Source organism: Aricia agestis, chromosome 7 (assembly GCF_905147365.1).
Source record: "Aricia agestis chromosome 7, ilAriAges1.1, whole genome shotgun sequence".
NCBI classification, from domain to species: Eukaryota; Metazoa; Arthropoda; class Insecta; order Lepidoptera; family Lycaenidae; genus Aricia; species Aricia agestis.
In genome coordinates this window covers 4,287,870-4,432,048 of record NC_056412.1, presented here as the reverse complement: position 1 = coordinate 4,432,048, position 144,179 = coordinate 4,287,870, and the positions used below count along the sequence as shown (strand labels likewise).

The 144,179-nt window shown below is 37.9% G+C and overlaps 4 protein-coding genes and 1 long non-coding RNA gene across 6 annotated transcripts; 4 read left to right on the top strand and 1 right to left on the bottom strand.

The window, feature by feature from the left end:
• Window positions 1-23,950: 23,950 nt before the first annotated feature.
• Window positions 23,951-27,111, top strand: LOC121728697 (balbiani ring protein 3-like). Of its 2 annotated transcripts, none has more exons than XM_042116931.1 (5): window positions 23,951-24,137; window positions 24,526-24,638; window positions 25,142-25,246; window positions 25,777-25,903; window positions 26,357-27,111. In XM_042116931.1, the coding sequence occupies exons 1-5, from the start codon at window positions 24,023-24,025 to the stop codon at window positions 26,386-26,388; spliced, it is 492 nt and encodes a 163-aa protein (XP_041972865.1). In that variant the 5' UTR covers window positions 23,951-24,022; the 3' UTR covers window positions 26,389-27,111. The 2 variants fall into 2 exon arrangements, with proteins under 2 accessions (XP_041972865.1, XP_041972864.1); XM_042116930.1 differs by having other exon boundaries at window positions 25,777-25,959.
• Window positions 27,112-47,617: 20,506 nt separating this feature from the next.
• Window positions 47,618-60,922, bottom strand: LOC121728863. The gene is made up of 15 exons (XM_042117182.1): window positions 60,628-60,922; window positions 60,409-60,515; window positions 58,801-58,942; window positions 57,681-57,746; window positions 57,206-57,325; window positions 55,871-56,032; window positions 55,093-55,176; window positions 54,710-54,853; window positions 54,151-54,459; window positions 53,522-53,661; window positions 52,376-52,785; window positions 51,356-51,879; window positions 50,593-50,706; window positions 49,498-49,660; window positions 47,618-48,999 (listed from the first exon to the last, which is right to left on the bottom strand). Exons 1-15 carry the CDS (start codon window positions 60,706-60,708, stop codon window positions 48,287-48,289), a joined length of 3,279 nt encoding a protein of 1,092 aa, XP_041973116.1. The 5' UTR covers window positions 60,709-60,922; the 3' UTR covers window positions 47,618-48,286.
• A 7,994-nt stretch (window positions 60,923-68,916) lies between these two features.
• Window positions 68,917-70,337, top strand: LOC121728970. Its single transcript, XR_006035900.1, has 3 exons — window positions 68,917-68,952; window positions 69,077-69,236; window positions 70,045-70,337. It is a non-coding gene; the product is annotated as an uncharacterized LOC121728970 (long non-coding RNA).
• A 296-nt stretch (window positions 70,338-70,633) lies between these two features.
• Window positions 70,634-72,518, top strand: LOC121728969. The gene is made up of 2 exons (XM_042117323.1): window positions 70,634-71,310; window positions 71,347-72,518. Exons 1-2 carry the CDS (start codon window positions 70,675-70,677, stop codon window positions 72,178-72,180), a joined length of 1,470 nt encoding a protein of 489 aa, XP_041973257.1. The 5' UTR covers window positions 70,634-70,674; the 3' UTR covers window positions 72,181-72,518.
• Window positions 72,519-76,742: 4,224 nt separating this feature from the next.
• Window positions 76,743-92,276, top strand: LOC121728797 (lipoyl synthase, mitochondrial). The gene is made up of 8 exons (XM_042117089.1): window positions 76,743-76,887; window positions 77,067-77,259; window positions 77,661-77,794; window positions 78,120-78,276; window positions 79,080-79,137; window positions 88,768-88,920; window positions 90,259-90,380; window positions 91,919-92,276. Exons 1-8 carry the CDS (start codon window positions 76,840-76,842, stop codon window positions 92,152-92,154), a joined length of 1,101 nt encoding a protein of 366 aa, XP_041973023.1. The 5' UTR covers window positions 76,743-76,839; the 3' UTR covers window positions 92,155-92,276.
• Window positions 92,277-144,179: the final 51,903 nt, after the last annotated feature.

The following is a 144,179-nucleotide window of genomic DNA, read 5'->3' as shown; positions in this document are numbered from 1 at the left end:
GATAAAATTAATGTTCATACGCCTGTCTTTAAAGGCTCTAAAGTTCTGTTCAGTGACTTTCTTTCTATCATTACACTAATGAAAACTTATCAGTGCAATATTATGCTCAACATAATATAATATTATCCTCAAATATAACTATAATCGTCCGTATAAATTTTTAAGGAGATTAGCATACCTCAAAGATCTCATGATCAAATAGCTAACTTGGTAACCTAAACACCGAGGTCGAATCATTTACATTGACATAACATCATAATTTTTTAAATCGTTCGACAAATTCGGGTTTAGATCTTAAAGACGATTAAAAGTACGAATAATAGGGTTATAATTAGATGATTGATGGTCTGGTGACTGGTGGTAGTGATGATGATGATGATGAATGTAACTTGCATACTAGCATAATATGCTTTCAGTTCTTAAACCAACACCGAAAGCCGCAAACTTGTATTTATAAGGAATCCGGAGTTCTCTTAGCACCTTCGGAACCATAGTATATTATCTAATTGTAAAATCTTGCTTTTTGGTAGCATATGCTTAGGATACTTCTCATATAATCGAAATCACTATACTCGTATGTTTCCATATAAATTTTGAGGAGTTCCCTCGATTACTCAGGGATGTATGGTGGAATAGTGGTGATGATGATGATGATTAATTAAATTTGCATAGTAGTATATGCTTTCAGTTCTTAAGACAACGCCGAAACCCCCAAATATGTATCTATAAGGAGTAAGGAGTTCTGTTCACTACCTTCGAACCATGGTGTATCCTGGTGCAAAATCTTACTTTTTGGTAAAATATGTCTGAAATACTTCATATGAAACCAAAAAAACCATATGTTTCCATTTGAATTTTGAGGAGTTCCCTCGATTACTCATGGATCCCATCATCAGGTCACCACTTTTGAGAAAATGAGACCAAATTGGAGTGAAACCTAATATAACAAAATAAAAATTTTGAAAATCGGTTCACAAACGGCGGAGTAATCGTTGAACATACGTAAAAAAAAACCGCAGCCGAACGTATAACCTCCTCGTTTTTGGAAGTCGGTTAAAAATATATACAGGGGGTTTAGCAAACACGTTTTCATCATCGCCTCTTTATATACTAGAATTAATATTAGAATCACCGATCAAAATGTATGAAATTGACATGACAAGTCGAATGTCGACTTCTTATCTAACGCTTATGTCAATTTATTACATATATTTTGATCGGTGATTCTAAAAACAAGCGATAAAGAAAACGTGTTGTTGTCCCAGGTTCTGTAATAACCTCAAAAATTATCATATGACCAGCTGTAATAATATACATAATAATATTATACATGTGTATCGCCGTGTGTGTATATTAACGACGGTATAAGGCTGCGTTTCCACTGAAGCGGAGCGGAGCTTAGCGGTGCCGAAGTGACCAATTTTCATGCTCGAAATCTTCGCTGTCATTCCGCTGGAATAGCGCGATTGGTCAATTCGGGCACCGCTAAGCTCCGCTCCGCTCCGCTTCAGTGGAAACGCAGCCTTAACCTTTCTCTTGAATAACCATATTATCGATTGTGTAGATTTAAAGATGCCTACATAGTACATACACTTCTTGCTGTCAATGAAAGTAGGTAAGTGGCAGCGGAAACGACATTCCATTTTTTTAAGTCCATTTCAAGACACAGGACATTCCAATATCTGGTAAAATCCAGATTAAAAAATGAGATAAATACACACACTGGCAAAATTAGCGGAACATTGGTAAAAAGGGCCAAAACTTGAACTCAAGTGGGCCGGGCTGTCTGAAAGCCTTTTTTATAGCTTCTAAGCTCATTCAAGAAATAAAATATTGAACAAAACTGGCAAGTTGACAGGTTTTTATAGCAATTATGCCCTATTAAGTGTTTTTCGATTATTGACGTTGTAAGTGTTCCTGATAAGAATGGCGTTTTAGCGGGGTGCTCAGCTCATTTGATTGTTTGGTTTTTGGAAGAACACATTGCTTAGATACAAAATTAGTGATTTCCCAGCATCTGCGACAGCTAGAGCTGTAACCACGATAGAGAAAGGTCACACCTACCATTCGGTCAGTCAGGCCAGGTGTGTCGGCTTCCGTGGTTCATCGTAACTTTCAACGCTTCAGAGAGACTGGATCTTATGTTCGGAGACGAGAACAAGGCAGATATCGGGTGACAATGGTTCAGGATGACCATTTTGTAAGGAAACAAAACTTAAGAAATCGACCTCAAACTGCTATGCAGACACGAAACCTGTCGGAACAGGTCCAAGATGAACGTGTAAGTGATTGTACAGTAAGAAGAAGACTCAAAGAAGTTAAATTAAACTCAAAAGTGCCAGCAAGGGCACCAAAACTTGAGACAGGACACCGAAGAGCCAGGCTAAGATTTGCGCGTGAACATCAAAATTAGACAAGTGAGTGAAATCTTGTGCTGTACAGTGATGGGAGCAAATTCTGTGTACATTGTATTGACAGGCGATAAAGAATGTGGATAAATTATAAGGAAAGCTACAGGCCATCAAACTTACCGGAAACACTGGCCTATGATGCAGGCTTCGTAATGGTTTGGAGTTGCATATGATTTGGAGCCCGCATGGAGCTGATGATTATAGATGATGGTACTTTGACAGTACAGAGCTATAGCACCGACATCCTGGAACTGCATGGTGTGCCTTTTACACAGTTTTAGGTAGTAATTTCAATTTTATGTGCGTCCATAGAGTAAGAAAATCGGGCATTATTACCTAAACGATGCTGGCGTAGCCCAGGTGGAGAGGCCAGCGTGGCCTACGGATGTGGATCCGATTGAAGACGTGTGGCACATCAATGGGTGAACGGTACGAGTTAAAACTCCAGCTCCAAAATGTGTCCAGGAGCTCGAGTTGGCGCTACTGGAGGAGTAGGAGAATATCCCACAGGAAATGATTGACAATTAAAATGCAAGCATGGAATGGCGTATCCAGGCCCTCTTGAGATCCATAGAAGGCATTACACCAGCATTACACGCTTTTAAAATGGCAAAAAATGGAGAATTTATCTTAAAAACTTACTACTGAAATTTCAAAGATTTTCTTAATTTTTTTATTTTTGCTGATTTTATTCTATTTTTCACGTTTTTATGCCCTAAATTTATATAAAATTTATTTTTTATAAATCAATTAGTAAATAAATAAATAAATATATAAAAATCAGTGAACAATTTAAAAAAAAATGAAAATTTTGTTATGTTCCTCTAATTTTGCCGGTGTGTTTATATCTACCTTTTTTTTATGAAATAAGGGGGCAAACGAGCTAACGGGTCACCTGATGGAAAGCAACTTCCATCGCCCATGGACACTTGCAGCATCAGAAGAGCTGCAGGTGCGTTGCCGGCCTTTTAAGGGGTAATAGGGGAGGGTAGGAAAGGGAATAGGGGAGGGTACGGAAGGGAATAGGGTAGGAGATTGGGCCTCCGGTAAACTCACTCACTCGGCGAAACACAGCGGAAGCGCTGTTTTACGCCGGTTTTCAGTGAGGACGTGGTATTTCTCCGGTCGAGCCTGCCCATTCGTGCCGAAGCATGGCTCTCCCACGTCAAAACCTACTTAGTTTTATTTCAGAAATAAAACTAAGTAAGTATATTACATATTGTTATTTAAATTTAGGTAAGTAAGGAGTACTTACTTAATTTTTAATATTTTGAGTGTACCGTACATAACCAGTTTACATTAAAAAACTTAAAATTTACCATTTTTGAATATTAAAATGTAGGGTACATAATATCCTTTTACAAAACCATAAGTAATTATAATATTAGCACACGCCCTTTGCACACCTCACTAACAAGTGAATACCTAACTAGCAAGTTAGCTAGTTAATTGGTGATCGGCCCAATTTGATGTCGTGCATAGAGTGACGTCACCAATATTCCATTACGTCATACCATGATGAAGCTAAATTAGTTGGCCTCGTCATGAACCTAGATTCAAACGAAGCAGGTTATCATTAAATGGTTCAATTAGATAGTTGATGTAATGGCTAATGCGCCAACCTCGGGGTTGACAATGCTCGAAATTTCTCGTCACCACGATGACTCGTCGTCATCGTGTTTTGAAATTCATTCACTATTTTGCATTCCTACAGTCTTTTCTCCGTCCAATTTCTTAAAGTTGTATTGCATCACTTGCAAATATCTTGGTGACGACTTATCAGAGGATGTGTTACTTATTACTTTTTTATCAGATTGTCAACATCAAAAACGTGCGGTGGAACGCGTAGAGATACGCGGTAACATGTCATGACATGTCTGCGTTTACTCATTCATATTTCATACATCCAGTCCAAGCCAATCCAAATGTATGATAAAAGTTATTTACCAAATTTTTTATTTTTAACTGACTTCACAAAAAGGAGGTTATCAATTCGATCCGTAGGTATACAGTGTGTAACAAAAATAAGTGATAATACTTTAGGGTGTGTACGTGTTCCTTGTAGAGAGAGACAGCGAACTCTCTACAAGGAACACGTACACACACTAAAGTATTATCACCTATTTTTGTTACACCCTGTATACTTATACTTATTTATGTAATATTTTCAGAACTACCTTGTAGTTTTCGTATAAGTATTATGTTAGTCTTAGATATTTTATGGCTAATAATTAACTGATCACCAGAAATAGTAACAATTCACAGACAAAAATAGTAAACGATCACCAAAATACAGACCACCATTTTAATGTAAAATGATAACCAAAGATTTAACATCTTAAAACCAAAAATAGTAAAGGATCACCAAAATAAGTAAATGATCACCAACATTATACTAGCATTTTAAAGTAAAATGATAACCAAAATTAGTAAATGATCACCAACTATACTAGCATTTTAATGTAAAATGATCGCCAAAGATTTATTATCTCGCTATCCTATTTATGCAAAATGACTCCAAATAAATCATTGTTACTTAAACCAAAAGTAGTAAACGATCACCAACATTAAATACGTTAGCATTTTAATGTAAAATTATAACCAAATATATTTTATATAGCAAATATCCTATTAAAGAGAAGAAGACAGATAGACGGACAGATAGACATCGAAGTCTTAGTAAAAGAGTCCCCTTTGTACCCTTTGGATACGGAACCCAAAAAACGGGACTCTATTACTGAGACTTCGATGTCTGTCCGTCTGTCCGTCCGTCTGTCTTTCTCTAAGGCCTAGGCTGTATCTCAAAAACCGCTCCAGCTAGACTTCTAAAAATTTCAGAGATTGTGTAAGTACTTATATACACAATCTGTGAAATTTTTAGAAGTTTAGCGGCAACAGATATCTGTTGCCGTTATAACAACAAGTACTAAAATAAAATAAAATTGATTATTTAAGGGGGGCTCCCATACAACAAACGTTATTTTTTTGGTATTTTTTGCTCGATGCCAATAATGGCAACCGGTAGGCAGGTTGATATTTTCGCAAAGGCCTTGATTATAGTTCAAAATAAAAGTATAATTATTAAGTTAACTTCAATAAATAGGTAATAATAATAAAATAATTTAAAAGGGGCTCCCATACAAAAACACAACTTTAGGTCTAATTTTAGCTTTTTAATATTTTCATCTAGGTACTTAAATCTTTCAGAATTCGTACTATCTTTAAATGCTGCATAATTCACTTTTACATGTCAGTTTTAGGTTCGAGTTTTAAGAGTTTAATATATCTTTAAATTATTAATTGCGTGGCTATAAAGTATATTCTATAGACGAAGGCCGTAGTATAAGATCCCTGTGAAACACTACTATAAAATCATCAAAATCCACCGAGGAAGCATACAAAATCATTACAAATCTTAGTAGAATTATGGTAGATTATTAGAATGTAATTTTAATATCGCCCGAGGATTCGTGCAGTATAATAACACTTAAGCTCGGTAGGGTAGACTGGGTACGGTTGTGCCAGGTTACGTTTGTGACAGTCGTCATAACATGGTACATTTTTAATGAAATAAAAATCATATAAATATATTTTTTTAAGGTGTCACTACTGACCACAACCACTGTCACAACCGTCCTTGGGTTGTGGTCGGTTGTGACAATTTCCCTCTTTCTTTTAAATTTGATTCCATGGTTTGTGACAAAATTTTCCTATCTAGCTGTAAAATTGACAAAATTGTTGTATTCCAAACCAAAATTGTCACAACCGTACCCAGTCTACCCTACACACTCTCAAACGATTTTTTTCGGGCGATCAAACATAATCGGCCAAGTGTGAACTCTTTAATTATTGAGACGACGAAATTGATGAGACGTCGTAAATGCCAAATCATACGAATAGAGATAAATTCCAGACGCGTGTAATCATGTGGCTTTTTCCACGAACTTGTGATAAACTGCTCTAGCAACAGCGGCGGCCTTGACCGATTCCGAAATTAAAACTGATAGTGCGGTTATCTCGGGGGCATGCAATACGAATTATCGATAACAAGCTATTTTAAGAGCTATCTCGAGAGGCGAAGATCATAAATTACTTTGGCGATTTCATAATTCGACCAGCGAGTGATGGTTTTGTGTGGAAAAAAGAAATTATTATCTCATGCAAAAGTTTAAATTCAAATGGACAAGTTCAATTTGTTAGATGAATTCAAAATAATTTTTGCACTAGCATTTGGTTATTTTAACCTTTTCCATGCAATTCCTTTCTTACAGTGACTAATAAAAATACCAAAGTAAGAGATTCAGGTGTTTACATCGTAATGTTCTAATTTCGTGATTTAAAAACGGTGTACAATACACTGCTAAACAATATTTACCAGTGCAGTGAATAATTCTACTATTATTAGATTCTCCGAGTCAGGTAATCAAAATAATCTCCTTTGCACTGCGTGTAACTTTTAGAGCCAATTATAAAAAGTCTGGTGTCTTAAAATAATCTCAAAAGAATTCAGTCAGCCAGCGCGGCGCCCGTTTTTTACACACCATCGTCCATCCATCATACGAATTATGTGATCCTCTCATAGCATGAATCCCAAAAATTATAAACGCAAAAATGATCTAATCTGACAGTTTTTGACATTCAAAACGTCAAACAATTTGAGTTTGTAGTGGACCTTTGGCTCAGGAAATCTAAATTATTGAAAACTTACTAAGAACATTTTTCAGAGTTTAATATCAACTGTAGAATTTGGCCATTGCTTTATATAGTTCATTACTTCACTGTTCCATTGTCCGCGTAACGATCTCATGATACGATTGACGTCTGGTCTTTTGTAACACTTTTCGTTCTTATGTCTCGGTAATACGGCTCACAACTCGGATCTGTCGGTCATCGCACTCCGGGAAACGTACTGCCGGATCTTCTCACGACATGACCCAATATCGTATCTCTATGTATTTTGCGGATCATCCTAAAACCGTATTATCAAGAATGATAAGCACGTCATGACACATTGTAGTCGTTTTATCAAATTAATTGATTTTTGTCGTGCCTGATTGTCACTTTTACTGCGTAATCGGTAATTAGATTTTGATTACGATTACGACCGGTAATATCATAAATGATATTTGATATCGGTGATTGCTTAGCTCTTCAGAGAGATCTAGATTTTGTCTTGACTCAATGGTGCAAACCATAAAGTCAAGGTATATTAACTTTATGGTGCAATCAAGTTACGCCGGTTTTCTGTGAGAACGTGGTATTTATCCGGTCGAGCCGGCCCATTCGTGCCGAAGCATGGCTCTCCCACGTATAAAAATAGTTTCTCATGAGAGCACAGATCATTCTAGAATTTTAGTGTAAGTATATTAAAGTACGTATGAATAAACTAAAAAAATGTTGCAATAATAGAAATAGAAAATATCAGGCAAATCACAATTAGATAGTACTAGCTGTTGCCCGCGACTTCGTCCGCGTTAGCATAGTAGACCACGTCCCAAGTATTATTGTACAAAAATATTCAATATACATAATTGACCTTCCTTATAATATTTAGATGTTCCGCGCGGCTTCACCCGCGTAATTTAGGAATTTCACGCAACCATTTGCAAAACATTTTTCCGCAAAAAATAGCCTATGTCCCTTCACGTGGTCTATTCTTCATGTTTGCCAAATAACATAAAAATTACTCCAGTAGTTCTTAAGATAATAAGCAATTTCATATAATTTTCCCCGTTTTTTCCACATTTTCCTCTATTCTTCATACCTATTAGTCTTAGCGTAATAAAATATAGCCTATAGCCTTCTTCGATAAATGGGCTATCTAACACTGAAAAAATTTTTCCAATCGGACCAGTAGTTCCTGAGATTAGCACGTTCAAATAAGCCCTTTCAAATAATTTCTCCCCGTTTTTTCCACATTTTCCTCTATTTCTTCGCTCCTATTAGTTTTAGCGTAATAAAATAAAACCTATAGCCTTTCTCGATAAATAAGCTATCTATCACTGAAATAATTTTTCAAATCGGATCAGTAGTTCCTGAGATTAGCGCGTTCAAATAAGCCCTTTCAAATAATTCCCTCGTTTTTTCCACTCTTTTCTCTATTTCTTAGCTCCTATTAGTATTGGCGTAATAAAATATAGCCTATAGCCTTCCTCAATAAATGGGCTATGTAACACTGAAAGAATTTTTCAAATCGGACCAGTAGTTCCTGAGATTAGCGCGTTCAAACAAACAAACTCTTCCGCTTTATAATATTAGTATAGATTTTTCCACATTTTCCTCTATTTCTTCGCTCCTATTAGTCTTAGCGTGATAAAATATAGCTTATAGCCTTCCTCAATAAATAGGCTAACTAACACTGAAATAATTTTTCAAATCGGACCTGTAGTTCCTGAGATTAGCGCGTTCAAACAAACAAACTCTTCCGCTTTATAATATTAGTATAGATTTTTCCACATTTTTCTCTATTTCTTCGCTCCTATTAGTCTTAGCGTGATAAAATATAGCCTATAGCCTTCTTCGATAAATGGGCTAACTAACAATGAAATAATTTTTCAAATCGGACCTGTAGTTCCTGAGATTAGCGCGTTCAAACAAACAAACAAACAAACTCTTCCGCTTTATAATATTAGTATAGTTTGGCGCGCGGCGTGACGCTCTGCCACGTGCCAACGACATCATACTGCGAAACAGCTACTTAGTAGTAACTAGTACATAATTAGATAGATGATATTTTATGTTATTAACTTAATAATAATAATATGAAGTAGGTACACTAGTGAGTAGTACTCCTAAGTTTTGTCTTCCTTTTGAAAGTGTAACATGTTCGTTGTTGATTTAAAATTGTACTATCAGAGAAGTTGATTCCTATGCAAATCGGGGACCTAAGTAGTTTGGTTGCGTTACGTCAAACCCAGCTGACAGATCACAATTAACATTGAATTGACATATTCGACCAAATAACGTTGGTCTGTCAATTGCATAGGAATCAACTTCCTCGATGGTACATAATATGATTATAATGAGTAACTGACATAACGTTTAACTTTCCATTTTAATTTAAAAAATGAGATAATGTCACATATAATTACTAAGCAATAATGAAAATATTTTCTAATGCTGGCCTTAAAATATCAATGAAGCTGCCTATTACTCGACAAAAAACCTTGAAGACCTCGCAAGGCCAATTCCGATAACTTGAGTCAACCTGTGTCGTGACAGCTCTCATGCATTGCAACTTTTTGCCGCCTGACTCAGCGTTCATCTAATTTTCGGGCCTATTGGTTCAGATCTTACGCAATCATTCATTAATAACTAACCAAGAGGATACTGAGTCATAAGTTGCGCAACATTGTAACGTAGGTCAATGGCCTTCGCCAGTACTGTGCCAAATATTGGACAACTTTAGTTCCATTCAACCTGCATGCGGCCCGCCGGGACTTTAACAGTGGCCCGCGTGAAGTTAAACCATTTTGAAATTTACGCCTACCGGCAAAATAGTGTTAAAATGCATCTTCCATGTTCACGTGGACTCGACTGTAGACTAAGTACATTAGTGGTTTGTGATCTTAAGTACATCATTATATTTCCGTTCGGTTGAGAAATATATTTCCTCGCTTTGTATATTGGCTTTATAATAAGTATTTGGCTTCCAAAACTGTGCGTGGAGACGCCTACAAAACGGCTTAATTCCTAGGGCATCACAGTACAAATAAGTTTGGGAAGTATTTGTATAGGGAATGCGCCGAAACTTTAGGTTACTAATAGGTCTACCAGAATCTGATGGCAAAAAATGGAAAAAAGAAATTGACGCTGCCAATACTGGGGAAATTGGAGCAAAACGTTTGATACTTTCTTTTCCTTATAGCGGCTGATTATTGTGATATATGCAAATGTAAAAAAATATCCAACGATTAAGGATATTTTTTGAAAATCTCCCATCCAAATTTGCCATGAGATTCTGGTAGACCTAAAGTTTCGGATTGGCGACACCAGTTTACAGCATCTTCGTTAGGCTTCGTAAACGTGACTGATGGCATGTCATGGCAGTCTCCGAACTTGACTGATGCAAGAGCCATGGCCGTGGCGTGATGTCTGTCGCCTGTCCTACATTTACTTTCACGGTATGATGCAAAGTGTATTAGCTAAACGATCATCTAGCCCCCCTATTAGATTGTAGGTCAAGACCTGCATATTATGCTTTCGAAGTTGTTAGTAAAATATGCTTAGAATTTGTTTTTGAGAATACCTATAGTGCGAATACATAATATTATACCGTATATGGTGCGAATACAATATAATAAACAATATTATGAATATTGTTTCATTATTATTTCATAGGTGGTGAATTGATGAACATTTTATCGTAAGAATATAGTGCAATAGCATGTTTTGTAGAAAACATCGTACGATACCGTCTATATAAGTCAATGACTTTAAAATTAAAGATATAGTTAGTCACACGGCGGAGGTGTGATAGAAAATAACAATTTGACGAAACTTTATCACGTGATTTTCAGCCAACACAACAAGTCTTACCGATTGCCCGACCTACACGTGTGCTGCAATAAGTATTCACAGTTCAATGCTCTACTTAACCTTACGGAAACTGGAAAAGAAGACACTCTGAGATCTCTAGTTGTCAACCGCACAGTCGTGGAAAACGCGTGTTTGCGGCCAGCCTTAATTTTCACTCGCGTCATAGATTCGGCACTCGGCATTAAAATAGAATGCAATTTTATACTGTACTCGGCGAAACATGGCGGTAGCGGTCATTGACTCCCTGTCAAAAACTTGTCACTTTCTATATAAACCGCGATTGACAGTGAATTGTCAGATCTTGTCAATCGCGGCTTTGTATAGAAAATGACAAGTTTTTGACAGAGAGTCAATGACCGCTACCGCCATGTTTCGCCGAGTACAGTATAGATGCAAGGATTTAGGGCCTTATCACACGGGCGATTAGCGAGCGATTTGAAAGCGCCGCGATTGCGCGGCGTGCACGCAGCTTGCCTTCGGCGTTTTGGACACTCAGCAGCAAAATGGATTCTGACGTCACTCCCTAGACGAGTCTACTATATATTATAATAATCTGAGTACACGAGTGTACAAAATGGCGTCCACGCCACGCCTCGACGCCGCTGCGCTGTCGCGACGTGCACACCACGCAATCGCGGCGTGTGCGCTGCGCAGTCGCGTCGCTTTCAAATCGCCAGTGTGATAAGGCACTTAGGATCAACTCTTGAGGCGTCGAAATTTGAAAATTATTCTAATATAATATTCTTAATAATATGAGTAATTCTTCGAAATAGGCAGCTCGACACCGCGAGTAAGAAGTCCGTCAATTCGATATAATATGTATCTTTTTAGGGTTCCGTACCTCAAAAGGAAAAAACGGAACCCTTATAGGATCACTTTGTTGTCCGTCTGTCCGTCCGTCCGTCTGTCAAGACCCTTTTTCTCAGGAACGCGTGGAGGTATGAAGCTGAAATTTATATCAATTACTCAGGTCTACTTTCCCTTGAAGCTGTGAAAAAATCAAACTTCTAAGCCAACGCAATCAAAAGATACAGCCGTTTATGCCGCAAATTTTCGACACTTGCAAGGGAATCAAAACCTACAGGGTGCTTCCCGTGAACTCAGAATCTTGAAATTTGGTACGAAGCAGCGTCTTATAGCATAGATAAAGGAAAAATTACGAAAACCATAAATTTTTAGTTACATCACATAATATATATTTTTTTAATAATTTTAAACTTACTACCCATTTCCTCATAAACGCGTAGAGGTATTAAATTGAAATTCATACCAAATACTCAGGTCTATAATACCTTTAAGCTGTCGGAACCCTCGGTGCGCGAGTCCGACTCGCACTCGGCCGGTTTTTTTAGATTAAAATAATTACATTACGTTTGCTATATGAACTGACCTTTGGTTTAAAGATCGACGCGTGCGGTGTGACCGACATAGATAACGCTCTCACCTGTCTTCGGCTGACGCAATGACGCCAACTTAATGGTCAGCACTCAGCACTCAGCCCATTCACGACTTCTATGTAAGTCTTATCAACGACGACATCGGCAAACATTGGCTCAGTCATGTACTCGACGACACAGATGACACATAGTATGTAAATATAGTAAGTAGTACTACGTCACGCATGTCGACATTGTTAAACCAAATAATGCCAAATACCAAGTACCCATATGGATATTACAGAATGTTTCTTAAAAAATGTGTTTTAAATACCTTCAATATTAACCTGAAAAGTTTCCTACACCTTTCGGTCTATAATGGCTAAGGGTGGGTTGCACCAGAAGCGTTATAGTTAAGGGCGTAGGAGACTACGGACAAAGAGACGGGTTAATCCTCAAAGCTGAGGGAGATCCGGTGGGGGTTGCTGCCGTACCCATCGGTGGTGGTGGTTTCCCTGGAAGTCCCTAATGATTCGAATAAGCCCGGTACCACCATTTACCATCTAAACGGCAAAATGCCTCATGGCACATGAGCCAAGTAAGGACGCGGGAATTCTCGGCTCGTCTGTGATGATTAAGCTCCTTAATTGGAGGTCACTAGATGAAGGCATGTGTTGTGGGCTCAAAAAAGGTTAAGGTTATCGTCAAATGTGGCGTCCATTATTGACTTTAACTAGAGATTTCACAGTTCATTTGACATTTTGTTATAGTTAAAGTAAACGTTATAGTCATGGATTAATACATACTTCGAAAATAAATATAAATAACGATTACCTTATACATAAAAGATGTTTGAACATGAAAGAAGATGCAAGAATGTTTGTAATGCTGCAGGTTTTGTCAGTTTATATACTCCTAACTTTGGGTTGGTACTACTAATATATATTCTGTGCTTTGGGTCACCTGTCACTATACTTAGGAAATTATCATTATTGCGAAAATGCAGCGTTACCATGGGATAATTACTGCTTTAAACCTACTTTTAGGATGCAATTTTTACAGTAAAATTAAAAACGACGCTGTCAAAAGTATCTAACAATACCTCAATATAATTTCAATCCACTTAAACACATTGACATAGGTATTGTTGGCGGGCTGCAAATTTCCAATTCGTCAGTCTGAAAAGTCCCATGTCACTGTTATCGGAACAATCATTTATCAAATACATAAGATTTCAGCACTTCTGACGTCAATATGACGTCATACTTGGCATTCTAAAGGCAAAAGACAAAATATATTTAGCTATCACTTAATAATTACATCAAATTAAAACGCTTTTACGAATGTAACTACTTAAGTTAAATGGTCGTTAAGTTATTTTACGATTACTGTAGCCGTAGCACGGCCACCAGTAGAAATTCGAAAGTATAGACAAACTGTGGACATAAACTAAAGGTGCCGTTCCGATCTTTACCGCGGCCAATCGCGACCAACAAAAATTCGATTAAAATGCCACTTTACGACAGACTATGGTATATGTCATAGAGTAGGATATTATTTGAATTTTTAGGACTTATAGTCTGTCATAAAGTGGAATTTTAATTGAATTTTTGGGAACGAAAAAAGATATGAACGCTACCTTATGTTTATCTCCACAGTTTGTCCATACTTTCACATTTCTACTGATGGCCGTGCTAGGGCTATTGGAGTTGAACTTCAACTTTAACTCCAGTAACTAAAGTTAGCATAATATCTACAACGTAACGATCCATACTAATATTAAATGTTACCTGGCCTGTTACCTCTTTACGCCCAACCTGCTGAACCGATTTTGCAGAAATTTGGTATGGAGATACTTTGAGTCCCGGGAAAGGCCGTATGATATTTTTATCCTGAAAAAATGTACGGTACCCGCGCGATAAACGAATTCAGACGCAATGGTGTTGTGGGTTTCATCTTGTTGAACCCATATTTTATACATTTAGAATGGATCAAATGAAATTGTAAAACGCTTGTTTCACAATACAGCTGTTGGAGTAAGAATGTGAGTCACGGGACATTTTCAGTTTTATAACATCAAACAGACCGACAACACAATTTAACAACAGTAGCGTAACTCGGCCGTGTTCTTGAAATCAATTTCTTTAAACAAATAGACTAGTTTTACACGCGCATCGTTGTTTTGGATTACTCTGCTCTGTGAAGCTATCAGAAAATTGCTTGTCTGCGTGCACCTCTTTTTTGTACCAATAGTGAAAATAGTCTGCTATGTGCAATTTATTCTGTGCCGACAGTGACCGACAGCTCAGCGCTGCGGCATGCGGCACGCGGCGTGGGCAATTCTCTTGAACCCCAAACATAAACATTACCGGATGATTGGCCGGAGCTTCAGACTACCGACGATACTGCGACACAACTATAAGCGAGTACACATCTCCCTTTCCCAGTTTCAAAATGCATGCTAAAAATGTATACGTATTAGCTTAAAATTGCAATTACTTTCTTATTATATTTATTGCTGGATACATAAACTGTTTAAGGCAAATAGTTTAAGTCGGGGAGCCTATAAATAAATAAATAAATAAATAAATAAAATTTATTTTCAGACAAAGAAGTCCATATTATAAATAATTTTTGACAATAAAATAATTATGAACTAAACAAATAATCACAATGCAGCTCATCAGCTCATCTTGCTACCCTGACATGTAGCTCAGTGAGTCTGCGAAGGAGTGCAGAGTCAATTCGCTCCGCTATCATCTTCAGGACCCCATTCCGGCTCTCCCGAACTCTATACTAATCGGAAATTTTCGAAATTTTTTGATTTGGGGGTATTTAAATGATTATGGTGTATTTAATCTACTAAAGCTGAGTTTTTTTATAAAATATAATACTTCAATAATATTCTTGAAAATTATTCTCATAAAAAATTGCATAGTTTTTAATTGGACCTAAGAAATTACTTACGACAGTATTTTTTTACCGTGCAAGTTACACATTGTGAGTTTTGACATATTCAAAGAACGTATTAATTTACGGATTTTTTATTTACATAAATATTAATATAAATCTCTGTTCAAGTATTTGTTCAGGACAGGTGGCTTGTGAAAATATATCTCGTAGCAGCGTAGCGCGTAGCGGTCTACGAGCTACGCGCTACGTCACCGCATTCCTTATGAAGCACACTAAGGATTTTAAATATAAAATTGACTTATTAACGGATCATAAATCTCATAGGCATGCGTGGAATGCGATAATGTGTGTCATGTATGTAATATTTATACAACTTGTATCATCGTACCTATTAATAGATAAACTCATTGAAAAGACGACAGAGTTATATATACGGATGTTTTATGTATAGACATTAAACGAGTTCGTGCACCTTATGAGGAACATGGACGGAACGGCCGTCTCGAAGATTTCCCAAATGTAATATTTATCCGTTTGTAACAAGCTGGCTATTCTTACAAACTGACTGTACGTACCACTCGTGTATGAAGTTTTGACCAGCCATATTATGGTTGGATGAATCTACCGTCAATGTTTTAAAAAACCGTCGGGAGATGTCTTACTTTGTTTTTATTAGTCTATTCTGTCCCGCTGTGGGCAAAAGCCTCCCGAGAGTCTTGAATTTTTCTCGCTTCTGCGCCACTGTTGGCCCGCCCGGCCTCTAGCGCAAGGGTTCCCAAACTTATTTTGTCTACTACCCACTTTGAGATCAAATTATGTTTAAGCGCTCTCCATTGTTTAAATTTAAAATGCATTCGAATAAAATCAAAACTACAAATCACCCTCCGAGCCTTTACACAACGCCTTATTTTTTTTCTGTGTCCCACACCGCCCCCCTTTTGACCTTCAGCGCCCACTTTGGGAAAGGCTGATCTAGCACGTCGCACCATCTTTCTTCTTGGCCAGCCAGGATTGCATCGTCCGTCTTCGGGTAACCATTCTGTCGATATCCTTGCCCAGCTGTCGGGATGCATGCGACTGAGGTGGCCAACCCAATCCTAAGTCTTTTACTCCAGTTTGTGAGCGCAGTATGGTGTTTCTTAATAATTTGTCGATAACTTTCACTCCCAACATAATATGCGCTTCATCTTTCTTTGGCAGATCCATTGCGAATCTCTTGCGCATCTGAGAATAACCAAGTTTACGGGCAAAATACATAATATTATGTCTTTACGTCAGAACTGTTCTACTACGGTGTGAAATTCTTATATATGATCGATTTGATTGAGTTGTCCGATTAAATTCTTTCGTTATCATTGTTAATTGTAAAAACCCATTAATAATACACGAAACAATATGTTATCAGTTACAATACACGCTAATTCACATCTTACCTACAAAAACAATAGCGTAATACGAATAATTGTAATAGCTTTATTATGTGACACTATTTTTAACCGACTTCCAAAAAGGAGGAGGTTATATGTTCGGCTGTGGATATATTTTTTTTAGTAATTTTTTTTTGACGTGGGAGAGGCTTGCTTTGGCACGAATGGGCAGGCTCGACCGGAGAAATACCACGGGCTCACAGAAAACCGGCGTGAAACAGCGTTTGCGCTGTGTTTCGCCGAGTGAGTGAGTTTACCCTCTGGTAAAAGGGTTCCTACCCTTTTCCCTTCCCTAGCCTCTCCGATTTCCTTCCCTACCCTCCCCTATTCCCTTCCCTACTCTATTCCCTCTTCTGATACTGCCAGTGTCCATGGGCGACGGAAGTTGCTTTCCATCAGGTGACCCGTTTGCTCGTTCACCCCCTTATTTCATTAAAAAAAATCCTCTCCTGCAGGGTTGCCTGGAAGAGATCGCGTATAACGCTAAGGCCACCCTTGCCCACATATTTAATGGTAACTGATTGTACTTAATTTAACGTGAGCAATAAAGTAAGTGATCTATCTATCTAAAGTATAAGAAATAATGTTTATCGATATTTCATACAGAACTCTTCACGAGTACTATAAACGTCAGTGAAAATAGGACAGGAAATTTAGACTACAATTAGGTTCTTGGGTTAGTTTGAAGATAATATTTTATAGTGGCTCTTAATTTGAGGCTACTTAAGTTACAAGTGTAATGATTAAGTATTTACAGACATAATTTTTAAATAATTAACAAATGTCACTACTATATTATTTTAAAATGTAGGTAAATGTAGGCGAAAAGCCCATAGAAGACTCAAATTACTTTTAATAAAAAAACTTAACCTGAATTACTATGTAAAAGTGATGATTCACGGTTCAGCATGGTTGACCTAAAAACCGTTGTGACTTGTAACTGGGTGGGGGTGGTCGTGGGGGTGACCACCACCACTTTCCACCAGTCACGGGTGATGTCACGTCGTTCTAGGAACTAGCGGTATACAGTTACGGGAAAACGTGACACAGAGGACCACTATGTTATAAATTGTTATGGAACTTTGTTTTCCTGTTACCTGAATTTCACAGTATTCGCTCTACCGGAGTCATAACGTTACCTTTACATAACTTAATAATCACTAACATTGTAAGCTGCCGTCTCTGAGTACGGCCGCAAAATCTACTTTTGATTGAGATTTATTTAATGATTACAATTTTAATTTAACACCTCCATCGTGGGTATCGCAGACACAATAGATTTTGGATTGTTATGTGGCAGCCGGCTGCCGCTTGGGGATTGATGGGTAATGAAGATTCGACTTAAACACAAGGTGTACAAAACTAAGTGATAATACTTTAGGGTGTGTATGTGTTCCTTGTAGAGAGTTCACTGTGAAAGTAGTAGCGCTGAAAGACCAAATATTTTTTTTTGTATAGGGAAACTCGTGACGCTAGAGCGTTTGCCCATACAAAAGTGAAAAAAATTTTTGGTCTTTCAGCGCTGCTACTTTCACAGTGAACTCTTTACAAGGAACACGGATAGACCCCAAAGTATTATCACTTAGTTTTGTTATACACTGTATACTTCAGACACTATCTGTCAAACTTTTCATTAAAATATGTCTCCGATGAGGCCGTATAAAAAAATAGATATCTGTGGTAAGATGCAACCTTGGCCGTTTGACCTGAAGGGTCAGCCCCTTTGACCCGGCTGTTAGGTCACAGGTCATTCCACTGTGCGACACGTCTATGTAGCCGTGACTCAGCGATTTCTAGAATGCAGCACGAGTATATTATTTTATTTGATATTAAATTGCGTAAATACGATAATGAACTGATACAAAACACGACAATTCAAAAGTGTAAGATTATCTATTACTATCTTTAAGCTAAACTGGTAAAAAAGAGTATTTAATATTTATGTAGTAATGTATAAAATAAACTAAAGCAACATTTTTGCAACAAAGTTCCTTATCGCGCGTTGCGGAAGGGGGCTAGACCGAAAAAGTTGTAACGACATGTCACATGACACAAAAGTGTCGGTTTATTACAACTAGAGCAAAAATGCTATAGTTGTGAGCCGTGCGGTAGCGTGTTTCTCTCTCTGTCCCTCTTTTTTTTTGTTTTATTTTTATAACTTCATTCCATGCGGGTGTCCCTTGAGTCTTGACACATCTCAAATTTTATGAAACATATTTTCGGTTTTCTTGTTACAAATAAAAAAATCTTACTTAACTAAAAAGATATTTCCATAGGTATTTCCCCAAGTCGTCTCTATCGTAGAGCCCTTATAAAATGGACGTAAGGATCATACAGAAACTTGGATGTAAAAAATACTTTATAAGATTAAAATTACACTAGTACAAAATTTTTGTTTAGGTTTAACTATAAAAACCATGATTATTCTGTAGGTATGTACAGAATAATCATGGTTTAGTCCCCCAGTACGTCTCTATCGTCGTCCACTGTTGTTCTACATCTGACAGGGCCATTATACTAACGATATAAAGATCATGAAGAAGATTTGGGGTAAAAAAAACTATAGACACTATAAACGACTAACGCAAAAAATCAAACATCGTCCTTCTCTCTTCACACTCACGCCCGTCTTTCATACGCCAGGTGAAAAGGGACGACGCGGAATCATCGCCAAGTTAGTTTTTTCTTAATAACTCGATAAATACCTATACAACCTTTTATAAATCCGCTAGGTCAGTGTCTCAATGATAGAATTTTATACAATGTATTAAAATATTATGTTAGTTTAATGCACGGTTATGACTTATGGCAATATATGAAAAATTTGTGAAAATTAGATGCATCTTTGTAATTTTTTTCATCGAGAAAATTTTAAGATAGCGTGTTTTTTTAGCTCAGATCAAATTCTTGGAAATATAATGTAGTATCTATGTTTTGAAAATGAAACAATGCAGGCATGGCCGTACCGGGGGGGGGGGGGGGGGGGGCAGGGGGGGGCAGCTGCCCCCCCAGGATCATGTTGACGTTCCTACTAAGTATATTATCTAGTACTTTTATCTATAAAAATTAAAAATTAAGAACGAATTTTTGCCATTTGTTTGCAATACAATATTTTTACAACTAAAAATTTTCAATTTTTTATTCTTTATAAACACCTAGCTTATGAAAAATCTTATTTGCCCCCCCCTGGCCCAGAACCTGGGTGATTTGCCCCCCCCCCCCTGGCACCAGAACCTGGGTAATTTGCCCCCCCTGGCCTAGAACCTGGGTACGCCCATGAATGCAGGGCTTATTTTCAAGTATAAAAATGAATTATAAAATTGACAATTTTGGGTTCGTCGCCCCCTTAAACAGAAGACCATCTTCATACTATCCGAGTTGGGCGTGGGCACTCATTTGAGTGAATTCAGATAAGTATTACATAATAATTATAATACTTGCGATGAGTACGTTTGATTTCAAGGCTATTGCTACTACTTAGTGTGATAATTTGCACTGTGATTTTCCGTTATCAACTTCGTCACGCGGACAATGTCTGACCTAGGTCAGGGGAACTAATTGACCAAATTAATCAATAATACTGTAACTCAATATTCATATTATTTTGTAGCTTGCTTTTATAATATTGTTTAATTTTTATGGATATAAAATACTCACTTCGGTAGTTCGGAAGTTCGTAAGCACAGATAAGTACTATCTTTGCGAAAAATATTATTAAAAACTGTAAAGTGGTGTGTGGTTCCGTACCAATATAGAGCAAATTAAGCAAAAAAAGTGTTTTTTTTTTATTTAATATAGGAAGCCCCTTTTTAACATAATATTTAGATATTTTATTTAAATTGTATTATTAATTATTAAAGTACACATATAATTAATGAGGATTTCGTGAATATTTTAAGTGCCCAATTATTGCCATTATTGATATCGAGCAAAAAAGGTAAAAAATTGACGTACGACCCATACAGGTCCTTAAATATTAATATTATTTAATTTTCAGTATTTGTTGTTATCGCAGCTACAGAAATACACACTCTGTGGAAATTTCAACTTTGTAGCTATAGCGGTTCTTGAGATACAGCCTGGAGACAGACGGACAGACAACGAAGTCTCAGTAATAGGGTCCCGTTTTTACCCTTTGGGTATATAAATGGGTATATAAGAAACGGGACATAATTGTACGAAAAAATAAATCCGACTGGACTTTGCACTTATAATTATGACGAATCGCGCTATTCATTGATATATTGATAACAAGTAACAACTATACTCGCAATCTGGGAAGGATTACGATTTACGACTATCTTAACTAGGCGCCGCCGACATCGCTATTTAATCAGTTAAGCTAATATAATTTGGCTATCTAACACAAAAATGTGGGAATTAAGTGTGCAGAATAGGGATTTATATTTTAATAAATTATCCATCACCAAGCGATAATCTTAATCTGCCTATTAGAAAAAAGTATCATACAAAGCTTCCTGCTATGATAGTCCAATGGTATATCGTTTTAAGCACGAAGCACTACGCAGGTGCGGCCCGGGCATGAGAGCAAAGCGCGCCAACCCGGCAAGTGCGCCATAATATGGCTACTTATATGGCGCGGGCGCACTTACCGGGTAGACGCGCGTTGCCACACAATGGCAATAGCTAGAGAGTTGAAATTTTCACATATTGTGTATATCTGTTGCCGCTATAACACCAAATACTAAAATTAAAATAAAATTAATATTTAAGGGGGCTCCCATACAACAAACGTGATTTTTTGGCCTTTTTTGCTCTATATCAATATTTTCAACAGGTAGGGTACTTGAATTTTCCACACAATCCTTATTCTTATGTGTATTTATGTGTAATAATTATTAATAAAAATTAAGAGGGGTCCCATACAAAAAATACTAGCTTAATTTTGCTATAATATAATTGTACGGAAGCCTTCGTGCACGAGTCCGACTCGCACTTGGCCGATTTACACACCACAAGTCTTAAGCCACGCTTCAATGAAGTGCCGTCACCTACGAATAATAAAAACTACTCGTCTTATCACCAACCACTTCTTATATTACACAATATTGTTTAACACGAGTATGTTTCTTGAGATTCCAGTGTTATGTGATGTAATAACAAAATTTATTTTTCCTCCTTATTTTTGGTAAGTATATTATAAGTATAGAAAAAAATTGTACCTTAGAAAAAGTATTTTTATAGAATAAAATCAAAATTGTTTATTTCTAAGTAGGTACCTAAATAAGAAATTTTTTTTTCAGAATGTTTGCGATATAATACATATTACATTACTTTTTATTTTCTAAAATAATCTTGCTTACCATTCGTTTTTACCCAGATTGATGGCATTCAAGTTTAAATGCATGCACCATTAAGGCTAGGATAAACCCCAATTTGTTATTCCGTGACTCCCGGTTTACCTAGTTCCAATATAATAACGAAGTGTTAAAAAATATGAGATATAAAGCACAATATTTAAAATACCTTAAACCATAAACATTTTAATAAAACGTAATACTTTGGCTGTAATTAATTTACAAACTCACCTCCGATAAAAATCTATTTCATCGAAATATATGTATTAACTAGGATAATTATACATTTTATTTGAATAAATTGTTAGTAAATAAATAAATAAATAAATAAAAAACTCTTTATTCAAACAAACAAAACAGATCAGTTTACACAAGTTACAAAAACAGAAATAGTTTGAATTGGCGGCCTTACTGCTGGAAGCAGTCTCTACCAGGCAACCATAAAATATAACTAAAAATATTTAAAATCAAAGAAAAATAATAAGATAAGATACTAATAGAATAATATAAAATAAATAAATATAATACACAAATAAATCTATATTTAAATATCTTTAACCGAACAATTTTGTTTCTTAATGTTTGTTTCCAAAGATATTTAAAAAAACATGAAAAATAGAGAAGATCCGCCCGAATTACTACAGTTTTATGCTAAGCTAAAATGAATCTTATTGCGATCCGTATACGCTTGGTCTGGTTGTGTGCAAGGTTTTCGTTTTGGATTGAGATTAATCCCCGCCGTTATTAATTATAATTGATATTATTAGATTTGATAATAAAGTAATTTATTTTAAATAGCATTGTTATGCTTTGCTTTATAATGTGCAACAAAGTCTTAAATGAATAAAGCAGAAGTAAATAAAAAGGGAGTGGAAAAACTATCTTCCAACTTCTACCCAGTTAAGGTTAAGTAATTTTACTCTGACAACCCAATGAGACAGACATGAGTCATGACGTAAGAAACAATAATAATTATGTAATAGGGCTTAATAATCTCTAAGTACTCACATACGGTTTTGCTCGATCGAGCAATAACGTCGAGCAAAACCCGCGGCTCGGGATTTCGTCCACACATTCAGCATTGCTCGATAGTTTTATCCTAAATCGATATATTTAATTTCATCGAGCCGGCTCGATGCGAGCCTTCAAGCTGTCAGTTTTGCGGTCCACACAGTAATTATTACTCGATTTGGAGTAAAACTATCGAGCAAAACCGCATGTGAGTACTTAGCATTACTCTACAGTCTACCTCATAGCGTTTTCGGCATTTAGAACTGAGGCAGGGAAGGCAGGGCAGGCCGAATGGATACGGAAATAGCCGAACAAAACCGATAATCCACGAAGCACATAGACTTAGTACTAGTACATTACGTAATTTATGTAGTAATTTAAACTTCGGCAATTTCCGTATCCATTCGGCCTTCCCTGCCTACCCTGCCCTGGGGCAGTTCTAGATGCCAAAACGCTATAAGATTTAATTTCTGCGTTCATTTAAGATTATTCCTTAAGCTTTTTATGTTCAAGGTGCATCTAGGAAATTAAAAATATTTGGAGGTTCCTCTTATGGAATTATTTGCAATTTATTTTCTAGATTTTATTTCTTTCCTTACAAATTATGATGAAACGGACGATATATAATTTATTACAGTATCCAAATGGAATTTTTGCAGGCGATAATATCTGATAAGCCGCCGATAGTCGCCGCGTACTTTCCAGTGATTTCCCGTTAATGCCTCGGTTAAACCGGCCAAGTCTCACATCCTAAGCCGAATCCTTGAACGCTAGCAAAAATCCCCTCGAAGATGCAAGCGTTCCGCTGCAAGATCCGTTACGTTACGTGACGTAGCGATCAGCTGGCGCGTGACGCGGCGCGGGCGTGCCGTGACGCGGCCGACGTCACAACGAGCCCACGAAGTACGAACTGAGTCAGGCTTTATAATGGAGGGCCCGCCGGCCGCACTCCACAAGCGAACCGAGCGCCGCGTGAGCAGCACGCTGTGGAATCACGTGACAGTGAAGTGAAGTGACAGATTGACAAAATGGAGAGAATATTATTGTTTTTCGTTGTGCTTGTGCTGGTGGATGGATTCAAGCATCAGTCCCATCATCCCAAGTTCCCCAAGCAGCCCGATGAGGGCGAACACATAAGAAAAGGTGATTACTTTCCCCGATTAGAAATGTTTGGATTTTTTTTGGATTTTTTTTTCAAACAAACAATCTCACTACAAATATTAATTAGGCACATCTAACGTATCAGTCTGTGTCATCTTGACCTCAATTTTGTGCCTATACTTAAAAATAGTGCAGAGTAATAGCCAATACCGTGTGGCAGGCGACAGCTGATGCAACTGTCGTGTCGGTTGTGTAGGACCGGCCTACTTAGATCCATTTTCCTCTGTGTTAAAGTAAATCGTGAATTAAATATCAAGTTATCTCTTTATATCTCGAATGAAGGAGAAGTCACGTTTTGAGAAAAGATTAGCTGCACTGACCGCAGTAAATTCGACCCATTTGCAGTTCTGTAACTACTGTTTGTCCACAGTGGCCTGCGACAGCTCCCACGACCGCCTAAGGAACGAGCTCATAGAGAAGTCCCAGTGTGGCGAACCCAAGGAGGTATTTGTGGAGCTCCCCGTCACCGCTTCCTACCTGCAGGTGAGAATCGATAGCAAAAAGGAGAAGCTAAGCGAAAATATTTGTATTTGCAAATCAATATCTGTATAGCAAATAAGGAAATAACTTAAAACATTTATTTCCTTATAAGATAAGTCCGTTTCAAAAATTTAAAGAACATAGTACATATTATTTAGAACAACTATATGACAATATGGAGCAAAACATTTTAATGATTTTCAACCACTGATCTCCATTATACAATAATGGAGGTCAGTGTTTTCAACTGAAATCTCACCAGCCATTTAAAAAGAAGATTAGAAAATATGTTCGGCTACGGCAACTTTAACGCGTGATAAAATTCATTTATTAAAAACAACTTTGTTGTTGCGAAGTTTTTATGGTTTGAATGTCATAAAGCCTATCTATAATTTAACCGCAACCGCAGCACGTGCTACCCATTATCGCAAATATTCGGCTTAGACAATGTCAGCATCCGTTTGCGTGAGAAGATCCGCGTCACTGACGAGCGTGTGTTTCCCCAGGTCAGCCCCAGTTCCGTGTGGGTGAAGCGCTGCGTCGGCCTATGCGACTTCGAGGCCCCTGGCTCCAAATGCGTCGCCACCAAGACCAGATTCGAGGCAGTGCCGGTGAGTCCTCAGGCCAAATTCCATGTCAATTAAATTCCTTACCCGTGCCCTATTAAGTTAGTTGTAAAGTAAAAACACTAGGCATGGAGAAAGAAGCCTCGAACCTTGACAAGTTACGCAATAATATCTCTAGTAATATTTACCATTTTCGGCTTAATGTAGAGCAGCTTTTCCCAAAGTGGGCGATAACGTCCCCTTGTGGGAGCTGTAGACCTAAAGGGGGGCGCTACTCTACTTGGAAAAATATGGGGGCGTTGTGTAGAGGCTTGGGGGGCGGGCAATTTTTAGTTTCATCTAGCTAGAAGGCCTCTTAGACACCAACAACTTACTAAGAAGACAAATTGTTTGCATATTACCGATAGTGGTTTTTATGTAGGTGAAAAAATGGGGGCGCTAAAAATAATTAATTCTCAAAGTAGGCAGTAGACAAAATAAGTTTGGGAACCCCTGATGTAGAGGATACAGTGAAGAAAACTTTCTTGTGAAACCAATTGCGAAGTAGACTGTCGCTGATGAACTTACTCTTGCAGGTGCGAATATACAACGCCAAGACGAAGAAGGAGACGTGTTCGACTTACAACGTGGAGGTGCACGAGGCGTGCGGCTGCTGCGCCGCCACGGCCGCCTCCTGCGGCGCGCCGAGGGTGTTCAATCCTCGTAAGTGCTCCTGTCAATGCCCCAACATGGAGGAGAGGAGGACCTGCCTGCGGAAGGTTCGTAAGATGATGGATGTCTGTGCACTAACGGTGAACGGCACGCATGCGGCTTAACAACGTCACTGCTTTCGTATCGATGTTCTTCTCCTTCCAAAATACTTTCACTATTTTCAGTTATTTTTTCCCCGACATTTCCGCATTTTTCATATTGAATTAATTTTAATCTGCAATAATTTATCTCGTTTAAAATAGTTGTTAGATCTAAAAAAAATAAAGATAGTATATTCTTGAATTTCCCAAGATTTAACTCCTGTGTCGTTTGTATGCCGTCTGGACATCCGTTGTCTTACAACCGGGAACGCTTTTGTTGTATCAGTAGATGTTATCACGGCGTCAGTATTACGCCGTGCTCATTAATCGCAATGAGACTTATAAAGCCTTTCTATTGTTATAGCGGAGCCAGAATATGAGGTGGAATCGGTATAAGTGCGCCTGCGAAGCCAAGAGGAGGATCAAACGTTGAATACAAAATGGATGATTGGATATCTCCGTTTGTAGATAATGCCGCCGACCGAGACGGCGCTGGCGGGGGAGGACGCGGAAGTTTCTAGAATGTTCTGGACTGAGACTCTAAAAGACTAAAAGATTGTCGTTATCAGTGTACGTAACGTGACTGATTTAAGTGTCTTATAGTTGTGTGTTTAAACAGTATTATATTAGGCTTAGGGTATTATTTGTTGTTCGACTCAAGACGGGACCAAAAAGTGTTGTGAACACTCTACTGTTAGTCCTTCTCGATGTACTTAAATTAGTATTATAATGCTTTCATTTAAATTCTTCAGTATTGTATACGGCGTCGAGAGCGCGCGATTCCTAAATTGTGATAAACTTATTCCATTTAGGTAGTGAATTAAGTATTATAAGCATTTATTTTAAGTATTAAGCTTCTAGTCAAGCTATGAATGTAATTTTAATTCGGTAGCTCTCTCTTTTTACAAGGAATAGATAAAATATTGTAATCAACTTAGTGAAATTGTACGTAATTTAACCTAGTCTAGAGTGTGCCAAAGGCATGGAATCTCTTGGGGAGTAGGGATGTGTATATTGTATATTGTGTATAATTAGGTAGCTATATGAAGCTTTAAGTGATCGAATCACGTTAGTTCTAAGTTCAAGTCCTAAATAAAATTTGTACTTAATTTATTTCTAGACATCTCGTTTAATTTCCTAGTTTCATTCTTTCTATCCTTGTTATATTTTCACAATAACTTATAACCAGACTTACAGTAATTTTACAAAATATGAAGTACTTACAAATGAAGAAAGCCGCTACAAACTGTGCCGAAATTGGACCCATAAAACTTTTACTTACGAGTACATAAGTGTAACATTTTACACTCATACGTATGGATTTTGTGATCGTCATCTTATTATTTTATTGTCAGTACAAAATTTTTCTTTATAGAACGAAAAAAAGCGTTAGAATAAAAAAAAAGTACAATCAGACTTGCTTACGGAAGGTTCCGTACGGCTCAAATCACGTAAAAATAGTAATAAACATTTTCAGAAAGAAAATTACAATAAGTGTTATAAAAAATAAACATGGTTTAGTCATTCTACCTAGTACGATAAACTTATTACCACGTTCGATAAACTTATTTTCTTATAATAGCGCTAAGTATACATAATTATTGTTTTCACCTTTGGTTAATGAACAGTAAGAAGTAAATAAATATATTAAATTGGAAAATCCGATCTATTTCGTTACTGCCAATTCATCGTCATTATAAATTAGAGATAACAATGAACCCTGCAGTTAATTGAACTAGAACATGCACATGGGACATTACTGGCACAATATGATTATGTAGTGAATTTCAACATATTTCGCAACTCAAAATTTGCAGTTAATCACAACAAACGGATAGCAGGGTCCCAGATCCCTCCCCTTAGTAGTAGGGGGATAGATTCTGATTTTACCTGTAGATTCCGAACCATTAAGCTCCTAACAACCAAAAACATAAAGAACTAGGTATGTTTGGCATCGTTTACGTTTCCTTGTTATATCTAGTATTAATGTTGTTGACTGTAGAAGATGCAGTTATCTCCGGGCGCAACACATATCGACAGAGATCAATGCAACACCGACCTTTCGTGGAACAGCTCTGGAATTCGCCCGAGCATTTTCCTCAAAGCCCTATCACACACTAAGGTGCGGTCAAACAGAATTTCTTTGACTCACTGATGCTTGTCTCTTTCACTAAATATTATAAAACTAAGCTTTTTAGCGGCCTCGCTCGCCTAAAATGTATAATAATTAGAGAAATTCCTAGGCAGATGGGGACCTACGTAAATTGGTCGTGCTCTGTCAAACGCAGTCGATAGATATCATAATCACGATACGTGGGAGAGCCATGCTTCGGCACGAATGGGCCGGCTCGACCGGAGAAATACCACGTTCTCACAGAAAACCGGCGTGAAACAGCGCTTGCGCTGTGTTTCGCCGAGTGAGTGAGTTTACCGGAAGCCCAATCCCCTACCCTATTCCCTTCCCTACTCTCCCCTATTCCCTTCCCTTCCCATCCCTACCCTCCCCTATTACCCTATTCCCTCTTAAAAGGCCGGCAACGCACCTGCAGCTCTTCTGAAGCTGCGAGTGTCCATGGGCGACGGAAGTTGCTTTCCATCAGGTGACCCGTTTGCTTGTTTGCCCCCTTATTTCATTAAAAAAAAATCAAGGGAAGAGCCACACGACGTTTTTTTACGCTCGTTTGTATCGATACAAACGTAAGTTGAACACTCAGCAAATAGAAGGAAGTCGACACGTTTTAAACTTTATATTTGCCAAAACGCGATGAAAACGCGCAGAAGACGAGCGCATCAGAAATGCCCGTCGTCAGTGCGTAAAAAATATGTCGTGTAGAAAGGCATTTACATTGAATGGACATGAACTGACCAAATGACGTTGGTCTGTCAACTAGGAAGCCTAGGAATCAAGTTCCTCGATGGTGCATCCCAGGAATACAATTTTGATTTTCTATCTCTATCCCCTTTACGCTTGGAATTAAAATGAATGGAAATTACACTTTCTTACACACTACCTAGTACCTACTATCCTCTCTTGGGATTAAAACGGGGGAACCGTTTCCGTCCCTAGAGAGGTTGATTACAAAGATACATCATTTTTAACACACCTCCACGCAATCTATTGAACACACATTTTGAATTTCAAGTCATTTAAAAAACAAAGAACTCTTGCCCTAACATTCAAACCGTTCTACTCCGTAAGGTAGAGTTTCATGAAATCCGTTCAAGTCTTAATGGATGTCTGCATAATAGTTATTTTCCTCAATAACAATTTTAATTTTATTTAGGGACTGTCATTAAAAGATAACCATCTTCGGAATGCCCGACCCTGAGATGCTATGTGGTATTTGAGTCCTTGATCTGAAAATAGCATTAGGAATGTGCATCTTTGGTTATCTTCGCAAAATTTAATGAAATTAGTGGTCTTTGGAATATTATGAGCAATGGTAATTTGTATTTTCCTTAATAGTCACGAAAATATTTTGAATACAATTTTATAATAATGTAGGTAGCTACTCTTTTAGTATATAATATATAGTTTGTTAAGGTTTGGGCCTAATATAATGTTTTAGGAGTTTTATTGATATGACAATATGACATGACGGGATTAGCACCCAAACCCCGTATCTCGTTTCGCAGATCGATTACTAATAACCGGGATTCAAGATACGAGAATTAGCGCAGTGACTTGCGAATGGTGAAACTAAACTTGTTAAAAAAACCGTGACGTGCCATATTATATTGAAGTGTGAACACGGCATATGTTTTCCCAATAGGCATTGAAATACGCGTTAATTGCTGTACAAATACTGTCGCAGGTAGTATCTGGATCGTAGGCGTCTCGTGTCACGCTGACGTGCCAGTGGAATTCGTGAGTGAGTCACGACATTAGCGTGTCACGCCACAGCGTGACGTCAACTCATGAGCTGTAACATCATGGTTCTGGATACAAAATGAGTTACGTAATACTCACGAGTCCTACAGAGCCACGATGGCCCTCGTACCCTAAGGAACGCCTCCGTGGTCCAGTGGTTTAGAGCGATGGCTCGGGTAATGGGCAATGGGTTCGATACCCACGTTGGAAATGTATTATTTCCAAGTTTGGTTAAGAGTTAGAACAATGCAGGCTGACACCCGATTGTCTGGACAAGTAAGATGATCCATGCGTCGGATGGGCATGTAAAAAGTCGGTCCTCCGTCTCACAATGTAGTGGGTTATGCTTACGAGAGTAGAGGATAAGAGAGTGATCTTGTGTATTGCGCACACATTTGGGCACTAATAACTATAGAGTCACTCTTGCGTTGCTGACTTTTTTTTACAAGTAACCGACCTCTGGTACCGTTATTGCTATCGTTGTCTTGTTAGTTACTTATAATTTATTTCGTAAGGTCTTAAGTGTACTGCGAGGCTCATCATAGAACGACCGGGGGTTCCCCGCGTCACTAAGTCTTTAATGTTTGTACTAGTATTTATGATTTGTTTTTGGAATATATTTCTTTATTCAATGTAAATTAGTATAATATCAAAGGTCCTTCACTTCGCACGTATAAATTAAATTATTATTTGCTAAAAGGTAGTATTTAGCACTAAGTAGGACCTTTTTGAAAGAATCGTTATTAATTCTATTCCTGATAAAATATTTTGAATTATTGATACTTTTTTTAAAATTATTTATTTAACAGCATAGCGAAGACAAGGAATTACGGCCGAGTCCAAGTTCTGACTACTTTTGAGCAACAACGAATTTTGATAAATAATTTTGACATACTATATTGACGATGATTATAATATGAAAAAATATATAGTTTTCGAAATCATCGTAATGTTTAAACAATTCGAGATTGAAACTTGGCTAAAGTCTAGATCGATAGTCGGTGATGACAGAACTATGATCCGGATGTAGGTATGTACCGTAAGAAAAATTAAAAGGTAAAACCACGATTATTTCCAAACAATAATGAATAAAACAGAAATACCGAATATCTCGTGGGAACATAAAATATTATTACTGTATTAAATTGTGTAAACGTGAAGATGATGCCATAACAATAACACTATGTATTACACGTATTATTTTTTTTAATCATATAAGAATGAATTATTAAAAACGCTAGTCTACTACACACTACACAGGTGTGCCGATTTAAGAGGAGTCCACACCGCCGTTTTTCCATACAAACGTTATCCCTTGTTTCCTCCCTGGATAATGCCGGTAGAGTTATGATTTTTTCCTGAATATCTATGGCCACTATTAGCATGTCCTTATGTTTTCTTTTTTTTGATAATTTTATTATTAAAAAAGATAAGAACGTCCAAAAACCCAAAAAAATGGCCAGATTTTCCTCTGTGTTCAAACACTCAGAAAACAAAACTGGCTAGAATATACAAAAAAAAATAAAACATAGGAACACAGTTCAAGCCTTGCTTTAATTCTTAATGAAAAAAGTACTTAAATCGGTTAAGTTTTGGAGAAGGAATCAGCGGACAACGAATCGAAGATTTTCTGTTCTTTTATTAGAACCTTTGTCGTATTGTATCTATCGCGCTCTGCGGTGGGAGACTTGAGATGGGTGAGACAGCAATACATTTTCAAATACCTATTTTCAATTTCTCTCGCCCCTGGTGTATCCTCTTAACGATTACAGCTATATAAGATAAGTAATCACATAGCAAACAGTTGCAATTAATATAAATAAACAACAGGATATTTACATAATATTTTACAATTTACAATGAAATACAATTTATTTTTACTAATAATATTATAAAGTTATATTTAGGTGCGTTATCTGCCTGTAAGATTTCAATCGACAAATCACAAACTTGCAAGTTGATGCGCCTTCCCTTCCCGGTTTGGAAACAATGATTACATGGAGATGAATATCTGATGATGGAACTGCCCCCGTAGACAAGTGGCAAAACGCTAACGCTAACGCTAGCGCTACAAAATGTATGGATTTGACATTAGTGTTCGCTAGCGAAGCGATGACTTATGTCAAATCGCATACCTTTTTATAGCACTAGCGTTAGCGTTAGCGCTTTGCCACTTGTCTACAGGCCCTGGAATGTGGGCTGTGGCCATAAAATATACCACCTTCGTAATATTATGTATGGGCACATTTAATTGGTGTTGATAAATTACCTACTACTATTGCTATTCATTGTTAGTGTGCTGTTAGCACGTTAACAAAAGTGGCCCTTAAAGTATTGTATGGACCCGCATGCAGTAAGGGCGCACTAGGCAATGTGCACTTCCTATGTTCTATGCTCCGAGGGCTTCCGTTTAAAGTTTATGCTTAATTGATTTTAATCTTAATTCCAATTGCAAAAGATTAAAGAACTAATCAAGTGTATGTCGGGAGTTGGGACAAAAATAGAATAGGGTGCCGTATAGTCATCTGTTTAAATTATTAGCAACACGTTACATTTAGATGCTTTTTGACCGACTTCCAAAAAGGAGGAGGTAATACGTTCGGCTGTATTTTTTTAAATGTATGTTCAACGATTACTCAGCCGTTTGTGGTCCGATTTACAAAATTCTTTTTGTGTTGTATAGGGTTTGACTCGAATTTGGTATCATGTTCATAAAAGTGGTGACCTGATAATGGGATCCATGAGTAATCGAGGGAACTCTTGAAAATTTATATGAAAACATATAGTGATTTCAATTTTTTCTGAAGTATTTCAGGCATATACTACCAAAAAGTAAGATTTTGCACCAGGATGTACCCTGGTTCCGAAGGTACCCAACAGAACTTTTGAAACCTTATAGATCTTGTATCTATTCGAGGATTTTGGCTTTATTTATACTACTCCAAGCAAAAGCCAACTAATTCTACAATATTTCTGCTGAACATAGGCTAAATTTTATCTTGGAAAAAATTGGGTTTCGTAAGATATTTGGGTTTTTTGGACGCCAGGTGTAAAATCAACCAGAAAAGTTACTTATTTTGCGTACGCTGCCGAAACTATAAAAGATAGAATCATAAAATGTTCCAAGTGATTGTAGATCTTATATCTAGGTACATAAAAGTCCGCGACACACTATACTTATCTATGTCGAGTGAGGCACAATAACCATTTTTTTATTTAAAAATCTTTATTTTACTTGTGCTTTAATCCTTATGAAAATAAATTATTTCATCACTAAGTACAGTTTATGTAGATAACATTTGGTTTTTGAATGATTAAAATTGGACGTTTAGTTTTGAAATTATGGCGAAATTAAAATATAATAACGATAGTGGGCGTCACCAAGCGAGGGGGCGCGTGCGGGAGGAAGACAATCTGTGCAGTGTGCACTTTATGCATCCCTTCGGATAATGACTGCGTCCGCGTCATCGATGTCAGTGTTGGAGTATGTGAATTGCCCAGGTCAATTCACAGACTCCAACATCTGCTGTCAACAATCATTTTGCTGACCAAGTCTTTCCTGGGTAGGCTTTTTGTAGCCTTTTTTCTACAGTTACTGCATTTTCCGAGTCCAGTTATAGTCAAGGCTACTGACTAACGAAGGTTGCCCAGCGTCCAATGACGAGCGTGTCTAATGCGCTCGAATTACGTAAGTGATGGCCTATGATTTAGGATTTACCCAGTGACACCATTATGGCAAAAAAAAACGGCCAAGCGCGAGTCGAACTCGCCCGCAATGGGCCCCGTGATGTTGTTACCGACAATAACATACGTGGGAGAGCCATGCTTCGGCACGAATGGGCCGGCTCGACCGGAGAAATACCACGTTCTCACAGAAAACCGGCGTGAAACAGCGCTTGCGCTGTGTTTCGCCTAGTCAGTGAGTTTACCGGAGGCCCAATCCCCTACCCTATTCCCTTTTCTACCCTCCCCTATTCCCTTCCCTTCCCTAACCTCCCCTATTACCCTATTCCCTCTTAAAAGGCCGACAACGCACCTGCAGCTGATGCTGCGAGTGTCCATGGGCGACGGAAGTTGCTTTCCATCAGGTGACCCGTTTGCTCGTTTGCCCCCTTATTTCATAAAAAAAAAAAAAAACAAAACAGCAGGTATTTCTGTGTTGCTGTTACTATTGATCTGCTCATTCCTCTGGAGTAGGCCGACCATGTTGCGAGAATACCGTGTGTGCTTTTACAACCATACGGACATTTAAAATCTTGTCCCGTGCAGCGTGCTACAGTTTTATTCGAAGAGTAACTTCGCTCTGAAAATACTGTATAAATCATCCACAACGGATGCAAAGGTCTTGTTTATTTCATCCTATTGGTACGGAACCCTAACGATGACTGGTTTTTTAATCAAATTAAAATGTACCAAATCCGTATCGTTATTCGTTAATGACAATCAGTTAATTTGATGTAACGATGACTTAATCCTATGATAGGTAGGTCATGTAATTGGCTGACCGACAAACAACAAACCGCTCAACTACAGTTACACCAGCACCGATTCTACAATCTTAATGCAACATATAGTTTTTTTCCTTGTTCGATCTAGTCGGTTTCAAATGAGACTATCTTTTTGTAGTTCGGTAGGACTCGACCTAACTCGTACAAGGGACGAAAATGCATCAATGTAGCTAACTGTAGCAAAAAAATTAAGTAGTCGAGAATTTGGGCACAAATTCTACTAAGGGCCTGTTTCACCACTTTCTGATAAAGTGCCTAATAGGCTATTTACAACTTTTTTGACAAATTCTCCATACTTCATCTGTCAAGTTAAGTGGTGGATAGCCATATCAGGAAGTGGTGAAACAGGCCCTAAGTATTTTAATGCCAATGAAGCTCGACAATCTTAACTACTGTGTATGTAATACCAGTTTTGGTGAAATTATTATTAATAGGCCATCTAAAATGACAAACCTAAGCTACATTTAACCGCAAGGACCTTACATACGTAAGCCTGCTTGTGAATCAACATTTAGAAGATAGCCAAAGTTTGTGACCGAATAGTTAATACGAATTATTTTACAGTTTATTATAGTATACTGCTTATTAAAATAACAGGCTAAGATGGTTTAAATAGGTTACAATTTCCAAACATGTTATCAGACTTATAACTGTAGTGATGATGACAAGGCGATTTCGACGTGTCAAGGCTGTAGTTATTTTTCTTTCTCTGCTTTCTATACGTTTAGGTACATTAATTATTATTATTGACTATTGTACAGTGATGTCATGACAACTAAATAATAACGATTAACGAATCCCAAATGTCCATTTAATTATATGCTATTTGCTAATTAGCAAAATCACAGTTTAGATACGATTTCTTAATAATTGGCTTCAAAAGCATATTTTCTAAAAATAAATTATTTAGGAGGTGGAAAAATTACACAAAATGAAATAATTTTATATTTCATACTAGATATAGTCACATCGGAACCGCTCATTTTTGCAAAATCGGTTGTGTGGTTTGGGCGTGAAGAGGCAACAGACAGACACACACACTTTGGAATTAATTATAGTATTAAGTATGGATAATATCAAACCTCATCTAGAGCCCAGATTCCAGAACCATATTTCTAACAATTGAAAATGTAGAGTTAGAAGTTTGACGCCAAAACTCTACAAGATCTTTCTCTACAAAACGGTCTTGTCAAGACCTTTCTCTACAAAGTTTGACTATGTCATGTCGTTGAGATAGATAGGGTAAGGTGAAAAATTCACTTTACAACTTGATTTCTATTCAATAGTTCTTGTAACTAACAAATTGCCAAAGCATAATTTTATACTAATAAATGTGGAGTAATTAAGGTGCCAACTTGGGTTTTCATTTTTCCCAATAATACAAAATTTGGAATGCTGTTCGGTATTACCTTTTATGGGGTTGTGAGTGTTGCACCCGGGCCTGATCAACGATCACGTGGGGTGAGTCAACGTTACAGAACAGAACTGTTTTCTATAAAGTGTATCCATTACGCCACGCTTGCTCATTAATCAACCTACGTAGTCAAGGGTGAAAGGAGTATACTGTATAAGCAATGAATAAGCCCGAAAATGATACGTTTTATTAATGTAGAGTTTATAAAAGGTTTTTTATTGCACAATGCACATTCTTCTGCTAATGGGATCGTTTTCAAGTCGCTTCGCTGCTTAAAAATGCATCGCTATACACTTTCAGGAGCGTAGGACTTACGTGATTTTCTCGGAAAAAACTGAGAAATACCTAATACGGTGGAAGAGCCAGCAAAAACAGATGAAGTTTGTCGACATTTACTCTTTCGGCGTGTCGATAGAAACTTTTCTACGTGTGCGAGCTATGAAGAGTTGGCCGGGCTGATAAGAGCTGTATTCTCAAGAACCATTATAATTTGTAGTTTTGAACACTTACGAATTCTGTCGCTCAGCACTTTGTTTATTCCCGAAATTTAGGCTACTGCCTGCTTTCCAACCGACGTGGTCACAGGAGGACTGAGGAAACAGATGACAAAATTCGTAAACAGGGCCCAAAAATATAGACAATATTTGCGTTAACCTAAAAAATCATTCATGATTTTACTTCAGGTGATCAAAACATGATTCAACAGACCTCCTGCCAAAATATTTAACCTGACTCATTCAACTTTTCCTAGTAACAAATCGCATCTTGTAATAATTTTCATTTAACGTAAACTATAAACTCTAAACTGTAAAGATAATAAACAAATTGACTGAGTGGGTTAAATAGCTAGCAGTTGGGTACAATAATAACTAATAACTCACACTACTTTACTGTATAGGAGTAGTATATTTTGTTAGTATTTGCACACTGCTCGAGCTCCTCTAATCAAGGCAAAGCGTGCTAGGATATTATCTGAATAATTATTGGCTAGATACCTCACAAATATAGGTATAGTTTTGGTATAGTTAATCAAATAGGCCATCGTACTTCTTTTTTCCAGACTTCAGATGTTATAAGTTGGTACTCCCCTTCTTGTTTTTATTGAGTACCTATTTTTTAAAGAAATAAACATGAATTTTGAAAAACTGAAAAGTGCGATAACAACTTTAGTAGTAAAGACTCTTGGCCCAAGATACCCAGACAATCGTCATATTATAAGTAAAAGCTGAAAGTTTTCCTGTACCTATGTGCAGTGGCGGACCAACCCTTAATCAAATTAAGCAATTGCCTAGAGCATCGCGTCTGAGGGGACACCAAAATAAGGACAAAAAACATCCGTCCATCTCACTCTCACGTCACCAAAAAAACCACACCAAAAAAGTTTCTAGGAAAAAACTAATGTTTTTGACCGACTTCCAAAAAGGAGGAGGTAATACGTTCGGCTGTATGTACATTTTTTTTTATGTATGTTCAACGATCACTCAGCTGTTTTCTGGTCCGATTTACAAAATTCTTTTTGTATTGTATAGGGTTTGATTCGAATTTGGTACCATGTTCATAAAAGTGGTGACCTGATGATGGGATCCATGAGTAATCAAGGGAACTCCTCAAAATTTATATCGAAACATATAGTGATTTCAATTTTATTTTAAGTGCTTCAGGCATATACTACCAAAAAGTAAGATTTTGCACCAGGATGTACCCTGGTTCCGAAGGTACCCAACAGAACTTTTGAATCCTTATAGATACAAGTTCGAGGGTTTTGACTTTATTTATACTACTCCAAGCAAAAGCCAACGAATTCTACAATATTTCTGCTGAACATAGGCTAAATTTTATCTTGGAAAAAATTGGGTTTCGTAAGGGTTTTTCTGACGCCAGGTGTAAAATCAACCAGAAAAGTTACTTATTTTGCGTACGCTGCCGAAACTATAAAGATAGAACCATAAAATGTTCTAAGTGATTGTAGATCTTATAAATATCTAGGTACATAAAAGTCCGCGACACACTATACTTATTTATGTCGAGTGAGGCACAATAACCATGTTTTTTATTTAAAAATCTTAAATTTTTTTGGACTACATTTAAACGCGTTTATTTTACTTATGCTATTAATCCTTATGAAAATAAATTATTCCATCACTAAGTACAGTTTATGTAGATAACATTTGGTCTTTGAATGATTAAAATTGAACGTTAAGTTTTGAAATTATGGCGAAATTAAAATATAAAGATAGTGGGCGTCACCAAGCGGGGGTGCGCGTGCGGGAGAAAGACAATATTCTGTGCAGTGTGCACTATGCAATATGCATCCCTTCGGATAATGACTGCGTCCGCGTCGTCGATGTCAGTGTTGGAGTCTGTGAATCGACCTGGGAATCATTTTGCTGACCGAGTCTTTCCTGGGTAGGCTTTTTGCAGCCGTAACCAACATCCACGCGGGCGGAGCCGCGGGCGACCGCTAGTAATAATATTATGTACAACTCTAAGACAACAAGCTATAAGTAATATAGCCTTGTGGTCTCATAGGTAACTAAAAAGAGTAAAATTATAATTTTTAACAAAAAAATTAAATCGACTATATCGCCTAAACCTCAACTATTTCTGTACTCAATCTTCATGCTTTTGAAGTCGGTACCAGCTAATACCTTAGCGTAAGTTCTATGTGAAGGATCTCAGAACTTTTCCGGGCTGGTAGCGACTTCAAAAGCATAAAGATTGAGTACAGAAATAGTTGAGGTTTAGGCGATGTCTCAAGACGGCACTATAATAAGGAATAAGAATTATTTTATTCTTTTTAGATTATTTTTAAGAATAGGTATTAAGTACTTTTGTTTTTACCTTGGAAGTCGGTTTTAATTTTTTGTTAAAAAATAATAATTAGGTGGTAAAAGTTTAAAGACCCGACCGAAGGGAGACACAGGCATAGATTGCTTAGGGCATCAAGTAGCCTTAATCCGTCACTGCCTATGTGATCCCTAGAGAATCCTTTAAAATTATTATAGAGGTGAGAACGACCAGCCATTATGGAGTTTCGGTCGTGGTTACTTTAGGATAGGAGTTCTGAAGGTCTACCTACCTATATTATACTAACCTTTGATTAATCCATCGATCGCGGATTTGAAGGATTAAATATATGTATACCTAATACTAAAGCTAATTTTTATGTTATTTTTTCGGGAGAACTGTAGGCATTCGGGGTGCCTATACTCAACTCAACAGTTGCTCACCATTGCCAGACATGCCTTAAGTATTTTTCAAAACTTTGAGGTGGTCTGGCAGTGAGAAGCATCTGCCAAATTGTACGGCCGTAAAAGACGAGATTCCTACAGCGTTCTCCCGAAAAAATAACATTAAAAATTTGCTTTTTATTGAGTACCAGGCATTTGAGTGTTGGAAAAAAAGGACTGCGTACATTTACCCACAAGTTGAGGTAAAAGTACGCAGAAGTAAAAAAAATAGAAATACTAATTATGGATTAGCGGGAACCAAAATGGTCCCAAACTCTACATTTACATATGGTGAAATACGTGTGCTTAATCATGGAATAGAAGGCGTATGCAGTATTACACCTTTATCAATTTTATAAGCTTTGGATTTTGGAAAAAAAATGCGTGCGTTTACCCCAAATACCTCTATAGCTGCTCGAGTCTTATAAAATGACGAAAATCTGTGGCTGGCTCTTTACCTTTATCTGCTCATTGTGTTACACTCACCAGGCATTTTAGTTACACGCATTGTATATTAAATAAAAGTTATTTGCATCGTATGCACTCGAAAGAGTTGAAAATAACAAGTCTGTCAGCATTTGTAGTGAATTTTCACTAATTCGAACGTTAGAAAACAAATACCTCCGAATTCCCGCTAAAACGTAAACATGGCCGCCATGAATCTGCCACGAGCCCACGCGCGTACGTAACCATCGTTCTTAATTTAAACTGGTGTTTACTTTTTAAGATAATATACAGGTTTAGCTACACTAATTCTGGCCGGGAAGCCTAAAATAACCTCACGTACGCCGCACGGCCACTGACGCGCTACTCGCTAGCACCTCTATGTTTTATCTTTCCTTATATGGCAATACCGGGTTACCAGCAAATATTGCTTTGTTCCATTTACGCATTTAATTTAAGTTACTCTACACACTGCAAAATTCCAATTCGTTCCAAAAATCTGAAAAGATTTACATAATTTTAGTATATTTCTTGGTCGTAACATATATATTATAAACGCGTAGGTATTAAAAAAGTTCTAAAAAAGGAAACTTTAAAGCATCTTTTATGATCGTTCTTTTAAAAAAGAGTTTTCACCGATACCCAAAGGGTTTAATCGGAAACCTTTAATTACTCCTCTGTGTCACCAAGCTGTATAGGTATCGTTAACCGTGATAGCTACAATTTTACAGTTAAAAGTTTTTAAAGATTAAGTAAGAATATCCAGTGGCCAGTAGTGTCGTATATACCACATGGGCACTAGCCGCTATAACAGAAAAACATACTAATTAGATTCATACAACAAACATGTTACATTTGTATGAATCCCTTAGTGTGCGAGTCCGTCTCGCACTTGACCGCTACTTTTATTTTAACTAGAACTTTAAGAAAAATATAGTATTAGTAGGTACCAGTACCACGTGTAAGGCCCGACACAACGTCAGAATAATAATATTATGCTTCTTTAACTATTATAGTTAAATAATCATATTATTATTATTATAACCCACATGTGGGTTTGAGACCACGAATGTTTATAATAACCTATTTTCTCGTTCTACCCTCAAATTATGGATTTATTTAGTTATTAATACTGAACATAAACAGCGCTATATTTTGTTGTTGTATACATAATTACAACCACGTGATCGAACTATAAAGTCCGTTATAATATGCCAGAGCAGGGGAAATGGTCGGAATTCTTGGCTCGCCATCAACCGGAAACCAGCGAATGTTTGGAAATACTGAATTTGGTAAGTCCTACTTTGTAAGAGGAAATTCTCTAAGTATTTAAAGTTCTTTTACGGCCGTTCCCAATATTTGATCTATCTCTGGTTTTGCCCTACTAGAGATAGGAATAGCTCATATTAGGCATTAGAGACATATATTTTATGTCAATTGTGAGCTATTCCTATCTCTAGTAGGGCAAAACCAGAGATAGATCAAGTATTGGGAACGGCCGTTAAACGGCAGCCGAGCAGACTACTAGTCTATAGTCTATCTAGGTAGGGAAGGGGGGCATGATGGGGTATCTAAGGAAAATACCAAAAATACAGTATAATAATTACGTTTATTATTCTTATTTATTTATGGCACAATGTCTTATTAATCTAAGTACCATTTGGCATAGTCTTTGGGAGATGAACTTATAGTATTTTTTTTAATGAATGATTTAATAGGAACTTTCGAACAACCATCTTGCCTCTTACCATGGGGTAAGATGGGGTAATGAAAATGGGACAAGATGGCGTAAGCTAATCTAATCACAGTAAATTAATTTCTTGGGTGTTTTCATCATCCACACCAGCACAACCATTGTGAGCCCAACGTCCACAAAGCTGACAGCCTCCCAAACCTTCGGAAGATTTCAGAAAACCCAATACCCCGTCGTCTTACCCCAAAGGCTGACTCGGAAAAAAAAATATTTCTAAAAAAAAACTGAGATTCCTATTTTGCCAACATAGGCAACCGGGTCACCTAATGGAAAGCAACATCCGTCGCCCATGGACACTCGCAGCATCAGAAGAGCTGCAAGTGCGTTACCGGCCTTTTAAGAGGGAATAGGGTAATAGGGGAGGGTAGAGAAGGGAAGGGAATAGGGGAAGGTAGAGAAGGGAAGGGAATAGGGGAGGGCAGGGAAGGGAATAGGGTAGGGGATTGGGCCTCCGGTAAACTCACTCACTCGGCGAAACACAGCGCTAGCGCTGTTTCACGCCGGTTTTCTGTGAGAACGTGGTATTTCTCCGGTCGAGCCGGCCCATTCGTGCCGAAGCATGGCTCTCCCACGTATAAATGAGAGTGATTTAAGCTTCCAAAATTTGTACATAGATTGGTTCAAGCATACACTTTAATTTGTAATTTATGGTTTTTAAATTACGCGACATATCCAACATGGTTTTTTACTTTAACGCGGCGTCAACTTAAAGCAAAACTCACGGCGCATTTTGTTTGCGGCTCCCGCCGCTCCGGCGGGCAACGAGTAGGTACAATCGTGCAGGCTGCGGTCGCCCGCGGCCTCGGTTTGCGCCCGCGGGCTGTACGATATATAGTTAGTTGGCGGGCGGTCGCAGTAGCCGGCGACGGGGTGGATGGTAGAAACCTCTCGTCTTGTGATTATCGCCCGCCATGCTTGCGGGCGCTGATCGCGACCGCGGCGGCTGCGGGCTCGCACAAATCAGCGGTCGGAAATAAAACCGCAGCTCTGCAACCGCGGCGGGCGCGGGCCTCTACAACTCTACAAGGCGCAGGTTCAGCCTCATATGGAATACTTTTCTCATCTCGGCAGGGCATTCTGGGCAGGGGTGCCAAAATACCAACTACTCCCTCTGAATCGTATCCAACGAAGGGCCACTCGAATTGTTGACTGCCATAATGTTTCAAACAGGCTGGACCACTTGGGATTAGTTACGCCGAGATGTAGCTTCACTCTGCATCCTCTATCGGTTGTATCACGGGGAGTGCTCTGAGTAATTGTTCGGAATCATACCTCCTGCAACTTTTCACTGCACTTTCGATCCACGCGAAAAATATACCATCTTCATCACCTTGATGAGTGGCAGTCTTAAACCGTGCGTTTTTCGCGTAACTTCCTGCCGCGCACCGTAAAACCTCTGGAACGAACTGTCACCAGCAGTGTTTCCGGACCTATACGACCTGCAAACTTTCAAGAGAGCGTATATTCTCTCTTAAAAGGCCGGCAACGCACCTGCAACACTTCTGATGTTGCGAGTGTCCATGGGCGACGGCAGTTGCTTTCTATCAGGTGACCCGTTTGCTCGTTTGCCCCTTATTTTATAGAAAAAAAAAACTAAAATAAAGCCAAACGTACGTTTCGCACATGATAGGAATGACCTACATAACATTCCTATCATTTGCGAAATGTAACCGTTTTTTAGCTAATCATGACTGGGTCCGAGCAAGTTGCCAATACGTGATTCAGACTTTTGTTTCCAAAAAATTATCTTTTAGAAGCTACTTTATTTTTGCAAAGAATAATAAATATAAAAATGTATTAATTGAAAATTGATATGCAGTAGACCAGCGGGGCTAAAATGGTCGCTTTGAAGAATCATGATATGAATCATTATATGATTCATTTTTCTAAAATCGCAAAATGCAACTCTGCTTGCAAAAATTCATTTCTGTATTTTTGTACTGATTTGACAATTGTCAGTTTGATAGCCGCACCAGAAAATTTTAGAAGTCTAGCTATAGCGGTTCTTGAGATAGGTACCTACAGCCTGGAGACAGACAGACGGACAGACAGACAGACAGACAGACAGACAGACAGACAGACAGACAGACATACAGACAGACAGACAGACAGACAGACAGACGGACAGACAGACGGACAGACAGACGGACAGACAGACGGACAGACATCGAAGTCTCAGTAATAGGGTCCAGTTTTTACCCCTTGGGTACGGAACCATAAAAAGAGCTAGACATTACTCATAATGCGCGCACATCATTCGTAATGCATGAATTTAAAAGTTAAATAATTAATTATTCCCCTGAAAGATTTTTGTACTTAACTATTTTTTTTATAATTGTTGTTCGTCTTATCAAAATGATGCTACTCACGAAAAATTTGCTTGATTACCATCACTTCAGCGATTTTGTAGTGCCTTAGTAAAATCCTTTCAGCTGCGCCACGCCCAACCTCAAACTTTGTGGAGAAAATAAAACATAACAGATTCAATGTATAAAGGACTTTTATTATCTAACATCACTTTGATGTCCTGAATTTAGTTTTTTTTACAACGGTGGTTTTTATAATACATACTAAATAATTATTATTTTATACATACCACTTTTCTAATAAAAATATTTAAACCATTGATTGGTCGTTAGAATATGTTCTCGTATCTTTCTGTCAACTGTCAAGTGACTTTCTCATCGTATTAAAGTGCCTCTTCACAATGGTCCATGCAGGCCCACTAAAGGCCATCGACCACAATGGCTTGCAGTGGGCCAGCATGGACCATAATGAAGAAGCACCTTTAGACAAAGGAAGAAACTTTGAATAGCTTAAATATCTTTATCAGTAACGGACTGTACAGAAAGTATTTACAAAATTTTACAAAGTACTGTATGGTTCGAGTGTGGAATTTGATTGTATTACATGAGGTCTAGATTTTGTGTTCTCCTAGTAAGGCTAGTTTCACGAATACATAATAAGAAACAAATAGCTTATGATGAATTCACATTGCGTATTACTTAGCCAAAACACACGTAAAACTTTCGGCAAGACCATAATATATTGATTTTAGGCCCTATATTTTGCTATTAGATTAATAAACAGGAATCGAAATTGTTATTTGTTGCAAACATTACACAAGTTTTCGAAATAAACGACCCAAATATTTCCTTTTAGTGTTCTTACAGTCACAAATCACAATATTATGAGGCACATATTATATATTTCATTAAAAGTTACATATGTCGTAGGATGATTTGATAAATCGAATTTTCGCGAAAATTCTAGGGTTTTCGCGAAAACACGGATAATTAGATAATGTTGATTACATTTTTCAATCTTACTGACAAAAACTAGTGTTTTCGCGAAAATACGAGTCGCCTTAGTACGATTGCGAAACGAATCGTTAGTTATCGAAAAAAATCACTGATTGGTCGGTTTAAGCGCCTCACAACAACATCTTCTCTGATTGGTTGAAGACTTGAGTCTTGACGTTTTAAATGTCAATTCATTGTCACACGTTGTTTTGTTTGTGGTTGTTTTTGTAAGCGAGCTTTTGATATTTAATTTCAGTTGGACTTGAAAATTAGTGCGAAAAGTTATCTAAAAGTGTGTTTGTAAATACAAAATGACTGATACATGTGAAATTAGTGCTGAAAGTTTTACAGAACCAGAAACTAATTCTAAGGTTATGTCCTTTATAATTCTATGGTGTACTACCTCAAAGATACATAGGAAAAGATAGTAACCAATCAGAATAAGAGTTGGCCAGTAAGCAAAAATCAAGCCAATCAGCGTTAAGAATGTGCAATGTTACTAAGACAACTCGCGTTTTCCCAAATAACCTAATTTTTTTAGGATAATTGAAATAATATGTTATCACCATTATCTAATTAAGTATCCGTGTTTTCGAAAAATCCCTAGAATTTTCGCGAAAATTCGATTTATCAAATCATCCTACGGCACATACATATTTACAATACAATATCTAATATTTACGATAAAATTACATTACAATACAATTCAGTTTAATATCGAATCACGAGCACCATTGTTGAACATTAGGTGAAATAGTACATTATTATAATAATTTATAAAATTATAATAAATAATTGTGATGAGTAAGCGCAGCGGGAAGAAAGTTGACGTTTTCCGCCCGGAGGCTTCGATCACTAATATACAAGATACACAGTCCGCGGCAAAAAACGACCTCACTAAAAGAGCACCAAACGCAACATTCTGGTGGACTTTCGATTTAGTAGTGCTCGAACGCTCCGCTGGGAAACATGTCTCAGTGCTCGTTCAACAATTGTAAAAATCATACGTTTAAAACGCAAAAAAAGGATGGAATTTCATATTTCCGGTAAGTATTAATTTTATCCTAATATATTTCATACAATTGTATTATAAATATTGGTATTTTGTTAAGAAATCAACAAAAAACAGTTTAAAAATTAAGTTGTAAATAAATCAACACGAGGTATAAACCATCTCAATTGCGAATACTCATACTAAAGGTACATATCGTAGTTTATCATGCCCACTTGAAATGTTCGGGTTATACACTGTGTTTCTATTCCATTTGGTGGAGTCGCTATTAATTATTATTTATTTTATTGAGGAATATATTTTTTTTAGGTTTCCTCGAGATTCAGTTAGATGTGGAGATTGGATATCAGTTATAGCACGGCAAAGATGCGAACAATTTTTCAAGCCGACTTTAGCGAGCGTTGTATGTTCTAAGCATTTATATTCAATGTATACACGTATATTTTAGTTAACTATAAGATTAAACATATTAGAACAATATAATATTACAAGTAAACATAATTACTCCATACTTTATACATTAAACTTTGGAAAAATTAAAAAATGGACTATTAAAATTATTACAATCAACAAAAAAATGTTGAACAGTTTGACTCCGCTCATACTTCACTTTACCGTGTTCCAGCGGCGAAGTGCGGCCGTAAAATTATTGAAGTGCTTTTTTGGCATTGTAATAATTTAAACTTTAAGACATATACGCGGATGGTTGAATTTAGTTTGAAGCGTGCGTCGTTCGTAAAAATTTATTGCTTTGTAAACACACATTGTACATTGTTTTATAAAAAGATCTTTAATAACTATTATTAAGGTTGATTTTAGATAAATGTATACTTTTTTAAAAACTTTTACTCGGCGACAGATTTACGAGAGGTTTTGTATGGGACTGTGTATCTTGTATATTAGTGATCGAAGCCCGGAGGTGAGAAAAGTTATTTGTAGAACATTTTTAGCATGCCACTGCATGCCGACTGTATGCCGACTGTATGGGCGCCGCAGACTCGATCGCACAAAAAGTCTGTCGTCTGCGATCTCCCTTATTATTTTCCAATGTTTTTAAAAACTTTGGTATATTATTATTTTTAAAGTATTATGCCCAAAACAACCCATAATCGATTGAAATAAATTATGAACAGCAAAGTAGAAAATCAAAGTCAATTTCAGTTACGATTTTTTAAGTACTTGGTGATTGTTTAATCAAAAAGGAACTTTGTATTATAATCGATCCCGGGTTTTTGATCCACACATTATGGGCATTTTTTTACCCGTTTTTATTTGATTATGCATATTATTTTATTTTATCTTATTTAAACAACTAGGTTTTTTTAGTCTTCACGGTTTGTGTAATTTTAACGAGTTTGACAGAGTATAATGTATGTACTCAGCGAAACGAGACGCGACGCGATTACCATTTTTCGGTATAACCAACTATTTTATGAACACGAAGCACCTAATATCAGACTGTACAATATGACTACACCTAAATTGATAAATAATTTATATCACCAACAATAAATACCTACACTACAGGCAGTGATTCCGACTTAAGTAACATTTACTATGAAACGAAAATTTATGGTTTTTAAATGAGACTTTAACGTCGCGAACACGCCGCGGATGCGCACTGAGGACGTCGCGGGCACGTGGCGGATACGCGCAACATTTCATCGCGTGTTTTCAAACAGTTTATAAAGCACAGAACGCATCTCGTCGCGCGTCCGCGACGTATTCGCTACGTGCCCGTACTATTGCCAACCGCTAACACATAATATCGGGAGCAAGGCAACACTGCTCCGGCGCGTAACGCGTTGCATCGTCGCGCTCACAGAAACAAATCAAGATAGAACGGCTAAGCGGGTGGAGTACGCGTGTTTCAATCTTGCACAAGTGAGCAAGATTTGATGAACGTTCATTTAGTCAGCGCGCACGTCTCGACTTGATTACACCGGTGTGGTTGTGCAAAAATGCCTCATTGTACAGTGTCTAATTGTAAAAACATAAGAACGAAAGTGAATCGGTCAAAAGGAGGTATTTCTTTCCACAGGTAAGTTATTTGTTTTAACTAAAAGCAAAATAAAAATTGACACGATCGATTCCTTAGCAAGGCACGCCCGTCGCCGTTCTATCTTGATTTAATTCTGTGGTCGCGCTCAACGTCACTGCTGCGGCAAGGTAACAGCAGAGCGTAGTTACGTTCTCACAAGTAACGAAACAGGCAATTTTAGGAGTGGGTCAATCTGTGAAACATTTAACGTGATCGAAATTTACTATCATAGACAAAAAATATTATGCGAATTTTAAAATCATTTCTTATTAATATATTTTTTAAGAATTGGTAAACTTAACCTTTAATTTGTTCTATAACACAATTATTATTAAAGTACTTTTTGTTTCGGTGTTGAGTTGTAGTAACTTACTATTACATTAATTGATTTTTATTTCACAACCAATTCGGGGCAGCTGCAAAATGTTTAACTGTATACATTTATACTGTGTATTATATTTTTCGTCGACGTGCCCTGATGACTCAACAAGTTTTTTGCTACTGGTAGTAACATGTCAGGAATGAAATAATATTTACTGTTCGTACCTCCGACTGACAGCTGACTAGCAAAACACAACATCTTTGATCATTGGTCCAGACTGACCTAAAATAAAGCTGAATTACTATTGTGCATATTCCCATCACAGATTAAATATCAACACCCACTTTTGTGTAAGTTCACTAATAAAATTTCACTAACAATAACTCCTATGCACTCTTCATACTGCGGGTATATTGTAAAAGGATGTGAGCCGGTCGAAGAAACCACTCTCCACAGCTTCCGAATGCAAGTCACCCCTATCTCTAGTCACTTCACGTTCTAAGTTTTTAAAATCACACAACGACACTGCATTAGATATAATAGGTCCCGTGAACTCCTTTCTTTCCACTTGGGTATAAATTTGTAACTTCCCGTCCGTAGTCTCCCTACTAAAGTCCGGCCTGTCGATTTCCACTTCACTTATTTGATTCTTGAACAGAGGCCGCAACGTTGTAAAGTTCTTATCCCTAGACTTTTCTTCGGCATAATTAGATTTTTTGGGAGTATCATCTTTATACTCGTAAACATCCTTAAAATACTCCTCTTTAATGTTCAAGTCGTTTTGTTCGAGCTTGAATTGCCCCTTGCCCTGTACTGTCACATTGGGGGCTTTCTTTGGTGGTTTCTTGGTGCTCTTCGTTGGCTTATCTAGAAGGCTCTTAAGTACAGGCAGTCTGGTGTTTTTGGGATCACTCTCTTCAAAAGATTTCTTATCAGTTTTGGCGTCCTCCATATTTACTTTTTCTGTGGTCCTGGTATCTTTCGCTATAGTTTTTGATTTGCTTTTAGGTTCGTTGAGTCTCTGTTTATCGTGTACCTTCATGTGCCTTCTCAGGTCGAACGCGACGCCGAATCTCTTGTCACAGTGAGGACACTGATGGGGTTTGTGCCCTGAAAACGTAAAAAATAATGCTGGAAATGTATCACATAAATTTGAAAAAACCTCAAAATTATTTAACTAATCCAAACAAAGGAATCTCACAAGGAATGAAAATCATGAAAACATTGCGGTTTTACAAAGAAACGGGGGATTTCGAAATCTTGTACTACGAGGAGGATACTCTTTGCTGAAGCTGCTATAGATTAACATATACAAAGCTGGACAGTTCTGGAAGTGTTACACACATACGCGTCGAATTGATAATCTCCTTTTTTTTAAGTCGGTAAAAAATTACAAACTAAGAACGTGTCATATTTTGTTCAAGAGATCCAACGACACTCGTATGACGAGCCCTAAAGACTGTCAAAATTTAAGTATTTAACCCATCAATCCCCAAGCGGGAGCCAGCTGCCGCATAACAATTAAAAATCTACAATTGTGTCTGCTATAACCACGATGGAGGTGTTAATGTTCCACTTTGAGTGCGGCAGGGGTGAGGTGCGACTGACCTGTGTGCGTGCGCATGTGGCTGAGGCGGTAGGAGGAAGCGCGGAAGGTCATGGCGCAGTAGTCGCACTTGTAGTTGCGCTCGCCCGTGTGTATCCGCCGGTGGATGTTGAGCGAGTACCGCCGCGCGAACTCCTTGCCGCAGAAATCGCACTTGTAGTTTTTCTGTAAGCAGATACCATCGTTATTCTTTTGCAGGACTTTGCAGAATTAATGCACTTCTGAAAATTTACAACATTTACGTCTAACGTTGTTTACATTCTCACTTGAATGAACAAAATATATTTTTATCTGATCTTTGGTTAGTTTCAAATCGATCGAACTGAAACTACACAAAAATCCGATTGACGACCACTTTCTCTCTCTTTTACTTGTAATTTGCATACAAAATACTGTTGCGTAAAAGGTTTCCAGTTTATGAAATGCGCACATATTTGGCCACTATAAACATGACTATTGCGTAGTTGGCTTAGTATTAATGTAACCAATTATCGACACCGAGTTTGGTGTGAGAGCTTGTTACACTATAATAATTATGGCAATAAAACTTTTTTGGACATATTTTTATATGTAACATAATACTGTAAGGGTGGGTTGCACCAACTTACTTTAGCTATACTTAACTGTAACTTTAACTATAACTACAATGCAGAATGTCAAATCTTTGGTTAAAGTCAAAAATGGACGCCATATTTAACCATAACCTTGAGCTCGACAAGGCTTTAATTAAATGAACGTGGCGAAAAAAGGAACTAACGCTGTCATCATACAAAAACGCCATTTTTGACAGTTCTCCTTTACCAATAATAATAATAATAATAACGTTTATTCAACAATATGACACAGCATTACACTACAATAATAAATTACACGTTAATGTGTAATTACCAGCAGCGCCCCCGCCCACGTTCATTTCAAGCCTTGTCGGACCAGCTGTCATCTGTCAAATTCTGTGGTCAAAGTTTAGGTTAAAGTTAAAGTTAGCCTTAACTATAACCATAACTGTGACCATAACTTTAACTTTAACCACGCCTCTGGTGCAACCCACCCTAAGTGACTGTATGTGTTCTTGATAAAGGAAATAGAAATAATATAACCTGATTGGAATGTATGGAGGCCTTGTGGTACTTGAGATCGCTCCACTGCTTGAACTCCTTGCCGCACTCCTCGCACTTGCACGGCCGGTAGTCGCTGTGCACTCGCTTGTGTATCTGTAATGGTCAAACATTTTTTTAATAATATTACTTACTAGCGACCCGCCTCGGCGTCGCACGGGTATAAAATATATAGCCACTGAAAAAATTATTAAAATCGATAGCCTATGATCCTTCACGTAGTCTACTTCTTATCAGTGCCAAATAGCATAAAAATTGCTCCAGTAGTTCGCGAGATAAGCCCTTTCAAATAATTTCCCCCGTTTCTTTCCACATTCTCCTATTAGTCTTAACGTGATAAAATATAGCCTATAGCCTTCCTCAATAAATGGGCTATCTAACACTGAAAGAATCATCAAAATCCGTTGCGTAGTTTTAAACATTAAAGGGAGCAAAGGGACATGAGGGAAAAATAAGCGACTTTGTTTTTATTGTGTATAGAAGGGTACCTGGAGCAAGCTGCCGTAAGAACAAAGCTACATTGCGTTATGTTGTGTACTAAACACGGCAGCACTTAAATAGTCAATTTTAAGTTTAGGATTATGATTCTGTATAACGCAACGCGTAGTCATGTCACATTTAAGCTTGATGGTGCTGTTAGGTTCCAAAGACTGAAACTGGCAGCATCAAGTTGGTAAAGTCAGGTTTTTAAATTATGGTTAGATCAACCATTTTATTAAAGACAAGAGAACAAGATTTTTTTTACCTTCAGAGCATTGGCAGTGTAGAAGCTTTTGCCGCAGTCCCTGCATACTTGTTGCCGGCCGTTGTGCATATGCACGTGGTACAAGAGACTGTTGCGGTGGTCGAACACACGCGAGCAATACGCGCACTCGTATTTCTTAGGCTTCTTTTCCCCATTCTCATTTGAGCTAGCGCCATTCTCTGTTGAGTTGAGCTCGTTCGCAGTTGAGTTGAGCTCGTTCGCAGTTGAGTTGAGCTCGTTCGCAGTTGAGTTGAACTCATTCCCAGTTGAGTTGGCATCATTCGCAGTTGTGTTAGACCCGTTCACAGTTGAGTTAGCTACATTCGCAGTTGAGTTGGTACCATTAGGGGTCGATTTTACCCTATTTTCGGTCAAGTTACACTTCAACTTCGTGTCCCTTCGCGCAGACTTAACTCTCGATTCCGTCTGTTTCGTGATGTCGGATTCGATGATGCTGCTGTCCGTGATCATTCTCACCTCCTGGTTTTGCACCTCGCTTTCGAATATTCCCTGGAGCACCTCCTCTGTAATTGAATTTCGAATTTCGTTTTATAAGGGCCGGGACACATAAATACGATACAACGTCGTGTCGTACCACGATGCGGCGTCGTTTCACGATGCGACGTCGCGTCGTGGGAATCTACGACGAGCACCGTAAAAAATTACGTCGCGACATCGTAACGTGCCACGATACACGGCACGACGTCGCGTCGTAGAAACTCACGATGCGTGTTATTCAAAATTCAAAGAAATTAACTGCGACAATTCACCCTGCATTGTATCGACGGCGTCGTGCCGTGTATCGTGAGTCGTGACACGACGTCGTATCATGTTTATGTGTCCCGGCCCTAATAATATGTAATTTTTAACCTTAATACTGGGTCCATTAAATCTTCATGATAAAACTAATTATGTTTTCTTTCACTAAAGGGAATTAGGAAATAAGGGTTTATTATTGTTTCATATTTAAATTTAGGTATTAATTATTTTAAAAAACATTATTTGTCTTCTAATGCTCACCTTTAAGAATCACCCTTTGATTGGTAACTAGGGACGGCGCCAGCGTCGTAATAGGATTATGCGACACATTGGACGGCATCGTCGAATGCGACGACACTGCATGCGTAACAGCATTCGACATCACCACATGCGGCGAGACTGCAGCCTGCGAGACCGAATGCGGCAAAATTGACTCGTGTTGTGTGGCTTCGTGGTGAGTTGCGTGCATCGGCGCGTGCGTCATATCCCGCGAGGGCGGTGCGTGCACGTCGAGATGCGGGCCGTGTGACGTCACCGCCGGCTGTGACGTCACGGGCGCCGTTTCCATGTGCGTCGCTCCCGCCAGCAGCTGCGGGTGACCATGCGTGCACGCGTCGCAGTACCCCACGCCACCGCACTCGCACATCGTCGGCGTCCCGCTTCGCATATACCTGAAAAGTATTACAATGATTTACAATCTTACTCCGCTAACTTACATTGGAGGCAATCTTGAAGAAGCTAAAGAGACGATTAAGGTGCTCCCTCACCATAAGGAGCATTTGTGTAATGTAACATAATAGATTTGACTTTGAGCATTAGAGCCAGTCCACACGGCGCGTTACGTCAGCGTTGCGTCAACGCAGCGCTGCCGTTGCGTTGTTTTACATACAAATAACCAAGGTGTTCACACGGCGCGCTGCGTCGTGACAGCAGCGCGCAACGCACACATGACGGACAGCAGCCCCCGAGACGAAGCGGGCGTTAACGTGAAGACTGCTTCGTAATAACGCTGCGATGACACAGCGCCCGTGTGACCGGCTATGCATCAAACGTCAGCGCTGCATCGACGCAACGCTGACGCAACGCTCTTACATTACGATTCTGATCGACGAACGTTCGCGTATAATATAAAATTATAGATTTTATATATAAAAGCTTATTGATGTTACAAGTTGTAAGTATCAATATATTACACATTTTATCATTACAAAGTGCACATTGCAATGCTCGGTCCTCCTCCTTCACTGATGTATGCCCGTCTTGTATCATTACAAGGTGCACATTGTAATGCTCGGTTCTGTAACGTTACATGACACCTGAATGCTCCCCGTGAGGGAGCACTGTTAAACAATTTTTGAAAGGTGAGGTTCTCCATCTCACTCGGTCGGCACCGTCTCGCTCACTCACCAGGTACGCACATGCTCCTGGTGCACGTGGCCGTTGTCGACGACGAGGTGCGGCAGGTCGTACGTGTCGGGGTCCTCCACCGCCACGTGGATGCCCTCCATCAGGTCCTCCGTCTCGCTGAACTCGCCCATGTCCTCCAGCTAGAAAAAAGTTAAATACTTGAGAGGTGTCCAGGGACACCTGGATGGAACATTGCTTTCTATGAGAAAGAGAGAGAGAAACAGAAAAACACGCCGCATGGCTTACAACTATAGCAAGAAGAGTTGTTACAACTTTTGGTCTCAATTTTTTCAGTCTAGCCCCGTTTCGCAACGCGCGATAAATAACTTCCTTCCAATATTCAACGACAAATTCAAAGACTTGTCATGCCAAGCCCCACAGATACAAAACGAACACAAAGGCCCATTAGAGTGACGGTAGCATGGCAACTTTGAGTATTAGAGTTACAGTGAGACCGTACTGCAGCCGAGCGTCCTTTCGCTCCGTCGCAGTAGTTTAACCGTTATGCTTTACTATTATATCCTACAATATCTTCAAAAATATGTTAAGAAATATCAGTCCTTGTAACATTAATTTTACATTTGACTCTAAAATTGATTTTTTTATAGTGCGCTGCGCTCTTTACCTACCTTCTGGTTATGGTTAGAATGTGCCTCCTTAATGTGAGCTTCGCATTGCCTCTGTTTCTTGAAGGATTTGTTGCATTTTACACACGTATATAGACCGAGTTTCTCCAAGTCTTCGGTGTATATGTCCGCTTTGTTTGCCTCTTGTATTTCTTTCTCTAGACTCATTGTGTATTTATTTGAATAAAGGCTTTTGTCGTTGTACAGAATATGTTTATCCTGGTATATAGTTTTAGGAACTGTATTCTCTAGTGACAGCTCTACAATTGAATCTGGCAACGTCGCTACATTGTCTACTATGCATGTGTTCATCTGAAAAACAAAACTGACTTTTCACTAAAAATCTTTTACATTGTAATTTCAAGTTGTTGAGTAGCGCTAGGGGGGGCCTGAGATAACAAGATCAACATACAAAAATTTTAATAATTATTTTTACCCATTTTTAACCTTTTAATTTTTTACCACAAAATTCTACAGCCACATGATGTAAGATGTTTAAGTAAGTGATATACATTATACATACATAATATACTTAATGATAGTCTCACCGATATCAACATACCTTATCAATATTGAGATCGGGGACAGGGTTCTCGATGATTATGGTGGTGTGGGGTTCATAGTGCTCCTTCAGGTGATGGTAGAACTTGAGCTGCTCCTCCCCGTAGAATTCCCCGCAAATCTGGCAGATCAGCAACGGACGCATCTGAGGATAAGCAATTGCTGTAAATTCAACCAAATGTATAAAACATTCCAGTTGACTAAATCATAAATAATTATAACTTATAAGCAATTTTGCTACATTAAGGTATTATTATAATTTGGCGGTCAACACATGGCAAGCACTATGTAAAAATGTTTCCAATACTGATTTTATGGTAAATATTAAAATTGACAAATAATTTGGTTCCTCCTTTTTTTTAACTTTCAGGAAAGGTACTATACCTGATGTGTAGGAGGCGTAGCAAAGGTATCTGGTAATATTTCCTCGTGTGGACCTTCTTCACCACAATTTATTACTACCAGTTCCTGAAAATGTATTAGATTTAAATTAATACTCAGATTTGTTCACGAAAAAAAAATGATAGTTCACACTGATTAAGAGGACCTGCAAGCTTGAGTTCCTCTTAATCAGGGTGAACACGCGATATTGTAAAATGATATGTACGTCAAAACCCGTCATATTGTAAAATGTCACCGACAGCCATCTCATTCTGGCGCTAGCCAAGGTGGATGCAAAATGCGTCACACCAGCGATAGCTTTTTTAAAATGTGACCTATCGCTGGTGTGAGGCGGTTCGCATCCGCCATGACGCGCGCATTACGCAATGTCATCAACTGGTCATCAACAGCCATTTTTAAGCATATAGGAGCATCAATGGTCAGTTTTGTGATAGACTGACAGCTATATTATGTGAGATACGAGAGACTCTGGAACGAACTGTCTACAGCAGTATTTCCGGACCTATACGACCTGCAAACCTTTACGGCAAAAGGCCGGCAACGCACCTGCAGCTCTTCTGATGTTGCGAGTGTCCATGGGCGACGGTAGTTGCTTACCATCAGGTGAACCGTTTACTCGTTTGCCCCCTTATTTTATAAAAAAAAAAGATAACACATGATTGCAGCTGATTCATCTAAGATGTATATTAATATGAAAAGATATTAGATAGATTGTTTCATCTACATGATAATACAATCTATACAGATGTAAATGACGTACCTGTTGAGGGGTGCTGCCTCCATTGTTTCGTTTCAGTTTCTTAGAGATCCGTTTTTTATGTGGCAGACTCTTTTTACTGTGCAGTTTGTTGTGCGCGGGAGAACCACCCGCACACATTTCTAACATTCCATCAGCTTGACCCGGTAACATTTGAGTGTTGTTCTGAAATTTGAGGTGTTTTCAAAAATATGTATTACCTACAAGAAAATACACACTTATGTCATATTACGTATATGGATTGGAGTATAAAAATTCATTATCATAATATATACATTATACATATGGAATTTGTACAAAACTTTAACTTATCTTTACATTACCATTTCAAATTATTTAATTTAAATTTAAAACATTACATTTAGCTATTTTTTATACAACGCATTCAAAGCAAGACAAGTAACGAAACTTCATATTAAATGACAAAATTTCAATATTTTTTTTTTGATTCAGCTTGTGTTTTGGACCATAATGATACATATGGAGATTTGTTGAATAAGCCATAAAATATATAAAACAAAAAGTCACAGTATTTGTGCATTAACTCCTCCAAAACGGCTCAACCGATTTTAATGAAATTTTGTTTAAGTACATTTATTAGGCCTGAGAATAGGTTTTTATCTACTTTTTATATTGATACTAGAATTAATAATTTATATGGCAAAACAACATATGCGGGTCACTTAGTAAAGAAATATAAATTTAGGGAATATACTGTTGGTGGCCAAATTATTAATTAGTCACTTGAATAAAACCCTTTTTTGTGTCTTATAAGGTAACATTGTATTCTTTTAAAAAGTTAATATTTTTTTAACCTTATAGTAAGGTGTAAAGTCTTAGATAATTATGCACGTGCCACTTGTCTACTATTCAGCCATCTGGTGATGGAGAGGAGTTTGCAAAACTCGCAGGTAGTCTTGACGCATGACGTTCCTTCAACCGAATGTAGTCGACCATTCCCCTTTGAGCTAATCTCGCCCCATATTGTAACCGACGAAGGAGATTTCGCTCGTTCAACAACACAGCTTTCATCAAACAAGTCGCCTGCAGTAAACAAACTGGGAATTGTCCTAGAGGATCTGAGTCAATTGCGTCATATTAAGGTTATGCCTTTAACCTCATAATTAAAAGAAATGCAATTAAAATAACTTGATTTCCTTCTACCAGTATTCCTCAGTCCAATACTTATGCATTTTAGCAAACACAAATCGTTTAGCTCGCATTGTCTGGGTAAACTTTAGTTTTTCAAAAGACGGCAACAAATGAATACATTCACACAGAGTATAATAACTTGGCCACCTGCTGTAATTTTATAAGCAACTTAAAACTTAAGCTCACTTTGAGGTCAGTCTTATCTTTCTCAAACCAGTTTGTTTCCGGGCATCGTTTCATGTCCTGTAGCGGCGGAAGTGTTGGCAGCGATGGCACTTCCACTGTTATGGCATCTGGGTTTTGTTCCTACAAAACCAAAAATCTTTATTTTCTTTAAATTTACATCTTTGCAATGTGGTGTTCTCCTATATCTATTATCTATATAAAAAAATACATTACCATAATAACATCCTGTACATACAATCCATACTAATATTATAAATGCGAAAGTCTGTCTGTCACCTCTTCACGCCCAAACCGCTGAATCGATTTTGCTGAAATTTGTTATGGAGATAATTTGAGTCCTGGGAAAAGACATAGGATACTTTTTATCCCAGAGAAATGTACGGTTCCCACGCTATAAACTAATTTTGCCCCAACGGAGTTGCGGTCCTCATCTGGTGATTTATAGATGATTTGCATAGAAATTTAACAAACTTACCAGAGTTTGATTATACGGTGAATCTAACATAACATTCCCATCAACATCATTACGCACTGTGGATATCTGTAAATTATAAAAATTATATTAACTTACACAAACCTCTATCATATAACCTAGTAGGTTTTTTATTAAAAATACATTGTGGAGGATGTTACAGTTCAAATTTTGGCTATTTCTTGACTGACACTTTATCATTAATATTGGACATCTTTATCTAATCACTTATTTACGAAGTACACATTGATTATAAATTATAAATATTATATATAATTACACAATTTAAACAATGAACTAAAAATCTTGTAAAAAAGACAGTTTGTTTACAAATGATTATAATTAATATGTTTAAAATTAATCAAAATTGCAGAATTGTTTGTTTATGATCAATGTGCATGTAAAATATACAGTAGGCCGTAGGGCCTTGATAGTCCAAACATCCGAAATAAATACCCTGATCGGATGTACGCAGCTTTCGGATTATAGTATGTAGACATTTTTAAAGGATTTTTTTGGATGTTGAGGCCATGATAAAATGCACAAATACAGTAAAAAGAGAAATATATTAAGTAAAATGTAAGGAATGTAAAATAAATCAGATCATATTATATGAACAAGCCATTATTAAAAATTATTTTACTTTTTACTTTTGCAGTGGTCTTCTTATATTTTTTTTTTTTTTTACCAACCTTATTATTATTTAGCGCAAGTTAATCTATACTAATTATACAATTTTTATTGTTCTAAGTCAACTTTTAAGTTCTTGCCATGCAGAGCTTAATTTTCACTTTGCTTTAGTTACTATTTATATTTATTAGTGGAAACTTGTTATTGGCTCTCAGTTTTGTAATAGTTTTAGTTATAGTTATTATCATGTAGCTGTAAGTTTTCCTAAGAAAATAAAAATAAAAGTACCTGTAACAAAATGGCGGAATAACGCGCGGGGTGGTCAAAAACAACATGTATAGTACTTAAGTCTAACTCGGCACTAGAATGCGATGGCGCGGCTGCGGTAGTGATTTGTGCAGGGGAAGGGAGGTTGTTCGGATTATAGAGGTGTTCGGATTAGCTGGGGTTCGGACTATCCAGGCCATACTGTATATGACTAGAAAAACTGAACCTTCTGATGTGCATGTGTCTGATGGTGAGAAGCCCTGGCATTTTGTGCCAGGTGGGCCATGAGAACCGCCAGGCGCCCCTCGGCGTCCAGTATGTCTTCCACCCACGGCCCATCGCTGACCTGCTCTCCCACTGACACCTGCCTGAGGATGCAAACTACATTACTCATCATAATGATCATGATTATCATAACGAAATACTTAACCCAATTCACTGTCAAACAGGGGTCAGACAGTAGCGGGGGGGGGGGGGGGGGGGGGGGGGGGAACAGTAGCGGTCATTGTCTCCCTGTCAAAAACTTGCCATTTTCTATAGAAACCGCAATTGACAATGAAATGTCAGATGTCTAAGGGTGATATGGTATTTTGCATACTCGATGTGAACTGAATATGAAGCAATGACCGCTACCGCCTCGTTTCGCCGAGTACAGAAAGAAAATTTGTCGCTGCTATGGGCAGCTAGAAATTTACTTTATGGCAAGATTTAGAGATTTATCCATGTGTCCCAGATTTTGGGGGGGTCATGTCCCCCATTACCCCCCCCCCCCTTCGGACAACGCGCGCGCTGTCAAACCAATTGTTAATTAGCCTACACAGCTTTTTACTATGCAGTATTAAAAAGCTAACAAAACATCAATCATTAGAATTGATGAAAATATACATCAATTATGTATATTTACATGAATTTATGAAAATATACATAAAATACTCCATTCTTCTATTGATGTTCCTAATCTTCTATCACAAATATCTATTAATACCCGCTCTAGAATGCGTAAACCGAAAATGTTCTCTATATAGGTATTCAAAAACAATATGTCCTATTACAATCTGCTAGTTAGAATGTGTCGTACTTATAATGACTTAGTAGTGGGTAGTTGGAGCATAGACATTTTTCGTCAATTTTCACACTATAAGAAAACGATCAACAATATTATGAAAGCCAAGTATTTGCCATCTTACAATGTTGATAACTCAGACAATAATGATTTTACAGATCCTTTTCTTTTTTCTTAATCTAAGTACATATTGTTTATTTAGCTTTTATTTTAACGTAATTTAATAATATAATAAGTTTAGCTAAAATATTTAAAATCACTTAGTGTATACTGTATACTCAATTGTTTCGTAGTGGGTTTAAGGTATTGGTTTTCTTGTTAATATTAGTTTAATTTTAGTAACAACCTTATGATACTTATGTTATGTATACTATTTTTGGGTTGCTGTCTAGCCTAGAACTTAAGATTATGTTTGTATTACCATGTAATGACTGTAACCTGTCTGTATACTAAATATAAATAAATAAATTGTGTCTATGTTCAGGGCCGAGCCAACCACTACAGCGCCTGTGTGCGAAATATATGAAGTACCTCTTAGTCTCAAATATTAATGTTTCAACTTCTTATTTGTTAAAATTTGACCAAAATTGGTACGCCATGGCGCCCCTATTGTTTTGGCACCTGTGTACGCCGCACACTTTGCTCATAAGGTCGGCTCGGCTCTGTCTATGTTACATTTACACTAAAATAGTAGCATGTAGCTATTTGTATTCTATAGGTATTGAATATCATAAGTTTATTGAACTGACACGGTTTAAAATACCAACAAACCTGCACATTTGAGGCTGAAAATTATGTGGGTGCATGAGCGTGACGACTCTGCTTCCACCATCGTCTTGTATGTTCAGAGCCAAGGCATTAGCATCCACATGTACAGCCTAAAACAGCAACATTACTATGTCACTAAACCAACAAAACGTGTACTTATTCAATAAAAATTTACTCTGTTAGGGTGATTGGTATACAAATTAAACGGAATTTCATTCTTACCTCTGGAGGTTGTGAATTGATATAATGCGTAACAGCTTCGTCCATTTTGTCTCCTAATAAATGAGCCTCCACGTTCCTCATGTTGAAGGATTTCAAGTATTGTTTGGAAAACAATGTTATACTTATTCCATCACTTTGGTTATTTTCTGAATTAATAGCTACATGACAGCTGCTGCATACTCAAGGCCGTATTTATCAACTACAACGCAGCACGACATCAAAGATTGTTGTACTTATTTTCACGCTATAAAAACACATTTAGATTTTTTGTGAAGTGTAAACATCTTTAATATTATTACATGAGAGGAAATAAGATTTTATTATCATATAAAACACAAGGTTCAAGGAAATTTCATTTAAAATTATTCGAAGAGTTCATAACTTGCTACGGGCTACCTACATTTCAATAAATTCAACAAATCAAACAAAACGTAGTGATTAAATTCTCTTTGAATCAAACTAGTGAATAGTGATGAGCAACTCGAGTAACTAACTCGAGTTAAACTCGAGTTGAGCGTAACTCGAACCCACTCGTTTTGAATTCTCTCTGACTCGAGTTCGTAATCTGCCAAAAATTTTATTCAAATTTCAAACAATAATTTACTTACAAGTTTTTGACTAAAAAAATGAAAGAATTGAAACATAATATTAAAATTATCATATTTTGTCAATTGTCGGTTCCAATTTTTTAACTATATTTATGCGAAGCTGAGGGAATAAATTACTGGTAAAAATATTCACTTGTCCACCCAGTTAACTCGAGTTACGTAACTTGAGTTCAACCCGAGTTACGTGAATTATTTAACTCGGTTTAAGAGCATTTCTCATTTAATTTGCCACTACTTTTCAAAATTGATCAAAATAGAAAAAGTATGAATATATTAAGTTTGATAGCGATGTTCGGTATAATATAAAAATCGAGTTTCGTTTTTTCCGAGTTGGCACATCACTAGAACAAAGTTATCTTTTGTTTTTACTTTTTAATTTTTGTCGAAGGAAGCTTGGACTTGAGTCTTGAAAGCCAATTGCCAATAGGATAAAATGTCACCGTCAGGCGTCAGTCAGTGGGGGCGATACCGGTCCGTCCACGTTCGTGTCCCTGGGCGCCTGGGTACGCCACTCCGCCCTCTCCACGGGGTGAGGTACTCAGGTTGGCTGAACGCCGGTCTTTCTTCTATCTTACTTTCTGTATATTAGCTTTCTTGTTTTGCACATCATATTTTAGTTATATATTCTGTCTTTCGCCATATTTTCTTCTCTGTCTTTCCTTGTATTTATACATTCTCTACACATTTGTATGTTTTTTTTTTTTTATGAAATAAGGGGGCAAACGAGCAAACGGGTCACCTGATGGAAAGCAACTTCTGTCGCCCATGGACACTCGCAGCATCAGAAGAGCTGCAAGTGCGTTGCCGGCCTTTTATGAGGGAATAGGGTAATAGAGGAGGGTAGAGAAGGGAAGGGAAGGAAATAGTTGAGGGTAGGGAAGGGAATAGGGTAGGGGTTAGGGGATTGGGCCTCCGGTAAAGTCACTCACTCGGCGAAACACAGCGCTAGCGCTGTTTCACGCCGGTTTTCTGTGAGAACGTGGTATTTATCCGGTCGAGCCGGCCCATTCATGCCGAAGCATGGCTCTCCCACGTATAAAAACTTTTGTGAATATAATACCAAATTGGGATGATACGCTATATACCAAAAGAAGAATTTTGAAAATTTGTTAACAAACGGCGGAGTAATCGTTGAACATAAGAAAACGAACATAACACCACCCCCATTTTGAAAGTCGGTTAAAATTGTAGTCTATGTGTTATTCTGATGTATAAGCTATATTATTGTAAAGTTTCATTAAAATCCGTTCAGTAGTTTTTGCGTGAAAGAGTAACAAACATCCATACATCCATACATCTACACATTCAAACAAACTTTCGCCTTATAATATTTAAAATCCGTTCAGTAGTTTTTGCGTGAAAGAGTAAGTGATCTGATTTTCAAAATTCGTTTTGTGTTGTATAAGGTTTAACTCAAATTTGGTACCATATTCACAAAAGTGGTGATCTGATGATAGGATCCTGGAGGAATCGAGGGAACTCCTTGAAATTTGTATGGAAACATATAGTGATTTCATTTTTTTCTGAAGCATTCGAGGTAAATGCTACCATTAAAAGTAAGATTTCACACCAGGTTATACCCTGGATCCGATGGTACCCAACAGAACTTTTGAATCCTTATAGATACAGGTAGGAGGATTTCGGCGGTGTTTAAACAACTGAAAGCATAAGCCAACACATCAATTTATTTGATCATCATCATCAAAATCATAATTATGCCATGGGTCATCACATTATGACCCAATTATTGATGCTTTTCGTGATATTTTGCATCGAAGCAGATGTTTTTGATGATTATTTCGCTGTTTGTAGACCGATTTTCAAAATTCTTGTGTTGTTATATAGGGACCGTGCAGAGCGATGACACTGCCACTAGTGACGAGTAGCCGAAACTTTTACGAAAATTTTATTGACAAGCTCAAGTCAAGCTACGGAAAATTAAAGGATTTCTTGAGAAATTTGAGTGTTTTCAAGCATTTTTGTATTCCCGGATGTTCTAATAAGTACATACAAGAAAAATAAAGGCAAATCGAACGATCTAAAATTTTACTATTTTCCTGCCAAAAGTATTCACATGCCATGGCTTATTGAAAAACGAAAGAAATGGATAAAAGCACGGACCACGGACGTAAAAAAAATACGGACGGATCGCCATTAAGAAATGAGTGAAGCACCCATAATAAGTCCAGGCGATCATACGTACCTTATACCTATAATGCTAAAGACCAACAAAGAGTGCGAGAGAAAAGAAAATCCTTTATGGAATTATAACAAGACAAAAAGAGAGAGGCAGTGTAATGAAAATTATAACAAATTTTATTTGACAGGTCGTCAAAAGTCGTCAATCGTGTTTATGCCCTTTCGGTATTTGCAATTTATTATTTAAATCGTATGTTATTTTCAACAAATACTATTATATATAACAATAATAACTTGTGCTGTGAGTGATTGCAGTGTAAATCATAGGAATAATCCTGAAAAATATACATTTCACCCGTAATTAATCTTATCGTGTCCTAATTGCTACGATGTGTTTATTTTTGCTACATTCTGGTCTTTAGTTCTCTATTTCAAATAAAATATTGTGAATCCTCCCTTTTACTTTCATATTTTGCGTAACTAAAGGTACTATTGTTCCTATATTACACAAATATTGAAGAAAAATTTTTCATCAAAATTTTTTACATATACGCTAGTGCTTGAATCAAATTTATCGATACGCTTATCGATATTTTACAATAACATAAATCTAAAATAAAAATCATTTACCTTTATATTTATCACCTTAAGCCCGGCCGCACATTATCCGAAATTTCTGATCAGAAAAATTCGGACGCCCGGCGGAACGCACTCTGTTCATACATTTTGTTGTAGACCCATCCCTAGTAGCACACTCCGTTGGCCAACGATTGCCAACGGTTGGTAAACTGTCGGGGAATGGTGTGAGAAAATCCCAACAAAGGGCCTACAAAAAGCCAATCGTAAATTCCTACACTAAAATTCCGAACGAAGAGCCAACAATGGCCCAACATAAATTTTACGTTCCGCCGCCAACAGTAAAATGCCAACGAAGGCCCTACTGCGGCTTTTTGTTGTGTAGCCTACAGAACATCTATACAAATACTCAACATAGACCCAACATTGATTTTACGTTCTGCTGCCAACAGTGAAATTCAACAATCTGCCAACGAAGGCCCTTTAAGTGTTTTTGGTTGTGTAGCCTACAACACATATGTACAAATACCCAACATAGGCCCAACAAATATTTTGTTTTATTTTCCCAACAGTGATTGGTGATAACCTGCCAACGAAGGCCCTACAGTGGCTTTTGGTTGTGTAGTCTACAGAACATCTATACAAGTACTCAACATAGGCCCAACATTGATTTTACGTTCTGCTGCCAACAGTGAAATTCAACAATCTGCCAACGAAGGCCCTTTAAGTCTTTTTGGTTGTGTAGCCTACAACACATATGTACAAATACCCAACATAGGCCCAACATATATTTTGTATTATTTTCCCAACAGTGATTGGTGATAACCTGCCAACGAAGGCCCTACTGTGGCTTTTGGTTGTGTAGCCTACAGGACATCTGTACAAATACCCAACATAGGCCCAACATATATTTTGTTATAGTTTTCCAACAGTGATTGGTGACAACCAGTCAACGAAGGCCCTACTGTGGCTTTCTGTTGTGTAGCCTACAACACATATGTACAAATACCCAACATAGGCCCAACATATATTTTGTTTTATTTTCCCAACTGTGATTGGTGATAACCTGCCAACGAAGGCCCTACTGTGGCTTTTGGTTGTCTAGCCTACAGGACATCTGTACAAATACCCAACATAGGCCCAACATATATTTTGTTATAGTTTTCCAACAGTGATTGGTAACAACAGGCCAACGAAGGCCCTACTGTGGCTTTTGGTTGTGTAGCCTACAGGACATCTGTACAAATACTCAACATAGGCCCAACATTGATTTTACGTTCTGCTGCCAACAGTGAAATTCAACAATCTGCCAACGAAGGCCCTTTAAGTGTTTTTGGTTGTGTAGCCTACAACACATATGTACAAATACCCAACATAGGCCCAACAAATATTTTGTTTTATTTTCCCAACAGTGATTGGTGATAACCTGCCAACGAAGGCCCTAAAGTGGCTTTTGGTTGTGTAGTCTACAGAACATCTATACAAGTACTCAACATAGGCCCAACATTGATTTTACGTTCTGCTGCCAACAGTGAAATTCAACAATCTGCCAACGAAGGCCCTTTAAGTCTTTTTGGTTGTGTAGCCTACAATACATATGTACAAATACCCAACATAGGCCCAACATATATTTTGTATTATTTTCCCAACAGTGATTGGTGATAACCTGCCAACGAAGGCCCTACTGTGGCTTTTGGTTGTGTAGCCTACAGGACATCTGTACAAATAACCAACATAGGCCCAACATATATTTTGTTATAGTTTTCCAACAGTGATTGGTGACAACCAGTCAACGAAGGCCCTACTGTGGCTTTCTGTTGTGTAGCCTACAACACATATGTACAAATACCCAACATAGGCCCAACATATATTTTGTTTTATTTTCCCAACTGTGATTGGTGATAACCTGCCAACGAAGGCCCTACTGTGGCTTTTGGTTGTCTAGCCTACAGGACATCTGTACAAATACCCAACATAGGCCCAACATATATTTTGTTATAGTTTTCCAACAGTGATTGGTGACAACAGGCCAACGAAGGCCCTACTGTGGCTTTTGGTTGTGTAGCCTACAGGACATCTGTACAAATACCCACCATAGGCCCAACATATATTTTATTTTATTTTCCCAACTGTGATTGGTGATAACCTGCCAACGAAGGCCCTACTGCGGCTTTTGGTTGTGTAGCCTACAGGACATCTGTACAAATACCCAACATAGGCCCAACATATATTTTGTTATAGTTTTCCAACAGTGATTGGTGACAACCAGTCAACGAAGGCCCTACTGTGGCTTTCTGTTGTGTAGCCTACAACACATATGTACAAATACCCAACATAGGCCCAACATATATTTTGTTTTATTTTCCCAACTGTGATTGGTGATAACCTGCCAACGAAGGCCCTACTGTGGCTTTTGGTTGTCTAGCCTACAGGACATCTGTACAAATACCCAACATAGGCCCAACATATATTTTGTTATAGTTTTCCAACAGTGATTGGTGACAACAGGCCAACGAAGGCCCTACTGTGGCTTTTGGTTGTGTAGCCTACAGGACATCTGTACAAATACCCAACATAGGCCCAACATATATTTTATTTTATTTTCCCAACTGTGATTGGTGATAACCTGCCAACGAAGGCCCTACTGCGGCTTTTTGTTGTGTAGCCTACAGGACATCTATACAAATACTCAACATAGACCCAACATTGATTTTACGTTCTGCTGCCAACAGTGAAATTCAACAATCTGCCAACGAAGGCCCTTTAAGTGTTTTTGGTTGTGTAGCCTACAACACATATGTACAAATACCCAACATAGGCCCAACAAATATTTTGTTTTATTTTCCCAACAGTGATTGGTGATAACCTGCCAACGAAGGCCCTACAGTGGCTTTTGGTTGTGTAGTCTACAGAACATCTATACAAGTACTCAACATAGGCCCAACATTGATTTTACGTTCTGCTGCCAACAGTGAAATTCAACAATCTGCCAACGAAGGCCCTTTAAGTGTTTTTGGTTGTGTAGCCTACAATACATATGTACAAATACCCAACATAGGCCCAACATATATTTTGTATTATTTTCCCAACAGTGATTGGTGATAACCTGCCAACGAAGGCCCTACAGTGGCTTTTGGTTGTGTAGTCTACAGAACATCTATACAAGTACTCAACATAGGCCCAACATTGATTTTACGTTCTGCTGCCAACAGTGAAATTCAACAATCTGCCAACGAAGGTCCTTTAAGTGTTTTTGGTTGTGTAGCCTACAATACATATGTACAAATACCCAACATAGGCCCAACATATATTTTGTATTATTTTCCCAACAGTGATTGGTGATAACCTGCCAACGAAGGCCCTACTGTGGCTTTTGGTTGTGTAGCCTACAGGACATCTGTACAAATACCCAACGTAGGCCCAACATATATTTTGTTATAGTTTTCCAACAGTGATTGGTGACAACCGGCCAACGAAGGCCCTACTGTGGCTTTCTGTTGTGTAGCCTACAACACATATGTACAAATACCCAACATAGGCCCAACATTGATTTTACGTTCTGCTGCCAACAGTGAAATAATTCAACAATCTGCCAACGAAGGCCCTTTAAGTGTTTTTGGTTGTGTAGCCTACAACACATAATATGTACAAATTTCTTACACAAGTTGTTATATCAAGTTTTTAATAACATCTATTTAAGATTGTAATAAGTGAACAACTATTATTGGCCCTACTTCCTACTGTTAAATATGGCTTATAATTGCCTAAATGTATTATAGCTTACAAAATAATATTAGCTATACCTACAAGTGTCATTAGTGATATAAGAATGATGGCTGTTGTTGTTCCTAATAAAAATAAATAAATAAATTCTGCGATTCGGCCGCTTACACCATCAATATTATCACGGAATCGTGATTATATTGATGGTGTAATTCATGCCATTAAAGGTTATGAAAGAATCTCCGTGAATAATTTTAGTCCCATTATAAAAAAAACAAAATGTCAAAATCAACATGTGCGGTTATATGGCACAAGCACATCTTTTCACTATGGAAGAGCGCTGTGAGCTGTCTGATGCGTTAGCTAGGGATGGGCAAATGGAAAAAATATATCGATATATATCGTATCGATACTTTTCAAATGTTTCGATATATATTTTTTAAAAATATCGATATTCCGATATATCGATATTTTTTGCTTAAGCCTCGAGCCTCGAGAAGGTTATCTATATAGTACGGAAGCACAGACTAATTAGAAATACTCGTATTACGGAAGCCCTAGAACAAATTTTTTTGTGATTACTAACAAGCAAATTTTTTGTGAGTAGCTACATTTTGATAAGACGAACAACATTTTTATTTTCGAAAAATCTCGAAAGTGGTAGAAAGTATTTCATACTTTGACTTGATGGTCCTAAAATATGGATTGTTTTATTTGTAAGACAAGGTTTTAGGGTTCTGTAATCAACAAAACTTGGTTGACTAATGTACCCTAAAACGGAACCCTGACCAGCAGATTTTTTGTATAATATTTGTAGGTTAATAGTTATATAAATTAAAAGTAACCTTGTCCTTGTCCTTGACCTAAAATAAAAATGTTGTTCATCTTAAATATCAAAATGTAGCTATTCACAAAAAATTAGCTTGTTAGTAATCACAAAAAAAATTGTTCTAGGGCTCCCTCACTAATACAAGCTGCAATTAAACCTTCCTGCCAAATTTTGATATATTTATTGATCCTTGTCAAAAATAAAAATACACGTATTTTTTCTTTTATAATCACTCAGTACTAAAATGTTGAGAAATGGCTTCCGAAAGTTATCCTAAAAAACACTACAACGGACACTACGGCCGGTATAAATAGTCAGTACTCAAGATGCATCTCGGTCTCAAGACACGGTTCAGGCTCTGTGATTGGTTGGCTGTCAAAATTTGGGCCAATCACAGAGCCGAACCTTATTAAAGTCTGGCTAACAGTGGACGAAAATTACATGCTACTTGTAAGCTTTTTAATTATTTTTATAACGACTGACTACACTAGGCAGTACCTATTACGCTATTTATCTTTTGGCTGTCTGGAATGTATGTATGTGCAAGCACTATGTGCAAAATATTTTGTTGTAGGTTAACCACTTGAGCTATGTAGGCGGTAACAAAACATCAGCAATATTAAGGAGGATTCTTGAAAAACTGTTTTCAAACAAACTTGCGGAAATCTGTAATTGGTCAGGCAAAAATGGAAAACATAAGCTACAAGATCACCTTTTAATTAAAGTTGTTACTGGTAAGTAAGCCTCTTCTAAAAACGTAAGTAATATAACTACCTATATAAAGTTTAAATAACAGGTTACCTTTCTAACTCTGCTAACATATATGTATTAATTTTTTGGTTAAATATTGTATGTATAATTTTTTTATTTGAAGGACATTTGGTTTTGGTTGATTTGTAATGACTCATGACAATCTGTGAAAGAGTAACAGCAAAAATAAGTATATTTTTTAGTTATTCTATTTATATGTATAACTACAAAAATATTTTAATTCTAACTATGATTATGATAATCACAAATAAAAATATTTGTTTTAATGAAAATTCTCCTGTGACTTATCTGGTTGCGGTTGGTCTGTTGTGTATGTAACCGTGTAATTTCTCTAATATAAATTTCTTGTATTTGCACCTATGAGTCCACATCTGTACAACCCGCAATACCGTTTGTCTTTAATTTCAATTTCTTTTCTTTGCATCCTTGAATGCCATGACAGGTCTTATAAAAAATATTAAACAAAAGTTAACCAAATGAGAAGTGGACCAAATTTTTTTTGTAGTGGACCAAATGCGACTAAAGTCACATTTTGTAATGTTATCTAAACTTCGTTTTTTTTTAACATTAGAAAAGTTATACAAACTTTATTTGCTTTCCTTAAAAGAGGTATTCAATCGCGGTGACGTCAACAGTATTTGCAAAAAGCAAGGTTGTAGAGCTAACTTGTTTTTACAGTTAATTATTTAAGTTTGTAACCCTCTAATGTTAAATAAAATAGGGTATAGTAGGATAAAAGCGCGTCTAAAATCGATAAATTTGTTATTTTAGAAGCTCTCCGTCGGCACAAAGTCGCCGAAACGGCTACAGAAAACGAGATAAAGACCGTGGTTAGCAACTGGTTCCGCTTCTCCAAAGATAGAGATGGAGGTCGAGAAAGCAGACGCAGGACAATTGAGCCAACTTCTATCCAGCAATAATCAACGTTACACAGGGCTGTCAACTAGAAATAAGAAAAGACATTTAGCCTTAAAGATACAAGAAATATCTGTAGAGTTAAACGGGCTCAGTGGGGAAACTAGTCCACCTAATCAACCATATACTGTAGATGTCGGTAACAGTAATTTTACTTGTGAATCAAACTATACAAATAATATGCTCGGTGACAGTGACGATGACGTCACTATCAATGTTAATTTGCCAAACAGTCCCCTTCTGTTTGACACAAATGACAGTGTTTTAAAATCATTTCTAGTTTCTTGGTCTAAACGGTACAATATTTCACACTCCGCACTCAATCATCTACTGGAAGGATTGCAAGTATACCATCCAAGTTTGCCAAAAGATGCTCGCGTTTTGTTACAGACACCAAGGAGTATTAATGTTGTCCAATGTGCAGGAGGCTCGTATCAGTTAAAAAAAAGAGCTTCTGCTGGTTTATGTTCAAATTACTATCCTCTGATGCAAAGAAAACTGTCACAATTTGGAAGTACTTTTTACATAACTATAACTCTTAATGTTGATGGTTTACCAGTGCATTCCAGTAGCAGCAATTCATTTTGGCCTATTTTAAGCATTTTAGATCAGTCCATTGATAAAGAACCAATTATTGTAGGAATTTATTATGGCTCTTCAAAACCTAACGATGCCAATGATTATCTTAGACCTTTTGTCGATGAATGTCTCCATTTAGAAAAGCATGGGTTGGTTGTTAATGGACAACATTATAACTTCCGAGTGAGTTGCATAATAGCAGATGCACCAGCGCGATCTTTTTTGAAAAGTATTAAGTCATTCAATTCACTGTATGGGTGTGAGAAATGCGAGCAAGAAGGTACATATCTGGGGAGGACTGTTTGGTTATACACATCAGATATGCGCCTTAGAACTGATGCTGGATTTTCAAATCAATTGTATGGCGACGAGCACCAGCAATCAAAAAGTATACTATCTGAACTTGATGTAGGGTTAATAACCCAAGTACCTTTAGATTACATGCACTTGGTGTGTCTGGGGGTTGTAAAAAAACTGATAAGGTGTTGGTTAGAAAATGGACCAAAAAAATGCAGAATGCCTGCTTCGAAAATAGGCGAAATATCAGAACGTTTACGGGTGATACGGGATAAATATCCCACTGAATTTTCCAGACGTCCTAGACCTATCAATATGTTCAAATATTGGAAAGCTACGGAGTTCAGAGCTTTCATTTTGTATTTAGGCCCTGTTGTTTTACGTGGTGTGTTAAGCAAAACACTGTACGCGCATTTTCTTTTATTGCACTGTGCAATTTACATATTATGCACTGCAAATATTTGTAAACATGATGAATGGCGACAGTACGCCGGCGACTTGCTACATTGTTTTGTTCTATACATGTCAGATTTGTACAGCAACGAATTTCTTGTATATAACGTCCACAATCTGCTCCATTTGGCAGATGACGCATATAACTTTGGCCATCTTGATAACTTTTCGGCATTTCCCTTTGAGAATTTTATGTCTAAAATAAAGAACATGGTTCGTGGTCATAACATGCCATTAGAGCAGGTTGCTAAAAGAATGGGTGAGAATTGTAACTCTGAAAAAAAGAATATTACTAAAAGAAAACCTATTAAAGAACAAAATGGACAGATAAGAAAAATACATTACAATGATTACGTTATTGGTACCTCACAAAGAGATTCCTGTTTTGTTACTTCAAATGGTGATATTGTTATTGTTAAATCTATTGTGGAAACTGATGTAAGTTCCTATACTTTGAGGTGCAACTGCTTTGTAAACAAAACTGACTTTTACAAAGAACCCATTCATAGCAGCAAGTTGGGTATATATATGGTCAGTAATTGCGTACAAAGCGTGAATCTTAGTCCTTCTGATATAAGTAGAAAATGTTTACTACTGCCCAGTTTCAATAATGACGAACAATTCATCTGTTTCCCTTTCGTTAGCATGGTGTTGCACCACTAACAATACGGTTAGTGGTGCAACACCATGCAGCAAGAGATTGTAATGCATCAACATTACAATCTCTTGCTTACTTTCTGCTGTATCGGTTTGTTCATTTGTCTCCTGTCTGGCTAAAAAGGTATTATGCTAGGGTCACTTTCATTGACCAGTTGCAAATAAGAGATAATATTTTGTTTATGCCTGTCCTATCTTCAGTGCCTTTATATCTCTAGGCGTCAGAGGAAATTATTCCTTTGGCCACTATTTGTTTAGTATGTCTACTTGGTTTAATTGTAGTTTATGACTTCGAAGTTTTTATACTTAGGCATAATAATTCAAATAAATTACTGTAACCATTATATTTTTTGTTTTTTTTTTTAAATACATTTGTTTATGTGTGAGGCCAAGTTGTATTGTCAATCGACTATTAATTTAATTCGTAATGAAGCATTTTGTCAATTTATTTACTTTCTCTTTAATTGTATGTAGGACTAACGTAATGCTTATAATGTGGGGCCAACTTTATTTTCAGAACCATAGCCTCACTGCAGGTTAAAGGTTGGGTTACAATACAGAGCACAATACCGGACCACAGCATTTTGTATGGGATGACAGCAATGTCCGGTATTATGATCCAACCCTTAACCTGCAGTGGGAATATGGTTCTGAACATAAAGTTGGCCCCACATTATGAGCATTACGTTAGCCCTACATACAATTTCTTCGATAGGCCCTACGTCAATGAACAATGTTGGCCTTACACATATTAATTTTCAGTTGGCCCTTCGTTAAACCATATCTAGTAGGCCCTACGTGGGACTATGCAGAGTAAGCCCAACGTGGAACCATATCTAGTAGGCCCTACGTGGGACTATCCAGTAGGCCCAACGTGGAACCATATCTAGTAGGCCCTACGTGGGACTATCCAGTAGGCCCAACGTAGAACCATATCTAGTAGGCCCTACGTGGGACTATCCAGTAGGCCCAACGTAGAACCATATCTAGTAGGCCCAACGTAGAACCATATCTAGTAGGCCCAACGTAGAACCATATCTAGTAGGCCCAACGTAGAACCATATCTAGTAGGCCCAACGTAGAACCATATCTAGTAGGCCCAACGTAGAACCATATCTAGTAGGCCCAACGTAGAACCATATCTAGTAGGCCCTACGTGGGACTATCCAGTAGGCCCAACGTAGAACCATATATAGTAGGCCCTACGTGGGACTGTCCAGTAGGCCCAACGTAGAACCATATCTAGTAGGCCCAACGAACCATATTATCTAGTAGGCCCTACGTGGGACTATCCAGTAGGCCCTACGTTAACCTAACAATGTTGGTCCTACACAAGTAAGCATGAAATATACCAACCGTAGGCCTTTTGACGGCCTTTATGTTGGCCCATTGTTGGCCAGCATCGTTGGCTGCTTTGCAATCAGGTGTGCCAAATCTAACTGTTGACCAACCATGCGGCAGGCCCAACAAACTACCTTCATAAAATGCTACGTAGGCCCAACAAAAGAAAACAATGATGGGCCAACCATTAGGCCATCGTTGGCCGCCATCGTTGGCTGCTTTGCAATCAGGTGTGCCAAATCTAACTGTTGGCCAACCGAGCCAATAACCGAGGCCCAACCATGGACCAATGTAAATGTGCTATTAGGGATCATACTAAAAGAATTTCTGACGTGTCAAAATGTATGAGCGGGGCGGGGCGTCCGAATTTTTGTGATCAGAAATTCGGAAAATGTGCGGCCGGACTAAAAAGGACATATTATCTTATTTTAACTAATATAATATAGTGTAATAGAGCTAATATAATATAACTACTATAATATAGAGTGACTCTAAAACTAGAGAAAGGTTTATATTTATATATCATAATCATTTGTTTTACAGATTCCCTCAAGATCCTCTAATAAGAGGAAAATGGCTGAAATTAATTGGGCGTGTTGGTTGGAATCCCAAGAAAAATTCAACAATATGTAGCAAACATTTCATTGAACATTTTTAAAGAAAAATTAGAATAAATACTATTTTGGTTAAAGGAGCTATCCCAACTTTATTTGTGCTAGTAAGTTTGACATACTGTTGCACTTGTTACTGAAGCAATTATTAAAAATAAGCAATTATAAGCAATTAATGCTTTTTAGTTCATTTAAGATTATAGGTGCTGTTATACCTATTCTGTCAGAGAACTGGCGATTAGGTTAGCTGGTACCGATTGCAAAATAATGAAGATTGAGAACAGAATTAATACTGAGTACAGAATAAGAATTATTTAATACTTTTTAGTTCATTTAAGTATAATATTACTATTGTCATTGCCTTGGAAGTCGGTTTTAATTTTTTGTTTAAAAATAATAATTTTACTCATTTTAGCTGTCCTTAACGTTTTCTATACTTACAGTTGGTGTTTTAAAAAATCAAAATCAAAATTGCTTTATTTCTGAACAAATCTAAACTAAAATATATTTTCAGAATACATGGTGCCTACCACCGGTTCGGTAACTAAGCCGACGAGAAGAACCGGCGTAAGAAACTCGCACGCCCACTTTTTACCAAAAAAAGTGAGAAAAAAAATAATCTTTTAAAACAAAATTTACAATGCTGTAACTAAAAATTATACAATGTAAACATAGATAGATACATAATAATTGTAAGTCATGTAGAAGTAGCCATGCAAGCAGTCATTCAGCATTCTACTCCCAAGATGTGCCATCAATTATGAAATCATTTTGGCTTTGGCACAAAACGTTCTTTGACTACTTTTTTAAATTTATTAATCGAAAGATTTTGAACGTTTTCTGGGACCATATGTTCCCATTTGAATATCAAGGAGTCACTTCGATTTCTCATTGTTTCCATCACCAGACCACCACTTTTGTGAACATGATACCTACTCGGAACAATACAATGTACAGCAAAAGAAAAAATTTGAAAATCGGTTCATAAACGGCGGAGTAATCGTTGAACATACATAAAATATATATCCACAGGCGAACGTCTAGACTCCTCCTGTTTGGAAGTCGGTTCAAAATAATTGTAATAAAATATTATGATATTTTATAATATGCATTTAATTTAAGAATAAAATATAATATACTATGTGTGTTGTTTACTTTCAACGTTTACTTTCAATGTAAGCACTGATTTACCAGATAGATTTTACCTGAGTAATAAACAAGTAACTTTATAATGTGTTAAGTGTAAATTATTTACCCCTATAAGAACATCATGTCATAACATGTCCGACGATTGAAAAATCATTCCAAAAGAAAATGTGTATCTACTTTTCAATCGTCACCTTTTTTTGCCAATTAAAATTTATGATACCTAATTTGAAATACAAATCTATCAAAGTTGCATATTATTTATTTCTTATAGAAACTCAGGTAAAATAACTCGAACGGACTAAACTATCGATAGCAAAATACTATACTATCGATAGTAAAATATACATCACTAGCACACGCACACATTGACAGATCAAAAATGGGCCGTGTTCGTCGGCGTAATTTTTAGCGCATTCGCTGCAAAACCTAGTTATTGCGCATGTCCAAATCATGTCATACCATGGCAACGACAACTGTTTACGACTTGACATTTAACCCAATTGCAATTTGTTGGTGGCGTTGCAACGAACAAACCACGAATGGGCCGGCTCGACCGGAGAAATACCACGCTCTCACAGAAAATCGGCGTGAAACAGCGCTTGCGCTGTGTTTCACCGAGTGAGTGAGTTTACCGGAGGCCCAATCCCCTAACCTATTCCCTTCGCTACCTTCCCCTATTCCCTTCCCTTCCCATCCCTACCCTCCCCTGTTACCCTATTCCCTCTTAAAAGGCCGGCAACGCACCTGCATCTCTTCTGATGCTACGAGTGTCCATGGGTGACGGAAGTTGCTTTCCATCAGGTGACCCGTTTGCTCGTTTTTCCTCTTATTTCATAAAAAAAAAAACAATTAAATTTATAAAATTTTTCCAACTGATCCATATCCATATTTTCCAAAATAAAATAATCAAACACTATCATAGTGTTAAATAAATTATTTGTGAGGCTGTTAGACAATTTAGGCTTATGTATTTATGTTTAGCTTTTATTATTTTAATCATTACGACTTGACCAGTAACTTGTTATGGCATTGCCATGCCATCTTTTGGACAAGAGCAATAAAAGGTTTGTCCAAAAATACGCCGACGAACACGGCATGAAGTCATCACCCGTGCCCGCTGCATGGCAATCAGTTATAACTGTTCACATTTTTCGCCTCAACTCTGACGCTGGCAACTCCTAAATGGGGAGGCTTACGCCAAAAGAAGAAGAAGAAGAAGAACACGGCCACTGAAACTACATATTCAACTTTTCCGCTCAAAGTCGTGGCACATGCATGAAGGTACAGATAAATAATTCTTTATTTTATGAGAAATGCTCATTAGATATACTTTGTTTCTTCAACAGACCTGCAATATAGAGCAAAGTCTACCCAAAAGCACTCTGACATTGGCAATTTACTGAGGCCGCCTTAACTTAAAGAAGAAGAAGAAGAAGAATTGGAGAAAAAAAATACAAAATCGAAAATCGCAATCAAATGAGAATTTTTCTTTTTGTAGAGAATTTTTAATTAAGGGTTAAAACAAAAAGTTTATGAAAGATTTACTTGAAAATTGGAAGTGAGAATGTTTAGAAACTCAGTTAAAACATATTATGCATCAAGAAGTCTCGAGGTAAACAAAATAAATTTCGTCTTATTCTATCATAATTCATAAGTCATAACTTTTTCATTGAGATCTTTACGTAATTTGTTGCTGTAATTAAATCCAGACAGTGATTGCTGGCTATGATTATTGTAGTAAGATAATGATAAATAGAAATGTTTGTATATTACTTTCATCTATTTTTTAAGGTCCAAAGGCTTAAACATACAAGTAAGTTAGATGCAATAAGAGAAAAACTTAAGGAGGGCCCAGGCCTTGTTGATTTTGTATCTGAAGACAGGCCGAAAAACTGGGATGACTATGAGGGTAAGCTTAAGAGGGAGAGGGGAGATGCGGAGAGACTGAGGTTACCACCCTGGCTGAAAACATCTATACCCACAGGTTATTTGAATGCTTCGTAATAAATAGAAATCTAGTCAAGATAAGATTATTTTGAAACATACTTTGATTCTATTTTAAGCCTTGTTGAATATAAGTCCTTCTTTTTAACCAATAAATAATAACTATCTAAAAGCCAGACTTTGTGAGGGCTCGCGTAGTCACACCTTGACTGACTGATGATAACACATCTACAAATAAATAATAAAATTACTTTGTTAAAGCACAAATCAATTATAGGTGTGATAGTTTTTCCGTAAAGTGTACCACAAAATGTTAAGGTTGTGGGATATGCTATAATGATTGATAAATAAAAAATATGTATGGTACTTAATATTGTTTTTTGTAAACCATTCAATCCCTTAAGAATAAAAAGTATCTACTTTACATTAACATTATTTCAGGTGCAAAATTTAGTGCCCTTAGGGAGCAGTTGAGAGGCTTGAAACTGAGTACAGTGTGTGAGGAGGCTCGCTGTCCCAACATCGGAGAATGCTGGAGTGGTGGCAAGCACGGAACATCTACAGCTACTATTATGGTATGGTATTAGTCTGTTGTATCTTGTTATTATTATTAAATTCAGGCAAGCAGTTGAGACAAATGATGTTACCAGAATCAGATTGTTCTATGTGCATTTTATCAGTGATTTTTTATTCTGTCAAGTCTGCTCTTGAACTGGTTGACAATGTTTGTTGTTTGTTGTGTGTTATGTGTATTTTATAAAGTCAATAAAACTTTGATTTTTAATTTGAAGTGATGAGTGATGAGTAAACAAAAAAATATTTTCTGGGTTAAAACACAATTGCTTAACAGCAACGAATAATTATTGTTTGTTTTTAATGAGTTTTTTCTTCTTTTTTCAGCTCATGGGTGATACATGCACCCGCGGCTGTCTGTTCTGCTCCGTAAAGACGTCGCGGGCGCCTCCACCACTCGACCCCGATGAACCAAAGAACACAGCTCATGCCATACACCAGTGGGGCTTAGGGTATATAGTTCTAACTTCCGTAGACAGAGACGGTGAGTGTAACTTCTTAACTGATCAAAAACAGCGGTGCTAAAATGGTCGCTTTGGAGAATCATAATATAATGAATCATAATATGATTCACTTTTTTAAAATCGCAAAATGCAAGTCTACTTGCAAGTTGCAAAAAAATTCATTAATTCATACTAATTTGACATTTGTCAGTTTTACAGTTTAGACAATTCATTTGCTGAATTGATTGAGAGGAATTGCAATGTGACCATTTTAGCCCCGCAGAGCTGTCCACTGTCCAGGTCTTAACGAAATAATATTACATTTGCATATACAAAGATAAAAGTATCCATACATATTACATAAGTTCTTCCATACCTCTCAAAATTGGTTTGGGTTTTTAACCTCTTGAACCCCACCGTAAAAATATCTCTGTGTACCACCAGCTCGTTATCAAGCCACCTGATGCACTCGACCTCTCGCTGTTTTTTAACTTATTTTAGTGTGTATAAGATTTAATTTCGTTTGTTCTATACATTATTTTTAAGAGTATGAAGTTGGCTACAAAAAAAGCGCACTAAATGACGCAATTTTGTAAAACTTGAGAATTTTTTTTAGAAAAATTTAAATCGCGCCATAGAACGCGGTATTTGAGGCTCAATAGAATTTTGACATTCCGGTATTCGAGAGGTTAAGCTTGAGGAGAACACAAACAAAATCATTTTCGCGTTTATAATATTAGTATTTAAAAGCTTACTAAAACTTGAAGTATAATTGCTCATAAAGAACTGCTGAATATTCCTAAGTCTTGGTATTGACAAAATATATTTTTATACTGGTTTCCAGATTTGCCGGATGGTGGTTCGGCGCATATTGCCGAAACAGTAAATGAAATTAAAAAATGGTAATATTTTTATAAAACATAGTAGAAAATAAGGCAATTTCGTGTGAAAAAAAGACAAGTAGTAATGGACTCTACACACCATGATTCATGATCGTCTGTGGCGCATTGTGATAGATCTGGGGGCACGGGAGTGCCCCCGCCAAGATGAGCCAAGCGAAGCGCGCAAGGGCACTACCTACCTTTTCTCGAAACGTTTCGTCGTATTTTTGAACCCTCGTAACTTTGGTTTGAATAATGCCAGATAGTTGAAATTTTTAAGACATAATGACATGGGTATAGTTATTAAATGCGCAAATTTTGAATATCGTAGCTATTATACTTTAGATTTTATAGGTGTCCAAAAATCCACAATTTGGTCACTGACTCACCGATCATCAAAACTGTTAGGGTACTTCCTGAAGTCTTAGAAAGCTGAAATTTGGTATGTAACATAATATTAGTACTGAAACAACATAAAAATTATCAAACCCAACTTAACCGTATAATATCTGTACCACTATAGAGCAAAATTAGACAAAAAATTGTGTTTTTTGTATGGGAGCCCCTCTTAATTTTATATTTTATTTTAATATTATTATTAAATGTTAAAGTAGACATATAACTAAGGACTTTGAGAAAAAATCAAGTACCTACCTGTTGCTATTATTTATACAGGGTGTAATAAGACCACTTCCGATAACTTTGGGGTATGATTATACTACATTTTCTGATTACGAATATGTATTTTTTTTTAATTTTTTTTTTTATTTTTTTAATTTTTTATTCTTTATTTTTTTATAATTAAAACCCTTTAAACATGATAATAAACCACATAGAAAAATATTTTAAAATATTTTTTTAAATTTTATTATTTTTACCCCAATAAGCATTTGCAAGCGCGCGGTCAACGTTCTCGTGTTCCGAGTACATACCCGAGAACGTTGACCGCGTTAATCAGCTGTTAGCTCCGCCCTACGCACGCTAAGTCGAAAGGTCGTATGCGACGAATGACGATACACTACGAGTTACGACTTACGACAGAACACACAGAAACCCTAATGTATGTCTTTTCAATTTCAAACCCATGAAGGTCACCATGACGTGGAACTTAGAACTCTGACCTCTGACCTCTCATCTAAGCTACTTGCAGTGTTAAGAGTTTAATGGTAGCTCATGTAGAAAACTGTAAGTAACTGTCTGTGCATGTGTAACAACTTACGACAGTATGGCAAACTTCTAAGATTATTAGACTAGTTAAAAAGTTCATCGTAAGTAACGAAACCTATGCGGATGAACTGTTTATCCGCAATCGTTACTTATCAATCGAAATAACAGATGATACACGAAAAAACCTCATACATAAAACTGGCAATTAACTTACGTGAAAAATGTTGAGTTCGAGTGTTCTTACTTCTTTATGCATTTTGAAAATAGTCTTTAACACCAAGCAATAAGACCAGTCACTACCAAGAACGTCAAAAAAACTTCTCGTTAACGAAATGTATCACACCACAAAGTATTTTATTACAACTGAAATAATAATCAATTATTAACACTTTACACAATACTACCACGTTTTGATACTTGAAGTAATTGTTAAAAAATCAAACTTATCTCCTAACAACTCTAACAACCTATTACCTCAATGCTCAAATGGCCACTAAATTAAAAAATCTATTTTAATTTTTGAAATAATGTTCGTCGTGTATCGACTTTCGGAAGTAGTCAAAGGACACCGACCGGCGGCTTGCTTTGATCGCGGCGCCGACAAAGCGCGCCGCTGTGCAGGTGCCCGACGCACGTGTCGCTAATCCATTTCAAGGACAATCTAAGTGTTGTACCCTATAAATTCAATACTATTTAGTCGATATTTAAATTACCATTAAATAATAAAAATTATAACTATTATTTAGTAGATCTCATCTCATTTTTTTAAATTCGATACCTACATTACCGTGATAAAGTGATTGTTATACCGTGGTACGCGTTATGCGCGTCTAAAATACTTTAATACCTAATTAATTAAATAACTTTTAATTATTGTCGCTTTTCTTAATATTGAGTAGGTATTTGTTTATTTTTAGTTTGACAGTAATCAATACGTACTCGTATGTAAAACAATTAATACGATTTATCGATAAAAAAATTATCGATTACTCAAAATATTCACATTGCACAGGGATACATCCCTATTATTTTACAAAGTTTTTTCTTCAATTTTGTTCAGTCGGCTGTCTAACACGCGCCGTGCTGGTGTAGGTACTGTGACGTTTTTGTTTAAGTTTTGTAATTTTACGTTTAGATGTTGTCATATTATTGCTTGTTTTGTGTATTGTTAACTATTTTTTTTTATGTTTGTAATTAATAACGGGCCGTGACAAGATACGTCCGATGAATGTGCGATGCTTTAAGGAACAGGTGAACATCGTCGTCGATAGACGATAGTGCGGTTTAAACAGTGGAATAAAAAGTGTTTAAAGAATTGGAATGTCTCCTGTAATTACTTTTGTTAAGTGTTGAATAACTCTGCAATCTACATCGAGTTAGATGGATCATGGAGCACAGTTCGAACTGCATTTCATAAAAGCAGACAGCTGATCACAGGTCAGTGAACATGTTATCACGTATGTTTTCCATTGATAGGTATTGATAGGTGCAGTAGGTAACTGTGTATGTATTTTTACAGATGTGTAAATCGGATGATGATCGGATGTGAATTATGATTTCTTTTCTTTTTTGGCCGGAAGTAAAAACTGAGTATTTTTGAGTAAAAACCTGAGAAACGGTAATTAATAAATTGTAACATTTTGTTAAATCGTGTAAACTATTGTAATTTATCATTACAATATTGGTGGTTTATTCACTAGGTACCTACGGGCTAGGCACACCACGATCAGCTGTTTTGTCTTAACTCATGACTAGCGCAGAGCCGCGCGCGCGGTATTCGGCGCGGGCGGCGCGGGGGGGCCGGCTCGGCCCGGGGTTTCATTCATCGGCGGCGGGCGATATTATCGCGCATTAACTGCACGCATTATACATTGCGTGTTGAAAATTTTGACTATTTTAAAAACTGGCGATTACATGAAAATTTCTTGCACCAATGGATATATCTCATGCCCTATAATAACCCCACGAAGTTATCGGAAGCGGTCTTTTGACACCCTGTATAGAGCAAAAAAGGCCAAAAAAATAACGTTTGTTGTATGGGAGCCCCCCTTAAATATAAATTTCATTTTGTTTTTAGTATTTGTTGTTACAGCGGCAACAGATATACATATTCTGTGAAAATTTCAACTCTCTAGCTATTACCGTTCTTAAGTTACAGCCTGGAGACAGACAGACGGACAGACATCGAAGTCTCAGTAATAGGGTCCCGTTTCTACCCTATGGGTACGGAACCCTAAAAAATGAACCAAAAGAAAAAACAACGTAAACCAGCTTACAAAAAGAAATGAAATCCCACCAAAAACATTTTTGTTATGTATAATGTGGGTACTTGTAGTATTGTGGGTAATTGTGAATAATTAATAAATCAGTCTGCTCCGGATCTCGGCGTTTCATTGACGTAACATTGGCGCAGTCGGTATTTGCTATAAATTATAAGTGCAATTCGTGGTAATAATGCCTATCGGTAAAATTGAACCGTTTTCCGTGGAATCACAAAATTGGGACAGTTATGTGCGTCGCGTAAATCAGTTTATCTCGCTAAACAAAATCGATGACAGTCTCAAGGTGGCCACGTTGTTAACCTTAGTAGGTAGTGAGTGCTACAATCTATTGTGCGATTTGTGTTCCCCCGCTCATCCTGAAAATAAAACGTTCGATGAACTCGTTACTCTTCTCAAAGTTCATCTGGAGCCTGAGAAGTCTGAGATAGCCGAGAGACATATTTTTCGACAAAGAACGCAGCAGCAGGGAGAAAGCATTCGCTTGTACCTTCAAGGATTAAAGCATTTGGCTAAAACCTGTAACTTCGGGGCGAAGCTCGAAGAGAACCTTCGAGATCAGTTCGTTTCCGGATTATACAGCGAGGAAATGCGTTCGAGATTGTTCGCAGAGAAAAACATCGACTACAAGAGGGCCGTGGAACTGGCGAGCGCGCTCGAGGCGGCAGAGAGGCACGCGATCACGGCGAGCTCTTCGGCAAGCGGAGGAGGCGCGGGACACGACGCGCTGCACCGCGTCAGCGGCGGCGGCCAGGTGCGGGTGCGAGCGCCCGGGCGCGGCGGAGCGGGCGGCGGTGGTGGTGCGGCGCCGGGCGGCGGCCGCGCGGGTTCGAGTTCCGGCGGTGCGGGGCTGAGCGGTGCGCGGGCGCCGTGTGCACGCTGCGGGAAGGCTACTCACGCGCCGAATAAGTGTCGATATAAAAACTTTACGTGTGATTTGTGCGGTGTCAAAGGTCACTTAAAGGTGATGTGCCTGAACAGGAGTGATAACGATCGATCCTCCGGTATGTCGACTTCGAAAGGTCAGTACTTTATTAATAATGTTGACAGTGATAGCGAGGAGGAAGAAAACTACTTTTATAACTTAGTGTCGGGGGGCGACAGCGACGGGCCCTACTATATTAAATTGATCGTTAATGATAATTTTAAGTGTAAATTTGAAATCGATACGGGAAGTAGAATATCTGCTATATCGCAAAAGTTTTACGATAAATATTTTCGAAACATAAAATTGCATAAAAATGTTTTAATTTTAAAATCTTATACTGGAGATACTATCGAGACTCTCGGATATATTAATGTTAATGTGCGCTGCGGACGTAACTCGGCGGAGCTTCAGCTGTACGTCGTGGCGAACGGTGGCCCGCCTCTGATGGGTCGGACGTGGATTAAAAAATTAAAATTAAGTATCGTAGAATGTCACAACATTAATACGACCGATAGCGACTCGATAGCTTTGAAATTAAAACAAGAATTTCCTGAAGTCTTTGCGGAGGGATTAGGTACTTTTAAATCGCGTATTCGCTTAAATTTAAAAGATAGCAAACCGGTTTTTATAAAAGCCCGGCCCCTGCCGTTGGCGCTGCGCGCGCGCGTTGAGAACGAGCTCGATCGGCTGCAGCGCGAGGACGTTATCTATAAGGTAGAACGCTCGGACTACGGGACTCCTATCGTACCTGTCGTTAAATCAAACGGGGGTATTCGTATTTGCGGCGATTATAAAATTACTATTAACCCGATTCTTAAAGATTTCCACTATCCGCTCCCGCGAATCGAGGAAATATTTTCTGCTTTAGGCGGCGGGGAGCAGTACACGAAGCTCGATTTGTCCAATGCTTTCCAGCAGTGTCTCCTCGATGAGGAGTCTCAGGCGATGACTGCCATCACTACGCACGTAGGAACGTTCGTATATCGTCGGGTACCTTTCGGCATAAAATGTATTCCCGAGTATTTTCAAAAAATCATGGAGGAGACGCTGAGTGGATTGTCGTCTACTGCCGTGTTCGCTGATGACATATGCGTCACAGGGAAAGACCGAGAAAGTCATCTTAAAAATTTAAGGGCGGTTCTACACCGACTCCGAGAAAACGGACTCCGTATTAATTTTGACAAATGTCAATTCTTTAAAGATAGCGTAACGTACCTAGGGTACAATATAGATAAGCACGGTCTGCACACTGACTTCAAAAAGATCAAAGCGATCGTTGAGGCGCCCCGGCCCGTCAGCGTCACGCAGTTGAAGAGCTTCATGGGTCTCGTCAATTTTTATGCGAAGTTTAGTGCAAATATGAGTGACATCTTAAAACCGTTGTATGACCTGCTTAAGAAAGACGCTGAGTGGTCGTGGACCGACGACTGCGAGACGGCTTTCAATAGGGTAAAACGGGTGCTGAGTAGCGCCCCGGTGCTAGCTCATTACGATCCGGCGTTGCCGCTGGTCCTCTCGGTGGATAGCAGCGCGTACGGTCTAGGCGCGGTGCTGGCGCAGCGCGGCGCGGACGGTCGCGAGCGACCCGTCAGCTGCGCCTCGCGGACGCTCAACGCGGCCGAGCGCAATTACTCCCAACTCGATAAGGAAGCTCTCGCTATCGTGTTCGGGGTGACGAAGCACCATCAATATTTATACGGGAGACATTTCATATTACGGAGCGATCATAAGCCGCTCAGTTATATCTTCGGTCAGAAGAAGGGCATTCCGACGACCGCAGCTAGTAGGCTTCAACGTTACTCAGTGATACTAGCCGCCTACAATTTCACTATAGAATTCGTGCGATCGGCTGATAACTGTCAGGCCGACGCGCTGTCACGTCTCCCCTTGAGTTCGTCGAGCGGTCGAAACGAGCGGGAGGCCGAGGCGGCTAGCTACTTAAATTTCGTCGAAGAAGATTTCCCGCTCAGTTTTAAGGATATTAAAATTGAGACGGCGAAAGACGACATACTGAGTAAGGTATGCGGCTATGCTATGTACGGCTGGCCCACGACGGTCGATAAAAAATTTCAATCTTTCTTTTTGCGAAAAGAAAATATCAGTATGGATCAGGGTTGCCTAGTTTGGGGCTACAGGGTGATAATACCTACAGTTTTGCAAGGTTCCGTTCTACAGGAGGTTCACGAAGGGCATCCTGGTATAGTAAAGATGAAACAGATAGCTCGTAATTACGTGTGGTGGAGTACGTTGGACGAGGACATCGAGCGCACGGCGCGGGAGTGCGCCGCGTGCCGCGCGGTCCGGCCCGCGCCGCCGCCCGCGCCGCTGCACTCGTGGTCCTGGCCGGCCGAGCCGTGGTCGCGTCTCAACGTCGATTATTTAGGACCGTTCAATAACAAGTACTATCTTATTATTATCGATGCGCATTCCAAGTGGATCGAGGCCGAGAGAGTCGGTAGCACGTCCGCGGCGATGCTCATTTCTAGTTTTAGAAAAATATTTGCTCGTTTCGGCCTTCCGAAAAGAGTCGTTAGCGACAACGGGCCTCCTTTTACTTCGGCGGAGTTGGCGGTTTATTTTAAAAGAAACGGAATCAGGCACACGCTTACCGCTCCGTACCACCCCGCCAGCAACGGCGCGGCCGAGAATGCCGTGCGGTCGGTAAAACGAGCGTTAAAAAAGGCTATCGTCGATAACGTAGATGATGATACCGCTCTCAGTAGGTTTTTATTTACGTATAGGAATACTGTGCACAGCACGACCGGTCGCGAGCCGGCCGTGGCACTGCTGGGGCGGCGGTTGCGCGGGCGCCTCGACCTGCTGCGCCCCGACACGGAGGAGCTGGTCCGGGACCGGCAGCTCGTCAGCGAGCGGCGCCGCGACGCCCGCCCGCGGGGTGTCGCGCCCGGGGATGCCGTCCTGTTTAGAGATTACTCCCGCCGCAACCGGAAATGGTCCGAGGGCGTCGTGCTCGACCGAGAGAGCCCCGTGTCTTATGCGGTTAAGGCGAACGACGGCCAGGTGCATAAGAGGCACATCGACCAATTAGTGGCCAATAAAAGTCGTCCATCGCGTTTTTCTTTGACCAAAATTAAAACACCCGATGGGCCGGAAGTGAACGTCGAGGGGGAGGATAGTGGAGATGAATACGAGGAGGCGTCTGCGACCGGTGTTCGGTCCCCGCCGGTGTCCAACTTGGCGAGGGATGACCTAGATGAGGTCCCGTCACCTCCGGGAGAATCTAGGGGTCGCATCCGACGGCAGGCGGCTATGCAATGCTTGCAAAAAAATAAATAAAAATATAACATAAGTTAATAAACAGTACTCTAATATCTTTGCAATGACAACAGTATTAAAAAATATTTACTTAGATAGAATAGATAAAGTTAGGTAAATAAGTATAAAATAAAATTGTTATTTGTAAAAGTTGTAAAGGTAATTAAAATAATATTATGCATAAGACATAAGTTTCATATAAGTATTGTACGTCTAATCTACCCTTTTTTTGGTACCTTCGTGCTGTTTAATAATTATATGTATTAACTTTTCGCTGGTAAATAACCTACATTAATAATTATAAACAGTTGTAATTCCTGTATTTGTTATCTTTTACTGTTATTTCACTTTATGATATTTTATTGAAAAACCTAGTGTTTATGAAACTGATATGGTTGTTAAACTTTATAACTTCTAACGTTAATCTTACAATTAGTTTTTATGTTTAAGTGTAGTGTATAATAAGAAGGGAGGTGTTATGTATAATGTGGGTACTTGTAGTATTGTGGGTAATTGTGAATAATTAATAAATCAGTCTGCTCGGGATCTCGGCGTTTCATTGACGTAACAATTTTCATGTAAAAATGTTGCCAAGATTTATTGACTTTGACTAATGTATAGAGTTTATAGATTCTCCTTGTGCGGCTGACACATTATAATATTATTATCAAATATTTTGCCGTGGTTTAGGGTAAAATTAAGGTTTTTAGATTTAGGGTTGAGTATGTAAGGTTAGAAACTTGGCTCTACATGAGATCTCACTACTTTTTGACACGACGAACTATAATATTATGTTCTCATCTTGGCAACATTTTTACATGAAAATGTTTTTGGTGGGATGTCTATTGTCTGTAGAGTGTTTGGTTGTGTTTTATCAAATTTGAGTTTTTACTAAAAATTTATATTGATTGAAGTGAAAATATTACAATGCTAAAATTAGTTTATCGCGCAGGAAACGTATATTTTCCGGGCACAAAGTATGTCCACACCAAATTTCACCTAAATTGGTTCAGCGGTTTGGGCGTGAAGAGGTAACATACAGACAGACACACTTTTGCACTTATATTTTTTTTTATGAAATAAGGGGGCAAACGAGCAAACGGGTCAACTGATGGATAGCAACTTCCGTCGCCCATCAGAAGAGCTGCAGCAGGCGTAGCATGGTCAGAAGAGCTACAGCAGGCATAGCATGGTCACCATAGAAACGGTTTCTTTCTACGGAAGAATAGACAAAGTGACAGTTAGACAAGACAAAGTGTCAGTTAGACAATGGAAATCCGCCATTTTGTCGATAAAATCTGTCAGTATGTCGATTCTTTCCCATGTCTACTATGTTGTTAAACTAGCCCTGCAAGTGCGTTGCCGGCCTTTTAAGAGGGAATAGGGTAATAGGGTAGAGGAGAGTAAGGTAGGGAATAGGGTTGGGGATTCATGGGCCTCCGGTAAACTTACTCACTCGGTGAAACACAGTGCAAGCGCTGTTTCACGCCGGTTTTCTGTGAGCCCGTGGTATATTTCCGGTCGAGCCGTCCCATTCGTGCCGAAGCATGGCTTTCCCACGTAAATTACGTAATTAGTAAGCTATACTCTATACAGGGTGCAATTAAACCTTCCTGCCAAATTTTGATATATTGATCCTTGTTAAAATAAAAATACACGTATTTTTTCTTTTGTAATCATTCAGTACTAAAATGGTGAGAAATAGCTTCCGAAAGTTACCCTAAAAACACTACAATTAATAGACACGACGCGTCGCCCGCGCGTAATGTGACCCCCCTCCCCCTGCGTTACCCCCTCTCATTTCCCTGCACCGCGAGTTCTGCAACGATTTTAAATAGGATAAGATATGTCATTGAAAAAAAAAACACCCAATTTTTTTTGTTAAATGGACTCTCCCAGTGATACCTAAGCCCTGGAAAAAAATTGTCAGGAAGGTTTAATTGCACCCTGTATATACCCTAGTAGCCGTATAAATAACCCACATAATATTATGTTTCCCAGCAACAAGGACATACTGGTCGAGTGCCTGGTGCCTGACTTCGGCGGCAGTCGCGACAGCGTGTCGCGTGTCGCGCGCAGCCCGCTCGACGTGTTCGCACACAACGTCGAGACCGTCGAGCGACTGACGCCGAACGTGCGCGACCGTCGCGCCGCGTGAGTGTCCCTTATTTCCTAGTCAAGAGTGTACAGCAGCCTTTCCCAAAGTGGGCGATAACGCCCCTCTTGTGAACGCCTAAAAATCGCGTGAAACCCGGGAAAAAAAGGAGGCATTGTGTAGAGGCTTAGTGGGTGATTTGTAATTTCATTTCATCTGGATGCATTTTAAATTGAAACAATTGGGAGCATTAGAATCTACGAATAATAAAAACTTAGGACTTTTCCTTAGTTTTTATTATTCGTAGTTCGTAGTTCGTAGTAGACTTACTTTTAACTCCGTTAAAAAACATGTTCTACAATACTTGTCAAAAATGTGTACCCTAAAGGTACACACACTCCTGTTCTGAGGGTACACATTTAAATACATTTGCAATATTCAGGTCGCCTTGAGCGGTATCAGGCTGACGTAACATGACAGTTCGAAAGTAACCAAATTCAAAATGGTAATAGTATGGGAGTTACGTTTCTTTAGTTTTTATTATTCGTAGACTAAAACATAATTTGTTCTCAAGGCAGTAGACAAAATAAGTTTGGTGTACAGTGAAACTTGATGTCTGGGTTAATGTGAATGGCCTATAGATTTCGATTCTTGCTTTTAAATACATATAACGGCCGCAACAGAAAATGGATGAGTTATATTAAAATATTGTTTACTAGCTGTTACCCGCGACTTAGTCCGCGTGGACTTCAGTTTACTTATAGCTCGCGGTTTTAACAAAACAAAATTGGTGTCAAATTTAATTGTTAAAAGCTTTTTAAAACCCTGGTATCCCTTAATTCTAATAACAATCGAATGAATCAAAAGATACTACTTAGTACCACCTCTTATAGAAACACCTTTGAGTAAGCGCTAGCGCGATGTAGGCGACTCTTAGCGCCATTTGTCATGAATTTTTTGGAACTTAATTTGAACAAATTTACGCATAAACGCACCCTTACAACCCCTTTTTCCAGTTAAAAAGTAGCATATGTCCTTTCTCAGGCTTTAGACTATCTGTGTACAAAATTTTATTACAATCGGTTTAATAGTTTTGGCGTGAAAGCGAGACAGACAGACAGAAATACTTTCACATTTATCATATTTTATTATATTATTATATCAAGGTATAGATTAAATTTTCTGAGCTCGAACAGCGCTCAAAGAGAGTGCTAAATATGGCGTTACTATGACGTTCATTATATTATGTGCGCCTTACCTTCACTGACGAGCCTGGCGTGATCGTGTTCGGGAAAGACATCTGGATGACTGTATTTCCTCATCAGCTCAGCTTGTAATTGCGGGGGTTGTCTAGAAATAATTGATTCATCACCTAAAATGAGCATTACATTTTTTAGGTACCGTCAGACAATGAAGGTTCTTGAGACGGCCAAGGAGATCAACCCGGATCTGGTGACCAAGTCCTCCATCATGCTGGGGCTGGGCGAGACTGATGAGGAGGTGGAGCAGACCCTCAAAGGTCAGGCATTAAGTGTTTGTGATGATTATCATTTGTTTGAGTCGATCACCTGATAATTCAGAATATTTATCTGTTAGTTGTGTATAGGGTTGCCACCTTTTTTTTTTTTGCAAATAAAGTACATACTTACATCGGCTACTTTAGGTGAGAAAAAAACGTACACAGTATAAAAATAAAGTACAATTTATAAAATTATCTGTGAGTATAAATAAAAATGAATTCTGTACTTTGTTAGTTTCTTTAAAACTCGAGAACGGCTGAACCGCTTTGGCTTATTTTGGTCTTGAAACATTCGTGGAAGCCCAGGGAGGGTTTATGTTGGGAGATAGGTGATAAGAGTGGGAGAGCCATGCTTCGGCACGAATGGGCAGGCTCGCCCGGATAAATACCACGTTCTCACAGAAAACCGGCGTGAAACAGCGCTTCCGCTGTGTTTCGCCGAGTGAGTGAGTTTACCGGAGGCCCAATCCCCTAACCCCTACTCTATTCCCTTCCCTACCCTCAACTATTCCCTTCCCTTCCCTACCCTCCCCTATTACCCTATTCCCACTTTAAAGGCCGGCAACGCACTCGCAGCTCTTCTGATGCTGCGAGTGTCCATGGGCGACGGAAGTTGCTTTCCATCAGGTGACCCGTTTGCTCGTTTGCCCCCTTATTTCATAAAAAAAAAGAGGTTCATCGGGTCATCTACTTTGAAATAAAGTATTTTCGCGTACTTTATTATTTTCGTAAAGTGCAAAGTACAATTGCCTGAAATAACGTACAATACTTTATAATAAAGTACGGGTGGCAACCCTAGTTGTGTATTTGTGTATTGTGTAAAAAATGAAACGAAAAAACGTAATACACCCTGCATTCCTGCCATAATAATATGAATCCCGTTTTTTGTTTGAAATTGGAAACGTTCGAAAGGGTTACTTTATGTACCGTAAATCGTAATACATAATTATAAACTTGTTTGATGGGCTGGAATGCCATGTAGGTATGGCAAAATAACTTTATTTAAAAATCGGCCAAGTGCGAGTTGAACTCGCGCACGAAGGGTTCCGTACCACAATAGAGCAAAAAAATACTGAATAGGAAAATTGTGTTATTTTGTATGGGACTTAACTATTTCATTTATGTAAATTTTATTATAAATGATTAAAGTGCGAATAAAATAGAGTATTTCGTGAATATTTCAAGTGCCTATGTATTGCCGTTATTGATTACAAGCAAAAAATAGCTAAAAAATCACGTTTGTTGTATGGGAGCCCCCCTTAAATATTTAATTTAGCTTGTTTTTAGTATTCGCTGTTATAGCGGCAACAGACATACACAATCTGTGAAAATTTCAGAAGTCCTTTTCAGAAGTTATAGCGGTTCTTGAGTTACAGCCTGGAGACACACAGACAGACAGACGGACAGACGAACAGACATTGAAGTCTTAGTAATAGGGTCCTGTTTTTACCCTTTGGGTACGGAACCCTAAAAAAGATTAAAAAAATGCCTAACAGAGAGGTTACTCGCGTAGGTTATCATTTCCGTATCTTCACCAGACCTACGCGCCGCGGGCGTGGACTGCGTCACTCTCGGGCAGTACATGCAGCCGACGAAGCGACACCTGCGAGTGGCCGAGTACGTCACCCCGGCCAAGTTCGCGGAGTGGGAGGCGCGGGGGGCGGAGCTTGGGTTCATGTACACCGCCAGCGGACCCCTAGTCCGCTCTTCGTACAGAGCCGGCGAGTTCTTCATAGCGAGCCTCCTGAGAGACCGCCGAGCCAACACGCAGTGACACGACACCGACGGCCGCACTCACAACATTAAATGATTCGTTAACTAGATGTAGGATGAGCAAATATACAGGATGTTAGGTATAACACCGTTATCCTTAAAATGATTGGGTATGAAGACGGATTTTTTTGAGTTCCCAGCATTGTTCTCATAGAAAAAGTTGTTCATTTTTACAGGCTCATTTGATGGTTTTAAGAATAACGGTTTTAAACCTAACAACTTGTATACGAAGTTCACCGCGAACTACAAGGTGTAACAAAACTAAGTAACAAAACTAAGATAGGTGTGGATGGGTTCCCTATTCATAGTTCGCAGCGCTGCTACTTTCACACTTCACAGTAAACTGTATATGAGGAACCCTAAAGTATCATCATAATACAATTACCTATATTCTTTTTATATATTATAATATACAGATTACAGATAGATTTTTTATGAATGAAATATATCACATAAAACGTATGAAGGCTATGTCAAAATCTTTATTTAATTATTCTTACGTTTTCATTTAACGTTTCCGAGTGCGGCAGTAACGGCCGCGCCACACCGGAATGGCAGCGGCGAGGCGAGCACATTCAGCGTCATATGATTTTAAACTTTATCTTTATCTTCATATCTCCACGAGCAGCCACGGCGACTTTTCAAGCGATACTATGCATTACAATAATGAAGATAAAAAAAGTTTAAAATCAAATGACGCTGAAAGTGCGCGCCTCGCCGCTGCCACCGGTGTAGCGCGGCCTTGCATTTTTACCGGAGTTGCGATGCGTCTTAAAGATTCAATAGCCTCATATAGCGCCTCATTTGCCCGGCCTAAACATGGACGGGCAAAGAAGCGATTCTGCCGCTTACTCAATATAATGCACAGTGCACATTGTAACTTCAGCTAGTAGAAGATCCTAACTTACATCGACTATTGACCGTAAATATAAAATATTTTATTACAATATGCTTAGTACATATTATAAATTATACACATTAGAAAAACTTGGACACTTTTTATATACTTTTCTATATATTTCTTTAAAAATGATTATCATTTAAATTTCGCAACATTGAGTTGAAATGAAATGAAATATATTTATTGCAAGAATGTAGTGCACAACATAGGTCTTCAAATTATAAAATACTGTTCTAAACATTCTGCCATCCAGGTGGTGTGCAAAAGTCATAGTAAACATTTAATATTATAATGTTGAAAATTAATTTATAGATTTACAAAATTAGAATCTATTACAAAACAACAGTCCATAACTATTAAATAAGCATTAAAATATCCGAAGTCAAAATAAGTAATGTTTATAGTATCCTAACTTAAAGTACTAAAAATATAGAATGTGCAGCCGTTGGGTCGCCTATTCTTTGCCTGGACAAATTACGCCAGCTCGGTCGATATTTCGATATAAGTTCGGATCTTAGACCATGATAAAAACAATTGAGGAACAGATCCCATATACACTATTTGATAATAATATAATAATAATATTATAATATGTAAATCACATACTATTGTAAAAAATAATTAATTATTAATATTAGTCATAATGATGCTGTGATAGTTTAATCTCCTTTGTTGTAGTAAATGTTAAAACTTAAAACACAGTTTTCTACCAAAGTTTTGTATTTCTTGCAGAAGTACCGACTCAGGGGCCGTACCACGAAACAGTTTTGAGACTCAAACAATCGAACGAAAATGCCGCATTCTACTCTAACAAACGTGAAATGACGTTGTTAGAGCAGGACGCGGCATTCTCGTTCAATTCTTTGAGTCTCAAAACGGTTTCATAGTAGGCCTACAGTTGTATATAATTATTTTTGTTGATTGTTGTAAATAAAAAGTATCAAATAAAACATTTTTTTCGATTAATCGTCTTAAATTTCTACATTTTTGTATGTATCTCTTAATATTATTATAATTAAGTGGAGGTAAGGTTTTATAAAAATAAGGTATAATAGTTATAGTGGACATCCCGCATGTGACTGTGGTGTCTGGAGTCTTTCTGGAGGACCCATGCTTAAGGCCCAGGGCAGATCTTGGACATTTTATAAAAGCATAGCTATTATTGATTTTAAAGGGATGGTTTAACTTGATTTTAATCTTTCTTTGGCATAACAACGTTTGGGAATTTTCAGCCTTCGGATTTGCCTAAGGATAAGTATTGGGCTGCGGCCAAAAATCCACCTTCGATGCGATCGGACCCCGCCATTCTTGTGCCTTAAATCAAAAATCAAAATCAAATAATCTTTATTCAGTTAATTTTTTACTTACAATTTTTTTTTCTGAACGTCTATCTAAAGCCGGGTCCAAATGAGTGTAACGTGTAAAGCGAATTGTCCAAACGAGCCTTTATGCTCGCGCAAAAACAGACAGCCGATGGATAAACCCCGAGCGTTACATGTAATGCTCGTAGTGCCGTCCACACGTAGAATTCGTGCTATATTACACGGTGAATTACATTACACGTTACACTCGTCTGGACCCGGCATAAGGTTCCTTATACCACCGGTTAAGGAACTTGAGATTCATTACCTTCAAATGTGTAAATAAAATTCGCTAGCAGAATACGTAAGGCGTAAGGAGATATAGCCGGGTCAGTGTTTATCTCCGTGTCCAGTCCATTTCCTCCTTGCTCCTTGTATACTTGTCTCGTTCTGCACGGCCGCCCCCCATCCCGCATAGGCTGATCACGTCCGCATATGCGGTCCGTATCTCACGTATGTTCTTATGCTGGCTTATCAGATCTCATTGGATTTCAGCTGAATCGATTAAAGATACTTACTTATCTAAGTACTTCAAAGTTAAGTTCAAATAGATTCCACCCGAATTAACATGCCTACTTACATACATACAGAGCAAGTTAAATAAAAGCTTTTAAAAATATATTTTATACAATATATCTATAATATCATCCCTGATGAAGCACAAAATTCACAGAAACGCAACTATCAGTTTGTATCGGTGTATTTTCAGCCAAAATATTTAAATGTCGACAAACGTATGATCACATATTCATACATGTAAAATACAGAATGTGATGTATTGAAAATGCTGAAAATTTTCCTCTTGCCGTATGCGGTTATATTTTTTGGCGAAGGATGGGCGATTTCCGATTACGGCACCTAGCAGACCCAGTGACGGATTAAGACTACTTGATACCCTAAGCAATCCATGCCTGTGTGCCCCCCCCCCCCCCCCCTTCCTATCCGTATGTAAACTAGAATCGGTCTTTATACTTTTACCACCTAAAAACAGGTTACAGGTTTTTGGAGACGTATGACGTGATGCCCTAAGTACGAATTTTTTTTATGTCCTTCTGGGGCACCCTCAGTTAGTCAGACGTGAAAGTGAGACGTGGTGCTCTGAGAACGGATGTATTTTGTCTTTCTTCTTCCTCAGACGTGATGCCCTAGGCAATTGCTTAATTTGATTAAGGGTTAATCCGTCACTGAGCAGACCCGATGTCATTCGGAAGTTCGTTGTGGTTCTGTTATACAGGAATAGGAACAGAAAAAGTGTAAAAACATGAAAGTATTTTTTTTAAACGGGCTTTGGCCCACCACACATTCCCACCACTGCATCTCCTGTGTCGCCAGGATCGACAGCGGTATCCAATCACGAAAACCCTTTAAACATGAAAGTAATAATAATTAACGTTTATTTATTTATTTATTTATTTATTTAATACAAAAAGAAAAACCATAAGCAGCTTTCTTGTTTCAGAGGCAAAAACCTGTAAGAGTGAAAAAATCTTTCATTTTCGTTCTTTACCAACGTTGTCTTATTCTTACTTGCTACTAGTTTTAATGTTGTAGGTACAGTATGTCGGAAAACCTCCATGTATCTGAGGACAAGACAAAGCTTCAGCCCGCATTGTTTTTAGTCTAAAGGGAGTATTAAGTTAAAGTTGACTCCTAGTAGTACCCTAGGCTAGGGGCCCTAGCCAAGACGTTCCCTATATCGCACTCAATTATATACATATGCCCTTTAGCCAATTCAAATAGTGTAATGTCGGCGATTCTAAGCGACAAAGAAAATGTCTTGGTAAAAAAAATAAAAGCTTGGCTCCTCTGGTTACATAAAACATAGAGATATTCTACAGATTTTAGTTCAACAGTGTAATTAAGCTGATTGTAATTAAGATAAACTGAACCGAGATAAAAAGATGAATACATATCTCATTAGTCTTTAGGTAAACTATGATATCGCTTTTTCTAAAGGAGTTCTTATTGCGTTCCGTTCTACCGTTTACCAGAGAGAAATCTATTTTAAAATAATACCCTTTTATTTTTGGTGAATCGCGAGGCTCCGGGGAGGGAAAGCTAATTTCAATTTCATTTAGTTCTGGCGCGCGGCCACGCCACAGAATACTTTCCGTATAGGAGATACAAAACACTATTCAATTTATACCCCACATTATTCCTATGCGATAAAGATAGCCGCATAATATGCTACATGTAAAAATTACTTACCACTCCTGCCCCCAAGATTTTTACAACAACTTTCTATTTGTGAAAAAATATATCAAAATTGGCGCAGGATATTCTAATCTGTTCGATGTGGTCTACTCTATGGCAGACAGTCTCGCTGTAGGCAGCTTACGTCGTCTGAGCCGCGCAATTCGGATCTCGTTCCGACCTTTATGAGCCTCTAAATCAGCCTTATAGATCGCCTCAGTGAGAATATTCCAAAGATAGAGGTTGCATGCCACAATTCATCTTACGCGCAACAACTTTCAAGGGATGTTACGGTAGTGTCGTCAACTGCTCACACGTTAGTTGTATACAATTATAATATATTCTGTGGTCTAGCTCATGGGCGTAGCGAGGTAGGTACGGGCAGGGGGGCTCTACAAGAGCGATCGGTCGCTTTGTAGATCCCCCCTGTTTCATACCCAAACGTGGAGCGGAGAGGGGAGGCATTCATTCCCAGTTTCATCCATTGTGACATACTCATAGGATTTTCTTAATTTGCCCCCCCCCCCCAAACCTATAGCCCCCCCTATATAGAATCCTGGCTACGCCTGGTCTAGCTTCTAATCGTAGCTTACAAACTTAAAGACTTTCTCTGGAAAGGTTGTCTAAATCTTCATTAAGATTACAAAAGAAAGCAAGCAAGAAAGTGTCAGCGAGTCTTACTGTTGCTGTATTGTTGCTCGGCATTCAGAGGTGAAGCACTGACGTTGTGATTCATTCACTTTAACCAAGTTAGCACAGTAGAAAATCCTAAACTTAAAGCAAATTAAAGTTTAGTTTGCTTTGAAAAATAAAAGAGTACATAGGGACATATTATAGTAGTACATGTGCAAACGCATTAGGTGGCGCCCTCTGAGAGGCGATATGCAAACGGCGGCGTCTCGAGTGTCCTATTTGACCAGTGCAGCCGTCAGTCGACCGGTCGACCCCACTTGTCTTGAGCGCTCTAATAGCTCTATCACAATCTTACTTCAACGTTGATTTGCATTCTACTACAACTTTTGATTTTGTCGAAAATCAAGAACTCGTATAATATACAGTTGTTCCTGCATCTGTTATTCCTGGATATATTACTACAGTTGAATAAATAAATGATAAATATACAGAGAGACTAGAGATATATTTCTCTCATGTAAACCTCCTGACAAGTTACAGGACCGTTAGAAACGTTATCGTAGGTATCTATCATCACACTGCTACAAATAGGAGCGAATAATCCGAATAAAACATGAAAAAAACTGCTTTTTATAATATTATCTTAATTTCTAAATTATTGTTTGTTTGAACGCTCTAATCTCAGGAAGTGCTGGTTCGAATTGAAAAATTATTTTGTGTTTTGTTTGGTCCTCAATTTATCGAGGAGGCATTAGACTAGTACATAACATTATGCTAATACCAATGGCAGAAAAGAATTACTGGAAAATGTGGAAAAATTGCTAGTTCTTTATACTTTTATACAAACTTTTAGCTTAGAGTTGTGCTCCTTAAACTAGAACTCTATTAGTGTTCAAACTTAAAATGTAAGCTAAATCCCATTATCGCGAACTTATTAGTCTTGATTACTGACTGAGGAGTATTAATCTTTTGTTAAGAAGATTTAGCTGCGCCGTTTAATACCTCAGAGGAGGGTGTAGCTGTCGTTAATAATCCTTAGTTTTCTAAATACGTAGGTACTTTTATTAATCTACAAAATAAGGATCTTTATAAACGTCCTAATATGCTGGATAGTTTTGTGCGTTTAAACTTGACAACTAGCAGAGCTATAAGACAATTTGAAATTGTTTTACTCCCCGCCGCGTCGGTGAACTTGAAGTATGTGTGAAAAAATTGTATATTATTATACCTTAGGAGTTAGGGCGGCTTTCGATCATTTCGATGGATGCAATTCGCAAATGAATTGTACCCCGATTTTTCTATTCGATCCATACTATCAAATTTTAAAATAGTATTTGGCTCACGAATTACTTTAGCTTAAAAGTTGATGATATAGATATAACATTAAAATCCGAATCCTTAAAATTAATCTCTACATTAATTTCAGTGTGTTTCTTCTAAAATCTGTGATTATATTATTGGTTTTATCAACGGTCTACGTTTTATACGTGGGAGAGACATGCTTCGGCACGAATGGGCCGGCTCGACCGGAGAAATACGACGTTCTCACAGAAAACCGGCGGGAAACAGCGCTTGCGCTGTGTTTCGTCGAGTGAGTGAGTTTACCAGAGGCCCAATTCCCTACCCTATTCCCTACCCTCCCCTATTCCCTTCCCTTCTCTTCCCATCCCTATTCCCTCTTAAAAGTCCGGCAACGCACCTGCTGCTCTTCTGATGCTGCGAGTGTCCATGGGCGACGGAAGTTGCTTTCCATCAAGTGACCCGTTTGCTCGTTTGCCCCCTTATCTCATAAAAAAAAAGTTATAAGATATTTCCGAAATATATTTTGCTTTGTAATCCTTTGAACACCACTTTTTTAAGCTCGGTCACCTCAGGCTCAGGCGATCAGACATGATGGAAGTTGGTCCTCCGACCGGCGCCGGCGAACCGTGAAATTGCCGGCGCGCTCATAAAATATATGTGACAGCTTATAATAAACGGCACACTGCATCATTGGTAGCTAGTACCTACTATAGCGGCTGTACATTATGTTAGACCCTTACAAATCATTATTATTCTATATGACCAGTTTTTGAGTAAGTTACGACTTACTAACTTTAGCCAAGCTACCGGAAAGCAATTGTCTATTGTTAAAATATTTGCCCTTTGTATGACATATTATACGGAGTGTAACAAAACTATACTGTACTCGGCGAAACATGGCGTTAGTTGTCATTGACCGCTACCGCCAGGGGGAGTCAATGACCGCTACCGCTATGTTTCGCCGAGTACAGTTTAAGTGATAATACTTTAGGATGTGTAATGTGTAATAAATGTGTCCCTTATAATATCGAGTTCACTGTAAAAGTAGCGCTGAAAGAACTATTTTTTTGTGATTGGTTTGGGCAAGGGCCCCAGCGTCATGGATTTTTCTACACATGTCACACACAAAAAAGTGCTCTATCAGCGTTGTTACTTTCACAGTGAACTCTATTTACCATACACACCTTAAAGTATCGTCCATCGCTTAGTTTTGTTACACCCTGTATAAGGGAATTAGCTTGAAAATAACAAAGAGTTGAAAGAAACTAATAAGCAATATAACTTCAGTAATTTTTATTGTGAAAACAGAAAGACAGCCCGGGGCGAAATTAGCGCTTATAAAAATGCAAACGAGCGAAGTTGGAGCGAGTCGATTGACGTGAAGTTAACTATATTCCGCGCAGTCACTGCTGATGGCGCCAAATTACCTGTCAGTGCCGAATTGGCGATGGTAGCTCGTTTTGACTGCGGAAGATCTATGTTCGCTAAGAATATTTTAGATATTATCGACTACTATCAAAATATGTAGTGTACTTATACTGAAGACCATTCACAATGACGAAACGGTTCGCAAATTTCGAATTTTTGTAAAGAACGCTATATTATAGATATAAAGCCATTAGCATACCTATCCCAATTCCCAGTTATCGTTGTCATCGAAAGTAAAAAAAAAGTCCTCAATTACCTCCTCAATTATGCTTGTATTCATTATATAATACAAGCAGCAAAAAGTCGTCAAAAAGTTCTAGAGTATTTCACAATTCAATTCCTAACAACCGCTGAGCGGCTCAGTGCGCGAAAGCAAAATTTGTCGCGTATTTGCATATTATTGCTTTACGACTGTTGGATTCATATGCTAATGTTAACGAGTATATTTTCGGGCCTGCGGGACCGCGGGTAACTCAAGGGTAGTGTTACGAACTTACGACGTGTTCTTGTACGTTCCACGTGATTTATGTCGTACTACGAAAATGTTCTGATTAGCGGCTAAAATACTAAACTAAAATCGTTTGTGATAGATTGGTGTTCGTCGTCGTCGTTGTTTAAATTCAAATGTCGCCACTTTTTATAGCGACAAAATATAATAGGTTTTGCAATATATTCTAGAAATGAAATATTTGGGCTGAAGCTTCAGTTCGTTCCATTTTACATTTAAATTTGATACAAAATTGTTACAATTTAAACACTAAACAGACTTCATAAAACAAAGTTGACGAACAGTTGCATTTCACGGGCACACAATTATAGGGCGATTTAAATTTAAATAATTGTTGAGACTTAGCTGGCAATACCATTACACGCCTGCACGCATTCGCCTGGGAACTCGCTCCTGCATTATTACGGGAATTAACGCCTTATTTACTAGCAACATTGCCTGGCCACGAGTTATCGAAGTTGAAAATGAAGTTGGCAAATATTAATTCGCGACTGTAATATAATCTGTTCTATTAATAATATTATATTTATGCTAAATATAATATTATTAATAGAACAGAACAGAAAAAGGCTTGCGAGTCGCGAAACAAGCCGTTTCGGACTATAGTGCCCAGCTGGAACTTTATTAATGAAATAAAATGGTTATGTTTATTTGCGAGAGAATTACTAAAATAAGCTCGTTATGTCGATCCAGTTCGAGTCGGTCAATCGAACTGGGGCTTAACCGGCACGAACCGGTATAAAGCAGCATGCACCGGAATGAACCAGTATTAAAATGGCGGGATCAGCACGGCTCATTTGCCGCGATCGAAACAATAAATGTTATAGTTTATTTTATCGGGTACGGTGATTATGAGCGGTAATGCGGTTCGGGTGGAACAATTTACAAATTAAGCTGTACAGTAAATTATAGGCTCCAAGGTTGTTGAACTAAATAATCATCAATAATATCATCTCTACGTCGACCTTGTAAATTTTTGCAGATGATAAAAATTTTATAAAGTAACGAAACTTTACTGTTAATTTCAAAGATTGTTGGTAAATAATTTAATAGTACTGGGCGTTTGATATTTTTGAGAAGTACTCGCCTATTTTATGTACCAAGGCATTATAAGTAAAGGAGGTGGTTACCGGTTCAGTCAGAAGCCGCTACATTGAGTGCCCAATATGCTGTGCGCAGTACGTTCATACTGCACTACAGTTTTCTTTTCTGAGATTACCTCTCATGTAAGTATTGATGGTTCTCTCTCTGAGCTTATTTAAATTATTAACCGACTTCCAAAAAACGAGGAGGTTATATATTCGGCTGTGGATATATATATATATATATATATATATATATATATATATATATATATATATATATATATATATATATTTTTTTTTTATTCTTTTTTTTTATTTTTGTATGTTCGACCACTACTCCGCCGTTTGTGAACCGATTTTCAAAATTTTTGTTTTGTTATATTAGGTTTCACTCCAATTTGGTCCCATTTTCACAAAATTGGTGATCTGATGATGGGATCCATGAGTAATCGAGGGAACTCCTCAAAATTTATATGGAAACATATAGTGATTTTGGTTTTATGAGAAGCATCCTAAGCATATGCTACCAAAACGCAAGATTTTGCACCAAGGTATACTATGGTTCCGAAGATACTAAGAGAACTCCGGATTCCTTATAGATACAAGTTTGGGGGTTTAGGCGTTGTTTTAAGAACTGAAAGCATATGCTACTATGCAAATTACATTCATCATCATCATCATCATCACTACCATGTCAGGGTCACCAATGTCACAACTCACATGGTTGTATATGGATACAATATACACACAACACCATAAAATATCATCAGTCATCACGTTATGTCCTTATTTATTTGGTATATTTCAAAGCGATTTTAATATAAAAAAAATATAATTAATGTTGTTTCATAATGTTGTTTCAAAATACATAATATTTCAAGTACCACAAAATTGAACATAAGTAACAAATTCAACCTTTACTCCAGAGCGTAAGGCACATATTTGGGTTGGACTGAAGGAAACGGGGCACTATGGAAAAAATACTTAGAAAAATTTTTCGTCAAAATTTTAACCTCTTATAACCACCCTTTTTGAATATACCAATCGATAGGGGGCGCCAAGGGGAGCAAAAAAGCTCAGATAAACTTTTATCAAAAATCAACCCCTGTTGAAAGATAGGCCGAAATGTGACCCTCGTTAGCACGGAGAAAATACTTAAAAAAATTTGGACGAAAAAATTCAACCTCTTATAACCACCCCTTTTGAATACCCAAATCGATAGGGGGCGCCAAGGGGAGTAAGAAAGCTCAAATAAACTTTTCTCAAAAATCAACCCCCGGCCAGATACAGGCCGATATACGAACCTCGTTAGTATGGCGAAAATACTTAGAAAAATTTTGACGACAAAAATACAACCCCCTACGACCACCCCTTTTTATTATACCAATCGATAGGGGGCGCCAAGGGAAGCAAAAAAGCTCAGATAAACTTTTCTCAAAAATCAACCCCTGTCGAATGACAGGCCGAAATGTGACCCTTGTAAGTATGGCGAAAATACTTAAAAAAATTTGGCTAAGGTTTAGGAACCTACGTCAATTATATGTTGGTGACATGGGTTAAGGAGGATTGTTTTGGGTGAGAAAAACTCCTACTTACCGTTTCCACCGCCAGTAAACTCTCCGTTTAGAAGAAATTCGCATTTGAGATTTTCGTAATCTTCAGATAAGATCATCTGTTTTCTGATGTCCCCCCTAAAGGGGGGGCTCGGGGGGCGCAGCCCCCCGCCAAAACAAAAACAAACACAATCTAGAAAGTCCAAAAGTAGGTTAGGTTAGGTTGGAACTTAGACCACAACACCCAGATATAGGAGCCCCGCGTAGCGGGGCTCCGGTGACTTTCTTTGTAGTAGTTTAATTAGGGTAGGTTTGTAAACATTTACCAAGATTAAGATAATATTAAGGGGTTGAAGTATTTTCTTACGCGATGGTTAGTAGGTAACTAAAAAGAGTGAAATTATTATTTTTAACAAAAAATTTAAACCGACTTCCAAGGTAAAAACAATAATAACATCCTTATAATATGAACTAAAAAGTATTAAATATTTTTTTTTTCTAATAGTGCCTTTTTCCGGATTCGGCTAAACCTCAACTATTTCTGTACTTAATCTTCATAATTTTGAAGTCGGTGCCAGTTCCAAAAGTTTCAAATATTCTGTCAGAGAACTAAAGATTCAGCTATCTGGTACCGACTTCAAAATGATGAAGATTGAGTACAGAAATAGTTGAGGTTTAGCCGAATCCGGAAAAAGGCACTATTAGATAGGAAAAATTATTTAATACTTTTTAGTTCATATTATAAGGATGTTATTATTGTTTTTACCTTGGAAGTCGGTTTTAATTTTTTGTTAAAAATAATAATCTTGATAATACATTCCTGTATATAACTGCAGGCAGATTTTGATCCTTGGTTGTTGTGATGTTGTGTGTATAGAAATATTAACAGTCGTCAGTCACATAGTGTTACATAGAATCATTTAATATTTTATTGTATAGTGTACTCAGGACATGGAAATAATATAGCACGTCGTATGTTTTATTGATGAAAAATAAAAATTTCTCATATAAGAAAGTGTACGCCATCTCTCTCTACTCGATTGTCACAATATATTTCACAACTCATAACATACTAATAATATAAATGAGAAAATGTGTCTGTATCTAACCTCTTCACGCTAAAACGGCTGAACCGACTAGATAAAATTTGGTATGACATTTTGTGAGGCGGAAAAGGATATCTATACTTAATATTATAAAGCGGAAGTGTTTGTTTGTTTGTTTGGACGCGCTAATCTCAGGAACTACTGATTCGATTTGAAAAATTCTTTCAGTGTTAGATAGCTCATTTATTGAGAAAGGACATAGGCTATATTTTATTACGCTAAGACTAATAGGAGCGAAGAAATAGAGGAAAATGTGGAAAAAACGCTGGAAAATTATTTGTAAGGGCTATTTTGAACGCGCTAATCTCAGGAACTACTGGTCCTATTAAAAAATCTTTTAGTGTTAGATAGCCCATTTATCGAGGCTATAATTTATTACATTAAAACTAATAGGAGCGCAGAAATAGAGGAAAATGTGGAAAAAACGGAAGAAATTATTTGAAAGGGCTTATCTCACGAACTACTGGAGCAATTTTTCTGTTATTTGGCACAGATAAGAAATAGACCACGTGAAGGATCATAGTCAATTTTTTGTGGACTAATTTGTCTGTGATATATCTAATTCACGCGGGCGAAGCCAACCAACCCAACGTCTAGTCTACTATGGTGCGACCAGTTTAAGCGCCACCATCGTAGCATACTAAATGTATGCTACGAGAGTCACGCTTTAAGTGGTCCCAGTATAGTACATAGATAATACAGATATATATATAGGTATAGTATTTTGTTCAGTGTCTGGTGGTGGCGTATTACGAACTCACAGTGTACTGTGTAGTACCTACAGTGTACACTTGAACAGGTTACCGTTACTGCAAACGAGCAGAGTAATTGGGTGGAAAATTCACAAGCCCCTCCCCACCCCTGCCCCGCCCCCCTATCGCCCGCACAAGTGCGTTAGAATATACTTTAAAAATATTGCAAATGCACCGACGGCCGCCCGGTGCACTTGATGCGCTGCTAGTTGCTACTTATCCTCGGTTATCACGAGATAAGTCCCAAGAATTTACTGCATGTACGGTGTACCCTAACAAGCATAGCAGTAAATTCTTGGGAATAACAGTCTTAAACCACTTTAAATCCGTACTTCCATACTAATATTATAAATGCGATAGTGTGTCTGTCTGTCTGTCCGTCTGTCTCTCTGTTTGTCTGTCTGTTACCTCTTTACGCCCAAACCGCTTAACCGATTTTGCTGAAATTTGGCCTGGAGATACTTTGAGTCCCGGAAAAGGACATAGGATACATTTTATCCCGAAAAAATGTACGGTTCCCGCGCGATAAACACATTTTTGCGCAACGGAGTTGCGGGCGTCATCTAGTAATAAGGCTGTCGTATTTACTTGTATTTTATTGGGCATTGTCCAAAAAAATCACATGTACTTTTTATACCTAGTCGGTCACAAAGTTCTGTCATAAATTAAAATAATGATAATAACAAAAGTCCTTATCAGATTTTAATGAATTATATATCAATTTAAAGTGCATAATATAAGGAATCAGAAAAACCTAAAATTATTCAAAATGTCTACTCTTATTTTGAACACAGGCCCTCAATCGCCGCGGCCAGTCATCTATCGCAGCACGCACCATAGGTATTCAAGTCGATTTCAGCGACTGCTTTTCGTAACGATCCCTTCAGGGTCTCCAAATTTTTTTTGTTGTCGGTTTTTCGGGTACCGCTTTAACAACTCCCGGGATCTTTTAAGCCTTATTGCTTTTAAACGATTATTAAGTAAGTGCCTACTATTTTTTTGGATGCTTGTAGACAAAGGTCTTCATTTAAAACCTTTTTTTCTTTGACACCCATCTGCAACGACATCAACTTTTGTTTTCGAACTGGATTTCTTACCATGCGGGCCTTGATAGCTTTGACCGCTGTTGGTGTTCTTGCGGAGCGTGGCCGGCCAGTTCTTTTCTTGTCCTCAACACTGAAGACTTCATTGTACCTTTCAATAGTACGATACACAAACCTAAGCGTAATATATTCAATTTTTTGAGCAACTTGAAAATGGTACTCGGCGTGTGCCCACAGCGATGCATCGCTAAAACAGCTATTCGGTTTTCTTTTAACGTCCACTCTATCGTGAAAAAGCGCGGTACATTATTAATTGTTGCTTTAAAATAATATTGAAATATTAAAAAAGAGGATGCAATAATATTTTCATGTAATCATGTGCGTATTTTAAAAATTATGTGCCTGTGACAGAATTTTGGGACCGACTAGTTATATTTTTTCGTTAAAATAGGGTATTTTAAGAATATAAATTAAATAATTTTGAAATTCATTGGCTAGTTTTTTCTCAATAAATTTTTAAAGTTTCGCTCTGACGTCATCATCGGCGGCCAATTGACCTCTGCAGTATTTTTTATTTATTTAAACATTTATTGCACACAAGACACTATTTACATAGAAATTGACAAAGTAAAACGACACAAAGGACTGCTTATTTCCAAAAAAATTTCTTACAGCAGCCCTACGGAGAGAGATGTGATATAAGACATCAGATAGGGCGTGCACAAATACAAAATTAAACTTAGAATCTATGTTATAATATACTTACAAAACTAATAATAATAATAAAAACTACACAATATGTCTATAATACATAAATACTATATGTATATTTAATAACGGTACTTAAATAAATTGAGATTCATGAAGGTAGTGCTCCTTTAGGCGTCTCTTGAACACACCGATGGTAGAGCTATCACGAACAGTGTGGGGAAGCGAGTTCCACAATCTGACTGCATGAACGGTGAAGGAGTATGAGTAGAAGTTTGAACGATGGGATGGGAGTGAAAGATTCGTTCTAATATTAGACCTGCACGGGGTATGGAGTGGTCGGGAAAAATTGAAACGTTCAACGAGGTAGGAGGGAGAGAGGGGGTTATACAGGATATTGTACAGTAGACAAAGAATATGGGAATTGCGACGGAGACGGATAGGAAGCCACTTAAGTTTTGACCTATGAGCTGATATGTAGTCGAACTTTTTTAAGCCAAAAATAAAGCGTATGCAAAAATTTTGCAAACGTTCTAATTTTGTCAAAAGCTCTTCGGTCTTTTGTCAAAATTAGACGTTATTATTTATTAGACTATTATATATAGAATTGTCGGTGCCTAAGTAGCAGGAGTCGGCATAGTCAAAGATTGGGAAAATAAGAGTTTGGACGAGGAAAATTTTGGTTTGGGTGGGTAAAAAGTTTTGGAGGTTTCTCATCATGTGCAGCGAATGGTGTACTTTTCTGCTAACTTCGTTAACCTGAGGCTTCCAACAGAGGTTGCTGTCCAAAATTAAGCCCAAATTTTCGGCACATGACGTAATTGCTGGGTCATATATCGGCTCCCTATTATAATGGCCTATGACTTTTTCGGATTGACCAACAGGCCATAAGATCTAGCCCAGTCAGCTATGCGCTGTAGATCCGAGTTAATTGAAGCAACTGCAGAATCAATGTCGTCTAGATTACAGTGACGATAAATTTGAAGGTCGTCTGCATAGAGATGGAAATAAGAAAATATTACTGAGAAAAAAATATCATATTAATAAAAATAGAAAATAGGAGAGGAGAGAGTACGCCACCTTGGGGTACACCCGCCTCGATATCACGCCAATCAGAGGTGGCCTCATCAGAGCGGACACGTTGCGAGCGTCCCCGAAAATATGTGTCAAACCAGTGTACCACTGAGGGAGATATATTAAGAGAGGAGAGGATGGAGAGGATAATATCAAAGTCTACAGAGTTGAAAGAACTGCTAAAATCAAGCAAGACCAGGATCGAAACACATTTATTCTCCATGGCTAGTCGGAGATCGTCAGTGACTTTTAGCAGTGCTGTGACAGTACTGTGACCAGAACGGAAGCCGGATTGGAAGGGAGAGAGCAAACTATTGGAGGATAGATATTGGGAAAGCTGTTTGTGGACTATGTGTTCCAGGACTTTGGAGAGGTAAGGTAATATGGAAATTGGTCTAAATTCAGACACGGATGAGGGGTTAGGGATTTAGGGAAGTGGGATGATATTAGCTCGTTTCCAAGCAGAAGGGAAAGAACTCGTTGTCAAGGAATAGTTAAAAATGTGTGTGAGAATTGGCAAGAGTTCTGGAAGGGCAAGGGATACGAGTACGAGGACTTAGGTTATCATCGCCTGCTGCATTAGAAGTTATAGCCATGATATGTCTATAAACTTCTTCATCAGAGACGGGCTTGAATGAGAATCGAGCACAGGAGGGGAGGGGAAGAGAGCGGAGATGGGATATAGTATGGGTTTTAGTATACCGGTCGACAGTTACTGGCGGGACAGAGAAATGAGCGTTGAGCTCATTTAAATTCACTGTATTATTGATGCTGGCAGATGACTTGCCGATTCCTAGTGTAGAGAGATACTTCCATAGTTGTGAAGGGTTGCTTTTTTCAATAGAAGAATGTATGTGATGTCTCTTAGCATCTCTACATGTATACAGTATGTTTTAAATTTCTTTTCAATCTTATTTATAATGGCTGGTTCGTCAAATGCAAGTTCTCATTATGTGAAAGCTGATACGAGAAGCTTACCAAAAGTTCGAAACGTAATGTTGGTTGAATTTATTGCTAATTTAACGCCATTGAAGGTCAAACAAAGGTTTGACCTTAAATGGCGTTATATTGTTCAAAATATAATAGCCGTTCTTGAGATACACCTGGAGAGAGACAGACGGACAGACATAGTACAGACGGACAGACATACAGACGGGCAGACAGACGGACAGACAGACATCGAAGTCTTAGTAATAGGGTCCCATTTTTACCCTTTGGGTACGGAACCCTAAAAAGAAATCCCTTAGCGATTTATTAAAAAAAATTCAGTGCGTTCTCTTTTCAAATTGCAAGCGATTGTTTCCATACGTAATGTAACTTGTAACCTACTCGAATCGAACTCGTTTAAATGTACCGACATAAAATTAAGTCAACAACGACGGAAAAAATATTCATAGAGAGTTCCCTGTAGGTGCTAAGTAGGTGGGAACAGTGAGACGCTATACGCGTGAGCTAGACAGATATAGGGATAACTGTTTTCATGAATTGTAAATGTAATTTGGCCGCATATTCGTAGGCAATTGTTTCGTACGGTTTACCGATTTCTGTGACGCGTTCCGTTTTAGTACGCATTTAATGTGTTTTATGAGCCCACTTTCGGTTATCTATGTAATAAAAGGAAAGCCCTGGGGTATCATTACGTGATCTATTCAAATAAGATTGATAGGAATTTTATATCTGTAGCAAAATTTTCTTGAACATCTTGATTACGAACTTAGTTATAATACTAAGTTCATTTTCTGATAATATAAAACTCAAAGGTGACTGACTGACATGGTGATCTATCAACGCACAGCCCAAACCACTGGACCGATCGGACTGAAATTTGGCATGCAGGTAGATGATATGACGTAGGCATCTGCTAAGAAAGGATTTTGATCAATTCCACCTCCAAGGGGTTAAAATAGGGGATAAAAGTTTGTATATAATAATACTTCTTAAGGCGAGCAAAGCCGCGGGCAAAAGCTCGTTTTCTGATAAAAACGGAAAAATGAAGACTTTTTTCATAAAACGGTGCTGTTAGGATTTAGTTGTCACAATTTTCTATGGACGAAACAAGTATACCATATCCATACTCCTCTATTTTTAACCGACTTTAAAAGAAGGAAGTTATGAGTATATCTGTCCTAACCTATTCCAGCATGCTATGACTATTATTATTAGTCAGCAAATTATACGTTCAACTTTCATAATGGATGGTTCGATTTCTGGAATTGAATAGGGGGCCATCATGATCTTGGTGCAATTACCAGATATCCCACCGATACAGTAGTGTCACCTGGGAATTGAATTTAGTTCCGTGGTACTAGAATCGAGTCCTGACTTAACGGAATCGGATCAGCTAGCGGTTTCGAGTTAACCTTGTTCGAAGAGATTCGTGAATTGGAACGCGTATGCATAAAATGTGAACACAATATCCTCTAAGTGGTTAAACACACGAGGCCGAAAATACGCGGCCAAAGTTCGGCATAATTATTACACCTGCATACCGATGACACACCATGCCGAAATTACGTCGCGTTATATTACGTATGCGTAATCATACCAAACTTCAGCCGCGTATTTTCGGCTTTGCATCTTTTCGGCTCGGCACTTTGACATCTTTTTTTTTTTTGCTCGAGAAATCCATGTACTTGATCTAATGTTAAATAACTGTGAAGCCTTGTCATCCAACGATCTGGATGTCCAATATTATTATTTAGTACCTGGATGACCGAGCTTTGCTCGGTATAGCAAACACTCATTGACTTCGTGTTACTTAATAACGCCATCTGCTGGTCGTTAAAACAATTAGTTGCTCACATAATAGTATTATTATTCGCCAATCGATGTCAGGAAGAGTCATATTTTTCAGTTTATCAATTATCGATAAAACACGAATTTTCTGAGAATGATTCCTAGCTAGATCGATTTATCGCCCCCGAAACCCCCTATATACTAAATTTCACGAAAATCGTTGAAGCCGATTCCGAGATTCCAATTATATTTATATACAAGAATTGTTCGTTTAAAGATATAAGATAGTTTTCCATTTTATTAAATACAGCTATTTCACTATTTTCGCCGCTTCTTTTTAGGGTTCCGTACCCAAGGGGTAAAAACGGGCTAAATACTAAGCTTTCGTTGTCTGTCCGTCTGTCTGTCACCAGGCTGTATCTCAAGAACCGCTATAGCTAGACTTCTGAAATTTTCACAGATTGTGTATATCTGTTGCCGCTATAACAACAAAGACTAAAAACAAAATAATATTAATATTTAAGGGGGGGGGGGGGGCACTAATACAACAAACGTGATATTTTTGGCTTTTTTTGCTCGATATGTAATGGCAACAGGTAGGCACTTGAAATTTTCACAAAGGCCTTAAATATGTTATGTGTACTTTAATAATTTATAATAATACTCGTATTTAGATAAAATAAAAATTAAATTGGACTCCCATACAAAAACCGGCCAAGTGCGAGTCGGGCTCGCGCACCGAGGGTTCCGTACAAACCTGCAAGGTTTAGAAAGTTCGTTCATTACGACAATCGAGTCATAACTATGGTATTTTTATTGCAAAATGAAATTCATAACAAAATTTAAGGTTTTCGGAATTTTTCCTTTATGTGTGCTATAAAACGTTGCTTCATGCCAAATTTCAAGATTCTAGGTCGACTGGAAGTACCCTTTAGGTTTTGATTCCCTTGCGAGTACTTGCGAGTTTCAAAATATGCAGCTTAAATTGCTGTTTCTTTTGATTGCGTTGACATAGAAGTTTGATTTTGTTACAGCTTAAAGGTATTATAGACCTGAGTATTTGGTATGAATTTCAATTTAATACCTCTACGCGTTTATGAGGAAATGGGTAGTAAGTTTAAAATTATTAAAAAAAAATATATTATGTGATGTAACTAAAAATTTATGGTTTTCGTAATTTTTCCTTTATCTATGCTATAAGACGTTGCTTCGTACCAAATTTCAAGATTCTGAGTTCACGGGAAGCACCCTGTAGGTTTTGATTCCCTTGCAAGTGTCGAAAATTTGCGGCATAAACGGCTGTATCTTTTGATTGCGTTGGCTTAGAAGTTTGATTTTTTCACAGCTTCAAGGGACAGTAGACCTGAGTAATTGATATAAATTTCAGCTTCATACCTCCACGCGTTCCTGAGAAAAAGGGTCTTGACAGACGGACGGACGGACAGACGGACAACAAAGTGATCCTATAAGGGTTCCGTTTTTTCCTTTTGAGGTACGGAACCCTAAAAACACAATATCTGGCCTATTTTTGCTCTATAACGGTACGGAACCCTGCGTGCGCGAGTCCTACTCGCACATGGCCGATTATTTATTTCTAGTATGAACATAATATTATATTATTATTATGTGTCAGTGGCTGAATTTTGTACTGATAGAACTTTTGCTGTATGAGCAGTTCACATCAATCAGATTTCTGTTCGTAAATCGATTGTAGTTTAGCAATTGCTCGACTATACTGCACACGGCGAAACATGGCGGTAGAGGTCATTATGACTCCCTGTCAAAAACTTGTAATTTTTTATACAGGGTGTAACAAAAATAAGTGATAATACTTAAGGGTGTGTACGTGTTCCTTGTAGAGAGTTCACTGTGAAAGTAGCAGCGCTGAAAGACCAAAATTTTTTTTCACTTATGTATGGGGAAACTCGTGACGCTCGGGCCCTTGCCCATACAAAAGTGAAAATTTTTTTTCGTCTTTCAGCGCTGCTACTTTCGCAGTGAACTCTCTACAAGAAACACGTACACACCCTAAAGTATTATCACTTATTTTTGTTACACACTGTATAAACTATGATTGACAATGGATTAGGAACATCTGACACTTCATTGTCAATCGCGGTTTGTATAGAAAATTACAAGTTCTTGGCAGGGAGTCAATGACCGCTACCGCCATGTTTCGCCGATTACAGTATGGTGATTTTGGTTCAGATTTAGAGTAGGTACTAGATACTGATAAACATGGCCATCCCAAGGGTTTTCATACGTGGGAGAGCCATGCTTCGGCACGAATGGGCCGGCTCGACCGGATAAATACCACGTTCTCACAGAAAACCGGCATGAAACAGCGCTTGCGATGTGTTTCGCCGAGTGAGTGAGTTTACCGGAGGCCCAATCCCCTAACCCCTACCCTATTCCCTTCCCTACCCTCAACTATTCCCTTCCCTTCCCTACCCTCCCCTATTACCCTATCCTCTTAAAAGGCCGGCAACGCACTTGCAGCTCTTCTGATGCTGCGAGTGTCCATGGGCGACGGAAGTTGCTTTCCATCAGGTGACCCGTTTGCTCGTTTGCCCCCTTATTTCATAAAAAAAAAGTCTCATTCTAATTTCTCATTCTCTACAAGTTATGGGGCCTACTACAACCTCTTATAGCAGTATTATTTTAATCTTACTTTATGATTTCGTACCATCACCTCTTAAAAGTAAGATTACTTTATGATTGTTCCGTCAAGACGTTTTGTGACGTCATGTCCCGATTCATTCGCTCTCAGCGTACCATGAGCTCCATTTTGACACCGTTTGACAGATGAGCAAGATTACTTTAACGTCAAACTAGCGATCTTAAATCCGCTGTGAAATATCAACTTTTTTAAGATTGTTTTGCATTTTTTACTGTTTTTTAGTAAAATTATATTTGAAAATTGAGTACGGTACGACTTTAAATTACGCATATTATGTATTAACAACTAAATTCTTAACTTTATTTGTATTTAAAGTTAACCATGTACATAAAAAACGGCGTTTGTTTTGAGATAACCAATGTATTAAATATTTACTAAACGTACCTTCTATTTACCTTATAATAGAAAATATCGAAACTGTCTTCAAAGTCGCGCAACTCACACACCACTTAAAACTTTTTTGTTTTAGCGTAGGTACCACACCAACACTTCACGTCTTATTTGTGTTTCAGCATTGGTTTTTCAACAATTTCACTATTTGATTTAATTCTTATTGTTAACAATTTAGCGCTGAATCGGTTTAATTTATTGAAATATTTTGGTTTAGTACCATTCAAATTCTCTACAGTCACTAATTAGTTTTTTCTACATATGTTTAGACTAATTAGACACTTCATTTGTTTACACAATCGTGTGAGAGTGACAAAAAGCTTTATAGCTGCTATCTCGCTTCCACCCATGACAATTCATTTGTTTATACAATCGTGTGAGAGAGACAAAGCGCTTTGTAGCTGCTATCTCGCTTCCACCCATTGATAAATGTAAACAAATAATTTGATATCGTTCGTTCTTTCCCATCACTTAGCAGGAATAAAACAAGATTGTTTTCATACACCTTAAAAAGTTCATGGTACGAATCAAAGTAAGGTTATTGTAATCTTACAACAAAGTGTTCTGGAAACATGATAGTTTTAGGAAAGGTTGTGGTAGGCCGCGTGAACGATTTTATTACCGATATTTGATCCCAATATAATATATTATAAATGTAGTCCAATAGTACGAACGGGTAAATAATATGGCTTTGAAAAAACCGCCGCAGGTGTCATTACTTTTAATAGGCTATCGATCGGTCGTGATTAGGTATACCCGGGATACGCGGGATAGCCGGGATCCCAGGCGGGACTCCCCGGAGATGTCTGCCGGTGATAGATAAAGCCTCCAACAACCTCGAAGAACCGACCAATTACACCCACGGGCAGAATAATGTACATAGTATAAAAATAATGTTAAATAGTTTTTCCTTCATGACAAGCACGTGAAATCATTTGGCGACCGCTGTGGCTCAGTTGGTGGGCTGTTGGTAGCTCAAGCCGGGGGTCGCGGGTTCGAATCCCGCCGACGGAACAAAAAGTTTTCAAAGTTCCTGGGTCATGGATGTGTATTAAATATGTGTATCATAATAAAGTATAAAAGTATTAAAATATATATATTTTCGTTGTCTGGTACCCTTAACACGTCTAGTCCTTTAGGTACACTGCTGACGTAGTGTGAAGCGTCCATAGATATTATTATAATATTATTACTTAATCAACGCACAGTCTTTAACACTGATCGTTAAAATCAGTGGTTTAGGTTAGTTAGGTTAAGTTTTTCAAAACTCTTTATGACTTATTTATTTTGAAAGGTATTTACTATTTTAAATCAATTAGTTATATACCTCTAGTATAATAATATTATATCCAATATAAGGTAGTAAGTATATCAAAACCAAAACAAAATATGGTTCCGATATTTTTACCAGGCGGTGTTTTATAACAAGATGCGTTCGTTTAATACTAGATGCTCGGGATTTAGATGAAAGTTCAGGCTAGCGTGAAAAAGTTGTGATGCAAATGAGGCTTATAAGAGGAAAGATATACTTACAGCCTGGAGGCGGTGGCCATACTCAAACTACATTTTTTTCCGTGCTTCGAGACACATAGTACACTTTGTTAGCTTTTTTTTTCATTTTACATTACATAGTACCCTTTGTTTGGTTTTTTTATTTTATTTTTTTAATGAAATAAGGGGGCAAACGAGCAAACGGGTCACCTGATGGAAAGCAACTTCCGTCGCCCATGGACACTCGCAGAGGGAATAGGGTAACAGGATAGGGTAGGGATGGGAAGGGAAGGGAATAGGGGAGGGTAGGGAACGGAATAGGGTAGGGGTTGGGCCTCCGGTAAACTCACTCGGCGAAACACAGCGCAAGCGCTGTTTCACGCCGGTTTTCTGTGAAAACGTGGTATTCCTCCGGTCGAGCCGGTCCATTCGTGCCGAAGCATGGCTCTCCCACGTTCAAAAATATATTTCCGTTGTTTGTTTCCTTTGCCAACTTCTATTTTATACCGTATAGAGTAATTTAACCCCAGGAAAAATCTTTGAGGTAGGAATTGGATATTTTTTGCAATATAATTTATATTCATAATAATTAACGTTAAATAATAATAATCGATACAGCACTAGCTTCTGCAGCGTTTCCTCTAGTATAGATATATTATTAGATACTGATATTGAATATTATGCAGTTATTTATTTTAAATTAACAAACACAAGACTATTTATTTTCATAATTTTTCATAAAATGTTAAAAGTAACAGAAGACCAATTTGACGTAAAAAAAAACTTGAGAGTTGTCAAGGGACACTTGAATAGAACGAAGTTATTTCTTATGTTCAAAATACATGTATACATATTATACACTCAAAAAATTATTAAAAAAATGCCATCTATTGACGCACAGGAATACTATCAACGCCCTCTGCCCCTACAATCAGGTTCTAATAAAAAAGTTTCGAGGTCAAATATCGTTCTGTCTAGCCTTCTTTACGCCGAACGCGCGATAAGGAACTTTGTTCCAAAAATAATAAACAAAGCTCACACTACGCATTTCTGGCAGTAATACTATTAAAGAGCTTTTCCCAGTCGGCTCATAGTAGGTAATCCCCACGACAACATTATCATATTACTAATATTAAGTTTAATTATACCAATTTGATTGTCACACGCATATCACGACTCAGTGGTTCGCCAATTAGCTATGATGGCAGTATTTGCCAACGTGGTGCTGATCAGACACAAACATGTGCTGATTGTAATCAGCATGTGGTTTCCAGTTTCTACTCGAGATCGACACCCGTCTACTTCGATTTTGAGTTTTAGGAGATAATTTAAACATTCTTGATGTGTTTGATATTTTTGATACAAATAAATGTACAAATTAACGACAGACAAAATAATATTCTGAGGTGTCTTCTTGTCTAGTCTTTACGCTACATAATTCATGACCTATAAGATTTTTTTTTGTTTAGACGATAGTATGATATTTCATACTAATCGGCCAAGTGACAAGGACTCGCGCACGAAGGGTTCCGTATCGTAATAGAGCAAAAATAGGCCAAAATTTGTATATTTTTGTATGGAAGCCCCCTTACATTTTTATTTTATGTTAATATTAAAATATATTAAAGTACACAATATATAATAAAGGACTTTGTGGAAAATTCAAGTGCCTACCTTTTTCCATTATTGATATAGAGCAAAAAAGGCCGAAATAATTGTTGTATGGGGTTGTTGTATATTTATTTTATTTCGTTTTTAGTATTTGTTGTTATAGCGGCAACAGAAATACACAATCTGTGAAAATTTCAGAAGTCTAGCTATAGTGGTTCTTGAGTTACAGCCTGGAGACAGACGGACAGACATCAAAGGTCCCGTTTTTACCCTTTGGGTACGGAACCCTAAAAACGATCTATCTCAGACCCGGTTTGCCTTGTTACATTTCCGAAAAGGTTAAACAAATCATTCGATTGCATTTTCTTAATTTGTTTATCTGGCACTGCGCTCACACTTAATCAGCATGGAAAAGTGGTCTTTAAAACAAAATATTATGCAGGTTCACCTAAACAAGTAACCAAAAAGTTCAAGATAACAATATTACGAAATAACTAAATTAGGTCGGAATTGCAGTTGAAATTCTTATTTGGCCGAATGGTATTGTAAAGCGGGTGCATTGGAAGTGCAGGAGCGGTACCTGGCTCAACGCCTATGGTGGCGTAATCTGCCATTCCTATGCAAATTCTCTCGCTGAACCAACTATGACTTTATATAAGCGTGTAATCCAGTTACGACTGAAGAATTGGATACTGTTAATTTTATAAGACAAATTGTAGTAAGTATTAATTTGTTTCTACGCTACGATGGCTTACAAGGGAAATGCCGTGGGCGTCTCTAAGACCTATTGGTTTTTCGTTCGTCTTATGCTGAGTATTCACAATAGCTCCTTAAATTATGTAGGTAATCCGACTCTTAGCGTAAAAAAATACTAGTTAATCCGTATAATTAAAGAGAAAAACTTTACATTGAAATCTTTTAGTGATTTCAAAACAATGTAACCCCCTTAACATAAATGTTATGATCTCTACGTCTATGCTAACCCCTGTGGCTGTCATTCTAGAGTGACTTTAAAAAAAAAGGGAATAACACCAACATGATTAAAGTACGGTATAAATAATCTTACTAATAAAGAGTATGAAATATAGTGTACAAACACTAACAAAAAATATTTTTAGGATATCTTTGGTGTCTAAACACTAAGCCCGTACCGGCAGTGCAGCTCATTCCAATGTTTGGGGCGCGGACGTCCGCTATAGCAGTAAGTGAATTTTCCTTTATGCAACCACTTGACTCCACAAGGTTTTATCCTTTGATTACACTTTGAAGTTGTAGGACGAGGCCCCCGGTGCCTCCGGTGCTCGATAGATGAGAATTGTTTCAAAAACTTACCCTATAACACCGTAATAACGTCGTCTGCGTTAACTGTATAAACAGATAGAGAGTGAGATATTATGTACTCTCATTTAAATGTGCATTGTAGATAGCTGCCCTAAACTTTAAGAACCTTAAGGGCCTGTTTCACCACTTCCTGATAAAGTGCCAAATAGGCTAACCACACCTTTTTTGACAGATTCTCCATACTTCATCTGTCAAGTTATGTGGTGAATAGCCTATTCAGCACTTTATCAGGAAGTGGTGAAACCATAAAGTTATATACCTAGCGGAATAGAGAAACAAAGGCTTGAGCAAGAGAGATGTCACTATCAGTAACGCTGCGTGGTAAAAAGAGACGTGTGATACATGACAGCAGCACTCTTTTTTGACGTCCAGTCGGCACGTGCCGCACGTTGACAATATTTTAATTTCATAGAAATCATGTTCAATCATGCTCGTGTAAGTGTATACGTACACATATTTTTACACACAGATGAAACCAATTTCGGTTTCGTTTGACAGCTCGAGATTGTTGCTCTATTCCGCTAGGTATATTAACTTTATGGGTGAAACAGGCCCTAAATATCGCAGCACCGCTATCTACCGCATGTAAATATCTATTCGTTTGTGTTTTAATGTCGCTCGGATAATCTCTGGCGATATATTCACTCATTTCAGAAATGGTTTTAAAGAACAATACAAATTCCTTGGCCATGTATGCTTATCATAATAAATATGAATTATTGTTATTAATTAATAATAATAATAATAATAATATCTATGGACGCTTCACACCACGTCAGTCTGGCCCCGTGCTAAGTACCTAAAGGACTTGTGTTACAGGTACCAGACAACGGAAATATATTTAATACTTTTATACTATACATATATTTAAGATTTTTATTATATCATACACATATTTAATACACATCCAGACCCGGGAACATTGAAAACTTTTTGTTCCGTTGGCGGGATTCGAACCCGCGACCCCCGGCTTGAGCTACCAACGCGCTCACCACTGAGCCACAGAGGTCGTCAAATTAAGCATCAAGACCGAGGTAACGTGCTATATTTATACCAAAATATTAATTTCATATAAAGTAAAGTCGCGGGAGACTCAGTCGTTTCCTCGAAATGAAAGTCATTGTAAGATATAATTTTATTTTTTATCATATATTACTATACTATAGACGTTACGTCTATAACCAGATAGGTACAGATATTGACGCCGAGACACCGAGACACCATCTCAACGAGATCTTGATTTTGATTCTCTTCTTCTGAATAGAATCGAAATCGTATCAGTTTTAGGAGTAAGGGGGATCGATCGAGCTATTACCTATTATGGTACTAATGTAAAATCACGCTAATGTGTGCGTGATGCTATTCCAGATTCCAGCGACATACTATGAAGAAACTAGATACCAAATACTGTATGTTACTATATTATATATTGCATTTCTTCTGTGATATAGTATAACGTGTCAAGAAGTGGAGTCGCGGCACGTCTACCAAAAATTGTGGAAACAACGCCGCGGGCTGCCAGCTTCGTTAGCTATGTTTGTCACCCGGCTGCACGTGATCTGGTTGTCTTGTAATTTGCCGTATCAAGCTAACGTCACAATATACATTACACAAGGAGTTCCATGGTTCTATTTTTATGCCAACTTGCGCTGACTTGGATGAAAGCTAACACGTATTTTGTTAGGTTATTTTGTCAAATGGGCCAATGCCTTTTATCTATTTAAATAAAAACGAATTTCCTATTTTATAACCTCGCTCAAAGTCTGGCTGAACCAATTTGGCTTATTTTAGTCTTCAAATATAAGTACGTGAAAGTCCAGGGAAGGTTAATATTAGGAGGTAGGTGGTTTGAAGTTCCCCGTGTCAGCTAGTCAATAGTCAATAAAAAAGTTCTTTAAATAAATCCAATCGAGACCAGCGTATTGACTTTGTTCTAATCACTAGAAATATATCAACATGAAATATGATATATTATATATATATATTTTTTGACGACCTCTGTGGCTCAGTGGTGAGCGCGTTGGTAGCTCAAGCCGGGGGTCGCGGGTTCGAATCCCGCCGACGGAACAAAAAGTTTTCAATGTTCCCGGGTCTGGATGTGTATTAAATATGTGTATGATATAATAAAAATCTTAAATATATGTATAGTATAAAAGTATTAAATATATTTCTGTTGTCTGGTACCTGTAACTTTAGGCTAGCTAGCACGGGGCCAGACTGACGTGGTGTGAAGCGTCCATAGATATTATTATTATTAAAATTTGAACACAAAACTATTGTCCAGTGATCGGCTCTTTTCAAGCTGGCTGGCAAATATTGACTCATCGTCTTTTAGCACTTTACCTTTTAACATGCACTACCCTTAATTAAAATTGCATCAAAAGTAGGTATACATGAGGAAATTGATTCCTAGGTATTTGGTCGCCATATATGTCAAAAATTCGATGTTAGCTGTTCCGCTATCTGCCTGGGAATCAACTTCTCTGATAGTACATATTCCGAGAAAACATTCTTGCAGGCATTTTAGACGGACAATCTTGGCTTTTTTGTTTGTATCAGTTTCGAAGAACGTGTTCATTGCTGAACACTAGGGAAGTTCTTGAATTCAAGTCGATTAACGCTTAGCCAAAGGCCAAAGGCTTCTGAAAAATTGGCATTAAATCAGGAAAACCAATTCCCTGCATTATGGTGTTTGTTTTCTCGTTCATCGTACATCAGCTAGGGCTGATTGACGTACAGCTGGACCGACGGTCAACTATTTGCATTGTGAATATAATGTAATTACAAGTGTCCGACATTTTCCCTTTGACCCTCGTAACTTCGTTATGACCCCTATTGATTTTCTGTATTTAACAATAACATTAACGCCCGGATTTGTTTATTTGTCTTCCTGACTGTATAATATTACATTATATTTTAAGACGAGCTTTTGCCCGCGGCTTCGCTTCGTGTTAAGAAGTATTATTATATACAAACTTTCATCCCCTATTTTAACCCCTTGGAGGTGGAATTGATCAAAATCCTTTCTTAGCGGATGCCTACGTCATAATATCATCTACCTGCATGCCAAATTTCAGCCCGATCGGTCCAGTGGTTTGGGCTGTGCGTTGATAGATCACTATATCAGTCAGTCACCTTTAAGTTTTGTATAATATATATATATATATATATATATATAGATATAGATTTAATAGACATAAAATAGTATTCGTTAGTAAGTCAAAATTATACCAGGCTGTCTTTGCCTCTACTTGGCAGAATGCTTAGACGAGCATGCGAATTACGCTACTAACAACTTAGCAGTGTTTCAGTATTTAGAACTAACGTGAATATACTGGGCTTTTTAAAGTGATAGGGCTTTTAATTACCCATAGTAAATACTTAAAATGATGTAATTATACTTATAAAGACTAGCAATATGCCTATTATTACAAAAAATAGGGGGTTTAATTGTCAGATAGATTAGATTATGTCCACATCAAAGTAGCTATCTGACCCTGTGACCCAGCAAACATCTTGTAAAATTGTTATACGTTATTTCTTAACACCTCCGTCGTGGGTGTCGAAGACACAATCGATTTTCAATTGTTATGCGGCAGCCGGCTGCCACTTGGGGTATGATGGGTTAAAATTGTTGGTTTTTGATTTCTTAATTCGCTGTTGAAATTATCTAAGGGTCGTTCTTTCTGCGTAAACAATAGACAAAATTACGATACCGAACAGTGCCTAGTAAAACGTAAAAATGTTATCTGAATGTCACAGGCGTGTTTGTGTTGGTATCGAGGGCGCGGGCAGTAAGCTGCATCGGACACCAATGGATTTATCGTGGGTTTAGAGGAAATCGGCTTTGTCTCTGAAATAAGCCCCCGCAAAAGTATTGTGGTCTAAGGTGCGATTTCACCAGTGGAAAATGGTAGTAAAAGACCTTTTTTTATGAAATAAGGGGGCAAACAAGAAAACGGGTCACCTGATGGAAAGCAACTTCCGTCGCCCATGGACACTCGCAGTATCAGAAGAGCTGCAGGTGCGTTGCCGGCCTTTTAAGAGGGAATAGGGTAATAGGGGAGAGTAGGGAGGGGAAGGGAAGGGAATAGGGAAGGGTAGGGAAGGGATTAGGGTAGGGGATTGGGCCTCCGGTAAACTCACTCACTCGGCGAAACACAGCACAATCAAGCATGGCTCTCCCACGTATTGAATAGATGTGGAATTTCTTTTTGCATAGAAATACCACATCTAACTACTTCAAAAATTTTAACTTGGTTTTCCTTTGAGCGTTTAGCCTAGGTTGGATTAAATCCAAAAACGAGATGAATTTTCGACGCATTTCATAAAAACTAAGTTTTACGTAGTGCACAATCGAAAGAACTTCTTTCTTTCGATTGTGCACTACGCCGATCTGGTGCCTTACTCCCGAAACGTCAAAAGTGTCAAAAAACCGTTGAAATCGAATATCGAAATCGATATCAGTTTCGGGAGTAAGGCACCAGTATTCGCGAAATTACGGTTCGGAGTATAACTATTTAATGATAGCTCGCATTAAATTCGACTTCAGATACCTCAATTTTCTGCATCATTCATGAATTTTGTAATACATGACTAAGATTAAAACAATATACTGTAAAAGTTGTTATATTACTATAGTCCAGGAGACAAACGCTCTTAATTAACTAGTGTCAAATACGTTAGGGGCTGACGTCCGCGCGTTAGTGCCGGCACATTTAGCGCGATTTGCGACACGACTGTGATTTAAACAAAAAACCCCGCGGGCGTACACTAGCTCGTTTTATTCGCGCATCACTTTTTAGTGTTGATGGGACAAATTTGTCAGCGAATGGAAACTGTATACTGTTATTTTACACAAAATAAATTGGTTCTAGAAACTAGTTGGTTTTGGTTTCGGTTATATTACAGAATTTGTGCTAACATTTACCTGTTTTGGTTACAAACTCTGTTATTTTCTATTTAGAAAGAATTCCAGTTCACTTTTTTACTCTTACGAATTGAGAAGATAATTATAGGTAGGTATATGTATTAAAAACCTTTGAGGTTAAATATATTATTCTGTATCAGTTTTATTCCACTCGAACATAATATCAAGACTTTTGTAAGTCAATAAATAAGTGCAAAGTCACCTGTTCAGTGTTCAACATCAGAGGGCGATAAATTCCGCACCAACTTGTTATAATTACTGCGTACGGCCTGTCCGTTCGCTTGTACTTTCGTTGTTCTTATCCGGTGCCATTGTCGGACGTCACGGCTCAGGATATCGTTAGCTCTTTGACTGTGAACTCCAATATTAAGTAAAAAAATATTTTTTATAAAGTTTTTTGATAAATTTTATGATTACGTAGTTTTGTTTATTGCGTACATCCAATATTTAATATCATTTCCTGTGGTCTACATGTATAAATGACTAAAGATGAATAAGAACGTATCCACAAGCTTGTCAGGACACGTCTTACGGAACCTTAGATATTACGACATCTAGTTGCAAATAACGCCAACATGTACTTTTGGGATTTTTATTTATCCAATCTGGTAATCAGGTAATCCGGTGTTTACCAAAATAATTTTCCTAAAAGGTACAGATAAGCATAAACAATTTTAGGTGTCTGATGCCTCTTTTCACCAACCGCCTCCTAACGCTAAAGAGTTCCCTAGCGGCCATTGAGGGTAGATACATATCTTTCAAGATTTCACAATTTTTTGTGTGTCACCTATGTCCTTAGGGCGTAGACTTTCATGAACCATAAATTATTTCAAAAATGTGTTTGTTTTAATAGATACATGATCCTTAAAGACCACTAGGGAATACTTAGCGTTAGGAGGCGGTTGGTGAAAACAGGCAAGACTCTCGTAGTATAGAAATACCGGGATAGGGACCAACTTGTTTAATGACGTCTAATGCCGTCTCACGGTGCACCTTCGGCTTCATAGCAGTGGACCTGCGCGCCCACACCGGCAACGCCACGTGCCTCTAACGACTAACACTTTGATTTAAAGTAGCAACAATTGTGTTTATGACCCCCCTCCTGCCCCTCCCCCTGCACGCCGCGGAGACAGCGCCGCGCTAATGGCTCTTTGTGTACTTTCCGATTTTATGATAACAACTGCACGATTAACTGGGTAATTTATTGGTATAAGTTTCACGTGTTTGGGAGTAAAGGCCTCTTGTTTATTTTCATGTGTGAATCATGCTTCAGTTCACGTTTCGCTTTTCACTCAGCTCTAAAATCTTAATTATTAGCCTCTTCCCTAAAGTTTACTGGGTTCTAGAGTAACTACGTCCAGGTTATATAATATACCAGCTCGTGAAGGAGCCGATTCTGTGTGCGTAAATTAATCGGTGACTGATTTTTAACTACGAACGACTACGAACTACGAATATACTAATTATTGCAGTAGTGTAATTTGCAACGCATACTTCATACAGAAAGTCGGTTTGAGATAATATTATGATATTCCAATCAAACCCGATTATTTTCCCTACAAGATGTATGACAGTAAACGCGTAGTAAGTTAAAATATATTTAACTAGCTGTTGCCCGCGACTTCGTCCGCGTGGACTTCAGTTTATAGCGCGCGATGTCAACAAAATTGGTGTCAAAAGCTTTTATAAAAAACCCTGGTACCCCTTAAATCAAAACAGCTGTGCAGTGTGCACATAATATTTCATTTTTTAAAATTAAACTTTATATTTTATGCCAAATTTTAAAGCTTATTTAGCCCCCCAATTACACAACTTTACCCATAAACTATTTAACATTGATAGGTTTAAGGTTACGTCACTGTATACAATATTAAGTATTGACTTATTAAATAACGTATAAAACAAATAACAATCGACAAAAAATCGAAACTCAAATATACGATGATACCACCTTTTATAGAAAGATGTTGGGCAAGCGTTAGCGCGATGTAAGAGACGCACGGCGCCATCTATTATGCATTTTTGGAACTAACTTAATTTGAACAGATTTTCCTATTTTCACCCCTTTACAACCCTTTTTTCCAGTAAAAAAGTAGCATATGTCCTTTCTCAGGCTTTAGACTATCTGTATACAAAATTTCATTACAATCGGTTCGGTAGTTTTGGCGTGAAAGCGAGACAGACAGACAGACAGACAGACAGAGATACTTTCGCATTTATAATATTATAGTATAGATAAAGCGGGATTAGATTCGCAAACTTTTTTATTTGCCATGAAGAAATAAAGGGCATCGTAATAAACCTCTGTTTCACGGAAACATTACCGTGGCGGGCGGCTGCGGTGGTTGGTAAAATATTCCAATGAAATATGTATTAAATTCGCGGGCAGCGAGATTAACTTGAAGAAAAGATCGGATATTAACAACGCCGTCTTGCCACTGAAAGATATACTGTAATATATATAAAGATATGGTATACGTAAATAAACACTCGATATTGAAAAAGCTCATTGTATACATTACAAATATAATATAGGTACTTAAGAACCTGCTGTCAAAAATATCAAAGCACGCTAACCCCGCCTATACACCCCGCTATCCTCCAATCATGATAATAATTATAATGATTCCATGAATCGTGCCACCGAGCATTGTGCTTAGCACTGCAGCTAATAGTGAACAATATCGCGTACAACGGTTGCCGTATTATAACATGAAGGTTAAGGTCGTAAGTCCCAAAATGTTTTTGATGATTACTTAAAAATTAAATACACTACTAATATTTCCTTTAGCTATTATTTTATAAAGTAGTAGTGCAAGTTATTTAATGATAGTAACTCAATTAGTGTAACATAATATATTTTGTTGAAAAGCCCAGAAAGATTCATAATTTCGAAAAATATAACTATCGAGTTAAAATGAGTGAATCGTGTTCCGTTAGGCAAATATCAGATAAATATACAATGATTAAATATATCTTAATTTTATTTGAGTCAATCGTCTCCCGGGATCGTAATACTTATTGGAAAACACAGCCCGCTCTTAATTATACAAATAAAGCAATAGCTGCAAAAATACTTATTATTTCGCCGCGTTACATATATATAACCTAAACATTGAGGCTTATATATATAATACGCTGTGGACAGTGAATTACAAAAATTAATGTATTCTGAGAAAAATCATTAACTTATATTGTGTCCTCAGTGTCCAGTTTATTCTGTATTCTGAGATTGTGTCCAAATTCATGTTTGTTGTAAATTGTAATCACAAGTTATAAACTTTAGTCGTGATATAGTATCGCTGTATTGATAGTACAAGGACGGGGCTAGGTGTGGCTGTCTAAGAATTTAATCTACAGTGAAAGAAGTCGAGGCCTTTGTGCGTGTCACCTACCGAGATCCACCCCCCGCGCCCTGCCTGTTTCACATTCAGCACAGAAATGTCGAAAGTCCATAAACCCTTTTGTATCTTTAAAAAATAATTTCACGTTATTCTATGGAGTTCGAACATACGTTAGAGTTATTACATATTTTATTTTTCTGATTATCGTTAAAATATTCCTACTCCTACCTACCAGACTTTCTTCTGATTCCTTGCCTTTGACAGTTTGAGTTGGAACCTCCCTGAGATCATCACTGACTTTCGTGGTGAATTAATACTTATACATATCCTGGCTTACATGTGTAATGTGTTGCCGTGATAAATATGTTTTGCTGTTGGTTGGCCATTAAAAATAATTTAAACTATATTAGTAATCTTCCTCATAACCTAATATACCATACCTTCTTCATATCGAAGTTAGGTGGTGAGCAGATTGAATTTCTTTCGGTCTTGGACTAATTTCTTTCGGTCTTGGACTAATTTCTTTAGGCCCGTTTCGCCCAAATACAAGTTACAAGAATATAACTATTGTGAGAAAAATTTACTCCTTCAATTTATTCTAGAATATATCTATTTTTGCAAGCCTAGTTACTCGAAGAGTATAAAATGAAATATAAATTATAATTTACTAGATATGCCGCGCGGATTCGCCGCAATTTAGGAACATTTTTCCGCAAAAAAAGAATCAGCTATGTCCTTTCACGTGGTCTATTCTTCATGTGTGCTAAATAACATAAAAATTGCTCCAGCAGTTTCTTAAGATAATAAGCAATTTCAAATAATTTCCTCCGTTTTTCCACATTTTCCTGTGATAAAATATAGCCTATTATAGCCTTCCTCAATAAATGGTCTATCTGACACTAAAATATTTTTTCAAACCAGACCAGTAGTTCCTGAGATTAGCGCGTTCAAACAAAAAAACAAACTAACAAACTCTTCCGCTTTATAATATTATACTTTTTTTTTTATGAAATAAGGGGGCAAACGAGCAAATGGGTCACCTGATGGAAAGCAACTTCCGTCGCCCATGGACACTCGCAGCATCAGAAGAGCTGCAGGTGCGTTGCCGGCCTTTTAAGAGGGAATAGGGTAATAGGGGAGGGTAGGGATGGGAAGGGAAGGGAATAGGGGGTGGGTAGGGAAGGAAATAGGGTAGGGGATTGGGCCTCCGGTAAACTCACTCACTCGGCGAAACACAGCGCAAGCGCTGTTTCACGCCGGTTTTCTGTGAGAACGTGGTATTTCTCCGGTCAAGCCGGCCCATTCGTGCCGAAGCATGGCTCTCCCACGTATAATATATATAAACTTAGTATAGACACAGTATAGCAATATTAGTTAGGGATATGTCATATTGCTATACTGTGGTATAACACTGACCATGACAGTTGACACAGTTTGCTGTTCAACTATTCTCCCGTGTAAATATTTACTACCAAGTATACAAATACAAATACAAATACAAATACAAATATTTATTGGCCAAAAAAAAAACAAAAATTAACATAATATGCGATAATGGATCCCCACACTAGGCGATGCCTGTCCTGTGGGGACGAGACGAAGTTACGATAATTACATAATTTTATGTTTTTAAAATAATTACTAATATAATTACACTAAATTAAAAGTTATTTTATTGATGTTATTAGTGTGAGTGTGTGTATGCGCGAGTGCGTGTGCGTGTGTGTTGTGTGTGTGTATGTGTGTGCGTGGGTATGTGCGCGTGTGCGTGCGTGTGTGAGTGTGTGTGTGTGTGTGTGTGTGTGTGTGTGCGCGTGTATGTGTGCTTGTGTGTGTGTGTGTGTGTGTGTGTGTGTGTGTGTGTGTGTGTGTGTGTGTGTGTGAGTGTGTGTGTGTGTGAGTGTGTGTGTGTGTGTGTGTGTGTGTGTGTGTGTGTGTGTGTGTGTTTATGTGAGCATGACTTTATTCGGTAATTTTGATCATATTTTCAGCTTCCTCATAAGAAATTCCAAGAAGAGTTTCAGAAACAACAGTCTTAGCTTTCATAAAAGATAACTTATCAATTTGGCATAATTTAATAAGGTTATTGTATGTGTAAGGCAGGAGAAACAAGCCAAATTTTTGAGCGAACGAAGTTTTGTCAGCGACTGCGGGAACTCTAAAAGACCGTTGTTTCATTAGTGTTATGTAATGGGAGGAGCTAAGGATATGCTTGTGCATAGCCATTCCTGCTCTTAGTATGTAGAGTTTCCTAACACTTAATACACGAAATTCTTGATACAGAGCAGAGGTGGGATATCTTCTCCTTTTGTTCAGAGCAACTTTAAGTAAAGCACGCTGAGCTCTTTCGGCAGCGATAAGGGTGGTAGACGCTGCACCTCCCCACACAGGTATGCAGTAGTTTATGATAGACTGACAGAGTGCTAGGTATATGGTTCTTAGTAAGTGAGGGTCCGCTGCGTTGCGTAGATTTCTCAGAACTGGTATTAATTTTCGAATACGGGAGGTTAGTAGGCAAATATGTTCCCTAAAGGACAGCTTCTCATCTAAAATTATGCCAAGATATTTCAAGTTTGGTACTCTTTGAATTTGGGGACAGTTACAGGACTCTCGCTCATTGGCAGAACAGCTATGTATACTCAAATAAAGTAAAGGTTTGCAATTTGATGCAGCTGTTTTATGAAAAAACACAAATTTTGTTTTCGAGGTATTTATTGTTAACAAATTGGTTATAAGCCAATTTGAGACAAGCGCTAATCCTTCTTCAGCAATTCGACGGACATCACTTACAGTTTTAGCGTGGAAAATGAGAGCAGTATCATCCGCGTAGCAGTAGATGTCTGCAGAGGCTAAGGGCAAGGAGGCAATTTCGTTTATGTAGAGTAAGAAAAGTGATGGGCCTAATATGCTGCCCTGAGGGACACCGTAAGTAATTGGTTTAGCATCACTTAAGTCATTACCTAGTTTAACTCGTTGAAGTCTGTCTGATAAATAGCTGGTAAACCATTTTAAGGCAATACCCCTAACGCCACAAGATTCTAGTTTTCCCAAGAGTATGGGTATTGAAACTGTGTCGAATGCCTTAGCCAGATCAAGAAATACACCAACACAGCACCGACCCTCGTCGAGGTGGGAAACTACTTTATTTACGAGAGAAGAAACAGCGTCTTCCGTGGATTTTTCCCTTTGAAATCCAAACTGTTGGCTGTTAATTATCTGATTTGAGTCTAGAAATGAAATTAATCTCCGGTGTATGATCCGTTCAAGAAGTTTGGACAGTGTACTTAAAAGAGAAATTGGTCGGTAGTTACTGGGGTCATCCCTAGGTCCGCCTTTGTGGATAGGAGTGACAACGGCGGTTTTCCAAGATTTGGGAAAAACTCCAGTTTCTATGCTCTCATTAATAATTAATGTGATTGGTGGAGCTATGATGTCCACTAAACTTTTTAATACTCTATTATTTATGCCGTCAAGTCCATGGGAGCTAGAGTTATTTAGATTTCGGATTAAGCTCTTAACCTCAATTTGGTTTGTCGGTGAGATAAAGAACGAGTTAGTCGTTGCAAATATTCTATTTTGTGGTATAGCTGATGTTCTGCTTGTTTTTGTAGATATAGAGTGTGCAAGTGTCTGACCTATTGAAGCAAAATAAGCGTTGCATTCATTTAGGGATTCTCTTACAGAATTTTTAATTTTTGTTAATTCAGGTTGAGACCGGGAAAAGTCGTTTGAGCAGCGGTGAGAAATTTTGTTGATGGAATTCCAAAGTTTTCTAGGGCAATCTTTATTTTTATAAAGCTCTGTTTTTTCATATGCAGTTTTAACTTTTCGGATCAATGAGTTGTAAAAATTACGGTACCGAGTAAAGATAAGTCTTTTTATATCGTCCTGGGGAGATTTTTTTGAGTCGGCGTGAAGTTTATCTTTTTGTTTGGAGCATCGAACCAATCCAGGTGTCATCCAGGGCTGAATTATAAATTTTGAGTGACTAAGCGTAATCTTACGTGAGTTTTTTGAAACTAGTTCCGAAAGAGTAGAGGTAAACTTGTCGGCAATGTCGTTTACAGATCCTTCACTGGTTATTGTATCCCAATTTAATTGTGCCGCTTCCAATTTTAAATTGGTGTAATCGATTTTAGTTACCATTCTGTTGACTTTAGTACGTTTAGTTAGCTTGGCGTTTGTACCTAACATAATAAAGTCGTGGTCAGTTAGTGCTGCAGAACATATAACTGATTCTGAGTGATTTTGAGCAGATACAAAAATATGGTCTATTAAGGAAGTGCCATGCGTAGGATGATCAATTGCTGAGACCAGACCAAATTCCGCAAGTAAATTTAAGTAAGATGATGCATGTTCATCTATGGTATTTAAAATGTTAATATTTAAGTCACCTGCGACTAGCAGTCCCGTGCTAGGTGAAAGAGCGCATATAGTGCGTTCTAAGGAAGTTAAAAATATACTAGGACTATGAAATGAAGGTGAGCGGTAAATGCCGAGCGCTGTAATTACGTTGGGGATTTCTATTACTAAAGCGTTTGCCTCTTCAGTGTCTGGTTCGTAAACGTTTGGGGACCATTTGTTATTGACGAAGGCAACCACACCTCCCGATCTATTTATAAATTTATTAGTGTGAAAAGAACTATATCCGCTTAGATGTTTCACTGTTGGTAACTGACGTAGCCAACATTCACTTAAAATTATTATATCAAATTTGATATTGAGTCTGGCAAGGATTACAACGAAGCTATCAAAATTACGTTCTATGCTTCGAATATTTACATGAAGCAGCTTAAAACCATATTTATTAATTATTTTGCCACAACTTTCAGGAAAGGGAATATTGTGGCAATCCACTCTAAAGGATTTGTCTATGTTTGATAATAGGTCAAGTGACTGAGCCATTAAGCTTAGCATTTAAGGCAGATTTATTAATTATCTTATTATCAACAGTATGGTAACGTGGATTGCAGCAATATGACGTATGTGAGTTCTCTAAGCTGGGCTGGTTATGAGTCATGTTTGAGTGTATAAAAGTCGTGTAAGAATGGATGTGTTGCTTGATAGTGTAAGTTATTTTGGTACAAAAAAAGTTTTGGGGTACAATAATTTCATTTACGAGATAAATCTTCAATAGGCTGAACAAGTTAACTATGAAAAAGAAAGTAGGAAGTGATTTTTTACAGAAAAACCGGCTAAGAGATTTCGGTATCAACCTTTTTTTCATTTTCAAGCTTAAGCAAGATTTCTGCAGAGGTGACTTGGATAGGGCGAGAGTTTTCCATCTTTCTGATATATATAGAACCTCTTCGCACCCAGCAGTATTTGAATTTATGTTCGCGTGTCCAATTACGAGAGATCCGAAATAATTGCCGGTTTGAGCTTGTAAGCCTTTCGTTTACAAAAACTTTTCTGCTTGGCCCGCTATTAATTATATCTTGACTGTCAAGAGTGCGGCGACTTTTAGCATTCTTCAAAAATTCCACTCGTTTCATGCGACGTGTAAATGTGATCACTAAGGGACGTGGTTGGTTTTGGTCTCTTGCACTACCGTCAGCGTTAGATCGGGTACCAACTCGCGACACATGATCAATGTCCAGCTCATCGAGAGTGACTCCTATTTTGCTAGCGACAGTTTTCACTACATGGTATGGGTTCTCATTTGTAGTTTCAGAGAGGCCCAATATTTCCAGGTCGGATCCAAGGGCCATCTGCGCTCGCTCATTTATTTTCTGTTCAAAGTCCGATATTCGAGCTTTAAGAGATATATTTTCAACTCGTTGCTGTTCTAATTCCTTTATTTTGACGTCGTATTCAAGCAATTTCATACTTAGCAAATCAAAGCGTTCCGAAAACTCAGATTTCAATGAGGTCATATCCTGACGCAGAAGACGAACTTCCGTGATAAGAGCTTGTAAGCTGCCTTCCATACATTCAGTGGAGTTATTATTATCCGTCTGTAGCTTGTTGACCTTCCTGCGCTGTGTAACGTTGCTGTCGAGGGACATTATGACCATTTATTGTTAATTAGCACTGGACACAATTCCTTGATTTTTGCACAAAAGGTACTGGCTCATTAAAGAGTCCTTTTTTTTTAACTTTTAGTGAAATATCACTTGATTATTCACTAGTTGGTGATTTTGATACGGTACACTACTCTTAAGTTAGAAATTGGTAAAATGCAAAACCAGCTTACTGTTAGTTTGGCGGAATCCGCCCTTAAATGCCAACTCTAAGAAGTAAATTCAAAGAATAAAATAATTCCCACATGATAGTTATTATACACTTGTACAACTTCAAGTTTGGTCGAATCGGCCTTATTGTAACAAGATTCTTGATAAAATAATCGATAAAAAGTCAATTCGCGTATAATATTTCTACATTTGAAACTTGAGCACAAAATACCGCGTCCGTTTTCACGGTTCCCGGGTCGCCTTACGATTCAATATGATCCCTTTGTTGACGTTTTCCACTTTAATAAGCGTTCCCAGTCCCAATTCCGACTGAAATAATATTGTCACCTCAGTGCCCCCTCCCCACCCCCTACTACGGACGTTAACAAAGAGATCCCGATAGAACCTCCGCTTAAATACCTTCAGATTCCTAATCTTTTATTACAGCAATGAGTAAAGGAGAAAAGTAAAACATTGGTCGCTTACATTGATTGAACACAGTGATGATATTACTGTTCCTGATACATCTTTATTAACACACACATTTAATGAAATTGAATTCAAATAACTGAATAATTGATAATATTATTATGGGCGATCCCAACGTTACTAATATAACCCATATTTGAAAAAATTTGAACTATTATATTTGTTCTTATGTTATTCCTCAAAAAACAAACGTTAGTATTTTAAAAAGCTGAAGTTCCTCTACTATTCTTCAGAAATTGAATATTATGTTTTTGAATACTTTTTAGAACGATGTAAAATAACACAAACTCAAACTCAAAAATACGACGAAACGTTTCGAGAAAAGGTAGGTGCGCGCTTCGCTTGGCTCATCTTGGCGGGGGCACTCCCGTGCCCCCAGATGAATGCCTCCGAAAAGTGAAAGAGAAAGATTTTTAACAAGTCTTTGAACGACTCAACTGCAAAAAGTATGGGCGTGATGGTGGGAACGTTAACTCGAATTGAAATAACATAATGTCTATTATGGTATTTCAACTCAAGTTATTTGTCGCCACCATAAAGTTAATATTCGCCACAGTTATCTTCAACAACTTATCTTTTAGCTTTCAAAGTTTCGGGTCAATAAATAATTATTCATTCTGATTAATGAACGATTGAATGACATAAATTTATAATAATTTATTCAATAAGGTTCACTCGTTAATTAGTGCGTAATATTATTACAGTCGCAATAAATCTGGATGATACATTTTAATCAAATTCCTGCTGGAAGCCTCAAAATATAATACACCGTTTGCAAGTTATATTATTATCTTATCGAAAATCGTGACTTTCACGCCTTTCCCGCACCCCTGTTTGAACCTAATAAAATGTTATATCCAAATAAAACCATCCGAATCGTCCATTTCGGCTCAATTAAGACAAAAGGGTTGAGAAAACATCCAGAGATTGAGATCTGGTGAATTTTAATGACCGCCATAAGGGGGAAGGGGGTTGCTGCACTCGAGTTTTGAATCTCATCAGCTCAATCTTCAGATGTAGAAGCCAATTTTGAATAATCACGGGAAAGGAGTTAAATTATTTACGTTAACTTTTGTTTCGCGTTCACATTTTATTTTTTGTAATTTTTTTATCTTATTTATAAATTAAAACACTATTCGCCTGTTTCGATTTATTGACGAAAAATTTCTAAACCATGGGAGAGAAAAATTATTTACGATACTCTCGGTATCTTTTTTCCATGGTTTAAAGATTTTTCGTCATACAATAAAATGTTCAACTTTTCAAGCCCTTTCATTAATTGATATATTATGTCTCAAAGTGATACAGTGCTGGATACGATATGCCTCTCCTTCTTTTAAGTTCTGGTACATGTGAAACATCTTCAAAATATATAACTACTCTCTTCCCATTGTTTTCCATTAATATTATGTCTATTTTTTGTGAACAATACTTCCATGGCCGCCTTCAACTAGCTCCTTTTGGTGTCCTAGCCTTACATCTTTGTTATCATTGCTTTTCATATTTAACATACTCGTTAAATAAATCTCAAATGTACGTCACGTTATAAACACACCGGCAAAATTAGAGGAACATAACAAAATTTTAAATTTTTTTTTAATTGTTCACTGATTTTTATATATTTATTTATTTATTTACTAATTGATTATTAAAAAATAAATTTTATATAAATTTAGGGCATAAAAACGTGAAAAATAGAAAAAAATCAGCAAAAATCAAAAAATTAAGAAAATCTTTGAAATTTCAGTAGTAAGTTTTTAAGATAAATTCTCCATTTTTATTAAAGAAATGCCATGTTAAAAGCGTGTTATGCCTTCTATGGATCTCAAGAGGGCCTGGATACGCCATTCCATGCTTGCATTTTAATTGTCAATAATTTCCTGTGGGATATTCTCCTACTCCTCCAGTAGCGCCAACTCGAGCTCCTGGACACATTTTGGAGCTGGAGTTTTAACTCGTACCGTTCACCCATTGATGTGCCACACGTCTTCAATCGGATCCACATCCGTAGACCACGCTGGCCTCTCCACCTGGGCTACGCCAGCATCGTTTAGGTAATAATGCCCGATTTTCTTACTCTATGGACGCACATAAAATTGAAATTACTACCTAAAACTGTGTAAAAGGCACACCATGCAGTTCCAAGATGTCGGTGCTATAGCCCTGTACTGTCAAAGTACCATCATCTATAATCATCAGTTCCATGCTCCAAATCATATGCAACTCCAAACCATTACGAAGCCTGCATCATAGGCCACTGTTTCCGGTAAGTTTGATGGCCTGTAGCTTTCCTTATGATTTATCCATATTCTTTATCGCCTGTCAATTCAATGTACACAGAATTTGCTCCCATCACTGTACAGCACAAGATTTCACTCACTAGTCTAATTTTGATGTTAACGCGCAAATCTTAGCCTGGCTCTTCGGTGTCCTGTCTCAAGTTTTGGTGCCCTTGCTGGCACTTTTGAGTTTAATTTAACTTCTTTGAGTCTTCTTCTTACTGTACAATCACTTACACGTTCATCTTGGACCTGTTCCGACAGGTTTCGTGTCTGCATAGCAGTTTGAGGTCGATTTCTTAAGTTTTGTTTCCTTACAAAATGATCATCCTGAACCATTGTCACCCGATATCTGCCTTGTTCTCGTCTCCGAACGTAAGATCCAGTCTCTCTGAAGCGTTGAAAGTTACGATGAACCACGGAAGCCGACACACCTAAGGCCTGACTGACCAAACGGTAGGTGTGGCCTTTCTCTATCGTGGTTACAGCTCTAGCTGTCGCAGATGCTGGGAAATCACTAATTTTGTATCTAAGCAATGTGTTCTTCCAAAAACCAAACAATCAAATGAGCTGAGCATACCTTGCACCCCGCTAAAACGCCATTCTTATCAGGAACACTTACAACGTCAATAATCGAAAAACACTTATTAGGGCATAATTGCTATAAAAACCTGTCAACTTGCCAGTTTTGTTCAATATTTTATTTCTTGAATGAGCTTAGAATCTATAAAAAAGGCTTTCAGACAGCCCGACCCACTTGAGTTCAAGTTTTGGCCTTTTTTACCTATGTTCCGCTAATTTTGCCAGTGTGTGTATATTGATGCCCCACTGTCTACCATTCAAATATCCTCTTTATCACCGTTAAATGTGTTACATGCTAATCTTTGTGAATCATAACTAATAATCGTATTTCGATACAAGTTTTTCTTCGGAGCTCTACAATATCTAGCGAAATGTCCTCGTTTGTTACAGTTGTGGCAGGCAAATCTATTGTATCTTAAAAAATATTTTTCCGATTAACTCTTCACTGATTTTAGAGCATATTTTACTTTCCTCTTGGTTAGTGAGACTTGCCTCCTCATCCAACATCCTAGCTGTTGTTATTGGTAGTCAACTTGGGATCCATATGCTTGTCTAACTTAGACGGTAAGGCAGAAGCCAGTAGCCACACGGGTGCGGTGCGGCGGCGGCGCGGCGCCGGAGCGGTGCCGCTGCGGCGTCCTGCATATAAAAATCAATGATATGTTATACGGCGCGGTGCGGCGGCGGCGGCGGTGATTTTTATATGTAGGACGCCGCAGCGGCACCGCTCCGGCACCGCGCCGACGCCGCACCGCACCCGTGTGGCCTTCTCCCTTACGTGCTAAGAATTTTTGTAATAGCAGCCATCTCGCTTATTTTTCACCGTTATCTTTAAATTATTTTGATAAACAGTTTCTACTTTGGAAATATATTGCGCGACTTAAAAAACAACAGAACTTTTGTTAAAAATTCATGGTCAACAGACAATAATTATATACTTATTTTTATCCTTCGTGATTTTCTTTGTGAAGAAAACTAACTGATGTAGACATAACAATAAATTGGATATAATATGATTCAGAATTTCGTTTCGCTTAGCCTGAGATAGCTTGGATTGATCATTGTGAAATTGGGGCAAAATTGCCGTGACAAATATTGAAATTTACCTCATACTTGTTTTCTCCTAGGCCGTAGACACCAGAGTGACAGATATCTAAATTAGTTGGTGCTCTCAAATGACGGTAAATTGCTTATGTAAGTGCAGGGATTCGCCACACGTTCGCAGGAGGGCAGGCGGCAGTTCCCACATTCGCGATTCGGATCCGCGCAAGATATTAATTATTCATCGGATCCAGCGAATAAACCAATTTCACGGTTCTTTGCGCGCAAATCATAGCCCGATACAGTATGTTGTTTTAACGCCAGGTGAACGTTTATCCACTATCATGAAAAAAATATATCAAAATATTTTTTTCACATCGTATTTTTTTACGTAAGTTTCAGTTCATTAGTTTCATTTTAAATATGCGATTTGGTTGATACCGCACAAACATGCGTCATTTTACTTGGATGTTTTAACAGTTCCGATAAATCGCGTTTAAACATAAAATTTGCTTCCTATTAATTTCTTATACCTTTACTTTTAAAATTTACTTATATGATTGTGATATACTAGTATTTAAGAACTCTTGCCATGATAAATGTAAGGTTTAATAATATTGTCGTGTCCAGTGCTAGAAATAGTAGACATTTTTTGTCTATCCCACTGCTGGGAAAAGACCTCCCCCAATAGTAGACATTACATGATAATAATAAAATGTAGAAAAACAAGAAACACCCTGTATAGCTAAACGTGTGTGGAAACCGCGCGATCAAATTTGCCGCGTCAGCGCGCACGCGCGGGTTGCGCTTTTACGTATTAATTGTCGTCCGTTAATGGATATGTAAAACGGGATGAAGCTATCACACTGACACGAAGTTTCACGAATTTAAGTCACCGTTCAGTTCGCAGGTACAAATTCGTGTCGGAGGAGGTAAAATCATAACAAAGAAATATATATACAACTAGTTGACGCCCGCAACTCCGTTGCGCCAAAATTCGTTTCTCGCGATGAACCGTACATTTTTCCGGGATGAAAACTATCCTATGTCCTTTCCCGGGACTCAGAGTATCTCCATACCAAATTTCATCAAAATCGGTTTAGCGGTTTGGGCGTGAAGAGGTAACAGACAGACAGATAGACAGACACACTTTCGCATTTATAATATTAGTATGGAAGTATGGATAATATTTTGTTACTTTTGTTCGGACCAAGAAGCTTTCGTTAATTAATATCACTATCGATTGATATTGACTATAAATTCTTGTTATAATTGGCCTGTTCTTGTTGGCAATAAAATCAAAAAGCGGAATACCGGACCTCCCTTGCGCCGTACATAGTAATTTACGAAACTCGATTCTAGAACTCGACGTTCCACGAGGTTCCGCCCTCATAAATAAAGAAGTTCGCGGCCACCGTGCATTTTGTCACAAAAACTAGCCTTCCCCGTGGCTTACTCTATAATCTATATTATCTATGCCAAGTTACATAAAAATCGGTCCGGTGTTATGTGAGATTAGAGCGTTCAAACAAATTCTTCAGCCTTATATTTTACATATTATTATGTATAGTAAAGAATTTGAACAAGCTTATAGCTATGTCCACACTGTGCCTTTTTTGTTCATCAAGGGCATGCATCATAGTACAGTCAACAGCGCACGTGAGGCATGCCCGCGACGCATTTCCTCTGACCGTATACAAAACTTTCGCTTAGTTCTTTTTTTTCTGGAATTTCTTATGACCAAATAAGGCGCACATATTCCACCCAGTAAAATGTTCTCGTCGCACATGTTACAATAAGCTGACAGACACTGCAACTGAACAATAATGACAATGTTTGAGTTACGTTCGTTGACGCATTCAATTATTATTGAATGCGCCAAAACGAAAGTTGAATGAAAGAAGATGACGAAAATTGAAGATGAAAGTGCACAGTATGGACATAGCTTGCAATATGCAGACAGGATGCTTGCAATACTTTAAATTATTTAGTTGATTTGTACTTGAAGAATTAGGTTATATGCTAAACATTACGTTGGAAATATATTTCAATTTAACGAAAACAAATCAAAAAGACAAACAAGACTTCTACCCTTTTATGATTTGTAACTCAAATGTTTAATATTTGATGACGATATCTTTTAAACATGAAATAAGATTAAAGTCTCCAGTTTAATCCCCCCCCCCCCTCTCCCTCTGTCGCTAAACAAACGCCAAGTTGGGAAATATGAGAATTAACATTTTTATTAATTGAATACATTGTCTCGTTTGAAGATGGTAATGTCGGAGACTTTATACAAATTTAGGAATAAAACGTTTTATTTGCAGATGAATATAATCAGCTATTGAGTGTTTTCTTCGAATAAAATTCAGATTGAAGCAATAGATACGTATAATTTTCGAATTTTACACTTTATGAAAACGTGTTGTCTTGATCGTGTATTGACGCTGAATAATTTTCTCATGAAGGGACTTGGTGCGTGTTCAGGCCTGCTTTCAGGCAGCCACACATGCTTCCACAGTTTCCTTTGTATCTGCAGAAAATTAATTTCATCAGATCGGTGGTATAACTTTTTAAATTTTTAATTTAGAGTATCAATCAATCATTTATTTGCTTTAAAAGTGTATAATGTCTAAAAAGTGAAAAGTGCCTACCTGTTGCTGTTATTGATAACGAGCAAAAAAGGCCAAAAAATCACGTTTGTTGTATGGGAGCCCCCTTAAATATTAATTTTATTTTGTTTTTAGTATTTTTTGTTATAGCGGCAACAGATATACATATTCTGTGAAAATTTACAGCCTGGTGAGAGACAGACGGACAGACGGACATACAACGAAGTCTTACTAATAGGGTCCCCTTTTTACCCTTTGAGTACGGAACCCTAAAAAAGATCAAAATGTTTTATTCCAATTACCCCGGCATTGCTAGAGTCAATTTGATTTCTCACTTTTTGCCATCAGATTCTGGTAGACCTTTAAATACTTTAATTTTCAACGGAGCAACATAAAACGGCTAATAAAATATCATCCAGTGCTCTCATTGTGCTCTTGTTATGCTAAATATTTTATCAAAGTTGATGATATCACAATGGTAATTTTATAGGCATAGGCGATCCCGGTAGTTCACAGAGGAGGGTCCCCCCTTTTAGAACCCTCATTTCTCAGGAGGGGGTTATAAAAGAGGTAGGAGGGTTGTGGTTACTTTGCACCGGACTTTTATTTAATTACTCTTGGCGCCCACCGAGACGCGAAAAGGTAGGTCGTGTACATACAGTGTGTGTTTAGTGATAATTTAATTAAAATCATCTCTAGACCGCTATTTTATATTAGACACAATATATCTACTCGTATCGACATATTATGATTATTTATTACAATTACAAATATACCCACCCGAACGTATACATTGGTTTGTACTTGTCTAACATTTGGCAAACTGAACTTTAAACATTTCGTTTTGTTAGAATTTAATAGTAAATTATTAGCATTAAACCATTGTACTATTTTTAAGAGAGCACTATTTACCTCGTCGTAATTATAGTGTACCCTAATCCCTTAATCGTGAAAACTATGACCTTTTTACTAATTGTAATTTTTAATCTTACTACTAGGGTATATTAGACCCTAGTAACAACTCAGCTTAGTTTAGAATAACTATGCTTTAGCTAGGTGTCTTCGTATTACTTTAAATAATTTTAACGCATGTTTAATGCTATGAACACGGCTTAAGAGTAAGCACTCTGTTTGCAGATTACAGAAGTCCCTGTAGGATCTGCTATTGATTCTTCGTGATTTCAATATCTCAGCTCCTGCTCATCAGATGTGCAACCAGTTTTTACCCAAAAATCCAATGTTTTTTTTTCGAGTTTTTATCCAAAAAAATCTTTATTATGTTGTGTTTTTTTTAATATAATTGATAGTAATAATTTACTATGTTTCTGGATCTTAGAAAACCAGGTTTTATCCTTTTAAAAGTTATATTGTTCATAATTTATTCCTCGTTTTTTGTTCTGAAAGATGATATTATTTAGTAGCGCGGATTCTTACTCGCAAATCAGCGATATTGGGCCCTTTTAATTATACTTATTCTGCGTCCTCATTTACGCCTTAGATTTGGCGCAAATTATTTAAAATACGATCTTCACGACTAAAATCGTGTTCCACATTTAAAATCTGGTAATTAGCGAGTCCATGAGTAGCTTCTGTGGGAGAAAAGCTACGCTTTATGTAAAATTTGTTGGGTATTTATACAGCTTCTGTCGGGAGGATCGCCCCTGGCCTGTCAAACTTCTGATAATCTGGACACTGCGACCGTCCGGAGTGCTTATTAAAATGTTAATAGGATTATGTTCTGTGGTGATACCTACATAATGAGTAGCTATATTAGCTGTATAGTATTTAAGGTTCCGTAACTAAGAGTGAAACGAATTCCGGATCGTTAATTGTCAGAAATCTGGGGCCTTACTCCCGAAACTGATATCGATTTCGATTTTCGATTTCAACAGTTTTTTGACATTTTTTAGACATTTTTTAGATGTCTAAAGTGTCAAAAAACCGTTGAAATCGAAAATCGATATCAGTTTCGGGAGTAAGGCACCTGAATGTTCGTCCTTTTTTCATGCTACTCGTAATGTCGCATAGCGACATGGATATGTCATATAGCGACATCTATTAGGCGCCTTTGTTACCTTTACGTCTAATCGATTGCGATCGCTTGAATAAAAAACGAGGTTGGCAGCGCCATCTTTTAGCAAATGTTGTAGACTTATTAATTCTCTGCTGAGATATCTGTTATTTTTATCAGATATTTTTCCTTTTTATTAGACTGTTTATTAAGTAAATAAAGGGTATTGTTTTTTTTTATTATCTTAAGATATATTTTTCATATCCTAAATAAAATAATGACCTTCCACCTTTGTTCCTTGACAGTTACTCTGTCAACTTTAAAAAATATACCAGCTCGGGGGTATAAAAACCCTCCAGCTCGCTACATATTCCTTTTTATTCCCTTTTTTAAAGGTCCCCGTTATAGGTGAGTGAGTGTTTTGTGTGTGTCCGTGGAATTTTCCAAGGTATTTGTCTTTTAATTCCTTTATTCTTGTAATCCAGCTTTATTCTGTATTTCGTTTTAATTGTTGGCGAAAAGCATATTGTATTTTGTCTAATTTGTAAAATCTTTTCTTGTGACCGACCACGTGTTCGTCAACTTTCTTTGTTTCAACTTTTTTGTAATCAGTTCAATTCTTAAACCTTGTAAAGGTAGATTTTATTTGAAATATTAACTGTATTAAGCTCTTTACCGTGGTCATACTATTTTATGTTTTAATTGTCATAACAAAATTGGCCATGACCTAGTTATGGCTGTCGTTGTCAAAAGTTCCTTAACCTTTTGTTGTTGTAGCTTTTTCTAAATTTTACTGTTTCTTTTGTTAGTTTTTTTTTTGTGAAATTAATGTTTGTGATGGACTCCGCAACCACGTGCTCGAAGTCTTCGGGTGGAGAACACGTGCTTGCGGGGGGTCATCAACAGCGTGAACACCTGTCCTAAGCCTCTTGTACGGAACATTCCAGGGGTGCTCGGTCCCGGACAACTCTACTTTGCCCTGCTCGGTCCCGGACAACTCTACTCTGCCCTGCTCGGTCCCGGACAACTCTACTCTGCCCTGCTCTTTCCCGGACAACTTTGCCCTGCTCTGTCCCGGACAACGGACCACTACTATCTTGCAGCAGAGTTTGGTCGCCTGGAGCCGACCACGTGCTGCTCATGCCGTCTGATTGACGCACCTACCGCAAACTGAACTAGCTGCCACCGACGGGGTCCCAAACACCTCGGCACCAACAGCTGGCCGTCGACCCTACGCCTGTCCGGTAGATCGCGGAGACTTGAGGAGCTGGAGTCCCCCACGTCGCTGTCTGATCCCAAGATAAGTGTAGTGTCCCTACCCGTAAATTCAAAGAACCCCGGAATAGACTGAGGCTAGGCTTCGTACCCACCTTACCCGCTCTCCCTCTGACTAGGTTTCACTTCTTTTTTTTTCTATTTAAATAAATTTGTTAAATTGTTAAATCCTCTTTTTATTACTCTCTCTTATCTTTTTATTGTCCCTGCTCTGGGCCAGGTGACAATTGGCGCCCAACGTGGGGCGCCAATGTCACATATAAAAAAAAATAGTAAAAAAAAAATGTTTAAATTAAATAAATAGGAGTGTGACATACTAGAGGAGGGTTTGCTCCTAATAGAGAGAGATAAATGAAATGTTAAAAAAAATCAGTAACAAATTTATTGTTATAAAAAATATTAACTACATAGTTAATTTAAAAGTAATTTAAAAGAGAGCAGACACTCATTAAGGATTTAAGTAATTAATCACCAGGGGGGTAGTTCTAGTGGGTTTGTGCTACGCTAGTTACAGCCGTCTGTGTACTCAAGAGGGTATGGGGGACGTCTAGGACCACATGGCACTTAGCTTGGAGACTGGAGGATAGCTAGCCAGTGTGAAGAGCTCCAGCCCCTTCGCGTCGTCCGGAGGTGGTCGCTGGTGCTCGGACGTCCCAAATGTGTACAGCAGCCGGTGTTCGCAGGGTGTTTAGGTGGTAGGGCAGCCCGGGGCGGTGGCCATCCGCAACCCAAGGCTGGATTATCTTCTATAGCTCCATGATCATGGGGTTGAGCGGGTTATTAAGCTAAGGGGTACATCTTCAACCCACACTCGGGTTAAACCCATACTCGGGTTGAAGATGTACCCCTTAGCTTAATAACCCGCTCAACCCCATGATCATGGAGCTATAGAAGATAATCCAGCCTTGGGTTGCGGATGGCCACCGCCCCGGGCTGCCCTACCACCTAAACACCCTGCGAACACCGGCTGCTGTACACATTTGGGACGTCCGAGCACCAGCGACCACCTCCGGACGACGCGAAGGGGCTGGAGCTCTTCACACTGGCTAGCTATCCTCCAGTCTCCAAGCTAAGTGCCATGTGGTCCTAGACGTCCCCCATACCCTCTTGAGTACACAGACGGCTGTAACTAGCGTAGCACAAACCCACTAGAACTACCCCCCTGGTGATTAATTACTTAAATCCTTAATGAGTGTCTGCTCTCTTTTAAATTACTTTTAAATTAACTATGTAGTTAATATTTTTTATAACAATAAATTTGTTACTGATTTTTTTTAACATTTCATTTATCTCTCTCTATTAGGAGCAAACCCTCCTCTAGTATGTCACACTCCTATTTATTTAATTTAAACATTTTTTTTTTTACTATTTTTTTTTATATGTGACAGTAATAG

Bases quoted from the DNA above. Each gene is read 5' to 3' on its own strand.
- LOC121728697 (XM_042116930.1), top strand. From the start codon at position 24,023: ATGGAGAGAATATTATTGTTTTTCGTTGTGCTTGTGCTGGTGGATGGA. The intron at 24,138-24,525 runs GTGATTACTTTC...GTTTGTCCACAG, and splicing joins GGGCGAACACATAAGAAAAG to TGGCCTGCGACAGCTCCCAC. The intron at 25,247-25,776 runs GTGAGTCCTCAG...TTACTCTTGCAG, and splicing joins CCAGATTCGAGGCAGTGCCG to GTGCGAATATACAACGCCAA.
- LOC121728863 (XM_042117182.1), bottom strand. From the start codon at position 60,708: ATGAGGAACGTGGAGGCTCATTTATTAGGAGACAAAATGGACGAAGCT. The intron at 58,943-60,408 runs GTTTGTTGGTAT...TTGCATCCTCAG, and splicing joins TTTCAGCCTCAAATGTGCAG to GCAGGTGTCAGTGGGAGAGC. The intron at 57,326-57,680 runs GTAAGTTTGTTA...TTGGTTTTGTAG, and splicing joins CACCGTATAATCAAACTCTG to GAACAAAACCCAGATGCCAT.
- LOC121728969 (XM_042117323.1), top strand. From the start codon at position 70,675: ATGCAAAGAAAACTGTCACAATTTGGAAGTACTTTTTACATAACTATA. The intron at 71,311-71,346 runs TCAGAACGTTTA...GATAAATATCCC, and splicing joins CTTCGAAAATAGGCGAAATA to ACTGAATTTTCCAGACGTCC.
- LOC121728797 (XM_042117089.1), top strand. From the start codon at position 76,840: ATGTTTAGAAACTCAGTTAAAACATATTATGCATCAAGAAGTCTCGAG. The intron at 77,260-77,660 runs GTTATTTGAATG...ACATTATTTCAG, and splicing joins GAAAACATCTATACCCACAG to GTGCAAAATTTAGTGCCCTT. The intron at 88,921-90,258 runs GTGAGTGTCCCT...TACATTTTTTAG, and splicing joins GTGCGCGACCGTCGCGCCGC to GTACCGTCAGACAATGAAGG.